Consider the following 116,807-nt stretch of genomic DNA (forward strand, 5'->3'; position numbering starts at 1 on the left):
CAGCTCTGCTGTATTCGTTGACAGTCTCTAGTCATGGTTTTATATACGTTTTGATATCTCACAGTATCAACTTTGCTTTAGATTTCTTTTACTGCTGCTATGTTACTGCAGACATGGTAATCTGAGCCGCCCGATTGGCCAGTGATAGGCCTATAGTGCATTTGATTTGCTCTCCGGACCTGCCGGGAAGGCAGAGTTTGTACCTTCACACATGAAATGGGAACACTTTGCCTACCTACAGCCAACAGCGTGAGACGAATAGTTAAAAATTGGAACGCAAGGCTTTATCTTTAGTTTTTTTTACAGAAATGTTTGGAGATCGACTAAGAATGCCTTGGAGATCAACCAGTTGATTGCAATCGACCGGTTGGTGACCACCTCATAAAACTTAGCAGTCAAACAATTTAATAGTTTTTCCACCTTAAATTTTTCCCATAGTGGATTTTAGAAACACAAAATAAGGGCTGTGTTTCGTGTCGGCTTACCCTGGTGTGACGTTTTGATAACTGTGTAAATCTCTCTAGGACAAGGTGACTTTTGTCAATATATTCACTTGTATTTACCCCTAAAGAAATGTCATGCTAATTAGCTGCAAATGCGCTATCATAAAGAACTACAAATGACATGATGATCTGGACGAGACTGACGAATTGAGGCAAAGGTAAGAATCTCTGGATTAACTATCTAATGTTAGCTAAATTTAGTGATGAATAAATTGGCAGCATTTCTTTAAATTGAATATTCTGTGAAATGTCTTGTGCAAGTTTTCAATTGACACAATAGCTGTTAGCAAAGATGTCAGCTAGAGATGACGTGCAGGAGCCTGCAGGGATTTGTAGTCTTGCATAATGTCTACTTTGATGTTAATTAGTGTTTTTTCAAATCAGAGTAAATAGAGCCGAATATATTGTTATAAGTCCCCTTGTCCGAGAGAGATTTACACGGTTATCAAAACGTCACGCTAGGGTAAGCCTACACAAAACAAGTGTTTCTAAAATTCCCTATGGGAAAACTGAATGATGGAAAACGATTGGAACCATTTCACTGTTTGATCGTTAGGTTTCATGGGTATTATAGACTTACGCCGTGGGGCTATAAAGGCTATATAGTTATTGGATCACACTCACCATATCACCTATTGCAGCTCAGAACTCCATCCAACTGGTGGTGCTATTTTCCTTTTCTGGGCTCGGCACCCACTGAAAAAAATAAAAGAAGAAGAAAACACGGAAATCGATTTGGAAGCGAGTTTGTTTTGATATCGAACAATCATTGTGTCGACCAAGGAAGACACGAAACTTAATACCGAATTCGCAGGCTTCTGAAAATGGCTAAACTACAGTCTTTGAGTGTATTTGTTAATGAACGTTTAACAGTGGCTGCTGTGGAGATTTTTGACGTTGTAGAGAAAGTGGTAGCCAAGTACCAGGAGGAAATTTCCCGATCTAAAGAGGAGAATGACCGGCTACGGAGACTTCTGCAGATCACAAAAGAGATAAAAGAGGAGGAAACCCCAGAGCAGCAGCACTGTGAGCAGGAGTGGAGCCCCAGTTTGAGGCAGGAGAAACCAGAGCCCATACAGATTAAAGAGGAACAGGAGGAAATCTGGACCAGTCAGGAGGTAGGGAAGCTTCAAGGCCTGGAGGCGGACACCATAGAGTTCATATTCACTCCTCCTTGTGTGAAAAGTGAATGTGATCTTCCCCAAACCCAGACTGTGGATGACAGAGGGAGTGACTTTAAACTGTTGGATCACAACCCTTTTGGCACTGTGACTCACATAAAGGGTCTTGACATTTCGTGCAACCCTCCAGATAATGAAGGTAATACCTCCAGCCACAACTCAGCCATAAGCAGCGACCCGTTAGGACTTGACAGTAGCCCACCATTGAGGAAACATACAAAAACCAGCACCACGTCTAAAAAAACTCATTGCTGCCTTGACTGTGGCAAATGCTTTACTCAGGTTGGGAGACTGAAGATGCACTCGAGGATTCATTCAGAGGCGAAACCATTTAGCTGTGGAGACTGTGGGAACAGATTTCAGCTGAAAGGAGAACTAACCAAACATATAGTGATTCACACTGGAGAGAAACCATTTAACTGTGGTGACTGTGGAAAAAGTTTCAATCGCAAGCTTACTCTTAACAGGCATATACTGCTTGTCCACAAAGAAGGAACACAGTACGAAAATGGAAAGAATAAAGGGGAGAAACCATTTTGTTGTGGTGACTGCGGGAAAAGTTTCACTCGTAGGCAGACCCTGAACAGGCATAAAATGATTCACACAGGAGAAAAACCGTTTCATTGTGGGTACTGTGGGAAAGGCTTCAATCGCAAGGAGACCCTCATTGATCATATCCAGAATCATACAGGAGAAAAGCCATTTAGCTGTGGTGACTGTGGGAAAAGCTTCAACAGGAAGAGGAACCTAACTTCTCATTTACTGACTCACACGGAAAATAAACCATTTAGCTGTGGTGACTGTGGGAAAAGCTTCAAGCAAAAGAGTGACTTAACCAAACATATAATGATTCACATGGAAGAGAAACCATTTAAGTGTGGAGAATGTGGAAAAAGCTTCAATTACAAGGTTAACCTCAACAGGCATATGCTGTTCATCCACAAAGAAAGAAAACAGGAAGATGGTGGAAAGAAGAAAGACGATTAAGACACAGATCTTCTGTCAGGAGATTAGAATAAGAAGCAGGATATGGACAAGACTGTTAAGAAAGAAAAGCAACTCTGGATCATTCATCTTGTAGGTTTCAAATACATTGATATGTGATTCCATTTAATTTTGTAAAATGTTCTATGTAAATCATGTTTGCTTTTATTTGAATAATGATCAAACAGTACAGTACAGGCTGTTGTTCAAAGTATGGTGTGGATGTTTTCACGTTGTTAGAAACAGGAGTTTCCCGGTCTCTTAAGGTGATGGAGAGAATGGTGAGACTGATGTTATTGATGCGTTCAACATTTTGTAAAACATTTTAAAAAACTACTAATGAACTAATAAAACATTTTATTATGAACATGTATTATAGTGCTGCACTAAAACAAAAATGTGCACTCCCTGTGTGTCCCCCACGAATGGATTTAGGACCACTGTTCTATTATGTTCTCGAGTCTAGATTTAAAGGTCCAATGTAGCCGTTTTTATCTCAATATCAAATCATTTCTGCGTAACAATTAAGTACCTTACTGTTATTGTTTTCAATTAAAATGGTCAAAGAGAAACACAAATAGCTTCTTAGCAAAGAGCAATTTCTCAAGCAAGATTTTTTGCTAGGACTGTGTGGGAGTGATCTGAGTGGGGAGGGGAAAACTGAAAACAAGCTGTTGGCAGAAAGGTTTAGAAATCTCTTTCTTATTGGTCTATTAACTAGTGATGTCACCAGGCAGGCCAAAACTCCATCCCACCAAAACAGGCTGAAATTTCAGCCGATGTTTTCAAACAGCTTTTACACTAAAAGGGCAATATCACTATTTTTATTTATTATTCCAACCTCATAGTGTGAAGATATATAAAACACAGGCAAATCACAGTTTTGACTGCACTAGGCCTTTAATAACAATGATGGAAACTCTAGACCTCGGAGTCTAGAGATGAAATCTGCAAGCAATCCACAGTATCTCTATTGACTTGAAATAACCACAAAACATATCACTGTTCATGTCGCCTCATGGTGCTGTGGAGTAGCATTATCTCTGCAGCTGAGGGTTGTATGGAGTAGGATTAAATTATCCCCAGACGCTGATCTAATATATATCTTTTAAGAGCATAAACCATTACAGACAAATGACAGCTGCTTCTCTCCAACTCCCATCAGAACACTTGTACTCCATTCTCCATTAACTTTTGCTTTAGTAGACAATCCTGAATTCAGAAACACACAACTGTTGCAGGTGAAATGGTTGTGGAAAGACAAAAAAAAACATTCACTGTGGCAGGATGTGAAAGATCTGAAAACAAGACCCTTCATCAAAATTTCCCACAACATTAACAATTTTTAAGAAGAAAAAAATTATTTGAAGAATTTGAATTTGACCATTAGATATTAGGCTCAAAAGAAATGAAGTGTACTGATGCCTGTTTTTATGACCTTGGCCTGGGGAGAAAGTACTAACATTACTTAACATTGGGAACATTGTTTCATGTAAATAAATGCTTAATTTTGTGTATTAGATGACCATGAACCTATGGTTATCCTTCTACTAAAGCTCAATTAAAAATAACCTTGACAGACTCAATCTTTATATGATCCTTTTATTGTAAACGTTTCCTTATGGAAAAATCTGATAATAAATAGAGCATCATCAACAAAGTGCAAAGGTACATAAATACAAATAATACATTGATGAATCCATCAATAAATACATAAACACAAAATAGATTAGATTAACAATTTTGTCTCGTCATTCCATTCACCATATAACTATTATCAAATTGCTTCAAACCAAAACACAGAAAGAGTGGGAGAGTTGGTAGATGTGTGACTTGACATGCTTTTTAGTGCTCAATGCTTTGTACTTTGCCATCAACATCTTTAAAAGAGCAGGGATGGCATGGAAATAGTCCTTAATGTCCTTTCTTGCCCCTACCACCTGGGCTGGATATTGTGGGTAGAGCTCTGGAAAGTACTCTGTGTGCAGGTGGGATGGCGCTGGGATAGACCCTCCCTGCTTGCAGTGTTTCTTCAGAAATGTGGAGAACTTGGGCCTCTTCTCAAGAGGTATATCTGCTTTGATTAATGTTCTTGTGAAGTCCCAAGACGAACTCCTTTCTGAGGAGGGGTCTTTGCAAGACAGGAGGCCAGGGTCTGTGTTCTTGTTTGCACTGAAAATGTTTCTGAAAGTAAAGAACAATGTTACATTTAGCAAATTAAGTATTCTCAGGTTGAGTTCAATAGCAGCCCTAGAGTGAATCTCACGCTTTGAAGCTAAGCACTCTCTCCTGAAGCGACACACACAGACCATAAACCTGATAGTATGTCTCACACACACATTTTAAAAACAATGATAGTTAACAATTTTTTTAAACAAGAAATTTTACAAAAAATAATGTCTGTGACTTGCTGCTTTTGTAATTAATTCCCAACATGTCACTTGTTTTGATAGCTCCAGACGGTCACTTTGGGTAACTTGTTAGCTACTAGCTAACATTAACTCACCTCAACTAAATTAGCTAACGAGCCTAAATGGCATGGAGTGGGAAGCTTGCCAGGCTAAAATTAGCTAGTTACCTTCACACTCCTATCTAAATACTGTAGTATGATCTAAAATAAGGAGCGGCGACAACGAGGTTCTAGCTCCAGCCTGTTTATTCCCCTAACCCACGCATGTCATACATAGGTACGGATACCCCCAAGGGACATCCTACTACATCTTCCCCTCTCCCATGAACAAGAACTCAACATGCATAACCACTGAAGCATAACTGAAATGCAATTGGGAAACCAGTATTATTCTCTAACATACTTCATGTCCTGAAACAGTATGAAAGCATTAAATCACACAGTATGAACATTAACTTAGGTACAGTCTCTTTTTGCTGGGTATGGTCCCCAACAGTATGTTTTCTCTTCACGTAACATAGTCTTTCAGCCTGGTGGCTTCACATCCCTTTTTGGGCGCGCTTGTGGCTCTGTGAGCATTCTCTCTCCTTCACCCTCTTTTTGTGCGTTTTCTGTGGCCTCAGTCTGTGTGGCTGGTAGATCTGGAAGAGCTCTGAGGTGTGTTTTGTTCCTTCGTACCTCTTCTGAGCCTGTGTCCACCACATAGGAGCGTGGGGCATCCGCTTTCCTCAGCACTATTGCTGGTGTCTTTGAGTTTGTAATCCACACACGTTGACCTTCGGTCAGCTCTGGCCTCTCCGTAGCACGGTGTCTTCGATTAAAGTCTCCAGTTCGCATTTGTTTCAGCCGTTTGTCCCTCTCAGCGAAGGCCTCCCTGTTAGGCCATCGGGGTTTAAGCTGAGCCGGCAAGAGAGGCAATGGGGAACGCAGCCTCCTGCCCATCAGGAGCTCGGCAGGCGACAGCCCATGATGCAGTGGTGTAACTCTGTCAGCTAAAAGAGCCCTGTATGGATCCTTGTTCTTTTTCAGCAGTCCCTTGACTGTTTTCGCAGCTCTCTCTGTGAAAACAGAGAAAAGGAGCTTGCAGAGAACTGGGGAGCGTTATCTGTAACCAGGACCTCAGCGACCCCTTGCCTGGAAAAAAATTGACTTTAATCCATTGATAACACCAGCTGATGTGGTTATGGGTGTCTTTGCTATTTCAATGTATCTTGAGTAGTAATCTACCACTAGCAGATAAGTGTCATTTTTCAAATAGAACATATCTGTCCCAACCTTTTGCCATGGCCGTTTTGGCAGCTCCTTTGCCATCATTGGCTCCGGATGACAAGGTTGACATTTTGTACAGACCTCACATCCCCTCACATTTGTACAGACCTCACATCCCTGCACACCAGTCTGTGGGACTCTCTATTTTAGACACCGCCCCAATTTCTTCCATCCTCCCCAACTCTTCCTTTACTCTGGCCAATAAAGGGATAGGCACACGGCGGGAGGTGGGTAAGGGCATAGGGGACAGCATCCTCTTTCAGGCGGATTTTGTAGTCACCTTCTATCCTTCCTAGACCAGAAAACACTTTGGGGAATTTCTTTTTGAAAACCTCACCTGGGTCCTCCAGTTCGCTCACTCTCTCAATGAGTTGCAATGTAAGTCGCTCTGGATATAAGAGCGTCTGCTAAATGACGTAAATGCTTCAATTGCTGGCAGCCCCAGCAACGGTCTGGCTGGAGAGTCAATGACGAAGACAGGCTGGATGCCACTTTTGTCTTTACTCTCCAGTTTAATCACCAAGTGCCCTACCACTGGTAAAATCGTATTACTGGGCCCGTACAGTTTTGTGTTTGTAGAGAGCAAAGGGCCATCTCTGCTATAGCTATACAGCCTAGTTGGGATAGCTGTCACTGCTGCCCCAGTGTCTAGTTTAAATGACACAACCTCCCCATTGAGTGTAATGTCTGAACGCCAGCCAGCATTGTTTTCCTTTACTTCTCCCAGAAAGATGCTGTCCTGCTGTACCCCCTCTGAGACCTCATGCATTTGCTTTAATCGACAGACAGCTGGAAAGTGTCCTCTCCTGTGACATTTCCTGCATTCCGCATCCTTTGCTGGGCAATCTTTCCATCTGTGGAAAGGGGATTTCCCACATTTGCGACAAACACTTGAACTAGCTACTGGTGCTGTTCTGTGTTCCCCTCCGTTTTTTTTTTAGCTCGGGAATAAAAATGCATTTATTTCCTCACTCTCTTCGCTCTGCACGGAGCTGCTATCTTTTTACTGTCTCACTCTGCCTAACCTGGTTTACAGCTTTAGACAAGGTAAGCTGGGAATCCAACTGTAACTTTTCAGAAAGTGATATATTTCTTATTGCCACTACAATACGATCTCGGATCAGCTCTTCCCCGAGCGCGCCAAACGGACAATGTTCTGCTAGTTTGTGAACAGCTGTGATAAAACTGTCAGGTGGTTTCACCCTGCTCCTGTTTGCGCATATTAAACCTAGCTCTCTCAAATATAATGTTGCGTCTCCCTACAAAATGCGTTTCAAAACAGTCTTTAACGGCACTGTAGTTAAGTGTCTCTTCCTCAGTCAACGTTGAAGCATTTAATGTATCCTCGGCTTCATCACCCATAGAGTAGATCAGTGTATTAACTTGAAATGCCTCATTTTTTTCACGTTTAAGCCTGATGCTACCCTGTACCTTTCAAAGCGCCCGATCCATTTCGGCCAGTTTTGAATGTCCATACAAACAAAATTCTCCGGGGGACTAATGCGAAATCCGTCAGCACTAGCCACTGGCCTGTCCGTGTTTGCGCCAGAGCCCGTTGAACTTGGGAGTCGCAAACCCTGAAATCCCGCCAGCTTCTTCCTCTTGCAACATGTTGCTTAGCAGTAACTTAGTCCTTGCTCGTTAGCTAGCAAAATAATGATATGCGCTGTTTTATCTCCAACACTGCCCTCCCTGCTTTGAAACAGCCTGGATGTATGATTTACTTGGTACGTCCTTAACGTTTATGTGAATTTTAAAACAACTGACACCATTTAGTATGATCTAAAAAATAAGGAGCGGCGACAACGAGGTTCTAGCTCCAGCCTGTTTATTCCCCTAACCCACACATGTCATACATAGGTACGGATACCCCCAAGGGACATCCAACTACAGATACAGACAAACATGAAATTATCAAGAAAATATGTGCTCCACCGCAGTTTCACGCCGTATGTAGTCGATTGAATTCTGACGGTCTTTGCAGAGAAGTATTTCTCCATCCCTGTTCCTGGCTGTTATTCTGGTCGCCTCAGCTCCTCTGCTGTAAATCTGGGCATTTTTTTTGCTGGATAACGTTACTTCTGTCCTCAGACAGCTGCCATTCATTCACTGATCTATCTGTCTGCAGCACTCACACAGGGGAGAGGCTACGGTTGGGATAGTGTGACACTTTTGGGTGATTTGAAATGCATGAAAATGAAAGGAAAATGCAAATTCAGCAACAAGTACATTTTTGTTAACTTTTCTATCAACTGGCAGTGTATTTTTAGCTTTAGAATCGTTCGCGTTCTATTTAAAATCCCGCAGATTTTCATCGGAATTCTGCGTGCGCAAATTCCATGCGGGCCTGCTGATGATGATCGGGTCTGCGTTACTGTAGTCATTGTGTCTTGTGTGGATTTCGTTGACATAATACTGCAGGTTCTCAGACCGTGGTTCATTCAAATTGCCCACCTCTTACTTAGTACGGTAAACCCTGGTCTGGGAACAGTTAGCAACATTAGCCATCACCGTCCTCTATGTTATTGAAGAAGCCGTGGAAGCCAAACGCCTTTTGAGGTTTCGCGGCGTCGCCATTTCACAGTTTTCAGTGAATTTGATGTATACTGAACAAAAATATAAACGCAACATGCAACAATTTCAAAGATTTTACTGAGTTACAGATCATATAAGGAAATCAGTCAATTGAAAGAAATAAATGAGACCCTAATCTATGGATTTCACATGACTGGGAATTGGTCACAGATACCTTAAATAAAGTTTCTGGTGTGACCACCATTTGCCTCATGCAGAGTGACACATCTCTTTCGCATAGAGTTGATCAGGCTGTTGATTGTGGCCTTTGAAATGTTGTCCCACTCCTCTTCAATGGCTGTGCGAAGTTGCTGTATGTTGGCGAGAATTGGAACACGCTGCCTACACGTCAATCCAGAGCATCCCAAACATGCTCAAATGGTGACATGTCTGGTGAGTATGCAGGCCCTGGAAGAACTGGGATATTTTCAGCTTCCAGGAATTATGTACAGATCTTTGTGACATGGGGCCGTGCATTATCATGCTGAAACATAAGGTGATGGCGGCGGATGAATGGCAAGACAATGGGCCCCAGGATCTCGTCAAGGTATCTCTGTGCATTCAAATTTCCATCGATAAAATGCAATTGTGTTTGTTGTCCGTAGTTTTTGCCTGCCCATACCATAACCCCACTGCCACCATGGTGCACCCTGTTCACAACGTTGACATCAGTAAACCGTGGTCTTCAGTTGTGAGGCCGGTTGGACGTACTGCCAGATTCTCTAAAACGACATTAGGTTCAGCTTATGGTAGCGAAATGAGCATTAAATTCTCTGGCAACAGCTCTGGTGGACATTCCAGCAGCCAGCATGCCAATTACACTCCCTCAAAACTTGAGACATCTGTGGCATTGTGTTGTGTGAAAAAATAGAACATTATAGAGTGGCCTTTTATTGTCCCCAGCACAAGGTGCACCTGTGTCATGATCATGCTGTTTAGTCAGCTTCTTGATATGCCACATCTGCCAGGTGGATTGATTATCTTGGCAAGTGAGAAATGCTCACTAACAGGGATATTAACAAATTTGTGCACATAATTTTTGAGCAATAAGCTTTTTGTGCGTATTGGAACATTTCTGTGTTCTTTTATTTCAGCTCATGAAACATGGGACCAACACTTTACATGTTGCGTTTATATTTTTGTTCATGGTAGTTGTGGGAGAACAAGTGAAGGAGATGAAGGCCGTGTCTGGGCCAGGGTCTACCGAAGCCAGATGACTGGCGGTATCCCATTTAGTTCAGTGTCTCCATAGATATGATTAACCCTGGGAAGGAAAGGAGGAAAAGGTGAAAAGAGGGAGAGTGAGAATGAGAGAGTGAGTTTGCTTGTCAAACAGTAGGAGTTCAAATGCGGATACAGCAAAACGTTTATTTTTTTCTGGTCTAAGAGGAAGAGGATACACACATTTCTGTCTTTGTACCTTTTATGGAGTACAGAGTGTAGAGAGTGGTCCTCTTCTCAACACAACAAAAACACACACTAACTAAAGGTAGACTTCACCCTCATCCCTTTGGGGCGATTCCATGCCAGCGGTAGCAGGAAATATTTAGGGTATCAGATATTTCTGACAATTCTCACATAGAAACTTGAAAAAAAAGTGGGAATTGTAGGCCCCTTTTAGACCTACAGTAAGACCTTATGATCCGTGAACCGTACATGATACAGACAACACCTTGGTGTCATCATTCTTCTCCTTATTGTGTGCTCTAACATATGCAATATGTACAGATTCTGAAATACAGATTTTCACATTCATTTATTGTATTGGTCTATAAATAGCCCAAAAATGTATACTTAAGTCATGATTTTAAAATTTTTAAAAAATGGTGATACAAATGTATAATGCCTGTCAAACATCCTTTCTCTCAATGAAGTTTCTATGTGAGAATTGCCAGAACAATCTAAGATACCCAAAATATTTTCTGCTTCTGCTGGCGTGGAATCACGCTTTGTTGTTCGGCCTCTCTGCCCTTCCATGGATGTCTGAACAATAAAGGGGCTATAACCAAAGGTGCAGGCAATGGCAGTGCATGTAGGCAGAGCAACAAAGGGAGCAGTCAAGGTGGGTCTGGACATAAGACTTGAGTGGCAGCTGGTAAGCAGTGTCCTGTTTTCACTGGACGTGCTACCTTGTCCCGGACCTGTTGTTTCAACCCTGCCCCCCCCCCCCCACCACCACCACCACCACCTCGCTCTCCCGGAACTGCTGTCTTGACCTTTGAATGCTCGGCCAACTGACATTTCCTCCTGAGGTGTTGAACTGGGAGGAAGGGGGAGGCTTAGCTCCTAGTGCTAGAGTTGGCATGGCTCCAGCAGAATCCAACTGATACAGTACCTTACCAGCTGGAGATGGCTCCCTGGGTAGAGCAGATTCAGGTGACCTCTGCTTTGAACAAGGCCTATAAGGGATCCAGAGCATGAAGAAAGCTGGGTGCCTGAGGTGAGGTTGTGTGGCTTAGTTACTACTAAGGCCACAAACTGCTGGAGACTTGATGCCTAACTGGGCATGAGACATACAGTAGGGCCTAGGACTAAAACAGGACACTACGGGGTCAACTGAAGCTGGCGCTGCTAACAGACTGTGAACCCATGGCACAGACGAGTGGGACAGGAGACAGGTCAAGATCCAGGGTGAGATGTTTTTCATCACCAATAAAATATCCGGATTGTGGTTATGGCAATCTGATCCTAGATCAGTGGTTAAGGGAAACTGCTACCTCAAGGAGCCAGAAAACACCAGTTGTGTATTCACCAGTTGTGTAATGAATACACCCCTGTACCCCACCCACCCACACACACAGCCACAGTGCTCCACCCAATGGCTGTATATGAAGGTTCCACCGGCGTTGAGAAATGTAAGAGTATTTTCCTTGAAAAAAGGTTTCTAACGAGGACTCTTATTTATGTGTTTACATTTTGAAGCGAAAGCACTTTGTCGTCTCTGGCGGCACACACAGGTGGTGCCAGTGAGTGGGCTAGTTCGTTTTGCATGGACCGGTGCCCGGTTGAGTGGATATTTCATAATAGACCAATGGAATGGTCTACAATGTGCACACCCCGCCCACGTAAAACGAACATGCCCATCGATACAAGGTAGGTAGACATATTTGTAAAAAAAAAAAAAAAAAAGTAAACAAACAACTGAAATCAATTGTGTTCGTGACATTTAATGCTAAGGCGAAGACAACTTTGATTGGGAAAGGTTGTAGCTTGATAGCCACGTTTGTCATGTTACTTTCATTTTTTTTATGCAAAAATAATGTCCAGTCTGATAGTCGGATGTTGAAGTTGTCAAGCCCAAGGAAATTGCGTCAGTTTTTCCTCGACATACTGATAAAGGTTGGTTGGTTGGTTGTGTGGTTCATTGATTAGCTAGCTATACGAGCATAATATACGTGTATTTTTATTGCAAAACTTGAGATGATTAGCTGCTCAAGGCATCGACTCTCGGTCGACGGTCGCTAGCGTCGGTGTGGATCCGCCTGTCATTGTCGTGAGTCCGGTGTGTGATGCTGCACTTCAGCGCCAGGCTGTGCTCTGTTGTTAGGCCGCTAGCGAGTTTGTGTTGATTTTGCACTGACGATGCTAAATGTGTAAAGTGTATAGTCATTGCAAATTGTGTAGTAATAACGTTAGCTAGTATCCCTCTAGCTTTATGCCAACGTTTGGATGGAAGCGTGATTGCTGTTATGGTCTTGCCCTCGACAAGACTGGTTATGCCGTTAACGTTAGCTAGCTACTGTAACTAGCTTAACTACCTGCTTAGCCTATCTTATCTAGCCCGACGTGTGTAGGCTAGCTAGCAAGCTAAGTCTTGTTAACATCACTAGCAGCAGTTGGTCTCCAACAACTTATCCAGCTGAGCTAAGTTGCTGATATCACTTACTATATCAATTTACACAGTATAAACTGTTAACCAAAGCCAGGTAGTTGACAGATAGGCTAGTGTCACTGATGGGGAATCGGGTGTTGACTGCTGATTGGAGCCCAAAGGCCGGTAGATGGCGATATCGAAACGACTCAATATCGCCGTCTACCGGCCTTTGGGTTATGCTGATTGTAGAAACTGTTCTGACTATACACTGACAACTTACGTGGTCTACTACTAGACCTCTACGTATCCCAAGTATGTATGGATTAGTTAGCTAGTAAATTGTCCTGTAGATTTTCCACTGCCATTTTCAGGTTGTCTTACTGCTTTTCATGTCCCTAGGCCCCAATCTAATAGCCCACTGTGAAGGCACAGGCTGTCGTAATGTCGGAGCCCAAGGCACCCACCCCGACTCCGGCTGGAGACACATACAAAGGATGGCTATTCAAATGGACAAATTACATCAAGGGCTACCAGCGACGATGGTTCGTCTTGAGCAACGGTTTACTATCCTACTACAGGTAAGAATGGGGTTGCATGGCATAGTACCTCTTTGCATCCACTGTAACAGATAAGACTAACAGTTACCAGAAATCTTTGCTGTCTGCAATTCAGGGCGTTCCTGCTTGTGGGCATTCCTGCACCTGCCGGAACACCTCTTTATACTTCTATTGGTCCATTTTTTTAAGCTAGGACTCCGGTACAGGAGGCAGGGTGCTCCTGTACAGTAGTTGGCGGTAATGCACCATACCGTTGGATACCAAACAGCCGATAAACCCCACACAAGAAGAGGCTGGGGCGATAATGTCAGTAGCTAGTTAGGACAACGGTAGACGGTGTCCTTCACCCCTGCCTGTCAGGCACTGTTTGCCTGCAGTTCTGTTAACGACAGCGAGGGCCGGCATAGGGCAAGCGAGAGTGAAGGACACTGTGTTCTAGCTAGTTAGTTAGCTAGCTAGGACTCCGGTACACAGCATCCGGGATAAGTAGCTAGCTAGCACACCAGCAGACGGTGTATTTCACCCCCGCCTATTGGGCACTGCTTTCCAGCAGTTCTGTTAACAACGGCAAGGGCAGGTGTTTGGCAGGTGGGAGTGAAGGACACTGTGCTAGCTAGTTAGTTAGCTAGGAGGACTAACTAAACGGTTATATTATAGCTGTGATTTGCTCTGTGTTGTTCCCATTTCCCCTGCCCTACAAGATGAATACAACTTGCTCTCCTTTATATGCCTATCATGAGTTTTGACTATGGCGCATAGTATCATAAAGAAATTGAAGCTTGAGGTCATTATGGATTCCCTGTGTAACTCTGCCATTTAATGGTGTCACAATATTGCATGACTCCTCTCAGTTCTGCTTGCAACAAAGAGGTGTGTCCGAATACTTAGTGTTTTCAGCCCTGTGGGGGAGTCATTGTGTCTTCGCTGGGCTGTGTAATATGAGTCGTGTTTGTTTAGTGACATAGCTGTGTACCATTCACCTCCCACTCCAAGCAGTGTGTGTTGTGTTGTGTTGTGTTAACAGTACTGTTTGCCTAACAATTTAGAGTCCGGTGATAAGCACATCCAACAATTTACACACTTTTCATGTTCCTATCTCTTAGTCTTTTTCCAAGTAAGGTTGTTTTCTCTCGAATAACTTGCCAAGAGTGCATTTAGCGAGACATTTGTACAAAGCTTTTTGCAATCATGCGAAACCAGAAATGGTGCAATATGAAATGTTTTTTCAACACTAGGCTATATTGCATCGGAGATAGCATAGCTGTATTAGACCGATTCCTTTGTTCTATATGAACAAATTAGTTAGGCAACAATAGCCAATAGTCCACACTGGTCCATCAGTCAGCTGGTTTCTATTGCCACGCTTCTTAGTATTGGGTCCACCCTCCTCTTTGCTTGTGTAATCATAATGGTTCCTGGTTAAACTGGCTGTAATTAGAGACCTTTACTTAATGTAATGTAACATAAAACCTTAATGTGGAACAGAGAACAGAGTCAATCACCACCTTCTGTAGACACCTGAAACCCCACCTCTTTAAGGAATACCTGGGATAGGATATAGTAATCCTTCTAAACCCCCCCCCCCCCCCCCAAAAAAAGATATAGATGTACTATTTTAAAGTGGTTGTTCCACTGGATATCTTAAGGTGAATGCACCAATTTGTAAGTCGCTCTGGATAAGAGCGTCTGCTATAAATGACGTAAATGTTGTCCAAAATTAGGTTACTTAATTTTGCTCCAACTAGCCTAAAGCTGCCTCAGTCTGAACATATTCTGTAGCCTCTTTCCCTCTTTCTGGAGTTTGCAGAACAAAAGAAACCAGGTAGGCGTAGTTAAAGTGACGTCTTTATCTTGGTTTCCAGTAGGCTTAGAGAAGCTTCTGCCGTATTGCTTCCTATATGGTTCCTTCAGATGAGTAAACACTGAAGAGGACCAGGTTAGGGGGCTAGGAGTTGTTTTCGGACCAGCCGTACAAGCAGGAGTTGGAGCTGGTTCAGGAGTTGACCCTAGTTTAATCCACTCCACTCTCTCGCTCTGTTTCTCCCCAGGACCCAGGCGGAGATGGGCCACACATGCCGGGGCACCATCAACCTGGCCACGGCCAACATCGCGGTGGAGGACTCGTGCAACTTTGTCATCTCCAACGGCGGGGCACAGACCTACCACCTGAAGGCCAGCTCTGAGGTGGAGCGGCAGCGCTGGATCACCGCCCTGGAGCTGGCCAAGGCCAAGGCTGTCCGCAATCAGGCCGAGTCTGGTGAGGGAGGGAGGGAGGGAGGGAGGGAGGGAGAAGCGGGAAAAATGAGGCTGGAGAGGAAGGGATTTGTCTGTGTAGAACAGTCTTTAATTGGTAGTGAGAGACGGTAAGGGAAGGAGGGTGTCTGAGTGGAGTGTATACTGTATGTGTTTCTTCATGTTCTTTTTGAGAGAGAGAGAGAACATGTTTTATTTATCAAGAATTACAGTTTTCTGTATAACCCCCAGTTAGAGTGAGGGGGTGGGGCTATCATTCTGATAGAATGTATTTTTTTTTTCTTTCTGGACACCTACTCATTCCAGGGTTTTTCTTTATTTTTGCTGTTTTCTACATTGTAGATAACACATGGAATCATGTAGTAACCAAAAAAGTGTTAAACAAATCAAAATATATTTGAGATTCTTCTCTTCTTCTCCAGATGACTCTGGTGACGAGTGTCCGACGTCACCCCCTACCTCGGGACAGGGCGGAGGGGCACGTAACTCAGAGGTACAGTCCACACTACGCACGCTGGGCAGCAAGGTGGAAGACCTGAGCACCTGCAACGACCTCATCGCCAAGCATGGCTCCGCCCTCCAAAGGTCAGGGGTCAACCCATCACTCTCACACAAACCTTACAATCAACAAGTGGTTGATTTTTTCCCCCCATGTATAGACACCGATAGTAATAGAACAAGATAACTTTGCCCACATCCATAGAACACATGAATGGATGCAAAAAGCTATTGCTCGGGTTCTATCCTTACAAGCACATAGTAACTGGTTGATCAGGAAAGGTCTAAGATTTTGTTATGGACCAGATATTTGTCTTGGTTGCAGAGTAGTCTGAGTGAATAAACAAATTACATGTACTACATACAAAAGAGATGGGTTGAAGGGACTGGCTGACTCTCCTTGGCTGTGCCCCTGTCCTAGGTCCCTGTCAGAGCTGGAGGGGGTGCGGCTGGGAGGCGACACGGATGGCAAGATCAGGCAGGTGACGGAGAGAGCCACGTTGTTCCGCATCACCTCCAACGCTATGATCAACGTATGTGTTGATGTTATTGTTTTTACAGTGTGCAAAACTGGTTCACGAAACATTGTTCATATAATACAGTGACGGTCTAATAGTGCAGTCTAGCTGAAGCCCACAGTACGAGCCATCTGTTTCTTCAGTATTACACAAACATTTACAAGGCTTTGTGGTGTTGTATGAATGTTCTTAAAGCGTTTATTTGAGGTTTCCCTGACATTCCTCTGTTTCCCTAACATTCCTCCCCCCCAGGCGTGCAGAGACTCCCAGGCCCAGACCCACCGTACTGTTTTTGGTGTTTGTATCAAATGTTTTTTGTTGTTGTTTTTTTCTATTTGCCTCCAACCTTTCCCTAACGTTTCTCCCCCCCAGGCGTGCAGAGACTTCCTAGCGCTGGCCCAGGCCCACAGTAAACGGTGGCAGAAAGCCTTGCATTCGGAGCGGGACCAGAGGATAAGGCTGGAGGAGACATTGGAGCAGCTAGCCAAGCAGCACAACCACCTGGAGAGGGCCTTCAGAGGGGCAACCGTACTGCCCCTGTCCCAGAGCAACCCTGCCCTGGACAGCAAGAGTAAGGCATCACCTCTGACCCCGAACAAACTGTTACATTAACTCTTTGACCCCTGACCTTTAACCCCCTAACTTCAAACTGATTGTTAGCCTGCTAGTTAAGTCAACCAGTGAATCTACAACACACTGTCATTCATAATATTTCATTTTCTCCCTCAGGTTCGGGTTCAGCAAAGGGAGACGCAAGCGACGAGGATGATGAAAACGAGTTCTTTGACGCTATGGAGGACCCGGCGGGGTTCATCACTGTACCGGCCGACCCCAAGTATCATAGGTCAGCACGCCTCTACCTCCTTTCTTTTTTTAACTCTCCATCTGTCTCTCCCTGTTTCTCGCTCTCTTTCCTTCTTTCTCTCTCAACCTCCTCATTTTTATCAATACAAATGGCATGGCATTTTATGAGCAATATACTGAGCTTTTAGAAGGGAAACTGTAATTGGTAAAATGCTCTTCTTTCTTTCTATCTATCTCTGTTTCTTTCTCCTCCACTCAGAAGGTCAGGAAGTAACATCAGTGGTCTCAGCGCTGAGACTGGAATCGATGACCAATCGGTGAGTCGGTCACTGTTTTGATATTTGAAATGTTTGTTTAATTACTTGCTTTACAGTACATAGGATGTCCCTTGAAATAAAACGTGTTTGTGTTCTGCACTCTCTGGCCACCCACAGCTTTGTGACGAGCAGTCATTGGGGTCCAATCCGGAGTCGCCCCAGTCCCTGGAGGTGGAGCCAGTGAGGAAGAGGCGGACCAAAATCCCAGACAAGCCCAACTATTCGCTGAACCTCTGGAGCATCATGAAGAACTGCATCGGCAAAGAGCTCTCCAAGATCCCCATGCCTGTAAGAACACACACATGTGTGTGTGACTATAGACTATTGCAGCACACCCTAACTGTTGCTTTCAGCTCTGTGCATTGTATTGATTGAACAAGGGCAGAAGGGAGGGAACAACTTTCTGGAATGAAATGGATCTATAGGTAAGTGCCAAAATAAAGTAAACACTGTACTTGAGTAAATGAGGGATAGAGTATATTGAAAGCAGGTGCTTCCACACAGGATGGTTCCTGAGTATATTAAGCAATTAACATTCCATCATGCTTAGGGTCATGTATAAAAATGGCCAGTTTCCCAAATATTTTGGCTACCACGGCTAGAAGAAGAGGTCTGTGACTACGAAAGAGGGGTCTCAAAGGAGCATAGGGGGTTTTAAAGTGTGTGTGTGTGTCTCAGACACCAGATCTCTACCCAAATTGACATTTATGAGAAATTCTGGACAGGTGCCTGAGACAGCATTTTTTTTCCACCAAATTGGGGAACAATGGTGTCGCATCCCTCCAATAGAGTCCCAGCCACTTTGTCGGTGTTTCCTTTATTTTGGCAGTTACATGTATTATTCCTTAATAACCCTTTCCATTTTTAAGTTTCCTTTCTTCCTCGCCCCCTTTTCTCCCTCTTATCTCAGGTGAACTTCAACGAACCGATCTCCATGCTGCAGCGTCTATCCGAGGACTTGGAGTACTACGAGCTCCTGGACAAGGCGGCTAAGTGCCAGAGCTCTCTGGAGCAGCTGTGCTACGTGGCTGCCTTCACCGTTTCATCCTACTCCACTACGGTCCACCGCACAGGGAAACCCTTCAACCCCCTACTGGGGGAGACCTACGAACTGGACCGGCTGAGGGAGAGCGGCTACCGCTCACTATGTGAACAGGTAAAGGTGGGGGGAATGACTGGTTGGGGAAAGAGGGGAATTGGAAAAACAGAAAGGGGGGGGGGGTGATGGCTACAGGTTCAAATGGGTGAGGGGCTAAGCGCGGGAGGGGGCAGAGAGAGAGTAGGAGAGAAGATGATTTGCATCTACAGTGGCTATGTTTTTAAAACCAATACACATTCAATTAACCACAAGTTGACATCACAACAATCTGATCATATAAATCCGGTTTTTTACAAGTTGCAACAAGGAGACCCCTCCAGAACAAAAGCAGAGAAGGCCTTTAAATATTAATCCCACAGCATGAAATGTTCTGTAAACACCAGCCCGAGAGGCTTGCAGGAAGTCCCAGCAACAGCTGCTACAGTGACGCAGATGCATTATCTCTGGCCTCGAATCGAGCCTGGCGTCAAACATTAACCATAACATTTGATACCGTCAGTTTTAACAGGTCAAAGGTAGAACATCAGTACTCGGTTACAACAGATAATTATAGACTAACAAGTGACGACTACTTCATTAGATATGTTACTTAAACGTACACGGTTAGCTCCTGTTTCCCTTCCCCGAAGGAATGTCTGCGTCTCCCAGCACATAGTCATGTTTATTACATATCAGTCCATATCAACAGTAAATCAAATACAGGAAAATAATTTCCCATTACAATTCCCACAGTACATTTTCCAGAGAGGGCATCTATGGGTAGTGGTACCTCTATAAACTGTCAGGAGTTCCAGCGCTGTCCATCACCTGTGGTGCTGTAACGTTCCCTTCTGCTGTATCACGTTCCAATAGTCCGCCACGTAATACCCATAAAACCACGGAAATGGTTCCAGTGGTTTTTGCGCCATTCATTTTTCACATTGTGAATTTTACAGAATTCTTTTATTAACTGTAGGCTTACCTTGGCGTGACGTTTTGATAGCCGTGAGTTTTTATCAATATATTTGCCTCAATTGACTCCCCAAATGCTGTGCTTGTTATTGGTAAAGTTACCGTGTCCGAGAGATTTGCGTGGATATCAAAACGTCACGCCAGGGGAAGCCTACACGAAACACAACCCTTATATTAAGTAGTTCTAAAATCCCAGATGGAAAAATGAATGGTGGAGAAAAAAAAACGATTGGAACCATTTCTGGGTTTTATGACTTGTGGTACTCAATTCTCTGGGGGATTACTGAGGGAAAACACCCCCTAGGGGCAGCTGTGTGAAACAACAGCTCTCTACTCCCACGTGTATGAAACTCATTTAGATAAATTGTTTAAATATGTTGTTTTAGCCCAGCACAACCATATATGACTCAAGAAATTGGCTAATCATCAAGCCATTGATTAGTGGATTTAGGTGTTTTAGTGCACATTTAAAAAAGAAACATGGAACTCTGTGGGTCCCCAGGACCAGGTTTGCAAAACACTGTGCTAATTGACTCAATTGTAATATAGCCCTACCCAATCCTCCTTCATCCAGGTGAGTCACCACCCACCTGCAGCTGCTCATCATGCCATCTCAGAGAGAGGCTGGACCCTCCGACAGGAGATCTCCCTCGCCAGCAAGTTCAGGGGAAAATACCTCTCCATCATGCCTCTGGGTAAGGCGGTGTGTGAGGACTGATAGCTGCCAGCCAATGTCTCCATTACGCAAATGTTTTGTTTGTATAGTTTGAATTTTCCAAGTTTGCTGTGGTGTAATCCTCTTCCACAGGCTCTATCCAATGTATGTTTGAGAAGAGCAACAATCACTACTCGTGGAAGAAAGTCACTACAACAGTACACAACATCATCGTGGGCAAATTGTGGATCGACCAGGTAAGAAATGTTTCACACATGATGGCTATTTCTGTTATAGTGACATTATCAATCCACCATTTTTGGCATCGGCGCACGCAGCACGTACTGTGGACGTTAGGAGATTTTAGACTAATTCCAAGCATAAAAAAAAAAAAAAAAACATTCAAGATTTATTTAAGTGAACGACACATTTTTAAAGAATTCCATTCTTGCTTTTTCTGGTTCTCTCAGTCGGGAGAGATAGACGTGGTGAACCACCGGACCGGCGACTGCTGCCATCTCAAGTTCGCCCCGTATAGCTACTTCTCCAGAGACGTGGCCAGGAAGGTGACTGGTGTGGTGACCGACAAGGAGGGTAAGGCCCACTATGTGCTGTCAGGGACGTGGGATGAGAAGATGGAGTTCTCCAGGGTGATGCAGAGCAATAAGGGAGAGAACGGCACCGAGGGCAAACAGAAGACCGTCTACCAGACGCTCAAAGCCAAGGAGCTCTGGAAGAAGAACCCACTACCGTGAGTAGAGTGTGTGGGGAGGGGTGGGGGGGAGTTTGCTGATGAGGTGCTGCAAATGAATAAGAAATTTGGTGTGTCAAAGAACATGGCTTTTTCAATCATCTCACCTCTGTTGTTTGGCATCTCTCTTTCTATTGCTCTGTCCCTTCCACCTCCATTCTCTCTCTCGCTCTGTCCCTTCCACTTCCTCCTCCATTCTCTCTCTCCCCTCGTTTCCCATCCTCTCTCTTCCTCCCATCTGCAGTGAGGGAGCGGAGACCATGTACTACTTCTCGTCGCTGGCGCTGACGCTCAACGAGTTCGAGGAGGGCGTGGCGCCCACCGACAGCCGGCGACGGCCCGACCAGCAGCTGATGGAGGCGGGCCGGTGGGACGAAGCCAATGCCGAGAAGCAACGGCTGGAGGAGAAGCAGAGGAGCGTCCGCCGCGAGAGAGAGAGAGAGGCCCAGCGCGCAGCCAACCTGCCCGAGGAGGGGGCAGAAGGGGTGGAGGTAGCAGAGGACGGTAAGAAAGAGGGAGGGGACGAGGGAAGCAGGTGCAAGAAGGGCTACATCCCAATTATCTCTCCTTCCTCCCAGTGTTCACTTGTTGACTTTCCTATACTTATTTGAAAGGAAATGACTGGTATAAGAAACAAGGTGGAGACACCCACTAACCCATGCCTCACCAATCCAATATTTGAAGTAGTAAACAAGTGCATACTTCAAATCAAACTGTATTTGTCACATGCGCCGAATACAAGTGTAGACCTTACCGTGAAATGCTTACTTACAAGTCCCTAACCAACAGTGCAGCTCAAGAAGAGTTAAGAAAATATTTACCAAATAGACTAAAGTAAAAAAGAATAATAAAAAGTAACACAATAACGAGGCTATATACAGGGGTTACTGGTACCGAGTCAGTGTGCAGGGGTACTGGTTGGTTGAAGTAATTTTTACATGTAGGTAGGGGTGAAGTGACTATGCAAAGATAATAAACAGCGAGTAGCAGCAGTGTACAAAAGGGAGGGGGGGGGGGGTCAATGTAAATAGTCCGTTGGCGATTTTATGAATTGTTCAGCAGTCTTATGGCTTGGAGGTAGAAGCTGTTGAGGAGCCTTTTGGTCCTAGACTTGGTGCTCTGGTACCGCTGAGGATATTATTGGGACATGCCCAAGATGGGAGCAAGATCCAATTCTTGTGCTTGTGAGTAAGGAAGTACTCCCCGTTAAGTTGAATGAGGAGTCTGGTCTCTTTGGCTTCCTATTGTGGCTAGAGAGAAGACACGGAGATGGAGGCAGGTTTGAGGAAAGACAAAGTGAGTGTCGTCCCAGAGCTGTCTGTGTTCATAGTCTACCTGTCTGTCCCTTTCTCCTCTTGTATATATCTATCTGTCTGTCTTTCACACGTGTCTGTCTCTCTGTCCCCCAAGCTGTCATTGAGGACTCTTTCATCACTGACTCGCCTTTGAAAAGCAAGTACTCCTCCTCTTCCACCTATTGACTCACTTTACTCTCTCTCTCCCACACACACTCACACACACAAGCCGTTCCACTTTTCACAAGGTAGGTGTATTTAATACCTCTGACCATCCATCATATCCTGCTTTATTCATGCGTCCATCCTTGGTTTGTGCTGTGTTCAGCCGATGCGGTGGAGATTGGTACGGAAGCGAGCCAGGCTTCGGACGAAAGCAAGTACCACTAACTTTCCTCCCTCCATCGCTCTGTCCTTATAGCACTCCCTCGCTTTCTCCACGCGTTCACTCTTATTCCCTCTCCTTCTGACACGTGATCCTTCTAGAACTTTCTGTTTAGTGTGTGTATTTTATTTATTATAATTTCATCTCTCATCTCATACATCATCATACATACATACATACATACATACTCTACATGACAGAAAGATAGTTAGACAAATGGTAGCTAGCTTTCTTGTGATGCAAATATGCTAGTCAATCAATACCAGGGTCGTGTTCATTACTGCACACTAGCAAAACGTTTTGCAACAACAACAAGTTTCTTATTTGACAAGTTCAGGTAGTCCCTCCCTGTTTTGGGACGTTTTTCTACCCAAGGTGTCTAGTGAATACGACCCAGGTTTCCAGGCTATGCCTAGAAATGGCTTATTCTTGTGCTGTGAAATGCACATTTTGAATTCTAATACTGAACAGAGGAATGTTTGAAGAAAACTATTTTTTGTGATGCGGCAATGTCCTGTGGTAGGAAACCGCTCCGTAGCGTAGTAAAAGCAGGCTAGCTTTAATTTTCCACACCAGTAAGTATATTAAATAGATTTAATTGGTTAGGTTGTAGGCTCCCCCCCCCCCCCTCTTCTTTTCATTTCTTTCCTTTCTGTCAATTATTCATGTTCCTCTCTCCCCCTTCAGCGGACCCCGACGATTCTCCACCTCACGCTCCAAGCAAGTAGCCCTCTACTCTCTTCCTCTCTATATCACTGTTTATTTCTATCCACACACTCACATACTTATCTGTCAGTCTTCCATTTTGCAGCCCCACGTGGTCCGCCCCTGTCAGAGTATCAAAGCAAGTATTCATCGTTCGGGACACACACACACATCATGATTTCATTCTCACACCTTTTTTTTTTTATCATACCTCATATCTTTCCATCTTGTCCCTCCCCCCCAGTGGATGACATGGAATGTCATTATGGAGCTGCGGTCAAAAGCAAGTAACACCAGTGTTGTTATCTCTCTCTCTCCTTTCTGTTATTTGTCTGTAGTTTGTCTCCTTCCTCTTAGACGCTCTAGTAGTTGCAGTTTAACTTAGTTGAGAAATACTACTTCCCAAAGTCTTACGGCGTTCGTATGTGTGAAATCTTGTAGCGCTAGACATGACAACTCTGGTAACTATTGTAGCTAGACACCACCATACTGCTGCAATGTTGTCCTTGTCATCCTGACCTCATCCTTTTATATGGTCTTGATGCAGAAGTCCCTTTCCCAAAGCTTCCATGGCTGGTCCTCAACATCCTATGATAATTTCAATAGGTTAAATGTCTTTCTTTTTCTCTTGTTATTTTCGTCAGGCGTCCACCAGGACAACTATGAGGCGATGTGGTTCGAGAGGACCGAGGACGTCGTCACGGGAGAGTACATGCACGTCTACAAGGGGGGATACTGGGAGGCGAAGGACCACGGCAACTGGGACATGTGCCCAGATATATATTGATTTTCACCCCCCCCCGATCAGCGAATTGTACTAACCCAGGCATTTGGAACAAGCCACAAGCTGCCCTTTTTCCCCCCAATTGAAGAAGGGACAAACTGGGTATCGACCCTGTTTAACCCCAACCCTCCCTCTTTCAGGTTAGATTTTGGGTTGTAATGCCCCTTACCTCTCCCCTATCACTCTCTGTGGGGATGGTGTGCATAGGGGCTGTGAGACCCTGTAGGACAATGCAACCGGACAGGGGGAAAGACCTGCTTTCTTCTGCCTTCATCTTCCGTGTAGGGTCAAGTTGCCTCTAGATGCTGATCTGGGGTCAGTTTTGCATTTGCCCCCACTAATGTTTAAGGTATGGATTAGGGGAGCCGAAGCTGATCCTAGATCTGTAGCTAGGGAAAACGTCACCCCTGAAGCTTCATCTTCACTACAATGATTAGATATCTCCCTTTAGAGCCACTGGCTAGACCTCTGTGTCTTCTGTTTCTTCCTTTGCTGCTCTCTTTCGCACCCACTCCATCTCTTGCTATGTTAGTCTGTGGAAAAGACTGGGGGCAGATGGGTGGTCTGATTGATTAGTGTTAAATCGCTAGAATCTATCAAACACTAACTCTACCTTGCTCCTCTTCCAAAGGATATGGACTAACTGCAAATGGACATGAACAGTTTGTGTGAGAGTATATGTCTGTGTGTGTGAAGAGGGGGGGTTATAATAGCAATGGGTTGGTGCTTGTCTGCTTTGAGGCTGCCAGATTTTCAAAGCTTCACAAATGCTGTTTAAGAGGTGTGTGTGTGTGTGTTTTTGTTTGAGAGAACGGGGGTGAGCAACAAATGCAGGAGCCCACGTGTGTGTGTGTGCTTGCGTGTGAGAACCCGGTGACATCACATTAGCTCCTCTGCTGTGGCTGTTATCCCTCTTGAAGCAGCGGAATCGGCTAAATGAAGGATGTATCGTCATAAAATACTATTTAAACAGTTTCTACTACGTCCTACATCCCAAAGATGACTTCCACCTCTTCAACAGCAAAACAACCTAGCGTAGCCTTATCGTTTTTTATTAGGGTTAGTGTATGAAGCAGACTCAACCATAACATTGGAATAGTGGCCTAGTAATTTAGTGTTCAAATGGCACCCTATTCCCTATAAAGTGCACTTCTTTTGACCAGGCCCTGGTCAAAAGTAGTGCACTATAAATGAATAGGGATGCATTAAGAGATTAACTAAAGTAGATTACAAGTGTGTGTGCACTAGTACAGAATGTGAGCTTGAGTGCGAGGTTTGAGTTCCAAAAAATAAATTGCATTTTATTTTCAAGTGTACTTACAAAATGTTTTTGAGACCGAGGGAAAGAAACTATACAAAGCGAAACAGAACATTGCTAATATTTGTATATATCAAAGTAATTAGTGCTAATAATATTGATTAGTTAGATCTAAGTATGGTGATTGTGTTTAAGGTCAGAGAGAACTCCCATTTGTTTCTGTAAAATAGAACATGAGTCTTTCTCCATTAATTGTAAGTCAACTGTAACTTGTTTGATTACTTTTTTCTCCTACTCCCTGGCCCTGTACACACTTACTTTGTACAATACATTTGATCCAGTTACACTGCTGTGAAGACACAATAGTTGTAAAAAAAATTATCAAGTGTTGTACAACTAGAGTGTACTAGACCTGTCTTAGGAGTTGAATGTTAATCACTATTGTTCACATGGTCTGTCCCTCCATTTGTTGTAGTTCCCCATCTTTTTAAGCTCATTCATTCTCTTATGGATCTTGGTCAGTGCGCTGAGTATAACAGCATCGCAGGGTGATGTAATAAAGCCTGACTGGAGAAGTGCACACTTGCTTTAGTGTCATTTCTTTAATGCAACACACTAAAGTGGGCAAAAAGCTTGCAATGGTGATCTAGTGGACCACTAAGAAAAGGTTGGGAGACACACTGGTATAACAATTTGCTTTGTTTAATGGAACATTGCATTACAGTAAACATAGTTTAAGAGTTCAAGTAAAGAATTCTTCCAGCTCATGTTTGGATTTCCACAAAATAGAGGTAGGAGGCACTTTTCGCATCTGCGATGCTCCAGACAGTTGGTTATTTGTTTTGAAAGGGTTTGCTGCTCATGCTCTCCAGTTCCAGCAGCCTCACACACAGTGAGCATAGCCATGTTGGCCTTACCCCCTAGGCACTGTGTAGATCTGAAAAGGATTGGATAGATTAACAAATATGGTGAAAATTCCACCTAGCCTATTGAGGGAAAGATTGAACTGCAATACCGGGTCGATGCGTGGAGCGAATGGAGCAAGCCCCTTTTCTGAGTGGTTCTCTCATATCTACATGAAGTGCCTAGGGGGTGGTTCTCAGAGCTGAACATCCCATCAGTCAACCAATGCACTCCCTCTACTTGTCCACTTTGCCACCTTTCCGTGCAGCTTTTGGGTTCCTGGGCTGTGATTTCTGCAGCATGGCAAGTGTGTCCCTCTTCTCAATCTTCCTCAGCTGTTTCTTCTTCATCCTCTTGATCTTTGTTGTGTTCCGGATCTGGGATGGAAATATAACCAGGGGGGAGAATGTAGCGCTTAGCCTGGGGCCATATGTATCAAGTGTCAGTAAGAGGGCTGATTTAGGATCAGTATTGCCTTTCAGATCACAAATGAACAAGATAACATGGGCAAACCTGATCATAGAACAGCACTTCTACTCCGAGACAATTGATACATACGGTCTCTGAAGTCAGCAATAGAGATCTACCTGGCTCACATAGGTTACAGTGATAGAAAAATACCCTCACCCCATCTCACTTGGGATAATGTGGGGATTTGTGTGTGTTGACTTACCACTTGCACAACCTCCCCCTTCCTCTCATTCTCAGCTCGCCTTTTCAAATTCTCCTCATGCCTCTTCCTCTTTTCCTGTAAGGGACAAAAGATACCCAAAAAACGACCACATGAGGGGATGCCTAAACAATCACAGTTGCACTGCCAACCTCTGTGTGGTCCATATACTAAATGGTGCGTTCCAAGATATCTGGGAACTCTGAAAAATAAGAGGTCAAATCACTACGCCAGTGAGCGTCAGGTTGGAAAGTCAGAGCTCTAGATAGAGGCCTAAGTTAAACGATTTCCCCCAGTCGGAGCTCGTTTCCCAGTTGTCTTGAACGCACTGAAGTCGGAGACTTCTATTTTTCCAGTTGTTTTGAACGCAGTTTGTGCACTACTTTAAGATATCAGAGTGCACTAACATGAACAGGCGACGACACAGACCTCTTTCTCCCTGGCCTTGTCCTCCTTCAGTTGCAGGGAATATTTCCTCACCAGCTCCTTCTCTCGCTTGGCCTCCATCTTCTTCTCCCAGGAGGAGCACAGTGGCTTATCTCTTAAAAGAGCCGAGAACCTGAAAAACAAAAGGAGTTCGATAAAAGGTACATTTTCCTAAACAATTTCTAGGCAGTGTTTGCATGGGCTGGGCTGACTAGTAATAGTTTGCATATGCATGCAGGTAGTTAGCATTGTAGGCTAATAGCATTGTAGGCTATTGCAACTACTGACCGTTGCTTGTTGCGGTCTTTCCATACCCGTCCGGATTTCGGTTTACCCAAAGGTATCACGTCAAGTTTCTCATTTGACTCTGAACGAGTCCTCTTTTTGGCCGTTTTATTTGGGCGGTCCGGAACAGTCTCCATTGGTACGGGACCAACCTTGTTTTCCTTCTCGTTGCAATGTGACACAGCTGGAATAACTGTACCTAATGACTTCCCTACAGGTGTGTCTGATTTGACCAGTTTTGGACATGCCTCAGCTGTTGCCAATGCATTTGATTTGGACTGACTGCTTGGAAGTTTTTTCGCACGAGTCTCGTCGGCAACCGGTTCCACGACTACAACCTCTGGTTCGGGTTCCGTCTGGTTCTCTGCATTCTCATTCGGTAACTCTTGAATGACAGATTTCCTTGTTCGGCGTGTTGGAGTCTTCGGTACTTCAGAGTCAAGATACACAGCTGGGGTCCGTACTCTGCGCCCGCTACGGGTCCGAGTCACAACGGGAGGAGGCAACTCGTCCTCTTCGGCGCTCAGTCCTTCGTTTGGTGTTATTTTCTCACTTGTCGACATATTGTCAAAATTATACGACGGTGTGACCACAAATAATCAATACATATGTTGTTATTTACAGACCGTAAGAAGAGACAACCTGAGCAGAGTTCGGAAGCCCACGTGTGGAAGCGATTACAGGAAGTACGAGCATACAGTTTGTGCCTTGAGCATTCTATGAGACTGCCGCCTACCGGTAAGGCGTTAGTACTGCCATAACAGACATCGTCACATGACAATATCCAACTTCCGCATCTCATCTGTTGAAGTTCAGTCAATCAGTCAGTGCATCACGACATTCAGACATGGCTTGCTCAAGGGTTGGAGTTGTGCTACTGTGTTCCCTCTTTGCAAGTACAGTAAGTACTCTTACATGGTTCATTTCGTAGTAGCTTAGACTGAATTAGTTGGGAAAGAAAACATACATGTTGTTTCATACAGCTCACAGAGAGCAAGCTACCTAGTCAGAATTCAAGCCTCCTTTTGGAATGCACGTAAAACATGAATGATGTATAGATTAGCCTATAACTTGGAACTAATCGCTGGTTCCTTGAACCATTTACCCGCTAGTGCACTGATTTAGCATATCTGTGTTGATTGCTTTCAAAGTAACTAGCTAGCAACATTTCAAACTCTGCTTAATTGACATGAACTATCATAGTTGATCTACTGCAAACCATAGAAATGAATAACTTAAATGAATATTAGAATGACCTCTTTCCCCTCTGTATTCATTTTAATCGAGAAGTAGGGCTTTTCAACTTTGGAAAAGCTTTAAGTCTATAAAACATTGTAACAGATTGTAGTATTGGCAATAGAAAAAGAAAGCAATCTCGGCCCAGTTTCACCCTCCCCCCCCGACAGGACTTTCTCTCACTACCATATATTTGGTGGTGAGAGAACGTTCTAAACGGATGCTTCTTCTTTATAGCCTCTGAAGTGTCTGGGTTAACCCTTCTGTCTGTGGTTATCTACTGCAAGCCATATCAATTAATAACGTAAATGTGCATTACAATGGCCTCTTTTTCTCTCTGTATTCATTTTCATCGAGATGTAGGCCTTTTCATTTTATACACCCAGCAACGGCACTTAACTAGGGGACAACGATTGGCAGTCACGTTGTTGTTGCCAACCTTGTGCCGTCACCTGATAAATCATCCCTTCACCATAAAAAGATGAACCTTTAACAGAACAGTTGCATGACTGCAATTAAATTATATCGGTTGCTCTCAAGATGCGGCCCCTCAGACAACTATCTCTCTAAAGTCCGTTTGCTGTAGCCGTAAAAAAAACAGCACACTGACTGCATAGCTCCCCAAGATTTAAAATTACGGTATGTGACTCTTACTCTGTTGAAATCTCTTTCAGCTTGGTGTGCCGCCGACCTTCAGTGTGGACTACAAGAACGACTGCTTCCGTAAGGATGGGGAAGAGTTCCGCTACATCTCCGGTAGCATCCACTACAACAGGATCCCCAGGGCCTACTGGAAAGACAGGCTACTCAAGATGTATATGGCCGGACTGAACGCCATTCAGACGTATGTAGACTTAGCCTGACGAAAAAAAAACAAAAAACAATGGCATCAGCGATTGGATCGTCGCTAACCAATCAGAGTATCAAAGCCAATGACGATTTTGCAAACCGCCTCCTTTACCCACGTGTGTTCTGGCTCTGGTCCAACCCATTGGTTTCTGAACCAATCTGGGTCGGGAGGGATGCTCAGATCCAGACTCATTGTGGAGAAGAAACTTACGTCCGCAGGCTTGGCGTAGCGTTTAATCTGGGTATCCAGGCAAATGTAGACTGGCCACTATGTCATAAATAAACTGAATGCCAACCAGTTAGAAGAGTGTCTTCAATGTTCATTCTAGTTTTCAGTTAGTCATTTCAGTGGCCCATTGGTACATAGGATTGACGTTGATCAAAGTAATTCAAAGAGCCATTTAATCACATATCCTCCAAATGTTGATAACCCGACAGAATTCCTTTGTCGGGCCTTAAACCTCAGAAAGAGCTATGATTTACCTTTCGGTGGTATGGACTTAAATAGTACATCATTGTCCATTTGACATTCCAGGTACGTCCCCTGGAATTTCCACGAGCCCTCCTCGGATCAGTACAACTTCAGTGGGGACAGGGATCTAGAACACTTCCTGCAGTTGGCCCAAGACATTGGTCTGCTGGTTGTACTGAGGCCTGGGCCCTACATCTGTGGAGAGTGGGATATGGTGAGAGAATGACTAAACAATTGTTTTATGATAAATATACCTGTTGATGATATGATGTGTAATAATGTTGGCAAATTGTGCCGGTATTCCAAGTTGTTTTCGGAAGACGATCAATCACAATGTAGTAACGGCACTTCGACATCCGCAGTGTATTTCTTGACGGACTGTGTGATAATTTGCCCCTTTCATAACCTGGGCTTTAGGGGGGTTTGCCTGCCTGGCTGCTCCACAAGAAAGACATTGTCCTGCGTTCCTCAGACCCAGGTGTGTATTGACCGTTAGATGAGACTGCAATGGATCCTATTAGTATTACAATATAAGAGTTGTGTTTTTATGACACCTAAATCTGTTTGTTTCAGATTACATTGCGGCTGTTGACAAGTGGATGGGCATGCTACTGCCAATTTTGAAGCCGTTCCTTTATCAGAACGGCGGCCCAATCATCACTGTTCAGGTGAGCCATGTATATCCAATGATTAATAAAACATTTATTGGGGAATCATAGTTTGGACAACTTCATATTGTGCCTTTAAAACTCTACAATTCAATAGAAGACTGTTTGTCAAACATTGCCTCTCATCTCCTCAACAAGACCCCATCTCTCTCTCTGCTCTCCCTCCCCTTCTCCCTCTTAGGTGGAGAATGAGTACGGAAGCTACTTTGCCTGTGACTACAACTACCTGCGTCACCTGACCAGTCTGTTCCGCTCCCACCTGGGGAACGACGTGGTGCTATTCACCACAGACGGGGCCGGGGCCGGGTACCTCAAGTGTGGCTCTCTGCAGGGCCTCTACGCCACTGTGGACTTCGGCCCAGGTAGGCTTCTGGGGCACAGATCTAGAATAAAATTATATTCCCAAAATCACTACCATACTGATAATAGGGAAATGGCAAAGCTGACATTAGATCAGTGTCAAGAGGGAACTGATGCAGGTCGAAATATACACAACAAAGGTCAATGGTGATACATTTCCTGTGAAATGCCTGGGATAGTTACTTACTAAATGGAACAGGTATTATTTGAACAAGAATAGAAGTGTTCAGTTGGTATGGTATCTATATGTCTTAGATCTGGGTGGTTGTTGATTAATGTGACGTCTAACCTAGCCTATTTCCTTTGTTTTCAAAAACAGACGTGTTGACTCATTGCACCATAGAAATCTATGACGGCTGTGTTATACCACCGTATCCAGCATTGTTCAACAACTGTGTCTGTCTTTGCGTGTGTCTGTCTGTGCGTTTGTATTTGTTTAACAGGTGGGAATGTGTCTGCTGCATTTGATGCACAGAGACAGGCAGAGCCCCATGGACCCTTGGTAAGCATGTTTGTCATTAGATGTTTCTTTTTGTATATAGATTTTTTTTAAATATAATTTTTATTTCTTCACTCCAGATACAAACTTATACATACGAACAACAACTTACAGACGCACACAAACCATAACTACATGTCATTAGATGTTAGTGGTAAAAGTCCAACACACTTCTGTCCTCTCTAGCATGGCCAGATAGTGCTGACTGTATCCTGTGTTGCAGGTGAACTCTGAGTTCTACACCGGCTGGCTGGACCACTGGGGAGAGCATCACTCTACAGTGTCCACCGCCATCGTGGCCAAGTCCCTCAACGAGATCCTCGCCATCGGCGCCAGCGTTAATCTGTGAGTTGTGGTGGATGGATATTGGGTATAGACAGAGAAATGAATTGATTGGATAATAGTCATAATTCTATCAACAATGATTGATAGGAATATGTGTTGACATCATCACACATGAAACATTTAACATCAAAAAGGCACAGAGGATTTTTCAACTAGTGACATCAAGTTATAAACCTCTCTGTGCAGATACATGTTTATTGGAGGAACCAATTTTGGATACTGGAATGGTGAGTTAAATTGTTCAATGGTCCCATATTCTCTATTGCAGAACCCAATCTAGTTCACTTTATTTGGGTTTGGCCATGATGTGAAGATTAGTTTATTTAAGTGATAATGCCCAAGAAGCCGGTGTTTGGAGGATGTATTGGCACGGGTGTCGTTAGGCCCGAGACAAAGTCAAGTCAGATGGAACAGAGTAAATAGGCATTTTTAACGTCATAGATTTAGCCGGTGGTAACTTGTCGAATAGACACCGGCTGGAATGCGGTTTTAACCAATCAGCATTCAGGATTAGACCCACTCGTTGTATAAAAATGTTTTTCTCTTAATATTCTCAGGAGCCAATACCCCCTATGCCCCCCAGCCTACTAGTTATGACTATGACGCCCCGCTCACTGAGGCAGGAGACCTCACTGACAAGTATTTTGCCATCCAGGATGTCATCAAACTGGTTGGTAACAGAGATATCACACAACATGTCGTACATACAACATGTTTGATTAGATTATGCTTTCTTGTGACTTTTATAGCAAAAGTTTCTACGGTCAGCATTTTAGTACCCTGACTTATTATAAGTTTGTAATTAAAGGTAAATCGGTCAGTTTTACAAATGATCCCCTAATGATGTCATATCCACCTGTATTTTCCCCCAACAGTATCGGAAGATACCAGAGGGACCCGTGCTTCCATCAACACCTAAATATGCCTACGGAGCTGTACCAATGAAGAAGGTCAATCATCTTCAGACATTAAACATTTGAGTTAACACTTTTATCAACGTTTATTTGTCATATGCACGGATTAAAGAGAAGTGTACACAGTACAATGAAATGCTAAAAAAGGCACTGCTGGGATTCAAACTCGGGATCTCCTGTTTACTAGACAGACGCTTTAACCAACTAAGCCACAGCGCCGGGTAGAAATTACTTTACCTTTACCTGACCTTGTTGACACATGGCACACAGTGCGGAGTAGTGTTGCAATATTTACATTTTAACATTTTAGTCATTAAGCAGACGCTTTTATCCAAAGAGACTTACAGTTAATGCATTCATCATAAGATAGCTAGGTGGGACAACCACATCACAGGCATAGAAAGTAAATTTTTCAGTAGAGTCAGAGCTAGTGGAGTGGGGGGGTGCAAGTGCTGGTTAAGTGTTTATTATATATATATATTACATTGTATCATAGGCATGTCATAATACTCTAAAAGCAAATGGATATTTTCTATTTTTTTCTCTTGTGTTGATTGAACATGGAGTGTACACAGTATAGAATAGAATCCAGTAGATTCCAACAGAATGCGTTTCTTTCTGCCTCCTCAGCTCCACACAGTAGTCGATGCTCTAGATATACTATCCTTCTCCGGTCCTGTCAAAAGCATCTACCCGCTGACCTTCATTGAGATGAACCAAGTACGTCCACAAGCTCAATGTCTGTCTGTCCTTTTCTACACTAAGTATAAGCAGCTATGGTTGTTATGATCCAAAATGGCTGAGAGGCTTTACTCCATTTATTTTGTTTTCTCTCCAAAAGCTGTTTGGGTTCGTCCTCTATCAGACCAAGCTGCCTGTGGACTGCAGTAAGCCCACCCCTCTGTCCTCACCACTGAATGGAGTCCACGACCGGGCATATGTATCAGTCGACGGGGTGAGTTCGTCATCGAAACTTCCCCCCATGCACTTCATTTGGTTTGCTGCAAGTTAACATGTTGGTGCTCAACAATGGTCACTGGTCCAAGGAGGACAGGTTCTTGTCCCAGCTCTGCACAAGAACACCCAATTTAGACTTTGTTTAGTGAGATCTGTGTTGTAGTGCTGGACTGGAACCGAGATCTGCACACCATGTAGTTTTCCAGAACCAGGGTTGGTGATCACTGTCATTCATACAAAGTCAGACTGGATTAGATTATCTTCTCAAGAGGAAGAGAGAAAAGTCTTCAGGTTCTTCTAAAAAGGAAAACGTCTGTTGCAATTCAATATGGTCTGTCATTAGGTTGCTGCTGGGATTCTAGAGAGGGACAAGGCCCTGACTATCAACGTGACTGGGAAGGCTGGGAGTCAGGTGGACATACTGGTGGAGAATATGGGCCGAGTCAACTATGGGAAAGACATCAACGACTTTAAGGCAAGAGGTTATTCAAAGCTGGCTCCGGAGTAAACATTTAACTAGCACCGTTCCATTAGCTACTTAATTCTACATAACATTATTCGGTCCCACTGAACATTATGGGCTGGTTTCCTGGAAATAGATTGAGCAAAGATCTGGACTAAGAAGCATTTTGTAGAATTTTAATTGAACCTGCTTTTTAGTCCACCATTAGTATTCATTTGTGTCTGGGGAAACCAACCCTAAGTGTCCTATGCACACATACACAACTAGGATGTTTTGACTCCCTCCTCTCGCCCACTCTCTCTACACAGGGCCTGGTGTCTAACCTGACATTGGGGGCTGACATCCTCACCGGCTGGGAAGTCTACAGCCTCAGCATCGACCAGGCTGTTAGCCAGGGTCTTCTCTGGGAGATGGGCTCCAGGGAAGCTGGCATCCCACCACCTTCTCCCCTCTCCGTCCCCTCCTTCTATGGGGGCACCTTTGTCATCCCGGACGGCATCCCAGACCTGCCCCAGGACACCTACATCCAGTTCCCTGACTGGAGAAAGGTGAGGTTTTACCTTTTTTTAAGGAGATTTTAATTGTTTGTTGAACTGTACTGTACATTGTTCCTGAGCAGGCACCCCAACTGCAAATTACCTTTATAGATAATGTAACTGATCTGTGTCTTCTGTGCGACGACAAGACTGGTGTGTTAGCCCTCTGAGCTAAAGCCTAGGCATTAGCCTTAGACACACCTCTTCAGATCTCAGGCAAGGTTACTCATCACAAGCGTGGTTTACTGAACCACGTCAGTTTCATATACCCTGGTGCAGCATATTTGTTCATGGTCCCTGACACTACTGAATCCTGAACACGTACGTTATTTCGAGACTTAAAACTTTTTTGTTTTGTTTCCTTTGTTTTGTTTTTATCACTAGGGCCAGGTGTGGATCAACGGTTTCAACCTGGGCCGCTACTGGCCCGCTCGCGGCCCACAAATCACCTTGTACGTGCCTGCTAGCATCCTGAGCACAGCCGCGCCCAACAACGTGACCGTCCTGGAGCTGGAGGGAGACCCATGCACCCCCGGGCCCTGTACCGTGGAGTTTGCCAACACCCCGGTCCTGAATGCCACGGCTAAGTCTGACCACAAACACCAGAGGGCGTTGTTCCATAAAGAGGATCTCTTATGATGAGCGCTGATGAAAAATACACTTACTGTATTTATCTGGAAGTGATCTATTTGCACTAATCTTTATAAAATCAAAGAGTAATGTAATGTTTGTAATTTATCACGGGTGGCTGTACCTCTCATATTACCTCTATTTGACAATTCAGTGTCTTAAGCCTACATGATTTTGTTTACACAAGGATCTGTATTCAAGGGGAATTAAGTATGGGTCATTTGAGCGGTATGTATATATTTAGGGAAATTAAATCAAGTTCACTAAGGAAAATGAGTCATTTAGAAGGGCTATGAACTTGAGTAGTACTCTAAATATAAGTTGAGGTCAGTGGTGCTCAAATCATGAGCCTGGAGGTCCATAGTACTGCTGGTTTTCTTTTTATGTCAGGGCTCCATGCAGCCGACAATGCCCCTTTTTAAAGGCATTTTCCCCGATGCTCACAGATCACATTCATGGTAAATGCTGGCATGTCTGCTCAAGTGTAAATTACCTTTAAAAGTATCTTATAGTGCGCTGCGCTATAGAGCGCCTTGAGTTAAATCCTGCCCTATATTGTGAATTGGGGAAGGATGATTGAGAAGGATGTGTGCCAAATGATCCGTGTCTTATTGTGTGCCACCTAACTGCAGGGATATTATGTTTTCATTGATTTCTGTAATGAACCATTTGGTGGGTCTTGTAAATGAATAGTTCTTGTGTTCAACTGGAATCCTGATATGCTTCTATTAACAATTTGATTATTTCAATTACTTTGGGATTTCCTTGTATCTTGGTTATCATTTTTGTTAATCTGTTTAATGTGCAGGCACAAGATTTATAAATGTTTTAATAAAATTTGATGAATGCAATATAATGTCATAATACCACACAGATCTCAAGTTAGGATTTGAAATACAACCCTACATTAAAACAATCCAAATCTTAAACCCAACTATGGAACAATGAAAAGATGAACTCAGGAGAGGAGTATATACAGCAGCAACACTATACACCCATTATTCATTCCAGAAGCCTCTGTTGTGGCCAACAGCCTCTATAAGCCTGCTCTGTAGTGTCTCTTTGGAGGGATAGATGGGCAGCTGCAACAGAGAGTGACAGGTCAGCGCCTCTGGAAAATGCTGTTGGGAGGAGTTGAGAAGGGTTTGGACCCTCATCCTGATCTGGTTCATACCCAGGATGGGCACACGATCACAGCCAGTCAGGAACACTGAAGGGGCAAAGGTGGTAAAAGGGAGAGGGCAGTGAATGACAGAACAGAACGTTATTCTCAGTAGCCTACGTTATTGGTTCATCTGTTACAATGAAAATGTTCCATACTTACACAGGAACGCTTTCTTTTGATCCTCTGTCAGTTCCTCAAACACCTCCCAGAATGTGACGATGTTGGGATGCCCAGCATGGTACTCTTCTTCATACACAGTGTTCTAGTTTGGGGGGGGAAATGCCGTCAATTAATATGGTGAAGCAATAGACACTTGACACCATTCAAACCATTTGTCAAATCAATGTATCAAAATAACATTTTAGCTAGGTTGCAGAACATGTTCACTATGTATCCCAAATCAACCCCAGGACACTTGTTTTTAAGGCTCCAATTTGCCCTTTGATAGGCTAGGTGACATTTCCGCCATATATTATATAGTTTTATACAATGGGTGGTTTGGAATTCCCATTGTTAGCCAGACAAAAGTTATCCAACAACAACGTTGTGGTATACCATAGAGCCAATGGGACTCAACACCATTTCATCAATGCTGTCCCGTCTGTGCAAGGTATAACATTTTGTTCAAATAACTAGGCTGCTATACAGTAATATGAATAGAATAAACATTAATAGAATCATTGTCATATTGTTATTATTAATTGCTCGCTCTCTCTCTAGGAGGCTGGCACATCCCGTAGGTATACCAACCACTGCATCAAGATGACTACCATCCAGCAGCTCTCTGATGCAGGTCTGGAGGCCAGAGAGATCAAGGCTGTGAGCGGCCACAGGGCTGAAAGCTCTCTTAGGAGCTATTGGAATCCATCCACGGAAAAGAGGAGATGGAGTAACATCCTAACGGCTAGCTGCGTGCAAAAACATGGCAGTTGTTCCTGTGAAATGGCGCCCAGCTGCGCTTGAGACCCCGGGGTTAGACAGCTACTTCATTAATTGCACACTGAATGGAAATGTGCAATTCAATGTGTATCATAAATAAATAGATGTCCATGTTGTGAACATCGGGAAAAAATTGTGTGGTGTTTGATCCTTGCGTCACAGGTGCATAGAATGTTTCCTTGTCAAAATCACAGACGGGGCCTTCTTCCACACCCCAATGTGCTTGGTCATGAGAGAGGGCTTCAATGAGGACCAATAGTCACCTACAGGACATGATAACACACAGATTACTTTCTCAAACCATTTTGTGGTGGCATAGAATTTTCTCTACTTCACAATCAATCCAGGGGCAACATGAGAGTGTACACATTTAGTTTTAGCCCAGGAATACCACACTCAATAAAAATAAATCACTGGTTTTGCCTAGTCTAAATCTGCCAGACAGCGAATGATCAAGGACAAAATAAGTTGTCTACAGCACAAACAGATGTACGACTAAGTTATTGTTGATTAGTTGAATATGGGGTGACAAACTTTAAACATTTTAAATGGATGGCAACATTACCGAGGACCTGCAGCTTGTCGGGGTGCAGTGTGAGGAGAGCAGCAAATCAAATCAAATCAAAGTTTATTTGTCACGTGCCCCAATTACAACAGGTGTAGACCTTACAGTGAAATGCTTACTTACAGGCTCTAACCAATAGTGCAGAAAAAAAGGTGTTTCGGTGTGTGTGTGTGTGTGTGTGTGTGTGTGTGTGTGTGTGTGTGTGTGTGTGTGTGTGTGTGTGTGTGTGTGTGTGTGTGTGTGTGTGTGTGTGTGTGTGTGTGTGTGTGTGTGTGTGTGTGTGTGTGTGTGTAAGTAAAGAAATAAAACAACAGTAAAAAGACATTTGAAAATAACAGTAGCAAGGCTATATACAGACACCGGTTTGTCGGGCTGATTGAGGTAGTATGTACATGTAGATATGGTTAAAGTGACTATGCATATATGATGAACAGAGAGTAGCAGTAGCGTAAAAAGAGGGGTTGGCAGGTGGTGGGACACAATGCAGATAGCCCGGTTAGCCAATGTGCGGGAACACTGGTTGGTCGGGCCAATTGAGGTAGTATGTACATGAATGTATAGTTAAAGTGACTATGCATAAATGATAAACAGAGAGTAGCAGCAGCGTAAAAGAGGGGTTCGGTGAGATCTGTCCTTCTGTGCTGTTTGTGAAGGACCCTCTGGAGCTCAGGGAGAACCAGGTAGACCCTCAAGCCCTCCACTCCAATGGGCTCGTCATACAGGGAGGGAAGCAGTGTGTGCTGGACAACAGCTTCAACCTAGTGCAATGAAAGTGGTGTGTGAATCGTCCCTTGTTCAAATGATAATGACAACAATTTAGAAGTATTTCAGCAATTCAATGTGCAATCAAAGATACATGTCAGAATACATAGGAATACGATTACATATCAATTTAGAAATATATTCACAAAATACCTCAGTCAAAACTTTGTCCTTTTTCGGCAGCTTCCGGTGAGACAAATCCAGGCCAGACTGTTTAGGTGAGGTTTGGTAATGTTTGTCACAACTAATAAAACCAATAAATAATTGTCAATATCTACGCAATATTTAAACCAGTATTCTTCGATAATGTAATATTTCAAACATAAGTCCATCATGTATTTGAACCAATATTAAATACTGTTACCTTTTATCAAGAAAGCTCCCATTTAAACATGATGCAGAAGAAAACATTTTTGTGATTTCCCTGCTATTACAAGTTTGAGTAATCTTTCAGTTCAGTATTTGACCGTACATAAACAAAATAAGGAAATAACAACACGGTAAATTATAGTTACTTATATCATACTTACTTCTGTCCTTTTTTCCATGATTTTGAATCACATTCTGAGATCCATTTGTCAATGATTTCTTCATCTATAGTTTGTTGTGTCACTTTGCCCACACTTGACCTGAGATCGTTAGACCTTTCTTCAGACTCCTGGGAAGATGACAATGTGATGCAACGTATCACAGCAATGTTAAGTACAAAGGACAAACTATGTCCTGTTTTGCTAACTAAATGTTTCAAACCGAATTGTGTCCATACCTGACCAAGAGTGCACAACGCAAAGGAATGGTTTCCTCCAGCAAAAATGTGTTCCATTTTCTGGTCATCAATCTGGTCTGAAATGTTGACAAAAATTGTTGATGATCAAATTAATGTTATTTCATGTTTTACTTCCTATTTATTTTAGTTGAGTATTGAAATAAGCATTTTGTTGAGTTGACGTTTATTCAAGTTCGATCTGTTCTGAAAATGTGTGTACTCCGGGTAATGTTATACGATAAACTAATGTTTTACCTGGCAGTTCTACTGGGAGGGGCTTAGACTGACAAATCTTTACTCCATTTCCCAGCTGCCCTTGCTCTCCACACCCAAATGAGTAAATCTTGTTGGAAGGCCCCAAACATTTCTCAAATCAACAATGAATTGTTAAAAGGTCTTACGCTAAGATGAAAATAACCAAACAGATCCTACATCACAATTTTTGTACTGTCACAACATTTTTACAATTCCAGATCATGTCTAATAAGTGTAACCTACCTTCCACAGGCTATCTGGGTCACCTTTGACCCCCAGAGTTGCCCCACCACTCGAGGTCGTAGTTCATCTCGGAGAGAGTTGTGTCCAAGCTGTCCATAGCGGCCTGAGCCAAATGTGAACACCACACCTCCCTAGAACAAAATCAACCCAGACAGTTATCATACAGTGTTTTCCTCTACGTTAATGACGACATTTCAATACGAATTTCCAGGGAACTAAAAACTACAACATTGAGACACCCATTTAAATAAATAATGTATGGTCCAAACAACATTTAGTTCAAATGATAGGGAAAAGTGTAATTATGTCAGACAGATATACAACCTTTGTCAGAACGGCAGTATGTTCTCCTCCACATGAAATCAAAACAGTCTTCTTCAGATTCAGGCAATCAACAGGAGCTGGGGCATGTCTGTCTACAGAAAATTGGGTTCATTTTATTATAAGTATTTATTTACAAAACAACACATACCTCATATCACACACATGACACAATATTGTTCTCTCTCATCCTGGTCAAAATAGTTTTTCAACTACAAAAAATGTGGTTCATAATAGATGAATCAGGGGTCTCCAGCTACAGCCTGAGAGAGCTACTGAATGGGAAGACTTTTGTTTAAACCCATCACTATTTTTATTTTACCAGGTAAGTTGACTGAGAACACATTCTCATTTACAGCATCAACCTGGGGAATAGTTACAGGGTAGAGGGGATGAATGAGCCAATTGTAAGCTGGGGATGATTAGGTGACTGTGATGGTATGAGGGACAGCTTGGGAATTTAGACAGGACACCAGGGTTAACACCCATTCTCTTACAATAAGTGCCATGGGATCTTTAACAACATCAGAGAGTCAGGACACCCGTTTAATGTCCCATCCAAAAGACAGCACCCTACACAGGGAAGTGGGATATTTTTTAGACCAGAGGAAAGAGTGCCTTCTGCTGGCCCTCCAACACCACTTCCAGCAGCATCTGGTCTCCCATCCAACAACTGACCAGAACCAACCCTGCTTAGCTTCAGAAGCAAGCCAGCAGTGGGATGCAGAGTGTATGCTGCTGGCAAACTAACACACCTGTTTCAAATAATGTACTGTTCATGGTCTTCGGTCTGGACCTTGATTATTTCAATATATTTAACAAGAGTTAACACATATGCTATTGTGTAATGTATACTGTACTTGTTGTGTCCCCTAGTCCCAGTTGACCGGCGGTGTTCTTGCCCCAGCCGAACACAGCTCCAGAAAGGGACAGAGCGAAGCTGTGGTCTCCCCCTGCAGTGATCTGAACCAGAGGGATCCCTGATAGAGACTTCAGGTGCCTGGGGGACACGGCTTTGGGCTCGTCCCACCCCAAACCCAGCTGACCGCTGGTGTTCTGATCCCATGTGAACACCTGACCATCTGAAAAGAAATCAGAAGTAAGCAACCATACAGTGAGAACATTGTACAGGATTACAGTTTTGAAAGGTTAGACTGTTTTGGTTAAGTTGCATTGTGAAACAGCGATTAGTGGTGTGTTAATGGTCATTTACCCTGTGTTAGTGAAATTGAATGCTGGTCTCCACATGCAACCTGAGTTACCTGTCGGTTACATAGCTTATCCAATGGTCTGGGGGAAAAAAGAAGAACGATGAATAAGATTAGTTGGCCCATTTGAATTGAATGACAATATATTTTTTTTTATACTTTAGCTATTTGAATGAGGGGGTGACAATTTCTTAGGGTAAACTACATATAAATGTATCATTATGGAATGGAACCCACCTGAGAATATTGGCTTTGTCCAAGCAGAAAACCTGGCCCTCTTCAGACAGCAGAACAGCATGAGAATCTCCACAACTCAGAGCCCGAATCTTCTCCTTAAATTTCACACTCTCTAAAGCACATAAAACATATGATTGGGCAACTCAGGAAAATATATTATAGAAATTGATTGTTAAGGAGATTAGACCTACTCAGTTTCCCTGTGAATCTTCTCCCATCTTGGTCCTCTTGAATCCGTGCGACAAACACTAGTCTCCCATTATTTCTGATAAACGCGACCACACTGTTACTTGCGGACAGACCCTGAATACTAGATTTAAGGTGTATCAAATTAACGCAACTAATACCCGTTTTGGTCGTATCTAAACCATTAAGCTTCACTAAACCAAAGCCATTACGACTATCCTCTCCCCATGAAATCATTGTTGTGTTATATTCTTAAACAAGTCCATACAGATTCTAACACTTGAAGGAGAGGCACCTGCCGATGTGTCCGACTCAATGATGGGTTTATATGACCGCAACCAACCATATGACATACAGAAAGACTCATCATCAACAAAGCAGGAAACGAAGATGAATCTTGAATGAATCTCACGAACAGAAATCTAGGCCTTCATATGGATGTTTATAAAGTAGTCATGTGGGCCTAATACATAAACAGCAAGGGTGTTTATTGAGGACATAAAAGAAAACACGACTACAAACATAATTTACTATTTGGATTAGGCTACTTGTTGACACAAGGCCGAAAATTAAACGTCTACTGACATTAGCAGCCCAGTTATCTTGGAAATAGCTTACAATATATTGACACATTTGACACATGATAATGCTTGAAACATTACCACCCAGGTGATACATTGTATGTTTCTAACACTTATGGTTGAGATTTAATTCATATAAATATAAACTATGCGCATTATGACTTTCATTAACAAGTGATGCAGGCGTTACACAGACGTTACTAAGATGCTGGTATCATGTCATGTCAGGTGGTACGGTTGCCTAGACGTATATATGTCCCTTATCACCCCCCATAAGACTTATATATGTCCCTTATCACCCCCCATAGCTATCTAACTTGCAGCAGCAACAATGTTATTTATTATCATCCCATACAACAGTGCCTGTCTTGACTGGAGTAGCCTATTCTATTGGATTCGACAACACTTCCTGTAGCTACTCACACCAACGCTAGAATCACATGGGCTGCTATAGAATTAGCTATAACATGCTGGCGAAAATACCAGTCATTAAAATCTAGAGGTATTTAAATCTTCTCGAGTTGTCCGTTGGGATAATTATGAGTACACTGCCGTATCCCATCACTAGATTGAGGTACGTTTTCCCGAGCCATATGTCTCGTCGACTCCGCGCTGTCCTGGTCGCTGCCTAGCCACGTTCCGACTAGAGAGAGAATGTAATGAACGTCTAGTCGGATTCAGGCTAGGCTTCATTGCCTTCAGAAAGTATTCATACTTATTCCACATTTTGTTGTGTTATTGCCTGAATATAAAACATGTATAAAATATTTGTTTATTTCACCCCTCTACACACAATACCCCATAATGACAAAGTGAAAACATGTTTTTACAATTTTATTGCAAATTTATAGTAAATTAAACACATAAATGTTTAACTTACATAAATTGTCACACCCCTGAGTCTATACTTTATAGAATCACCTTTGGCAGCGATTAAAGCTGTGACTTTCTGGGTAAGTCTCTAAGGGTTTTCCACACCTGAATTGTGTAACATTTGCCCATTATTCTTTTCAAACTCTGTCAAACTGGTTGTTGATCATTGCTAGACAACCATTTTAAGGTCTTGTCTTAGATTTTCAAGTAGATTTAAGTCAAAACTGTAACTCAGCCACTCAGGAATATTGACTGTCTTCTTGGTAAGCAACTCAAGTGTAGATTTGGCCGTGTGTTTTAGCTTATTGTTCTGCTGAAAGGTGAATTCATCTCCCAGTGTCTGGTGGAAAGCAGACTGAACCGGGTTTACCTCTAGGATTTTGCCTGTGCTAAGCTCCATTCTGTTTATTTTTTATCCTGAAAAACTCCACAGTCCTTAATGATTTCAAGCATACCCATAGCATGATGCAGCCACAACTTAAAAATATGGAGCATGGTACTTAGTAGTGTGCTGTATTGGATTTTCCCCAAACATAACACTTTGTGTTCAGGACAAAAATGTAATTGCTTTGCCACATTTTTTTGCAGTATTACTTTAGTGCATTGTTGCAAACAGGGTCCATGTTTTGGATTTTTCAAATTCTGTACAGGCTTCTTTCTTTTCACTCTGTCAATTAGGTTAGTATTGTGGAGTACCTGCAATGTTGTTGATTCATCCTCAGTTTCCTCCTATCACATCCATTAAACTATGTAACTATTTAAAGTTACCATTGGCCTCGTGGTGAAATCGTTCAGTGGTTTCCTTCCTCTACTGCAACTGAGTCAGGAAGGACACCTGTATCTTTGTAGTGACTGGGTGCATGGATACTCCATCCAAAGTGTAATTAATAACTTCACCATGCTCAAAGGGATATTCATTGCTTGCTTCTTTTTATTTTTACCCATCTACCAATAGGTGCCCTTTTTGCATTGCATTGGAAAACCTCCCTGGTCTTTGTGGTTTAATCTGTGTTTGAAATTCCCTGCTCAACTGAGGGACCTTACAGATAATTGTATGTGTGGGATACAGAGATGAGGTAGTCATTCAAAAGTCATGTTAAACACTCTTATTGCTCACAGTGTGAGTCCATGCAACTTATTATGTGACTTGTTAAGTACATTTCTACCTCTGAACTTATTTAGGTATGCCATAACAAAGGGTTTGAATATTTATTGACATTTTGTATTAATTTATATATACTGCTCAAAAAAATAAAGGGAACACTTAAACAACACATCCTAGATCTGAATGAAAGAAATAATCTTATTAAATACTTTTTTCTTTACATAGTTGAATGTGCTGACAACAAAATCACACAAAAATAATCAATGGAAATCCAATTTATCAACCCATGGAGGTCTGGATTTGGAGTCACACTCAAAATTAAAGTGGAAAACCACACTACAGGCTGATCCAACTTTGATGTAATGTCCTTAAAACAAGTCAAAATGAGGCTCAGTAGTGTGTGTGGCTCAGTAGCCTGTATGACCTCCCTACAACGCCTGGGCATGCTCCTGATGAGGTGGCGGATGGTCTCCTGAGGGATCTCCTCCCAGACCTGGACTAAAGCATCCGCCAACTCCTGGACAGTCTGTGGTGCAACGTGGCGTTGGTGGATGGAGCGAGACATGAAGTCCCAGATGTGCTCAATTGGATTCAGGTCTGGGGAAAGGGCGGGCCAGTCCATAGCATCAATGCCTTCCTCTTGCAGGAACTGCTGACACACTCCAGCCACATGAGGTCTAGCATTGTCTTGCATTAAGAGGAACCCAGGGCCAACCGCACCAGCATATGGTCTCCCAAGGGGTCTGAGGATCTCATCTCGGTACCTAATGGCAGTCAGGCTACCTCTGGCAAGCACATGGAGGGCTGTGCGGCCCCCCAAAGAAATGTCACCCCACACCATGACTGACCCACCGCCAAACCGGTCATGCTGGAGGATGTTACAGGCAGCAGAACGTTCTCAAAAGGCGTCTCCAGACTCTGTCACGTCTGTCACGTGCTCAGTGTGAACCTGATTTCATCTGTGAAGAGCACAGGGGGCCAGTGGCGAATTTGCCAATCTTGGTGTTCTCTGGCAAATGCCAAACGTCCTGCTCGGTGATGGGCTGTAAGCACAACCCCCACCTGTGGACGTCGGGCCCTCATACCACCCTCATGGAGTCTGTTTCTGACCGTTTGAGCAGACACATGCACATTTGTGGCCTGCTGGAGGTCATTTTGCAGGGCTCTGGCAGTGCTTCTCCTGCTCCTCCTTGCACAAAGGCAGAGGTAGCGGTCCTGCTGCTGGGTTGTTGCCCTCCTACGGCCTCCTCCACGTCTCCTGATGTACTGGCCTGTCTACTGGTTGCGCCTCCATGCTCTGGACACTACGCTGACAGACACAGCAAACCTTCTTGCCACTGCTCGCATTGATGTGCCATCCTGGATGAGCTGCACTACCTGAGCCACTTGTGTGGGTTGTAGACTCCGTCTCATGCTACCTCTAGAGTGAAAGCACCGCCAGCATTCAAAAGTGACCAAAACATCAGCCAGGAAGCATAGGAACTGAGAAGTGGTCTGTGGTCCCCACCTGCAGAACCACTCCTTTATTGGGGTTGTCTTGCAAATTGCCTATAATTTCCACCTGTTGTCTATTCCATTTGCACAACAGCATGTGAAATTTATTGTCAATCAGTGCTGCTTCCTAAGTGGACAGTCTGATTTCACAGAAGTGTGATTGACTTGGAGTTACATTGTGTTGTTTAAGTGTTCCCTTTATTTTTTTGAGCAGTGTATATATATATATATATATATATATATATATAAAAACACAATTCCACTTTGACGTTAGGGTTATTGTGTGTAGGCCAGTGACCAAAAATCTCAATTTAATGCATTTTAAATTCAGTCTGTAACACGACGACATTTGGAAAAAGTGAAAGGGTGTGAACAATTCTGAAGGTACCGTACTGTAATTAAGGCCACAGGATGCGCTTTCTCTCAAACCAATTCATGCTCGTTGTAGCCTATTCCTTCTCATTTCATTAACTTTTCATTAACTTTTATTTCCACCTGAAGGCTTCTGGTTGGCTACTGGTCTTTTTATGGGGGGCACGTGCACTTCATAAAAACTACATTAAAGAGTCGAACTTTTATTAAATGAATCATTTGAAATGTAATGGCATAATCGGGTATGTAACAATGTCACATGGATATTTAAATTTAATTCAGAAAAAGCCTTTTCAGGGTTAAAATTGTCCTATACATTTTTTTTTTTGAAAAATGTATATTAAAACAAGTAATCGAATACTAACGTCCATTCAGATATTGATAACCGTGCACATGCCGAGCAGAAAAATATACATATTTATGACATAGAATTTGGCATAATGATTATGGATCTAGATTGCACGAAAAAGTGTGTGTGTGTGTGTGTGTGAGAGAGAGAGAGAGAGAGGAGAGAGAGGCAGATTATGTACAGTATCTAGAGAGTAACAGGAAGTGTTTACTCTGAAACTACAGACCTCTGAGGGAGTGAGACAATTCAAAGGACTGTTAAACAAGTTCAGAAGGTGAGATTGAAAATCTAACAAATTATTTGGATATTCCATTTCTTATGGTTATTTCGAAAATCGATGCAATAGCGCAAAGTTCTCTGTGTCGCGCACAGCAAAAATTATTTCATACAAGGGAATGAATATATATGAGAGACTCGTGCCACATTCTTAACGTTATAAACAAAACTACAAACGAAGACAAATGAAGAAGGATATAGGCAGCTTACAAAACAATACTAATGTGTCATGCAATCAAGATATGCACTCAAGGAAATATACTGCTATTATCTGTATTTTTTTGAAACTGCACTGTCGGTTAGGGGCTCGTAAGTAAGAATTTCACTTGTATTCGGCGCATGTGACTAACACAATTTGACTAATACAAAATGAACAATATGTTTGGAGTGTAGATGAATATAGCATAATTAACCTTACAGCAACATGATCATTTAGCAACCTTTGACCAGAAATGAGAAGCAGGAAGTCAACCTCTAGATGGGGGGAAACTACAGTAAACAGGAACTATATTGTTTCAGGAACTTGGGTGGTTTTCATAACCTGATTTTGAGTTGATTCTAGTGACTAATTGTGACCTTAAGCAGTCATAATGTAAAGGTAACATTGCAATATAGATTAATCTGTGCTGTTTTTCTCCACAGGGGCACAGCATGGTGACTCTGTCCCTCTTGTCCCTCTGTCTGCTCCCCTTGTTGGCAGTCAGAGGGGAAGTGGCTCCAAATTTCGACAACTGCAAAGATTCTTTCTTCAAAAAGACACCAGTGTCTGGTCTGAATATAGCACTCCCCACTCCGATCGAGCCTGACACACAGGGCTTAGAGAATCCTGAGAAATGTCTCTCTGCTTACAGTGCTGCCTCTCCTGCATACATCTGTCAGAGAAACGGTAACCACTATTACTTTGCCACTCTGTATGACCGTGGCAGGAGGATCCCTCTGTACTCTGCCTATGAAATGGATATCAAAGGGGTCCCTGGCAGAGAGGGGTCCATAGTTTATTATGAACCACAGGTTTGCATTTTACATTTTCATTATCACCTTTTTTAAATGTCCTATAAATTCAGTGCAGCAGCCATTTAATATGACTGGCACAACTACAGAATGATGCAACACATTAGTGTAGTTTAAATATTTACAGTAGAACAGGACATTAGCTGTAGAGCAGGTTAGAAAACGATTGTATTCATGCAAGTAGCACTAGAAGGTACTATTTCGTACATTGTAATTTCAGACTAAATAGCAGTAGCCTAGAATACCAGTAATATATTAATGGGTTGTATTGGACTGCTACCACAAAGCTTGAAGTGGAGTGGCTAATTTGTAAATATTTGTATTTTTCAGCTTGTGCATCCTGACCTAACAATACAGCAAATGGATAAGAAAGGATCCTTGAGTGAGATCAAGAAATACAACCAAAACAATGGCTGCAGTGAACGCTCTCCACAATACCGACAGAACTACAAGCTGGGCTGGAGTCAGGCTCTCGATGACAACTTTGGCTCGTACGACCGCGGGCACCTAAACCCCGCAGGACACCATAAAGAAGATGCCTCCAAAGTCACCATGACCCATACCAACGTAGCTCCGCAAGACAGGAGGATGAACAACGGGCCGTGGAACCGGTATGAGACGAGGCTGAAGGATGTTTTGAGTGCAGGCTGTAGTAAGATGTATGTGGTGACAGGGGTGGTCCCAAGCAGCATGTGGGTAGACCAGAACCAGCGAGTCAATGTTCCGAGTCACTACTGGAATGCCTACTGCTGCACCGACAACAACGACAAACCTCTCAAGTCTGGAGGTGCCTTGGGTCCTAACACAGCTCAGGGTGTTGTTACAGAGTATACCTCTGTTACAGTCCTTGAGACTGAGCTTAGAGGGCTACTGAATGTTGACAACAATTTCAACATTTTTAATGGCTGTTAGTCCAATATAGATGTGGACATGTCTTATATATCTGGTATGATTGTTTTGGATTTTGAATGAATGCTTAGGCTATGATGTTTGTTGTTACTATTTAGTATAGGCCTACTGTATAATGACGTTTATGAACCTATAGATTATATTGATGTAGACCAGTGGCCAGATGTTTCACAATTTAGCTCACCTGATTCACCTATTCAACGGCTTGTTTATTAGTCGAGACAGGTGTGCTAACTGTGGAATAGTTAATATACAAGGAATGGCTGGGGGTCCCTGAGAAGAGGTTGAAAACCCCTGATTTAGGCGACATCAATATTTTAAACAAATCCCTGACCATAAATATTATCCTATTGATCAAATTTGTGCCTAAAATGTATTACAATTTAAAAACGTGACCTTAGTAATAATTATTCGTAAAGCGTATGTTTGATTGTTTGGTCACACAGAATTACGCTATCAACTCTTTGTAAATGCTTGTTGCTATGAATCTTTCACCCAATAAAGCTTGATTTGCAAAGCAAATTGTGGAAGGAGGAAATGTATACATAGACATAAATATGGAAATATTTTTCACATAGTGTTCGTGAACCGCTTGGTACTTTATGTCAAAAGACATCGGATGAAGGCAGCAAAACTGTGGGTGGAGATTGGGTCACTGTACACTTTAGTGGTCGATAAAGTGCATAAACTGGGAAGGAGAATAACAGGGTTTCCCAAACTCGGTCCTAACCCCCCGGGTGCACTTTTCGTTTTTTTGCCATCACACTACACAGTGGATTCATAATCATCAAAGCTTGATGATTAATTGGTTATTTGAACCAGCTGTGTAGTGCTAGGGTAAAAAACAAAACGTGCACCCAGGACCAGGTTTGGGAAACCCTGGAGTATAAAAGGGCTACATATCGGGCCACGATCAGTATGCAAATGTTGTGGAACGTTGCAGACAGAAATGCCATAGCATCACAGGAAGCTGCTGAGGGGAGGACGGCTCATAATGGCTGGAATGCGGTGAATGGAATGGTATCCATGTATTTGATGTGTTCGATAGCATTCCATTAATTCCGTTCCCGCCATTACTATGAGCCCGTCCTCCCCAGTTAAGGTATCACTGGTCGACTGTGTCATAGATAGAGATGCCTCGATTCATGACTCAGTTGAACAACTCAGTCGATTCTATTTCATTCCCATCTACTGTAATAAAAACGAAAACTGATTAGTAAAATGTGTATTGCATATTGTTGCTCTATGCAGTGCCATTGTTACACAACTCTTATCTGTCTAACTTCCAGAGTCTGACTCTGTATGTTTGTTCATTACATTTTGATTAATTGTATCAGGAAAAACATTGCCAACCCAAACTACGGTATGAGGGGGAAAAAAGGATACCTTTTTTTTGTTATTTCCTCCTCCAGTCAGGAGATTGATTGTACATTTATTTTGCACCACTTGCGCACGCGACGCGGGCGGTGTGGTCAGCATGTTAGGCAAAGGTAATGGACATGGTTCCTAATGCAGTGGATGAGCAGTACACTCAGTGTCGGGAGCAGATGCTGAAGAAGGTTGTGGAAGGGGGTCTGCTGGAAGAAGAACTGAAAGGCAGTATAGAGTATAGTGACGCCTGGGGGGCAAAGCAGTGTCCGAAGTTAATCCCGGGAGGCGTCAAGCAACACACGGCTGCATTGGTGGCTTATGGACATGGGGGACACGTGTTCAGAAAGATTTTCAACAATGCAGTGGAGACTCAGGGTGGGAATGTCAATGTCTATAACGGCGACTTCCGGTTCAAATCCCTCCACTTCCTGCTAATGGATGCCATGAGGCTTCTGAAGACAGAGAAGTGCCAAACTGTGTTTTATGGCACAAACCAAGTGTATGAGGCAGAAGTAGGGTCAGAAGTGCGATTTGGGAGGTTTACCACAACCAGGGCCAAACGTTCCGATTCGGAGGAATCTGCTACAGACAATGGGATTCTTTTCAATGTCACTTCCTGCCCTGTACTCAACATTGCTGAGTACACTTGCTTCTCAGACAGCATTGATCAGCTGCTATCCCCAGCAGAGGTGTTTAGGGTGGCTGAGGTAAAGAATGTAATAAATAAAGATCACGAGTACAGAGATATCGTTTTGACAAGTTCAAGGACTCACAGCATTGACAGCATCCGCGACTGTTACCTCTTTCCCAGGTGAGGCCAGGTTATGTAAGCGAAAAGATATGACAACATTAGACTACCAAATAGGTTTAGACAAAACAAGAGTCAAGTGGTTTTAAAATGTCTACCTTATTCTTTGGAGAATGAACGTCTGTCTTTGTCTGTTTGTCTCACCAGATCTCCTACAAGTACGAGTCCTCCATCAATCATCCCCAAAGGCTCCTCTACTCAATGGCTTGGCTGTAGCCTCTCTGTTCTTGTGGTTGTATCTTTGTATCTCTCTCTATCTCCCTGATCACCAGGACTGATCATCTCTGATAAACTAAAGTGTTGAATGCTAATAGATGTGGTAAAGAAATCAATGGAACGCAGACCGTGGGGGATAGAAGGACGCACATTCAACAAATCTGATCTAACAATATAGATATTTGATGTATTGCAACATGCCTACAATGTGGTTACTAAAGTCTGATTTGGATATATTTGTCTGTTTTCGTTGCATAACATTTAGAAATAGTCCCTTTTCAGGTTTAGTAGAAGTGACTGCTAAAGGCTAACTCCCATTCATATAGACTGGTAGCATAGCTAGCATAGAGAAATCGATGGTGGTAGTCAGTCGGTTTTAACTGTAATGCAGTTTCTTGGTGATGATAACAACTTGTATACGGGTTGACACCCATATCAGCATTATTCTCAGATTTTTACCTCAACATAGTGTGAAACACATAAACAATAGCCTAAATGTAGGCTAATTTTGCTGGTGGCCATTGAGGAGATTCTGGATCTTTTCCCCACGGCATTATTCCCCCCATGCGTTTCCATGGCATTTCCATTGTCTTGGTTGAGTTCCATGGGCCTTTTTACCATTCTTAGCACTAGCCTTTAGGTCTTAGTTACAAGGTGTTTGCACTGACTCAATCACAGCTGAAGCCACACATGTTTTGGCTAATATTTCATCCTTATCCTGGAACCTGCATGTTGTGCAGGCTTTTGTTCCAGCCCAGCACCAGCTCACTGGATACAACTAATCAACCGATCATAAAGCCCTTGATTAGTTGAATCAGATGTTTTAGTACTGGACTGGAACTAAAACCTGCACACACTGTGTGACTTGGACCAGAATTGAAGAACAATTCATTTGAGTGTTGCCTCATTGAAGCACATGGGCGTTTCTGCAAAGAAGAGTTGAGGTCAAGCCTGCCTTACAACTGTGGTGCAAATATCAATACGCAGAGGTCCTGGCATAACTGACGTAACTTACACTGTTCTAAGAAGTTTCTTTAATTGTATAACTGACGTAACTGACTGTTCTGTGAATTATGGTTTCAAGTTGTTCACCCCTTTTTTTCTAATAAATGTGCCAGCCACTTGCTGGTTTTAACTATGCTACTCTGTATTATCTGTCATCAATACTCTCCTCTATGCCACACTCTGCTGCCTGCTATATAAGATAAACAAAGAATGATCCACAAGCCATATTACTATACCCACATTCACTGAGTGTACATAAACAACCAATGGCACCGGAGGGTAGGGCTGCCGTCTTATCGGCTCTCAACCAATCATGCTATTTTGTTTGTTTTTTCGCGTTATTTGTAACTTGTTTTGTACATAATGTTGCTGCTACCGTCTCTTATGACCGAAAAGAGCTTCTGGACATCAGAACTGGGATTATTCAACTCAAATTGGACGAGGAGTTCTTCTTCAATGAGTCGGACACGAGGGATATACTGCAGACACCCGACCAGGCCCCGATCCTCTGGATTCGCCAGGGAGAAGGAAACGGAGATCTTGAGGAAAAAGATCAGGGTGCCTTGCGAGGATCAGGCGACGAGTGGCTAATCTGCCCTTGCCTTCCATTCTGCTAGCCAACGTTCAATCGCTGGAAAATAAATGGGACGAACTGAAAGCACGTATATCTGTTAGCAATTTATGTTATTTTTCAATAACAAACTCCAAAGCAAATCAGGGGGAGAAAATGTGGTTTATTCAGAGAGGACCATTCAACATGTTATGTTGGGAGTCAGATGTTCAGTCTCCCCTGTCCTCAGATTTTCCCCACGGAACAAAGGAACAGGATGCCATTTATAACCCCCCACCCTAGCCTGGGGTTGACCAATCAGAAGTCCTTGTAGGACAACTTGGCCAATGGCCAAATAACAAGTATCCCACTCCACAATCTGGTGAACACCACTGACACCCATCTCCAAAAGGACACGGTTGATGAATCTTATGATATCCCCTATCACGTAACCATTGGATTTTTAGCACACTTGATAACCTGGATGAGGATGAGAAAAATAACCATAACTCCCACTATTGGAAGTATCATGCTCACCAAAAAACGTCCCCATGTACCGAATGTGGAAGACAACCACATGACTAAGCCTAAATCATCTGGATTGGAATCATGATATTTAGCGCCATCAGTCCTGATCTTTTGGATTAGGTCAGTTATTTCCTCAGATTTATTAGGAATGTAAGTACAGTATTCAGCACCAGTAACAGCACATGTACCTCCTTATGCGGACAGAAGATAATCAAGGGCCAAACTATTTTGCATTGCCACAGTCCGAATGGCAACCATCTCAGCAGTAATTAACTCAATACTCTCAACTGTACTATTAGCTAGGATTTCCAAAGAGTTAGCCATATTAATAACTTCCTGTGCTATTTCAGAAATACCATAAGAGGGAAACGCAATTGCAAAGAATCTCTCCGTTTCTGTAATCACATGTTTATGATGGTGTAAAAAAGGAGAATTCACAGAACGTCTTACATACAACATATCCCAAATAACACGACCCTTACTAACACGACCCTTACTAACACGACCCTTGCCACAACTTTGGTAACCAGGAATAGGCATATGATCCACAGATAAACTAAGTCCCATTTGGAGCTATCATACCATTATTGATTATATTACCGAAGGTACTGGCATCAAAAGTATTCCTAGTGAAATTACTGAGTCATTTCAACAGACATTAGACATTCCGCAACCTTAGTACCGTCACAGGCAGATAGTCTGATCACACTAACTCTGTCCTATTTTGACAAACGCGTCCTGGTGCAGTTGAGACAAGTTCCAAGAGAGTGACCTATTAAAACATAACCACCCAACAGGGGCATGTGTAATAACTAGGTAAGGTGGTCGCTGATTAGTGTCATTGGTAATCTCAAATGAAGGAAGGTACTGCAGAACTAGGTACTCTCGCATGTTGATTCTCAACGTTCTCACCCAAATTAGTACCAATAATCTCCTTATACCAATTAACATCTCTCCATATACCCAACATTTCGCTCTGGTTAAAAGGAATATCCCTTAATGGAATACCTGCCCTTGATGTGAATGGAGCATATGTACAAATCCAACAACTACTTTGAGGGACTACTGTGGCATAATGTAGAAAGAGAGCTAGAAACGTATTGATGCCCGAGTGTCCCTCATCCTGCTGATGCATCTCTGTGTTAGAAATGGACACACCACCCACATCCTGTATTAGGAGGAAACTCACAGGGAACATTATTTCAAACATCTTTCACTTGTCTGCAAGACAATAATATTCAATCGTCCTATTGAAGAGGTAATCATTCGCAAAGTCCTTTAAAAGTGACCAGCTCTTCCACGCTGGTATCAGTCCCACATAGATAACTATTAGATATTATGTTCTGACAGTCTGCAGGTAGTGAGGAATTCTCCTTCCGTTCCATTGGCTGCACTTCACCGGTGATCTTGTATTGTTTCAGGTACCTTCAAGGGATATCGCTGCAGCCTCAGACGATAGATTCACATAACCTGTAACGAAGGGGGAAAAAAGTGAAAGTAACATGTCCTGGTTTCAAGAGAAATTGGTATTTCACAGATTTCCCTAAGTAAGCATGTCCCAGTTTACAGGAAAACGTTGGACATTTCACCTAGATATCCCTAATATGATGACTGTGGTATACAACTTAGAAGCTTATCAGGTTCTGATCATCTAACTATGCTTCTTCACCCAAGATTGGCCCCCAATTGCTAATCAATCAGTTCTTTACTCTCCAGGCTCCGCTTTGTCATCAAAATGGACAACCTTGCAATGAATGACATGTACCCATCGTGATTTTCCCTGGACTTTTACCGCTGACCTTGTTAATAGCAAAACTTGATAAGGACCTTCCCATTTTGGCCCTAATGTCTCTGTCACATATTTTTTTACCATCACATGTTTTTTTTACCATCACCCACTGTCCTGACACTATGTTATGTCCCCACTCGGGAGTTATTTCCCATTAGAGAGTTGTATGCAATAGTTAAGCATTGTGTCACTCATAAAGTGAACGCCTACTTTTCTCAACTCTAACGTGCCTGGTATTATCACATTGTCCATTGTAGTAACTACCCATTAACTACCCATGCCCAGCCTGCCTCACACCTCCCCTCCACAATGCTTGAACCGTCTGTGTATAAGATAAACTCAGGCTTTACCAACACATGACTCTATAAACCCATCAGAGAGCTGATCCAAAACAACTCACAACAGTCGTGTTCAAGTAACGTGGTATCTGTAGGATACATCAGAGTAGCTGGATTACATGGTGTCTTTTCAACTATACCCATGTCCCATAGATCTTTAATCACTACTGTAGTAGCGTCCATAGCTTCCTTGCTAATGGGATATTGTTTTGTGCAAGGTGGAGCAACACCTGTGGTTCCATATCCAAAGTTTCATATCTGTCTTCCCCCCACTCCTGTTGCTCTCATCTTCTTGCCCGTGTACTGAGGACATATATGTTTTGCATAAGATATTGAAATACAGTGAATTCAGCACCCGTATCTACTAAAAAAATCTACTGCAAAGTTGTTAACAACATCATATTCACATATATTCCATCTGATTTCATATGTTCACCAGCTGAGATGGGATGTAGGAGGGAGTCTATTAGTTTACCTCCACCAAACTCTGCTGCTGAGCTGGAGAGAGCTTCTTACATTTCTGCTCAAGCATTGTGTCATTGGGGCTGTTGTCTTGATTCCATCTTCCCTTAGACAGACCCTTCTTCTCCTGGCCACTTCTCATAAAATCAAATTTTCTTTCCCAACATTCTCATTGCCAGTGACCAGAAATCCCGCAATAATAACATACACCAGGTTTATTTTTTACTGAACGAATAATGTTGGTTTCACTCGGAACCTGCATAAATCTGATAACCACGTCTCGTGGATGCTTAAAAGTTGTTGACCATTCATCCAACTGTTTTGGAGATGCTGATTTGTGTGATCACTGTCTCTCGAAGTTTGTCTTTACTTCCTTTTACAGCCTGTGTTCTGGTTGGCCTAAGACATCGTTCGTCACTGCTGTCAGAATCTGTTGACTCAAAAACAAGCAGTGCCGACCAGTTGCTTGAAACCTGATCTGCCTTGCCCAATTCAGTGTGAGAGGGAACAGAGAGGCCACGGGTGGGGGTCACGTCTGACTTTGTCACCCGTGTCTCCTGCTCTACTTTGAAATGATTATAGATAGTGAGTTTCATGTTCACATCCGGAAGAGCTGTTCCACCCTTTACCAGAGTGGTTTTCTCACTTAACAATAACATTACATTAACGGCAAACGTGATATATATATATATTTATATATATAATATATATATATATATATATATATATATATATATATATATATATATATATATATATATATATATATATCTTTTTGAGGACCCAAAACCCTTCTAGAACACAAATTGTTTCTGTAGGGCCTGGCTACCCATAACTTATGTTCACTCAAAAAGCTTTCACCCCCCAAAAAATGCTTCTCAACTAACAACTCACTTCTATACAACAAGAAAGTTTCACAAAAAAAAACCAGAGGCCTCAAACCTTTTAATGGAGTAAGGACTCCTACCTTTTAATAGAGTAACAAAGGACTAAACACTGTAATATAACAAAGGACTTGAACACTTATACATCACAGATACATATCACTCATTGCATACAGTATTTTAACATGATTTGGTTCTTTTAAAATGATATTGGTCTAGACTCACCCAGCAATTCTGCCATCAATCAGGATATTAAGAGTTGAATCGCCAAAGTGTGTTGTGCACAGCCTTCTTTCCTCTGGATCAACACACAGTTGATAAGTCTTTCTTGTTGTTGTTGTTCAGACCAATTCATCCGGGTCACGGAACCAAGTGTTAGCAATTTATGTTATTCTTCAATAACACAAACTCCAAAGCAAATCAGGGGGAGAAAAATTGGTTTATTCAGAGAGGACAAATCAAGATGTTATGCTGGGAGGTAGATGTTCAGATGTTCAGTCTCCCCTGTCCTCAGATTTTCCCCACCGAACAAAGGAACAGGATGCCATTTATAACCCCCCACCCTAGCCTGGGGTTGACCAATCAGAAGTCCTTGTAGGACAACTTGGCCAGTGGCCAGATAACAAGTATCCCACTCCAGACTCAATGTACAGACCAATGGAAACGTGACCCACGTAGCACACGTTGCTCTGAGTTCAGGAGTGACATTCCACAGATTCTGAACAGATGTTGAACTGACACCCAACTCCTATTTACAATTCGCTATTGACCATTAGTACTCTAGTTTTTAGTCCTCTCAAACTCTGCGTTGTGTATTTATCTTCAAAATATTCTTAAATATCCTACCAACGGGACATTAAAAACTGTAATATCTTATGTTTCATCGAGTCGTGGTTGAACGACGACATTAAGAACATACAGCTGGCGGGTTATACACAATCGGCAAGACAGAACAGCAGCCTCTGGTAAGACATGGGGCGGGGGCCTATGCATTTATGTAAACAACAGCTGGTGCACGAAATCTGAGGAAGTCTCAAAGTTTTGCTTGCCTGAAGTAGAGTATCTCATAAGCTGTAGACTACACTATCTACCTAGAGAATTTTCATCTGTATTTTTCATAGCTGTCTACATACCATCACAATGCGAGGTTGGCAGTAAAACCTCACTCAATGAGATGTATTCCACCATAAGCAAACAGGAAAACGCTCATACAGAGGCGGCACTCCTAGTGGCCGGTGACTTTAATGCAGGGAAACTTAAATCAGTTTTACCAAATTTCTATCAGCATGTTAAATGTGCAACCAGAGGGAAAACATTTATTCTAGACCACCTTTACTCCAAACAGAGACGCGTACAAAGTTCTACCTCGCCCTCCATTTGGCAAATCTGACCATAACTCTATCCTCCCGATTCCTGCTTACAAGCAAAAATTAAAGCAGGAAGCACCAGTGACTCAATCTATAAAAAGGTGGTCAGATGAAGCAGATGCTAAACTACAGAACTGTTTTGCTAGCGGGATTCTTCCAATGGCATTGAGGAGTACACCACATCAGTCACTGGCTTTATCAATAAGTTCATCAAATACGTCGTCCCCACAGTGACTGTACGTACATACCCCAACCAGAAGCCATGGATTACAGGCAACATTCGCACTGAGCTAAAGGGTAGAGCTGCCTCTTTCAAGGAGCGGGACTCTAACCCGGAAGCTTATAAGAAATCCCGCTATGCCCGCCAACGAACCATCAAACAGGCAAACCGTCAATACAGGACAAAGATCGAATCGTACTACACCGGCTCCGACGCTCGTCAGATGTGGCAGGGCTTGCAGGCTATTACAGACTACAAAGGGAAGCACAGCCGAGAGCTGCCCAGTGACACGAGCCTACCAGACAAGCTATATAACTTCTATGCTCGCATTGAGGCAAGTAACACTGAAACATGCATGAGAGCATCAGCTGTTCTGGATGACTGTGTGATCACGCTCTCCGCAGCTGATGTGAGTAAGACCTTTAAACAGGTCAACATTCACAAGGCTGCTGGGCCAGATGGATTACCAGGATGTGTACTCTGAGCATGCGCTGACCAACTGGAAAGTGTCTTCACTGACATTTTCAACCTCTCCCTACCGGAGTCTGTAATACCAACATGTTTCAAGCAGACCACTATAGTCCCTGTGCCCAAGAAAACTAAGGTAATCTGCCTAAATGACTACCGACCTGTAGCACTCACGTCGGTAGCCATGAAATGCTTTGAAAGGCTGGTCATGGCTCACATCAACACCATTTTTCCAGAAACCCTAGACCCACTCCAATATGCATACCGCGCCAACAGATCCACAGATGATGCAATCTCTATCGCACTCGACACTGCCCTTTCCCACCTTGACAAAAGGAACACCTATGTGAGAATGCTATTCATTGACTACAGCTCAGCATTCAACACCATAGTGCCTTCAAACTCATCACTAAGCTAAGGACCCTGGGACTAAACACCTCCCTCTGCAATTGGATCCCGGACTTCCTGATGGGCCGCCCCCAGGTGGTAAGGGTAGGTAACAACACATCCACCACGCTGATCCTCAACACGGGGGCCCCTCAGGATTGCGTGCTCAGCCCCCTCCTGTACTCCCAGTTCACTCATGACTGCATGGCCAGGCACAACTCCAACACCATCATTAATTTTGCTGATGTCACAACAGTGGTAGGCCTGATCACCGACAACGATGAGACAGCCTATAGGGAGGAGGTCAGAGACCTGACCGTGTGGTGCCAGGACAACAACCTCTCCCTCAACGTGATGAAAGACAAAGGAGATGATAGTTGGACTACAGGAAAAGGAGGACCGAGCACGCCCCATTCTCATCGACGGGGCTGTAGTGGAGTAGGTTGAGAGCTTCAAGTTCCTTGGTGTCCACATCACCAACAAACTAACATGGTCCAAGCACACCAAGACAGTTGTGAATAGGGCACCCCAAGGAGAGGTTTGAAAACCCCTGACGTAGGCTACATCAGAATACATTTTAAAAATCCCTGACCTTAAATATTATCCTATTGATACAATTTGTGGATCAAATGTATTAAAATTTCAAAACATATATTTTGTTATTATTCGTTTGCTTGTTTGTTTGTTTGGTCACACAGAGTTGTGCAACCACGTCTTTGTGAATGCTTGTTGCTATGAATCTGTTACCCAATAAAGCTTGTTTTGCAAAGCAAATTGTGAAAGTAGGATATGTGTACATCGACATATTACAGAATTTTTTTTTACATGCTGTTGATGAACCTGTTGGTATTTTATGTCAAAAAAGATTGGATGAAGGCAGCAATACTGTCGGTGGAGATTTCTTTGGTCGCGTTACCCTCTAGTGGTCTATAAAGTGCATAAACTGGGACGGAGATAAAAGGGCCACGGTCAGTTGCAGACATAAATGTTATAGATAGAGATGTGGTGATTCATGACTCAGTCGAACAACTCAGTCGATTCTATTTCATTCCCATCTACAATGAGAAAAACCAAATCGGATTGGCAAAATATGTAATGCATATTGTAGCCCTATGCAGTGTCATTGTTACACAACGCTTATCTGTCCAACTTCCAGAGTCTGACTCTGTATGTTTGTTCATTACATTTTTATTTATTGTACCATGGTAAAACAACAAAACCATTGCAAGGTTTGGTAAATCTGCACTAGGCCCAAAGCCAACCCAAACTTTTATAATATTTTTATTTTTATACCTTTATTTTAACAGGGAGGACATATTGAGACCTAGGCCTCTTTTACAAATGTGCCCTGTATATACAACATAAATATATACTTTATACCCAAACAAATATATAGATAGATATACATTAACCTTTTGATACAGGATGCAGTGATGAGTCTCAAAACTGTCATCTATAACAAAACGAAGGGTTATATGGGAGATGGCATCCAAAGGTTTAAGAGTAGTAGCAGCTGATAAATAATATCACCATAATCATGAACAGATAAAAAGGTTGACTGAATAATCTGCTTCCTACTGCTTAGAGAAAGGAACGATCTGTTTCTGTAGAAAAATCTTAGCTTCTTAACCAGCTCATCTATTACTGAACAAAAATATAAACGCAACACAGGAGGTTGGTGACACCATAATTGGGGAGGACGGGCTCATGTTAATGGCTGGAGCGGAATTAGTGGAGTGGTATCAAACACAACAAACACATGGTTTCCATGTGTTTGATGCCATTCCATTCCATTATTATGAGCTGTCCTAAAATGTGCAGTTTTGTCACACAACACAATGCCACTTTTGCTTCAATTTTTGAGGGAGCGTGCAATTGGCATGCTGACTGCAGGAATGTCCACCAGAGCTGTAGCCAGATAATTGAATGTTCATATTTCTACCATAAGCCGCCTCCAACATCGTTTTAGAGAATTTGGAAATATGTCCAACCTGCCTCACAACTGCAGATCACATGTATGGCGTTGTGTGGGCAAGTTGTGAACAGAGTACCCCATGAGGCAAATGGTGGTCACACTAGATACTGACTGGTTTTCTGATCCACGCCCACACTTTTTTTTAAGGTATCTGTGACCAGTCATGTGAAATACATAGATTAGGGCATAATGAATAAAATTAACTGATTTCATGACATGAACTGTATCTCAGTAAAATGGTTGAAATTGTTGCATGTTGTGTTTATAGTTTTGGTCAGTATAACTGATCTGTGTCTTCTGTGCCCTGTCAAGACTGGTGTGTTAGCCCTCTGAGCTAAAGCCTAGGCATTAACCTTAGACTCACCTCTTCAGAGCTCAGGCAAGGTTACTCATCACATAAGCTTGGTTTACTGAATCACGTCAGTTTCATATACCCTGGTGCAGCATATTTGTTCATGGTCCCTGACACTACTGAATCCTGAACACGTACGTTATTTCTAGCCTTTTTTTTAATGCTTTCACTTTCACATTTTGTTTTTATAACTAGGGCCAGGTGCGGATCAACGGTTTCAACCTGGGCCGCTACTGGCCCGCTCGCGGCCCACAGTTCACCTTGTACGTGCATACAACAATGTGACCACCCTGGAGCTGGAGGGGGACCCATGCAACCCCAGGCGCTGTACGGTGGAGTTCACAAACACCCCCGGTCCTTAACGCCATTGTTAAGTCTGACAACAAACACCAGAGGGCGCTGTTACATAAAGAAGATCTCATGATGATCGCTGATCAAAAATGCACTTACTGTATTTGTCTGGAACACAGGAGGTCGGTGGCACCTTAATTGGTGGAGCGGAATCAGTGGAATGGTATGAAACACATCAAACACTCCGTTCCACCCATTATTATGAGCCGTCCTCCCCTCAGCAGCCTCCACTGATCTGGAAGTGATCTATTTTGCACTGATCTTTTAAAAATCAAAGAGGAATGTTTGTAATTTAATCACGGGTACCTTTAACATGACCTCTATATAGTGTCTTAAAATCCGATACGACTTTGTTTACACGTGCGTCTCTTTTCAAAGGGAATTAAGTATGCGTCATTTGAACAGTATGTATGTCTTTTTGGAAATGGAATCAAGTTCACGAAGGAAAATTACTCATTTAGAAGTGCTATGAACTTGAGTAGTACTCTAAATATAAGTCGAGGTCAGTGGTGCTCAAATCATGAGCCTGGAGGTTTTATTTTTATGTCAAGGCACTACACAACCGAAAATACGCCTTTTAAAGGCCTTGTTCCCGATGTTCACAGATCACGTTCATGGTAAATGCTGGCATGTCTGCTAAAGTGTAAATGACCTTTAAATGTATCTTATAGTGCGCTGCGCTATAGAGCGCCTTGAGTTAAATCCTGCCCTATATTGTGAATTGGGGAAGGATGATTGAGAAGGATGTGTGCCAAATGATCTGTGTCTTATTGTGTGCCACCTAACTGCAGGGATATTATGTTTTCATTGATTTCTGTAATGAACCATTTGGTGGGTCTTGTAAATGAATAGTTCTTGTGTTCAACTGAAAACCTGATATGCTTCTATTAACAATTTGATTATTTCAAATACTTTCCTTGTATCTTGGTTATCATTTTTGTTAATCTGTTTAATGTGCAGGCACAAACCATGCTGTACTTTTTGATCTATAAATCTTTTAATAAAATTTGATGAATGCAATATGATAATGTCATAATACCACATAGATCTCAAGTTAGGATTTGAAATACAACCCTACACTAAAACAATCCAAATCTTAAACCCAACTATGGAACAATGAAAAGATGAACACAGGAGAGAAGTATATACAGCAGCAACACTATACACCCATTATTCATTCCAGAAGCCTCTGTTGTGGCCAACAGCCTCTATAAGCCTGCTCTGTAGTGTCTCTTTGGAGGGGTAGATGGGCAGCTGCAACAGAGAGTGACAGGTCAGCGCCTCTGGAAAATGCTGTTGGGAGGAGTTGAGAAGGGTTTGGACCCTCATCCTGATCTGGTTCATACCCAGGATGGGCACACAATCACAGCCAGTCAGGAACACTGAAGGGGCAAAGGTGGTAAAAGGGAGAGGGCAGTGAATGACAGAACAGAACGTTATTCTCAGTAGCCTACGTTATTAGTTCATCTGTTACAATGAAAATGTTCCATACTTACACAGGAACGCTTTCTTTTGATCCTCTGTCAGTTCCTCAAACACCTCCCAGAATGTGACGATGTTGGGATGCCCAGCATGGTACTCTCCTTCATACACAGTGTTCTAGTTTGGAGGAAAATGCCGTCAATGAATATGGTGAAGCAATAGACACTTGACACCATTCAAACCATTTGTCTAACCAATGTATCAAAACAACATTTTAGCTAGGTTGCAGAACATGTTCACCATCAATCCCAAATCAACCCCAGGACTCTTGTTTTTAAGGCTCCATCTTGCCCTCTGATAGGCTAGGTGACATTTCTGCATATATTATATGTTTTTACTTGTCTAATGCTCTCAGATGTAGACAATTGGCTCGGGGTAGATTTGGGATTGAGCTTCAGTCATGTAGTAACAAAACATGGTTCTGACCTGTTTCAGCGTTTCCCAGTCGAAATTCTCCTTTCCCACCATCACTCCCCTCAGTTCCTCTGGCTGGAAGAACTCCACCACGTCCATGTCACACACCTTGAAGAAGCCTTTCCTGAACTCTTCAAACACCACCTCTACTGACTGGTTGAAGACGTAGTTCACATAGGTGTCAACAAACTCCTTCCTGTCAAAAGAATGACAGACAGAGTCAGATATCCATTGAGTTGTAGATAGTATAGGTTGCTGCCAATTCCAGTTGATGTCAATTCAAGGAATGAGAAGCATCATTTACTTTCCATTATGATTTCTCCATTCATACAATTATATTTCAATTTGAGATGATATTGGCAAAATGGAATTAACCCCAATCCTGGTAGCTGTAGCAATGGAAAAACGTGTCATTTTGTAAACCTTGTATTTTGTCAGTAGTAAATATTGCTATAATCTTACTTGTTAGCACTTGTGACGAGTTTTCCAGGTTCTTTAGGATCAAGTTCCACCACTACGTCACCCCACATCACCTATAATAGTGAGTAATGAAAATAGTGAGGTAAATGAACAATGATAACACTTCAGACTGAGGGTATGGAAAAATAGATGGGAGTGATCTGGGAGAGACATACACACTGAAATAATATAATTGATCTTATGTTCAGTAATTCATAACACTTCACTTCAATGTAGGGTCTTTTCAATGTAGGATCTTAATTTGAGCCAATTTGATACAGCTGGAAAATAATCCTGCAGCAACTGGAAATGTGAATTATGTGTATTATAATTAATGGACATTTTTTGTAGGGGTTGATAGATTTTTCATAAGGGCAAATCAAGTCTGTCATTTTAAAAAGTGTAAATTACTAACTTCAGAAGCCCTTTAAAACCTTGAATACACTACACGTTTGCATTTCTTGCTGTGTGGGAAAATTGTCAGCAACAAAAGAGTGATCAAATAAAAATCCTACATCTGTATTATGTTAGATTTTATTTGTTCATCGATCAAACTGTTTGAATGCAATACATACTGAGAAAGTCATGTCCATGTTTTCAACATCATCATCAGGGTAATCCAAGATGTACTGCAAACTCCTTCAAAAGCATTGAAAATAATATGTGACAATTATAAAATCGGCAATCAATAAATCATGATGCTTTCATAAATGAAAAACTATTCATCCACATAATGAATCATTGCTTATCCACACAGAGCAAGTGCCCTGCCCCTGAGATGCAATAAAATGCATTGAGATGCAATTTCTTAATCTGTCCTTGGTGTCCTTATAACAAATACAACTGCCTGTACTGTAATACATTACTGACTAAGGGATAACAATATATTATGGTCTGAACTTACCCGGCTTCAATGGGGCTAAACTCTCTCAGGTCCTCTAAAGAGGGCTTGATGTTCACCAGCTTCTTGAAGAAGGCCATGGGGAAGGGGAGGTGCACCATGTTGTTGTTGTACAGGGCCATCCCACACAGAACCCCAAACAGGAAATAACGCTTCTCCTCCACTCTAGGCTGTTAGTAAGGATGTGTTGGACAAGAGACAAGAAATACGCCATGAGTGAGAGTATAGGACATGCTGTTGTTAACCTGGGGAAAATGATAGCTTAATATACATTAAAGGGAAGGTACTGTGGTTTCTACAATACAGCAGTAGGCTAGTAATACAGTAGTAATACAGTAGTAGATCCTCTCTAGGAACATATCTTTAACAGTGTTTCACTACCAGCACATTTGAAGCTATTTGAAAGTACAATGATTATCGATATAGAAAAGAAAATAATGTGTTGAGGAGCAGAAAACCTCATAATCCAAGTGTAACTTCCCTAAACGTGCCTCACCATTGCAGGGAACCAGGCCAGCGTGTTGGTGTCGTTGTACATGAACATCCCAGACTCGGGAACCAACAGCTTATCAAACAAATGGAGGAAGAAGTCCCTTTTGTAGACGTCTGTCAGCTTCGCATCCTCGTCCAAATACACCTGAGAGAGGTAAGCAGTACATTTTGGCATAGCCCTTCTCTGTTCAAAACATTGTCTCATCATATTTAAAAATATGGACTTACCACAAGGGACCTCTTGAAGGTACTGTGATATGCTACACTCAGTTGATGGAAAGTGTCTTCGATGAGTGACGCTCTCCTCAGCCTCAGCTCAAAGAACGGAGCAGGAGCCGCCACGGGGAACATGTCAAAAGGCCACATGCCAGTTCTTTGGCGATTGTTAGGGGGATTCTGCAATACAGTGCAATACTAAGTCTTCAGTTAGTGCTTTTCTAGTATTAATTTCAACCAGTTTCTCACATCAACAAGGTTAAGAAATATGGTTGGTTTCTTCAGTATTGATGGTCAACACTCCAGAGCTACTTGGAATGCAGGCGTTTTGCTCCAGCCCTGTTCTAACACACCTGATTCAGCTAATCAAGATCCTGGTGAGCAGCTGATTAGTAGAACCAGGTGTGTTAGAGCAGGGCAAGAGCAAAAGCCTGCATACACAGTCAGTTGGTCTCTAGTAGGGGGTTTAGCCACCCTGATTTATAGTATCTGCTGTATATTATAATACTATATATTGAGAAGCAAGTTTCATTACCTTTGTGAGTGCAGCGTTGATGTTAAAAACGTTTATCTTGCTCTGCAGATTCATCAAGAATGGGTAACGACAAAAGATGGCAGGTGTCTGATCCACATCCTGAAAGTGATGTAAAGGAAAACGTACAATGCATCTCAATTAAGGAGCTTCTTTGTCTAATTATGTTCATCTGCACTGATAAGAAGGAACTTTAGTAGGGGAGAAAGATTCTCCAGTAGGAAAACAACATGTTTCCTTCACTCTCTCTTTCCAGACCATTTCAGGTAGAGGAAATCTATAGCCTCTATTGAGATGCAGCCTGCTGTAGGACACTTTCTAAGACCCAAACAACAAACATTAAAACACTTGAAGACTGACAGCAACTAGCATGGTTAGCAATCAGTGACTGAGGCAAAATAACTTTTCTTACCTGCTTTGACCATAAACGCCAAAGCTTTACATCCTCCTCTAGAAATATGGGATTGAAGTGAACCTCCTCCATACAAAAGGTACTGTCTGGAACTCTCTGGGTTTCTACAGATTTCTGGTTTGCCTTTGAAACAATATAGAAAAGTAAAATACATTGATAATAAATAAACAATTATTAGCAAGTATTAGCTAAATATTTTCCATGTTTGTCAGAAAAATATTATTTAATCAGATCTCAGTTACAGTCTCATTGATTCTAAATAGGTTGCATTGAAATAACTGCCACCAGATTGGTCCTCGAAGTTGACTGGTCAAAATGGGAAAACAGCATTATAAATGGATTGACAGTACGAGCAGAGAAGCATGGACACTGACTCTGTGTAGATGGCCGAGGACCTGGAGCAGGTGTTTGATCCCAGGGTCACGAGTGCGTAGAATATGTTCACTCCTCAGAATCACCGACAGGGCCTTCTTCCACACCCCAATGTGCTTGGTCATGACAGACCGCTTCAATGAGGACCAGCAGTCACCTACAGGACATGATAACACACAGATTACTTTCTCAAACCATAGAAGTAGAATTTGCTCTACTTCACAATCATTCCAGGGGCACCCCCAATGTGCACAAGTCTTGTTTTAGCCCAGCAAACCACATTCGATTCAAATTATCAATGGTTTTGTAAATTTAGCCTAGTCGAAATCTGCCCGATAGCGAATGAACAAGGACAAAATAAGTTGTCTACAGCACAAACAGATTTACAACTACGTTATTGTTGATTAGTTGAATTTGGGGTGACACACTTTAAACATTTTAAATGGACGGCAACATTACCGAGGACCTGCAGCTTGTCGGGGTGCAGTCTGAGGATAGCAGCAGCAACGGCTTCGGTGAGATCTGTCCTTCTGTGCTGTTTGTGAAGGACCCTCAGGAGCTCAGGGAGAACCAGGTAGACCCTCAAGCCCTCCACTCCAATGGGCTCCTCATACAGGGAGGGAAGCAGTGTGTGATGGACAACAGCTTCAACCTAGTGCAATGAAAGAGGTGTGTGAATCGTCCCTCGTTCAAGATACATGTCAGAATAGGATCGATTACATATCAATTTATAAATATATTCACAAAATACCTCAGTCAAAACTTTGGCCTTTTTCGACAGCTTCCGGAATGCGCCTTGAACGAGTGAAAAATCCAGGCCAGACTGTTTTGGTGAGGTTTGGTAATGTTTGTCACAACTAATAAAAGCAAGAAATAATTGTCAATATTTATGTCATATTTAAATCAGTATTCTTTGATAATGTAATATTTCAAACATAAGACAATCATGTATTTGAACCAATATTAAATACTGTTACCTTTTATCAAGAAAGCTCCCATTTAAACATGATGCAGAAGAAAACATTTTTGTGATTTCCCTGCAATTACAAGTTTGAGTAAACTTTCAGTTCAGTATGTGACCGTACATAAACAAAATAAGGAAATAACAACAACGGTAAATGATAGTTACTTATATCATACTTACTTCTGTCCTTTTTTCCAAGACTTTGAGTCACATTCCGAGATCCATTTGTCAATGATTTCTTCATCTATAGCTTGTTGTGTCACTTTGCCCACACTTGACCAGAGATTGTTAGACCTTTCTTCAGACTCCTGGGAAGATAACAATGTGATGCAACGTATCACAGCAATGTTAAGTACAAAGGACAAACTATGTCCTGTTTTGCTAACTCATTGTTTCAAACCCGAATTGTGTCCATACCTGACCAAGAGTGCACAATGCAAAGGAATGGTTTCCTCCAGCAAAAATGTGTTCAATTTTCTGGTCATCAATCTGGTCTGAAATGTTGACAAAAATAGTTGATTATCAAGTTAATGCTATTTCATGTTTTACTTCATGTTATTTTAGTTGAGTAATGTTATACCATATACCATATATAATGTTATACCATAAATTTATGTTTTACCTGGCAGTTGTACTGGAAGGGGCACAGACTGATCAATCTTTACTCCATTTCCCAGCTGCCCTTGTTCTCCGCACCCAAATGAGTAGATCTTATTGGAGGGCCCCACAAATGCTAATGTGTGGTGTCTAACGTGGCAAACGGACAGAGAAAACATTTCTCAAATCAACAATGAATTATAAAAAGGTCTTATGCTAAGATGAAAATGTCCCGTGTGGCTCAGTTGGTAGAGCATGGTGTTTGCAACGCCAGGGTTGTGGGTACGATTCCCACGGGGGACCAGTACGGGAAAAAAAAAAAAAATGTATGAAATGTATGCATTCACTACTGTAAGTCGCTCTGGATAAGAGCGTCTGCTAAATGACTAAAATATAAATGTAATGAAAATAACCAAAACTGTCCTACATCAATTTTTGTTGTGTCACAACATTTTGTCAATTCCAGATCATGTCTAATAAGTGTAACCTACCTTCCACAGGCTATCTGGGTCACCTTTGACCCCCAGAGTTGCCCCACCACTCGAGGTCGTAGTTCATCTCGGAGAGAGTTGTGTCCAAGCTGTCCATAGCGGCCTGAGCCAAATGTGAACACCACACCTCCCTAGAACAAAATCAACCCAGACAGTTATCATACAGTGTTTTCCTCTACGTTAATGAGGATGTTTCAATGCACATTTCCAGGGAACTAAAAACATTTCATTTTTTTTTGTTTATTTTTTATTTTAATATTATTTAACTAGTCAAGTCAGTTAAGAACAAATTCTTATTGACAATGACGGCCTACCAAAAGGTCCCCCCGTCGGGGACGGGGTCTGGGATTAAAAATATAATTTAATTAAATAAAAATATAGGACAAAACACATCACGACAAGAGAGACAACACAACACTACATAAACAGAGACCTAAGACAACAACATAGCATGGCAGCAACACATGACAACACAGCATGGTAGCAGCACAACATGGTACAAACATTATTGGGCACAGACAACAGCACAAAGGGCAAGGAGGTAGAGACAACAATACATCATGCAAAGCAGCCACAACTGTCAGTAAGAGTGTCCATGATCGAGTCTTTGAATGAAGAGATAAAACTGTCCAGTTTGAGTGTTTGTTGCAGCTCGTTCCAGTCGCTGGCTGCAGCGAACATTGAGACACCAATATAAATAAACACACATAAAATGTAGACATATTGTATGGTCCAAACAACATTTAGTTCAAATGATAGGGAAAAGTGTAATTATGTCAGACAGATATACAACCTTTGTCAGAACGGAAGTATGTCCTCCTCCACATGAAATCAAAACACTCTTCTTCAGATTCAGGCAATCAACAGGAGCTGGGGCATGTCTGTCTACAGAAAATTGGGTTTGTTTTATTGTTATTATTATATATAATTTTTTATAATTATTTATTCACAACACATAACCCTCAAACACGCGACACATTGTGCTCTCATCCTGGTTAAAATAGTTTTTAGACAGAAAATGCTAATTTATGTACTTCTCTATATTTTTTCACATAAAACCACCAAAAAATGTGGTTGATAATATATAAATCAGGAGTCTCCAGCTACAGCCTGAGAGAGCTACTGAGTGGGAAGACTTTTGGTTAAACCCAACACTAACACACCTGTTTCAAATCATGTACAATTTATGCTCTTCGGTCTGGACCTTGATTATTTAAATATATTTAACAAGAGTCAACACATATGCTATTGTGTAATGTATACTGTACCTGTTGTGTCCCCTAGTCCCAGTTGCCCGGCTGTGTTTTTGCCCCAGCCGAACACAGCTCCAGAAAGGGACAGAGCGAAGCTGTGGTCTCCCCCTGCAGTGATCTGAACCAGGGGGATCCCTGATAGAGACTTCAGGGGTGTTGGGGACATGGCGCTGGGATTGCCCCACCCCAAACCCAGCTGACCGCTGGTGTTCTGACCCCATGTGAACACCTGACCATCTGAACAGAAATCAGAAGTAAGCAACCATACAGTGAGAACATTGTACAGGATTACAGTTTTGAAAGGTTAGACTGTTTTGGTTAAGTTGCATTGTGAAACAGCGATTAGTGGTGTGTTAATGGTCATTTACCCTGTGTTAGTGAAATTGAATGCTGGTCTCCACATGCAACCTGAGTTACCTTTCGGTTAAATAGCTTCTTATCCAATGGTCTGGGGGAAAAAGAAGAAAGATAAATAAGATTAGTTGGCCCATTTCAATTAAATGACAAATTGTTTTTATACTTTAGCTATTTGAATGAGGGGATGACCATTTCTTTGGGTAAACTACATATAAATGTATCATTATGGAATGGAACCCACCTGAGAATATTGGCTTTGTCCAAGCAGAGAACCCAGCCCTCTTCAGACAGTAGAACAGCATGAGAATCTCCACAACTCAGAGCCTGAATCGTCTCCTTACATTTCACACTCCCTAAAGCACATAAAACATATGATTGGGCAACTCAAGAAAATATATTATAAAAATTGATTGGAAAGCAGATTAGACCTACTCAGTTTCCCTGTGAATCTTCTCCCATCTTGGTCCTCTTGAATCCGTGCGACAGACACTTGTCTCCCATTATTTCTGATAAACGCGACCACACTGTTACCTGCGGACAGACCTTGAATTTTAGATTTAAGGTGTATCAAATTAACGCAACTAATATCCGTTTTTGTCGTATCTAAACCAAAGCCATTACGACTATCCTCTCCCCATGAAATCATTGTTGTGTTATATTCTTAAACAAGTCCATACAGATTCTAACACTTGAAGGAGAGCACCTGCCGATCTGTCCGACTCAATGATGGGTTTATATGATCGCAACCAACCATATGACATACAGAAAGACTAATCATCATCATTATCATCAACAAAGCAGGAAACGAAAATGAATCTTAAATTAAACTGTATTTTTAGAGGGCATAAAAGAAAACATGCCTACAAGCAAATATAAATACAGTTTCGAATAGTTACTTATGGCGCAAGGCCGAAAACGAAAGTGAACGTCTATTGACAATAACAGCCCAGTTATCTTGGAAATAGCCTACAATAAACTGACGTATTTGACACACTTGATAATGCTTGAAACATTACCAGCCAGTCGATACCTCGCTAGATGCATTTCAGTGGAACTGGCTGCAACGGCTACTTTATGCTGTGTCATGCATGACTGCTAAATGCTCAACTGAAAATTGTTTCGGAGTTTGAAAAGACCCATGCCTCAGAGACGTCCCTCATATTTGCCCTGTTTTTTTAAGAGCTAGCGTTATTATACAGTCTGGTAGCAGTGGGTAGAGTGGCGTTTTCACAGGCGGTTCGTTTGGGCAGTTATGCAGGACAGTTGATGGCATTTTCTCAGGAGCCTGGTGGTGCAGTTACCTCTTTTTGGAGGGAGCAGGTCATTCAGTGGATGGTCAAGAGTGTGCATGTCTTTCACCAGATGCACTGCAGTCTGCTCTCGCCTGCCCTGTGGTTGGACTGCTCCAACTCTGGAGATGGTCCTCAAGGCCCTCCTCTGCACCCTGTCCAGTTGGGCCTGCTGCTTTTTACTGCATCCAACTAACATCACTCCACCGTATTCCAGACAAGGTCTAAGCAGTATAGTATAGACTGTGACCAGATCTTCAGTCGGTAGGCCAATTCTGGCATGACCATTCACAAAGTGCAGGCATTTTGAGGCCTTCCTCACTGACTGCTCCACATGTGTGTCACCACTGAAGTTAGATTCTAGATGAAAACCAAGATACTTAGTTGTTGTTACCACTGGTACTTCCTGTCCTTCTAGGATTAGTGGTGAGGGTTGTGGTCTCTAGAAATAACATGTTCGAATTTCCATGGACTTTTTCCCATTCAGGAGCATGTTGTTGGATGTGGCCCACTCTTCCAGCTGCTTTGCCTCCAAGCCCATGGAAATGTCCTCTTTGATGCTGGTTAATGGTATCGCTCGGGACAGCCCTACATTGTCCAGTGTCCAGAGTGTCACTGAAGACAACTTTTCAGGTGGACATGTGAAGGAGAAACAGATATGGTGCAACCACACCCCCTGTGGCACACCAGAGGTGACCTCTGACCAAGGGCTAAAAGTGCCATTTGCCATCACCCTCTGCATTCTTCCTGTGGTGTAGCTGTGGAGCCAGGCTAGTAACCTTGGACACAGTTCAATGTCAGACAGATGTTGCAGGAGCTTTGCGTGATCTATTCGATCAATGGCTTTGGACATATCAGCAAGTAACACCCTCACCATTGTTGTTTTTTTGGAGTCTGTAGCTGTCAGCCAGGAGTGTGTGTGGCTTTCACAAGGGCGGTAGTAGTGCTGGACTTTGGTAGGTAGGCATACTGATTTGTGCACTCAGATAAAACTTTTGGCATTCGTTTTTTTGTTGTTGATGAAGCTCTCCTGGATTTTTCCAAGGAATGACGTCCAGTCAGATTCTGGCTAGGCTACAATACCTTCAGAAAGTATTCATATCTCTTGACTTAACATTTTGTTGTTTTACAGCCTGAATTCAAAATGTATTAAATATTTGTTTTCTCTCAACCATCTACACACAATACCCCATAATGCCATAGTGAAAATATGTTTTTAGAATTTTATTGCACATTTATTGAAAATGAAATACAAATATGTTGTATTTACATAAGTATTCACACCCCTGAGTCAATACTTTGTAGAGTCAACTTTGGCAGCGATTACAGCTGTGTGTCTGGGTAAGTCTCTAAGAGCATTTGTCCATTATTCTTTTCAAAATTCTTCAAGCTCTGTCAAATTGGTGGTTGGTCGTTGCTAGAAAACCATTTTATGGTCTTGCCATAGATTTTCAAGTAGATTTAAGTCAAAACTGTAACTCGCCCACTCAGGAAAATTCACTATCTTCTTGGTAAGCAACTCAAGTGTAGATTTGGCCTTATGTTTTAGCTTAATGTCCTGCTGAAAGGTGAATTCATCTCCCAGTGTCTGGTGGAAAGCAGACTGAACCAGGTTTTCCTCTAGGATTTTGCCTTTGCTTAGCTCCATTCCGATTCTTTTTAATCCTGAAAAACTCCCCAGTCCTTAATGATTACAAGCATACCCATAACATTAAAAGATGGATAGTGGTACTTGTGTTGTATTGGATGTTTCCCAAACATAACTCTTTGTGTTCAGGACAAAAATGTAATTGCTTTGCCACATTTTTTGCAGTATTACTTTAGTGCTTTGTTGAAAACAGGATCCATGTTTTGGAATATTTTTTATTCGGTACAGGCTTCTTTCTTTTCACTCTGCCAATTAGTTTAGTATTGTGGAGTAACTACAATGTTGTTGATCCATCCTCAGTTTCCTCCTATCACATCCATTAAACTATATAACTGTTTTAAAGCCTCATGCTGAAATCCCTGAGTGGTTTCCTTCCTTCTACGGCAACTGAGTTAGGAAGGACGCCTGTATCTTTGTAGTGACTGGTTGTATGGATACACCATCCAAAGTGTAATTAATTACTTCACAATGCTCAAACGGATATTAATTGTCCGCTTCTTTTTATTTTTTACCTATCTACCAATAGATGCCCTTCTTTGCAAGACATTGGAAAATCTCACTGGTCTTTGTCAGGGATGCAAACTAGTCACTTTTCGGCGAAATTCGCCGTTTTTAAACCAAAATAGGTGCCCTACGTAATTCGTGTAGATCCGATGAGAACGGTTTGGGTGTGGGTTTGGATCACTACTGACGAAGGCTCAGCCAATCGTTACATAACAGCAGAATGCAGCGCAGCACGCTACTGAAGAAAGAGGAGACAACCAAATTACTACTTACAGCGTCAGCGCGCCTCTGGAAAGTCAGCTTGTCAGTTACAGCAGCGCGTCCCCTGAACGATAACGAAGAGGCAACTTTAGGTGAGAAGCCTGACCACGGAGACCGGGGTGAGAAGGTGATGAAGCGTACTTCATGAGCTGTAACCGAAAAACGACTGGCTTTTGGAAAGTTTGAGGTGAGGGAGAAAGTGTGGTGAACAACTATTAGCACTGTTAAGCATCTTGCTAGCTGGACCCGTTAGCTAGCTAGAGAAATGTTGGGCAACATTAGCCAATTTATGTTGATCAACATTAGCCAACTTATCTGATAAATAATTGAGTTTATGGTGTGAAAATGAGCTTGCTAATAAAGGCAGACAGCTAACATCGTGTGAGCTAACATTAGTAACCTAACCAATTCGCTGTAGTATTAACTGGTATACGACTCCTGGCCGTTGTGCCAAAAATCTCCCTGCCAGAATTCTCCCCACCCTTCTAATACTTTTTTTTACTCTGAACTTTATTTTTGCGCACATGTAGCCTTGTGCATTTGATTGATGTCTATAGGAGCCACTATAATAGAGCAAACATAGAATGCCTGTTTGTTTCATTCTATTTCTATTTTAAGATGTTTTTTCCCCCAAGTGCAACATTTATGTGTGGTCACAAGCTTTATATTATAAAGGCTGTCATAGCTAACTGCAATATTAATGCGTTTTCTTTCAAGTGTCATTTGCAGTAAAGTCTAGGCAACAAATAACATTGGATTGCTTTCTTTACATTTTTTTAACTGTGAGTTAGGTTCACATTAACCACTTTTTATTTTACACACAGAGACTGATCATGTAGATCATAATTTTTGTTGTTTATTTAGTTAAAACCTGCATTTCCCCCTAGCAGGGATTTTTTTGCGTGTTTCAATGCAACAACAAAAAAAGTGTCACCTTTTTGGGACCTCACCAGTTTGCATCCCTGCTTTGTGGTTGAATCTGTGTTTGAACTTTCCTGCTCAACTGAGGGATAATTGTATGTGTGGGATACAGCGATGAGGTAGTCATTCAAAAATCATGTTAAACATTTACATTTACATTTAAGTCATTTAGCAGACGCTCTTATCCAGAGCGACTTACAAATTGGTGCATTCACCTTATAATATCCAGTGGAACAACCACTTTACAATAGTGCATCTAAATCTTTTAAGGGGGGGGTTAGAAGGATTACTTTATCCTATCCCAGGTATTCCTTGAAGAGGTGGGGTTTCAGGTGTCTCCGGAAGGTGGTGATTGACTCCGCTGTCCTGGCGTCGTGAGGGAGCTTGTTCCACCATTGGGGTGCCAGAGCAGTGAACAGTTTTGACTGGGCTGAGCGGGAACTGTGCTTCCTCAGAGGTAGGGAGGCGAGCAGGCCAGAGGTGGATGAACGGAGTGCCCTTGTTTGGGTGTAGGGCCTGATCAGAGCCTGAAGGTAAAACACTATTATTGCACACAGAGAAAGTCCATGTAACTTATTATATGACTTGTTAAGGACATTTTTAACTCTGAACTTATTTAGGCATGCCATAACAAAAGGGTTGAATATTTATTTTAATTTCGTATAGTTATATATTTTTTTTAAATCAAAAAACACAATTCCATTTTGCCATCGTGGGTTATTGTGTGTAGGCTAGTGACCAACAATCTCAACTTAATACATTTTAAATGCAGGCTGTAACACAACAACATTTGGAAAAAGTCAACCTTTCTGAAGGCATCTGTAATTGAGGCCACATGCTGCGCTTTCTCCCCAAACCAATTCAGATAAAACAACAGCCTACTCATTGTAGCCTACTCCTTCTCATTTCGTTAACTTTTATTTCCATGTTTTTTTCCAACTTGCATTGCATCAGTGAACTCTCACTCCACTTGCTTGACATTGAGCCTCTTTGCCACTTTGATTGGCCAACATAAACAACAAGCTACACACCTGAAGGTTCTGGTTGGCTACTGGTCTTTTTATGGGGTGCACGTGCACTTCATAGAAACTACATTAAAGAATTGAACTTTTATTAAATTCATCATTTGAAATTTAATGGCATATCCAGGTATGCAACAATGTTACATGGTTGGGGGTCCGTGGACCAAGTTTGTGAAACCCTGGAGTATTAAAGGGCTACATACCAGGCCACGATCAGTATGCAAATGTGGAACGTTGCAGACAGAAATGCCATAGCATCACAGGAAGCTGCTGAGGGGAGGACGGCTCATAATAATGGCTGGAATGCGGTGAATGGAATGGTATCAAACGCATTAAAACATGTATTTGATGTGTTCGATAGCATTCCATTAATTCCGTTCCAGCCATTACTATGAGCTCCCCAATTAAGGTATCAATGGCCGACTGTGTCATAGATAGAGATGCCTCGATTCATGACTCAGTTGAACAACTCAGTCGATTCTATTTCATTCCCATCTACTCTGATAAAAACCAAAACTGATTAGTAAAATGTCTATTGCATAGTGTAGCCCTATGCAGTGCCATTGTTACACAACGCTTATCTGTCCAACTTCCAGAGTCTGACTCTCTGTTTGTTCATTACATTTAGATCACCACATGACTCTGAAGCTATGTGTCCAAATCTTATCTTTCATGTATTATTTTGATTGTCCCATGTTATGCTTGTTAGGTTTCAGGGCCTTTTATAACAGTAGGCCTATAGTTTGAGTCGTTAATAGTAGAAGTTACTCAACTAAAACAACTGTAGGCTACTTACACTTGAGTCTAGGGAACATACCACACTGAAAATATCTATGTAGTAGATGCGTCAACTTTCAGAATAATACCTGTGAGAAGGGGCAGTAGTTGTGTAGTTAAACATTGCCTGGACATTTTGTGATGAAAGACCCCTAAAAGTTGTAAAACATACAGTAAAATTGTGTCTGTGTAAGTTTAAGATTATTGTTTGCGATTTATAACCTCACAATGTAATTTACTCTCAATTGCATTTTGTTTCTCATCTCAGATCTGTCCCATCTCCTCTCAATCCCTCATTCATTGGTCACCAGAACACACAAGGCAGCCGTTGCTGAGAAAATGCAGTGCCAGAGAGAGAAGATATTCATATTGATCCTCTTTGCTGCGCTCTCGCACAGGGTAAGAGTTTTGGCCAAACACATTTTTTTTTGTCATAAGATTGAATTGATTGAACCCAGATGTTGAAAAAGTACCCAATTGTCATACTTGAGTAAAAGTATAGATACACTACCGTTCAAACGTTAGGGGTCACTTAGAAATGTCCTTGTTTTCCATGAAAACATACATGACATTAGTTGCAAAATGAATAGGTAATATAGTCAAGACGTTGACAAGGTTATAAATAATGATTTTTAATTGAAATAATAATTGTGTCCTTCAAACTTTGCTTTTGTCAAAGAATCCTCCATTTGCAGCACTTACAGCCTTGCAGACAAAGCCTTACAAAACTGTATTTGTCAATTTGTTGAGATAATCTGAAGAGATTTCACCCCATGCTTCCTCAAGGACCTCCCACAAGTTGGATTGGCTTGATGGGCACTTCTTACGTTACCATACGGTCAAGCTGCTCCCACAATAGTTCAATAGGGTTGAGATCCGGTGACTGTGCTGGCCACTCCATTATAGACACAATACCAGCTGATTGCTTCTTCCCTACATAGTTCTTGCATAGTTTGGAGCTGTGCTTTGGGTCATTGTCCTGTTGTAGGAGGAAATTGGCTCCAATTAAGTGCCGTCCACAGGGTATGGCATGGCATTGCAAAATGGAGTGATAGCCTTCCTTCTTCAAGATCCCCTTTACCCTGTACAAATCTCCCACTTTACCACTACCAAAGCACCCCCAGACCATCACATTGCCTCCACCATGCTTGACAGATAGCGTCAAGCACTTCTCCAGCATCTTTTCATTTTTTTCGGAGTCTCACGAATGTTCTTCTTTGTGATCCGAACACCTCAAAGTTAGATTTGTATGTCCATAACACTGTTTTTCCAATCTTCCTCTGTCCCGTGTCTGTGTTCTTTTGCCCATCTTTTCTTTTTATTGGCCAGTCTGAGATATGGCTTTTTCTTTGCAACTCTGCCTAGAAGGCCAGCATCCCGGTGTCGCCTCTTCACTGTTGACGTTGAGACTGGTGTTTTGCGGGTACTATTTAATGAAGCTGCCAGTTGAGAACTTGAGAGGCATCTGTTTCTCAAACTAGACAGTAATGTACTTGTCCTCTTGCTCAGTTGTGCACCGGGGCATCACATACCTCTTTCTATTCTGGTTAGGGCCAGTTTGCGCTGTTCTGTGAAGGGAGTAGTACACAGCGTTGTACAAGATCTTCAGTTTCTTGGCAATTTCTCGCATGAAATTGCCTTAATTTCAGAAGAAAGTTCTTTGTTTCTGGCCATTTTGAGCTTGTAATCGAACCCACAAATGCTGATGCTCCAGATACTCAACTAGTCTAAAGAAGGCCAGTCTTATTGCTTTTTTAATCAGCATTCAGCTGTGCTAACAAAATTGCAAAAGGGTTTTCTAATGATCAATTAGCCTTTTAAAATGATAAACTTGGATTAGCTAACACAACGTGCCATTGGAACACAGGAGTGATGGTTGCTGATAATGGGCCTCTGTATGCCTATGTACAGTCGAAGTTGGAAGTTTACATACACTTAGGTCGGAGTCATTAAAACTGGTTTTTCAACCACTCCACAAATTTCTTGTTAACAAACTATAGTTTTGGCAAGTCGGTTAGGACATCTACTTTGTGCTTGACACAAGTCATTTTTCCAACAATTGTTTACAGACAGATTATTTTCTTATAACTCAGTGTATCACAATTGCAGTGGGTCAGGAGTTTACATACACTAAGTTGACTGCCTTTAAACGGCTTGGAAAATTCCAGAAAATTATGTCATGCCTTTAGAAGCTTCTGATTGGCAAATTGACATCATTTGAGTCAATTGCAGGTGTACCTAGGGATGTACTTCAAGGCCTACCTTCAAACTCAGTGCCTCTTTGCTTGACATCATGGGAAAATCAAAAGAAGTCAGCCAAGACCTCAGAAAAACAATTGTAGACGTCCACAAGTCTGGTTCATCCTTGGGAGCAATTTTCAAACGCCTGAAGGTACCACGTTCATCTGTACAAACAATAGTACGCAAGTATAAATACCATGTGACCACGCAGCCATCATACCGTCTGGATTACTGCAACTCGCTGTTGGCTGGGCTCCCTGCCTGTGCCATTAAACCCCTACAACTCATCCAGAACGCCGCAGCCCGTCTGGTGTTCAACCTTCCCAAGTTCTCTCACGTCACCCCGCTCCTCCGCTCTCTCCACTGGCTTCCAGTTGAAGCTCGCATCCGCTACAAGACCATGGTGATTGCCTACGGAGCTGTGAAGGGAACGGCACCTCCATACCTTCAGGCTCTGATCAGGCCCTACACCCAAACAAGGGCACTGCGTTCATCCACCTCTGGCCTGCTGGCCCCCCTACCTCTGAGGAAGCACAGTTCCCGCTCAGCCCAGTCAAAACTGTTCGCTGCTCTGGCACCCCAATGGTGGAACAAGCTCCCTCACGACGCCAGGACAGCGGAGTCAATCACCACCTTCCGGAGACACCTGAAACCCCACCTCTTTAAGGAATACCTAGGATAGGATAAAGTAATCCTTCTAAACCCCCCCCCCCCCCCCCCCTTAAAAGATTTAGATGCACTATTGTAAAGTGGTTGTTCCACTGGATATCATAAGGTGAATGCACCAATTTGTAAGTCGCTCTGGATAAGAGCGTCTGCTAAATGACTTAAATGTAATGTAAATATAATACCGCTCAGGAAGGAGACGCGTTCTGTCTCCTAGAGATGAACGTACTTTGGTGCGAGAAGTGCAAATCAATCCCAGAACAACAGCAAAGGACCTTGTGAAGATGCTGGAGGAAACAGGTAAAAAAAAGTATCAATATCCACAGTAAAACGAGTCCTATATCGACATAACCTGAAATGCCGCTCAGCAAGGAAGAAGCCACTGCTCCAAAACCGCCATAAAAAAAGCCAGACTACAGTTTGCAACTGCACATAGGGACAAAGATCGTACTTTTTGGAGAAATGTCCTCTGGTCTGATGAAACAAAAATCAAACTGTTTGGCCATAATGACCATCGTTATGTTTGGAGGAAAAAGGCGAGGCTTGCAAGCCGAAGAACACCATCCCAACCGTGAAGCACGGGGGTGGCAGCATCATGTTGTGGGGGTGCTTTGCTTCAGGATGGACTGGTGCACTTCACAAAATAGATTGCATCATGAGGAAGGAACATTATATGGATATATTGAAGCAACATCTCAAGACATCAGTAAGTTAAAGCTTGGTCGCAAATGGGTCTTCCAAATGGACAATGACCCCAAGCATACTTCCAAAGTTGTGGCAAAATGGCTTAAGGACAAGAAAGTCAAGGTATCGGAGTGGCGATCACAAAGCCCTGACCTCAATCCTATACATAATTTGTGGGCAGAACTGAAAAAGCTTGTGCGAGCAAGGAGGCCTACAAACCTGACTCAGTTACACCAGCTCTGTCAGGAGGAATGGGCCAAAATTCACCCAACTTATTGTGGGAAGCTTGTGGAAGGCTACCCAAAACATTTGACCCAAGTTAAACAATTTAAAGGCAATGCTACCGAATACTAATTGAGTCTATGTGAACTTCTGACCCACTGGGAATGTGATGAAATAAATGAAAGCTGAAATAAATCATTCTCTCTACTATTATTCTGACATTTCACATTCTTAAAATAAAGTGGTGATCCTAACTGACCTAAGACAGGGAATTTTTACTAGGATTAAATGTCAAGCATTGTGAGACACTGAGTTTAAATGTATTTGGCTAAGGTGTATGTAAACTTCCGACTTCAACTGTAGATTTTCCGTAAAAAATCAGCTGTTTCGAGCTACAATAGTCATTTACAACATTAACAATGTCTACACTGCATTTCTGATCAATTTGATGTTATTTTAATGGACAGAAAAGGTGCTTTTCTTTTAAAAACAAGGACATTCCTAAGTGACCTCAAACTTTTGAACAGTAGTGTACCTTAATAGAAAGTTACTCAAGTAAAAGTGACAGTCAACCAGTAAAATACTACTTGAGTAAAAGTCTAAAAGTATTTGGCTTTAAATATACTTAAGTATCAAAAGTAAATGTAATTGCTAAAATATACTTAAGTATCAAAAGTCAAAAAAATTCCTTATATTAAGCAAAACAGACAGCGCCATTTTCTTGTTTTAAAATGTACGTATAGTCAGGGGCACACTCCAACACTCAGACATTTGCAAAAGATGCATTTGTGTTTAGTGAGTCCGCCTGACCATAGGCAGTAGGGATGACCACATGTTCTCTTGATAAGTGTGTGAATTTCACAATTTTCCTGTCCTGCTAAGCATTCAAAATGTACTTTTGTTTGTCAGGGAAAATCTATGGAGTAAAAAGTACAATATTTTCTATAGGAATATAGTGAAGTAAAAGTTGTCAAAACAATAAATAGTAAAGTCGTTTTTTGGGGTATCTGTACTTAAGTAAAAAATACTTTAAAGTACTACTTAAGTACTTTACACCACTGATTGAACCAGACATACTGTAAGGATAGACTTCTGGGCCAGTTTCCCAGATCCAGAGTGAGCCTATTCCTGGACTCTCCATTGAGCATGTTTTTTTGTCAAGGACTAGCCTTACTCTGGGAAACTGACCTTGATGTACTTAATTTGGCAAATGCTTGAATTTGAACTTGGCAAATTAGAATTGTATTGTCATAAAATGTTGAGTGCCTATACATTGTTACACTGTGACACTACCTGTATTAAAAAGGGTAACAATTCTCTTTACTATTACAGGTGACTCAGGCAAAGGTAATGGACATGGTTCCTAATGCCGTGGATGACCAGTACACTCGATGTCGGGTGCAGATGCTGAAGAAGGTTGTGGAAGGGGGTCTGCTGGAAGAAGAACTGAAAGGCAGTATAGAGTATAGTTCTGCCTGGCGGGCAAAGCAGTGTCCGAAGTTAATACCGGGAGGCATCAAGCAACACACGGCTGCATTGGTGGCTTATGGACATGGGGGAAACGTGTTCAGAAAGATTTTCAACAATGCAGTGGAGACTCAGGGTGGGAATGTCAATGTCTATAACAGAGAGTTCCGGTTCAAATCCCTCCACTTCCTTCTAATGGATGCCATGAGGCTTCTGAAGACAGAGAAGTGCCAAACTGTGTTTTATGGCACAAGCAAAGAGTATGAGGTACAAGTAGGGTCAGAAGTGCGATTTGGGAGGTTTACTACAACCAAGGCCAAACGTTCTGATTCGGAGGAATCTGCTACAGATAATGGGATCCTTTTCAACATCACTTCCTGCACTGTAGTCAACATTGATGAGTACACTTGCTTCTCAGACAGCATTGATCAGCTGATATCCCCAGCAGAGGTGTTTAGGGTGGCTGAGGTAAAGAATGTAATAAATAAAGATCACGAGTACAGAGAGATCGTTTTGACAAGTTCAAGGACTCACAGCATTGACAGCATCCGCGACTGTTACCTCTTCCCCAGGTGAGGCCAGGTTATGTAAGCGAAAAGATATGACAACATTAGACTACCATATAGGTGTAGACGACACAAGAGTCAAGTGGTTTTAAAATGTCTACCTTATTCTTTGGAGAATGAACATCTGTCTTTGTCTGTTTGTCTCACCAGATCTCCTACAAGTACGAGTCCTCCATCAATCACCCCCAAAGGCTCCTCTACTCAATGGCTTGGCAGTAGCCTCTCTGTTCTTGTGGTTGTATCTCTCTCTATCTCCCTGATCACCAGGACTGATCATCTCTGATAAACTAAAGTGTTGAATGCTAATAGATGCGGTAATGAAGTCAATGGAACGCAGACCGTGGGGGATAGAAGGATGCACATTCAAGAAATCTGATCTAACAAAATAGATATTTGTCAAATCGTCATTTTTTTTTAGGTATTGTAACATGCCCAGAATGTGGTTACTAAAGTCTTATTTGGATATATTTGTCTGTTTTGTCAGCATAACATTTAGAAATAGTCCCTTTTCAGGTTTGGAAGAAGTGACTGCTAAAGGCTAACTCCCATTCATATAGACTGGTAGCATAGCTAGCATATAGAAATCGATGGTGGTAGTCAAAGTCGGTTTTAACTGTAATGCAGTTTCTTGGTGATGATGACATCAACATGTATTCGGGTTGACATCCATTCCAGCATTATACTCTGATTTTTACCTCAACATAGTGTGAAACACACATAAACAATAGCCTAAATGTAGGCTAATTTTGCTAGTGGGCAATGAGGCATCTTTCCCCCATGCGTTTCCATTGTTTTGGTCGAGTTCCATGAACCTCTTTACCACGTCTATTGAAAAGGTCACGCACACGCACACACAAAATTGCATGTATGTAATATCAATGCACACAGACACATTCATCAAATGTGACAAAGTGCAAACCTGTCAAATCCCTCAGCATAATGATATTCTCTTAAAATGTATTTCTTTGCATTTTATTGTTTTTGTCAAACATAAGATTATGGTGAATTGATAATATTAGATAAGACGTTTTAAACAATATGGTATGCATTTAGCAAATATTTTTGTATCACAATTGAGTGTGAGTGGTGTCCAGTTTTCATAGATGTAATTAAATGTTCCTCTTGTTTTGATATCAAATAAAGCAATAAGATGAGTATTTTTGAGTGTTGGATAGTCCACCTTTGGTATATATGCATTGAGATGGGGTGGGAAGGAGTGATTGATGTATTAAATATATTAAATAGTTCAAAGTAGTAATTTTCTCTAGCTGTAGACAACTTTACATACAGTGGGGTGATAAGCATGTACGTTGAATTAATGATGTAAGGCTCATAACCTGACAGTCCAGACAAACAGTGTGACCTCGTATTATTTAGGTTGTGTAATATGTGTGAGGGGAAATGACTGTCATACCTATGAGGGATGTGGACAGAGAGTGCCCTTTCTCCAAGCTCAAGACATGCTCAAAATCACCTGTAGCACTAGCCTTTAGGTCTTAGTTACAAGGTGTTTGCACTGACTCAATCACAGCTGAAGCCACACATGTTTTCACTAATATTTCATCCTTATCCTGGAACCTGCATGTTGTGCAGGCTTTTGTTCCAGCCCAGCACCAGCTCACTGGATACAACTAACCAACCGATCATAAAGCCCTTGATTCGTTGAATCAGATGTTTTAGTACTGGACTGGAACTAAAACCTGCACACTGTGTGACTTGGACCAGAATTGAAGAACAATTCATTTGAGTGTTGTCTCATTGAAGCACATGGTGGTTTCTGCAAAGAAGAGTTGAGGTCAAGCCTGCCTTACAACTGTGGTGCAAATATCAGTATGCAGAGGTCCTGGTATAATTGACGTAACTTACACTGTTCTGGGAATTACGGTTTCAACTTGTTCACCCCCTTTTTTCCTCAGAACAGCCTCAATTCGTCAGGGCATGGACTCTGTATTTTTTTCCAACTTGCATTGCATCAGTGAACTCTCACGCCACTTGCTTGACATTGAGCCACTTTGATTGGCCAACACAAACAACAAGCTACACACCTGAAGGCTTCTGGTTGGCTACTGGTCTTTTTTGGGGGGGGCGCACGTGCACTTCATAAAAACTACATTATTAAATGTATAATTTGAAATGTCATGGCATATCCGGGTATGTAACATGGATATTTTAATTTAATTTAGAAAAAGTTTTGAAAAGTTAAAAAGACGCCTGTATATTTTTTATGTTGTCGAAAAAATGAAAACTCACAAGTATTCAAATACTAACGTTCGTTCGGATATTCGAATAACTGCACATCCCTAGCAGAAAAATAAACCTTTTTTTTTGCATAGAATTAAGCGTAAAGATTATGGCTCTAGATTGCAAGACAAAGTGTGTGTGTGCGTGTGTGAGAGAGAAAGAAAGAGATGATGTACAGTATCTAGATAGTAACAGGAAGTGTTTACTCTTATGCTACAGACCTCTAAGGGAGTGAGACAATTCAACGGACTGTTAAACAAGTTCAGAAGGTGAGAGTGAAAATCTAGCAAATTATTATTTGGATATTCAATTTCTTATGGTCATTTACAAATCGATGCAATAGCCTAAAGTTCTCTCTATCGAGCACAGAAAAAAACTACCTCAAACAAGGAAATTAAATAGGCTAGTGGCAACTTCATTAAAAAACAATACTAATGTGTCATGCAATCAAGGTATACACTTAAGGAAATATTCTGCTAAAGTATCTGCTCACAAATTAACAATATAGCACTAGAAGGTACTATTTAGTACATTGTAATTTCAGACTAAATAGCGGTAGCCTAGAATACCAGTAATATATTAATGGGTTGTATTGGACTGCTACCACAAAGAGGGCTACTGAGTAAAGAATGTAAGCAATGAAGATCACGAGTACAGAGAGATCGTATGACAAGTTCAAGGACTCACAGCATTGACAGCATCCGCGACTGTTACCTCTTCCCCAGGTGAGGCCAGGTTATGTAAGCGAAAAGATATGACAACATTAGACTACCAAATAGGTTTAGACGAAACAAGAGTCAAGTGGTTTTAAAATGTCTACCTTATTCTTTGGAGAATGAACGTCTGTCTTTGTCTGTTTGTCTCACCAGATCTCCTACAAGTACGAGTCCTCCATCAATCATCCCCAAAGGCTCCTCTACTCAATGGCTTGGCAGTAGCCTCTCTGTTCTTGTGGTTGTATCTCTATCTCCCTGATCACCAAGACTGATCATCTCTGATAAACTAAAGTGTTGAATGCTAATAGAGGCAGTAATGAAGTCAATGGAACGCAGACCGTGGGGGATAGAAGGACGCACATTCAACAAATCTGTTTTAACAAAATCGATATTTGTCAAATCGTCATTTTGAGGTATTGTAACATGCCCAGAATGTGCTTACTAAAGTTTGATTTGGATATATTTGTCTGTTTTCACGGCATAACATTTAGAAGTGGTCCCTTTTCAGGTTTCGAAGAAGTGACTGCTAAATGCTAACTCACATTCATATAACTGGTAGCATACAGTGGCTTGCGAAAGTATTCACCCCCCTGGCATTTTTCCTATTTTGTTGCCTTACAACCTGGAATTAAAATTGATTTTTGGGGGGGTTTGTATCATTTGATTTACACAACACTGTGAAAATGCAAAATATTTTTTCTTGTGAAAAAAAAAAAAAAAAAAAACTTGAGCGTGTGTAACTATTCCCCCCCCCCAAGTCTCTTGGGATATGTCTCTATAAGCTTGGCACATCTAGCCAATGGGATTTTTGCCCATTCTTCAAGGCAAACTGCTCCAGCTCCTTCAAGTTGGATGGGTTCCGCTGATGTACAGCAATTTTTAAGTCATACCACAGATCCTCAATTGGACTGAGGCCTGGGCTTTGACTAGGTCATTCCAAGACATTTAAATGTTTCCCCTTAAACCACTCGAGTGTTACTTTAGCAGTATGCTTAGGGTCATTGTCCTGCTGGAAGGTGAACCTATGTCTCAGTCTCAAATCTCTGGAAAAGTGAAACAGGCTTCCCTTAAGAATTTCCCTGTATTTAGCACCATCCATCATTCCTTCAATTCTGACCAGTTTCCCAGTCCCTGCCAATGAAAAACATCCCACAAGCATGATGCTGCCACCACCATGCTTCACTGTGGGGATGGTGTTCTCGGGGTGATGCGAGGTGTTGGGTTTGCGCCAGACATAGCGTTTTCCTTGATGGCCAAAAAGCAACATTTTAGTCTCATCTGACCAGAGTACCTTCTTCCTTATGATTGGGGAGTCTCCCACACGCCTTTTGGCGTACACCAAATGTGTTTGCTTACTTTTTTCTTTAAGCAATGGCTTTTTTATGGCCACTCTTCCATAAAGCCCAGCTCTGTGGAGTGTACGGCTTAAAGTGGTCCTATGGACAGATACTCTAATCTCCGCTATGGAGCTTTGCAACTCCTTCAGGGTTATCTTTAGTCTCTTTGTTGCCTCTCTGATTAATGCCCTCCTTGCCTGGTCCATGAGTTTTGGTAGGTGGCCCTCTCTTGGCAGGTTTGTTGTGGTGCCATATTCTTTCCATTTTTTTATAATGGATTTAATGGTGCTCCATGGGATGTTCAAAGTTTCAGATATTTTTTTATAACCCAACCCTGATCTGTACATTTCCACAACTTTGTCGCTGACCTGTTTGGCTTGCTCCTTGGTCTTCATAGTGCCGCTTGCTTGGTGGTGCCCCTTGCTTAGTGGTGTTGCAGACTCTGGGGCCTTTCAGAACAGGTGTATATATACTGAGATCATGTGACAGATCATGTGACACTGGTGGACTTTATTTAACTAATTATGTGATTTCTGAAGGTAATTGGTTGCACCAGATCTTATTTAGAGGCTTCATAGCAAAGGGGGTGAATACATATGCACGCACCACTTTAACGTTTTTATTATTTAGAATTTTTTGAAACAACTAATTTTTTTCATTTCACTTCACCAATTTGGACTATTTTGTGTATGTCCATTACATGAAATCCAAGTAAAAATCTATTTAAATTACAAGTTGTAATGAAACAAAATAGGAAAAAAGCCAAGGGGGTGAATACTTTTGCAAGGCACTGTAGCTAGCATAGAGAAATCGATGATGGTACTCAAAGTCGCTTTTTAACTGTAATGCAATTTCTTGGTGATGATGACATCAACATGTATTGAGGTTGACATCACTACTAAACTCAGCAAAAAAAGAAATGTCCTCTCACTGTCAACTGCGTTTATTTTCAGCAAACTTAACATGTGTAAATATTTGTATGAACATAACAAGATTCAACAACTGAGACATAAACTGAACAAGTTCCACAGACATGTGACTAACAGAAATGGAATAATGTGTCCCTGAACAGTCAGTATCTGGTGTGGCCACCAGCTGCAATAAGTACTGCAGTGCATCTCCTCCTCATGGACTGCACTAGATTTGCCAGTTCTTGCTGTGAGATGTTACCCCACTCTTCCACCAAGGCACCTGTAAGTTCCCGGACATTTCTGGGGGAATAGCCCTAGTCCTCACCCTCCGATCCAACAGGTCCCAGATGTGGTCAATGGGATTGAGATCTGGGCTCTTCGCTGACCATGGCAGAACACTGACATTCCTGTCTTGCAGGAAATCACGCACAGAACGAACAGTATGGCTGGTGGCATTGTCATGCTGGAGGGTCATGTCAGGATGAACCTGCAGGAAGGACACCACATGAGGGAGGAGGATGTCTTCCCTGTAACGCACAGTGTTGAGATTGCCTGCAATGACAACAAGCTCAGTCCGATGATCCTGTGACACACCGCCCCAGACCATGACAGAACCTCCACTTCCAAATCGATCCCGCTCCAGAGTACAGGCCTCGGTGTAACGCTCATTCCTTCGACGATAAACGCGAATCCGACCCTCACCCCTGGTGAGACAAAACCGTGACTCGTCAGAGAAGAGCACTTTTTGCCAGTCCTGTTTGGTCCAGCGACGGTGGGTTTGTGCCCATAGGTGAAGTTGTTGCCGGTAATGTCTGGTAAGGACCTGCCTTACAACAGGCCTACGAGCCCTCAGTCCAGCCTCTCTCAGCCTATTGCTGACAGTCTGAGCACTGATGGAGGGATTGTGCATTCCTCGGGCAGTTGTTGTTGCTATCCTGTACCTGTCCCGCAGGTGTGATGTTCGGATGTACCGATCCTGTGCAGGTGTTGTTACACGTGGTCTGCCACTGCGTGGTCTGCCCTGTAGCGCTGTGTTAGGCGTCTCACAGTACGGACATTGCAATTCATTGCCCTGGCCACATCTGCAGTCCTCATGCGTCCTTGCAGCATGCCTAAGGCACGTTCACACAGATGAGCAGGGACCCTGGGCATCTTTCTTTTGGTGTTTTTCAGAGTCAGTAGGAAGGCCTCTTTAGTGTCCTAAGTTTTCATAACTGTCACCTTAATTTCCTACCGTCTGTAAGCTGTTAGTGTCTTAACGACCGTTCCACAGGTGCATGTTCATTAATTGTTAATGGTTCATTGAACAAGCATGGGAAACAGTGTTTAAACCTTTTACAATGATCTGTGAAGTTATTTGGATTTTTACAAATTATCTTTGAAAGACAGGGTCCTGAAAAAGGGGCATTTCTGTTTTTGCTGAGTTTATGTTCGTCAAAAGAGAGATCAGGGTCCAGAGTAATACCGAGGTCCTTCAGTTTTAGTCCACATGTAGTCGTGTCCGTGGTTTTTACGGGCATTCCCATGGATGTAATGGCGCGGCGGGGGATGACTTCCTGTTACTCTGACAAACCTAATTTTCCACATCCTGGTCCATCTTTGGCCATCAGACATATGACTCGCTATGCCTTTCATTGTCAACATACCTGGATGCGACTGGTGCAACAACTTCGGTAGCATACCCTGCCCTTGTGGTGGGATAACTACTCTTGAACCCCACAGAACACACCCATCTCGAACAGTCAAGGTCAAGTGACAAACGTAGTAAGGAATGATCTGAGGCTGTGTCACTGAAGGCCATCCTTTCAGGATAAATTCATGCACTTGTGATAATGTCAAATCCTATTGAAGTCCATTGCCTGATTTGTGCTGTGTTCACCGGCGCATCATCCAACACTTCGATCATCAAGACTTGGTCATTTTCTCCTTTTTGAGCGATGATTTCTGGAATGGGCAGTCTACTCAGAGCATCAGCATTCCCATGGCATCTACCTGGCTTGTAAATTCTGTAGTCGTGGGCCCTGAGCCACACAGCCCAACGTTTAACTCTTGGAGAGACCATTTGTGGTACTGGCTTTTGTTCATGGAACAGAGAGATCAGAGGCTTATAGTTGGTCACAATAGTGATTGTTCTCCCGTATAAGTATTTGTGGAATCTCTGTATTTCGAATATGAGGAGTACTTTTTCCTCCGCTGGCGACAATGTTCTTGACATGAACCGGATAGGTTTCTCTGCACCATTCTCCATCCGGTGTGACAGAACCGTCCCCACACCATACAATGAGGCATCACAAGATAAGATGAGTAGTGCACCAGCACTTCTGCTGATTGCAGTGACACCTTTGACTTTGCAAAAGCTTCTTCCTGTCTTTCTGACAATTTCCAGGCCACATCCTTCCTTAACAGTTGATACAGTGGAGCTAAGAGGGTAGAGAGGTTAGGGAGGAAGCGATTGTAATAGATCAGTAAGCCTAGATAGGCTTTCAGCTCTGTAACGCTTGTCGGAGCTGGAGCTTCCGCGACAGCCCTCACTTTAGCTTTTACAGTGGGTAACCCCTTGGCGTCCACCTTGTGACCCAGGTAATGCACTTCATCAGTTAACAGTGTACACTTGCTCCTCTTCAGCCGGAGACCCAACTTCACCCAAGTTTCTGAGATGTTCCTCCTTTGTTACTCTCGTGACAAGAATGCCGTAGAGGTAAAGTGCTACCTTGGGTATCCACTGCAGAACTCCCATGGTTCTTTGAAAGATAGCTTGTGCAAAAGACACCCCGAAAGGTAAGCTCAGAACTTGAAAGGAATAATTCTGTCCTCTGCTAAGAGTCTGTCAATTTCCACATCCACTTTAGGCTTCATAGCATATGGAACTGATCTTGGCCTACATAATTTGGGAGCAGCATCTGCAGCAACTTGAATGGTAGCATGGACACCTTTTAATGTCCCTAGCTCTTCTTTGAAAACACACTCATGCTTTGAAAGCACTTGCTGCAGGGACAATGTCTCTGTGGTAACATGTTTGATTTCATCCCAGTTAAATTTTTTCCCCTCCAACCACCCTCTCCCTAGTAAGCTGGGGCCAGTACCTTCCACTACAAGAGGCAAACCTTGATATTCCACTTGAACATCAGCAACTCCAATCACAGTGATCTTCTCCCCTGTGTATGCTGAGTTTAATGGGTGTGTCTCTCAGTTTAGGCACTTCAACTTTTTTCCACTTCTCATTGAATTGGGACCTGTTCATCAGTGTGACGCTACATCCTGTGTCTATTTCAAACGGTACCTTAAATCCATTTAATCCAATTTCCACAATGAAAGGCGTCACCTTTTTCATATCGCCTCCTGTACACTGTACAGTGAGAACGCTTGCTCTGCTTCTACGCACTCACTTTCATTTTCTATCACTTGATTTGAGCGTGGCGAGGTATTCTGTTTTCTGTAGATGGTGGCTTTTCTTAATGCGACACGCCCTCGCATGTGTCCCATTATCCCACAGGCATAACACTTTTCATGTTTGAATTTACAGTCAAGCGCTGCGTGTTTGCCTTTGCAACTATAACAGTCTATTTATTATTGGCTGCTGCCCCGCGGCTTTCCCCTCTTTGAAATTCAGCGCGCTCAGAGCTACTCACCTTTACTGTATGGCACATAGTTGCGCACCTTGCCTGTAAATCCAGTGCATTTCTATTCGCGGACTCTGTGGCCTGGGCCAGTTTGAGTGCATTCTCAAATGTGATATTAGGCTCTGTTAACAAGCGTAGTTGTATCCTGTCATAATTAATCCCACACAACAGCCGATCGCGTGGCATTAGAGATAATGTATTCCCATAGTTACAGTCCAGTGCTAGTTCTCAGCTCAGCCACATGTTCCCAATTGATTCGGTAGGTTAACTCATGCGTGAATCGTTGCACTATTTCACTGGGTTTGGGGTTGAAGTGATATTTTAATAGAAGGACTAGATGTATGAATGTATTTTCTCCTGGCTTATCTGGGCTCAACATGTTTCTCAGTAAACTGTATGTCTGTGCACAGACAACGCTTATGAGTATGGCTTTCCATAGCTGCATCAGTTATTTTATTAGCAGCAAAGAAATGTTCCATTATTTCACAGTACTCCTCCCATTCCTGATTTTTAGGATCAAATGGTGGTAGCGAACCTATTGTTTCCAAAGCCATCTTTTCCGATTCTCTCTCGCCTCACACAGTCAATATTTTTTCCTACACGTATCCTGGGAATCAATTCTTCAGAATCTTCACCACATCCAGCGTTACACGCCAAACACTCCGTTGAATTCGTGGCAAACAAATCCAACGCAGTCATCCTAGTCACCAAATATGTAGTATTTTAAGAGGCTTCTTAGATTGATGACACTGGACACGTAAGTACGTTTTAGTATTTCATGGTTACTTAGAATAACTTTCCCTAATGCATCTGGGTACGACCTGACGTAAACTAGGCTTTCTCAAGCATGGTTAGTTATATAAGGCAGACGTAGAAAACGGCTACGGATAGCGGAAAGAAACCCCCCGTCTTGAGTCAATACTGCCATCTATTGGTAAACATAAATATACCAGGTTACTACACAAATAAAGCAATAAACTGAGTGTTAGACAGAACAGCTTTGGCATATATGCATTGAGATGGGATTGGAAGGAATGATTGACTTATTAAATGTATTAGATAATTAAAAGTAGTAAGCTTCTCCAGCTGGAGACAACTTTACATACATTGGGGAGATAAGCAAGTACATTGAATGAATGATGTAAGGCTCATAACCTGACAGTCCAGACATACAGTATGTATAACCTCTTTAATAGTTGGCTTGTATAATGTGTGTGAGGGGAAATGACTGTCATCCCTATGAGGGATGTGGACAGAGAGTGTCATTGGGTAGTGGACCATTCTTGATATACATGGGAAACTGCTGAGTGTGAAAAACCCAGCAGCGTTGCAGTTCGCTACACTCGCATTAACATCTGCTAACCATGTGTATGTGACAAATACATTTGATTTGATTTGGTTGTTGACACACTCAAACTGGTGCGCCTGGCACCTACTACCATACCCCGTAAAACACATGGAATGGCTGGGGGTTCCCAAGGAGAGGTTTGAAAACCCCTGACGTAGGCTACATCAGAATTTTTAAACAAATCCCTGACCATAAATATTATCCTATTGATCAAATTTGTGGATAAAATGTATTACAATTTCAAAACGTATTCTTTGTTATAATTAGTTTGCTTGTTTGATCACACAGAGTTGTGCAACCACGTCTTTGTGAATGCCTATTGCTATGAATCTATAACCCAATAAAGCTTGTTTTGCGAAGCAAATTGTGAAAGTAGGAAATGTGTACATCGACATATTACAGATTTTTTTTTTACATGCTGTTGATGAACCTGTTGGTATTTTATGTCAAAAAAGATTGGATGAAGGCAGCAATACTGTCGGTGGAGATTTCTTTGGTCGCGTTACCCTCTAGTGGTCTATAAAGTGCATAAACTGGGACGGAGATAAAAGGGCCACGGTCAGTTGCAGACATAAATGTTATAGATAGAGATGTGGTGATTCATGACTCAGTCGAACAACTCAGTCGATTCTATTTCATTCCCATCTACTCTGATAAAAAAACAAATCGGATTGGTAAAATATGTAATGCATATCGTAGCCCTATGCAGTGCCATTGTTACACAACGCTTATCTGTCCAACTTCCAGAGTTTGACTCTGTATCTTTGTTCATTACATTTTTATTTATTGTACCATGGTAAAACAACAAAACCATTGCAAGGGTTGGTAAATCTGCACTAGGCCCAATGCCAACCCAAACTTTTATAATATTTTTATTTTTATACCTTTATTTTAACAGGGAGGACATATTGAGACCTAGGCCTCTTTTACAAATGTGCCCTGTATATACAACATAAATATATACTTTATACCCAAACAAATATATAGATATACATTAACCTTTTGATACAGGATGCAGTGATGAGTATCAAAACTGTCATCTGTAACCAAACGAAGGGCATTAGTAGTAGCAGCTGATAAATAATATCACCATAATCAAGAATAGATAAAAAGGTTGACTGAATAATCTGCTTCCTACTGCTTAGAGAAAGGAACGATCTGTTTCTGTAGAAAAATCTTAGCTTCTTAACCAGCTCATCTATGACTGAACAATAATATAAACGCAACACAGGAGGTTGGTGACACCATAATTGGGGAGGACAGGCTCATGTTAATGGCTGGAGCGGATTAGTGGAGTGGTATCAAACATATCAAACACATGGTTTCCATGTGTTTGATGCCATTCCATTCCATTATTATGAGCTGTCCTAAAATGTGCAGTTTTGTCACACAACACAATGCCACTTTTGTCTCAAATTTTGAAGGAGCGTGCAATTGGCATGCTGACTGCAGGAATGTCCACCAGAGCTGTAGCCAGATAATTGAATGTTCATATTTCTACCATAAGCCGCCTCCAACATTGTTTTAGAGAATTTGGCAGTATGTCCAACCTGCCTCACAACTGCAGATCACATGTATGGCGTTGTGTGCGCGAGTTGTGAACAGAGTACCCCATGTGGGAAATGGTGGTTACACTAGATACTGACTGGTTTTCTGATCCACGCCCACACTTATTTTTAAGGTATCTCTGACCAGTCATGTGAAATACATAGATTAGGGCATAATGAATAAAATTAACTGATTTCATGACATGAACTGTATCTCAGTAAAATCGTTGAAATTGTTGCATGTTGTGTTTATAGTTTTGGTCAGTATAACTGATCTGTGTCTTCTGTGCCCTGACAAGACTGGTGTGTTAGCCCTCTGAGCTAAAGCCTAGGCATTAACCTTAGACACACCTCTTCAGATCTCAGGCAAGATTCCTCATCACATAAGCGTGGTTTACTAAACCACGTCAGTTTCATATACCCTGGTGCAGCATATTTGTTCATGGTCCCTGACACTACTGAATCCTGAACACGTACGTTATTTTTAGCCTTTTTTAAAAATGCTTTCGCTTTGTTTTGTTTTTATAACTAGGGCCAGGTGCAGATCAATGGTTTCAACCTAGGCCGCTACTGGCCCGCTCGCGGCCCACAGTTCACCTTGTACGTGCATCCAACAATGTGACCACCCTAGAGCTGGAGGGGGACCCATGCAACCCCAGGCGCTGTACGGTGGAGTTCACAAACACCCCCGGTCCTTAACTCCATTGTTGTCTGACCACAAACACCAGAGGGCGGTGTTACATAAAGAAGATCTCTTATGATGATCGCTGATCAAAAATGCACTTACTGTATTTATCTGGAACACAGGAGGTCGGTAACACCTTAATTGGTGGAGCGGAATCAGTGGAATGGTATGAAATACATCAAACACTCAATTCCACCCATTATTATGAGCCGTCCTCCCCTCAGCAGCCTCCACTGATCTGGAAGTGATCTATTTTGCACTGATCTTTTAAAAATCAAAGAGGAATGTTTGTAATTTAATCACGGGTGACTGTACCTTTAACATGACCTCTATATAGTGTCTTAAAATCCGATATGACTTTGTTCACATGAGCATCTCTATTCAAAGGGAATTAAGTATGCGTCATTTGAACAGTATGTATGTGTTTTTGGAAATGGAATCAAGTTCACGAAGGAAAATTACTCATTTAGAAGTGCTATGAACTTGAGTAGTACTCTAAATATAAGTCGAGGTCAGTGGTGCTCAAATCATGAGCCTGGAGGTTTTATTTTTATGTCAAGGCACTACACAACCGAAAATACGCCTTTTAAAGGCCTTGTTCCCGATGTTCACTGAGATCACGTTCATGGTAAATGCTGGCATGTCTGCTAAAGTGTAAATGACCTTTAAATGTATCTTATAGTGCGCTGCGCTATAGAGCGCCTTGAGTTAAATCCTGCCCTATATTGTGAATTGGGGAAGGATGATTGAGAAGGATGTGTGCCAAATGATCTGTGTCTTATTGTGTGCCACCTAACTGCAGGGATATTATGTTTTCATTGATTTCTGTAATGAACCATTTGGTGGGTCTTGTAAAAGAATAGTTCTTGTGTTCAGCTGAAAACCTGATATGCTTCTTTTAACAATTTGATTATTTCAATTACTTTGGGATTTCCTTGTATCTTGGTTGTTATCATTTTTTAAAATCTGTTTAATGTGCAGGCACAAACCATGCTGTACTTGTTGATTTATAAATATTTTAATAACATTTGATGAATGCAATATGATAATGTCATAGTACCACACAGATCTCAAGTTAGGATTTGAAATACAACCCTACATTAAAACAATCCAAATCTTAAACCCAACTATAGAACAATGAAAAGATGAACTCAGGAGAGGAGTATATACAGCAGCAACACTATACACCCATTATTCATTCCAGAAGCCTCTGTTGTGGCCAACAGCCTCTATAAGCCTGCTCTGTAGTGTCTCTTTGGAGGGGTAGATGGGCAGCTGCAACAGAGAGTGACAGGTCAGCGCCTCTGGAAAATGCTGTTGGGAGGAGTTGAGAAGGGTTTGGACCCTCATCCTGATCTGGTTCATACCCAGGATGGGCACACGATCACAGCCAGTCAGGAACACTGAAGGGGCAAAGGTGGTAAAAGGGAGAGGGCAGTGAATGACAGAACAGAACGTTATTCTCAGTAGCCTACGTTATTGGTTCATCTGTTACAATGAAAATGTTCCATACTTACACAGGAACGCTTTCTTTTGATCCTCTGTCAGTTCCTCAAACACCTCCCAGAATGTGACGATGTTGGGATGCCCAGCATGGTACTCTCCTACACAGTGTTCTAGTTTGGGGGGGAAATGCCATCAATTAATATGGTGAAGCAATAGACACTTAACAACATTCAAACCATTTGTCAAATCAATGTATCAAAACAACATTTTAGCTAGGTTGCAGAACATGTTCACCATGAATCCCAAATCAACCCCAGGACACTTGTTTTTAAGGCTCCATCTTGCCCTCTGAAAGGCTAGGTGACATTTCTGCATATATTATATGTTTTTACTTGTCTAATGCTCTCAGATGTAGACAATTGGCTTGGGGTAGATTTGTGATTGAGCTTCAGTCATGTAGTAACAAAACATGCTTCTGACCTGTTTCAGCGTTTCCCAGTCGAAGTTCTCCTTCCCCACCATCACTCCCCTCAGTTCCTCTGGCTGGAAGAACTCCACCACATCCATGTCACACACCTTGAAGAAGCCTTTCCTGAACTCTTCAAACACCACCTCTACTGACTGGTTGAAGATGTAGTTCACATAGGTGTCAACAAACTCCTTCCTGTCAAAAGAATGACAGAGTCAGATATCCATTGAGTTGTAGATAGTATAGGTTGCTGTCAATTCCAGTTGATGTCAATTCAAGGAATGAGAAGCATCATTTACTTTCCATTATGATTTCTCCATTCATACAATTATATTTCAATTTGAGATGATATTGCCGAAATGGAATTGACCCCAATCCTGGTAGCTGTAGCAATGGAAAAACTTGTCATTTTGTAAACCTTGTATTTTGTCAGTAGTAAATATTGCTATAATCTTACTTGTTAGCACTTGTGACGAGTTTTCCAGTTTCTTTAGGATCAAGTTCCACCACTACGTCACCCCACATCACCTAAAATAGTAAGTAATGAAAATAGTGAGGTAAATGAACAATGATAACACTTCAGACTGAGGGTATGGAAAAATAGATGGGAGTGATCTGGGAAAGAAATACACACTGAAATAATATAATTGATCTTATGTTCAGTAATTCATACCACTTCACTTCAATTAACTACAGATGTAAGATCTTAATTTGAGCCAAAATGATACAGCTGGAAAATAATCCTGCAGCAACAGGAAATGTGAATTATTATGTGTATTATAATGAATGGACATTTTTTGTAGGGGTTGACACATTTCTCGTATGGGCAAATCAAGTCTGTCATTTTAAAGTGTAAATTACTAACTTTAGAAGCCTTATAAAACCTTGAATACACTACAAGTTTGTATTTCCTGCTGTGCAGGAAAATTGTCAGCAACAAAAGAGTGATCAAATTAATATCCTACATCTGTATTATGTTAGATTTTATTTGTTCATCGATCAAACTGTTTGAATGCAATACATACTGAGAAAGTCATGTCCATGTTTTCAACATCATCATCAGGGTAATCCAAGATGTACTGCAAACTCCTTCAAAAGCATTGAAAATAATATGTGACAATTATAAAATCTGCAATCAATAAATCATGATGCTTTCATAAATTAAAAACTATTTATCCAAATAATGAATAATTGCTTATCCACACAGAGCAAGTGCCCTGCCCCTGAGATGCAATAAAATGCATTGAGATGCAATTTCTTAATCTGTCCTTGGTGTCCTTATAACAAATACAACTGCCTGTACTGTAATACATTACTGACTAAGGGATAACAATATATTATGGTCTGAACTTACCCGGCTTCAATGGGGCTAAACTCTCTCAGGTCCTCTAAAGAGGGCTTGATGTTCACCAGCTTCTTGAAGAAGGCCATGGGGAAGGGGAGGTGCACCATGTTGTTGTTGTACAGGGCCATCCCACACAGAACCCCAAACAGGAAATAACGCTTCTCCTCCACTCTAGGCTGTTAGTAAGGATGTGTTGGACAAGAGACAAGAAATACGCCATGAGTGAAAATATAGGACATGCTGTTGATAACCTGGGGAAAATGATAGCTTAATATACAGTAAAGGGAAGGTACTGTGGTTTCTACAATACAGCAGTAGGCTACTAATACAGTAGTAATACAGTAGTAGATCCTCTCCAGGAACATATAATTATAGTGTTTCACTACCAGCACATTTGAAGCTTTTTGAAAGTACAATGATTATCGATATAGAAATAAAATAATGTGTTGAGGAGCAGAAAACCTCATAATTCAAGTGTAACTTCCCTAAACGTGCCTCACCATTGCAGGGAACCAGGCCAGCGTGTTGGTGTCGTTGTACATGAACATCCCAGATTCGGGAACCAACAGCTTATCAAACAAATGGAGGAAGTAGTCCCTTTTGTAGACAGCTGTCAGCGTCGCATCCTCGTCGAAATACACCTGAGAGAGGTAAGCAGTACATTTTGGCATAGCCCTTCTCTGTTCAAAACATTGTCTCATCATATTTAAAAATATGGACTTACCACAATGGACCTCTTGAAGGTACTGTGATATGCTACACTCAGTTGATGGAAAGTGTCTTCGATGAGTGATGCTCTCCTCAGCCTCAGCTCAAAGAACGGAGCAGGAGCCGCCACGGGGAACATGTCAAAAGGCCACATGCCACTTCTTTGGCGATTGTTAGGGGGATTCTGCAATACAGTGCAATACTAAGTCTTCAGTTAGTGCTTTTCTAGTATTAATTTCAACCAGTTTCTCACATCAACAAGGTTAAGAAATATGGTTGGTTTCTTCAGTATTGATGGTCAACACTCCAGAGCTACTTGGAATGCAGGCTTTTGCTCCAGCCCTGTTCTAACACACCTGATTCAGCTAATCAAGATCCTGGTGAGCAGCTGATTAGTAGAACCAGGTGTGTTAGAGCAGGGCAAGAGCAAAAGCCTGCATACACAGTCAGTTGGTCTCTAGTAGGGGGTTTAGCCACCCTGATTTATAGTATCTGCTGTATATTATAATACTATATATTGAGAAGCAAGATTCATTACCTTTGTGAGTGCAGCGTTGATGTTAAAAACTTTTATCTTGCTCTGCAGATTCATCAAGAATGGGTAACGACAAAAGATGGCAGTTGTCTGATCCTGAAAGTGACGTAAAAGAAAACATACAATGCATCTCAAAAGCCTAAAGTAGCTTCCTCTCCATCTTATTTCATTCGTCTGCACTGATAAAACAAAAAATTCAAGAGACAGACAGATTCTCTAGTAGGAAACCACCATTGTCTGTTTTTTCAGATCATTGTTGATGAAGCATAGGAAGCTTCTATTGAGATGCAGCCTTTGACACTAAATCTTAACAAAACAACAAACAAACACCTCAAGACTGAGACTAGATAACTTTACTTTTCTTACCTGCTTTGACAATGAACGCCAAAGCTTCACATCTTCCTCTAGGAACATGGGATGGAACTCAGTATCCTCCAAACAAAAAGAACTGTCGGGAACAATCTGGGTCCCACCAGCCTTTTGGTTTGCCTTTTAAATAATATACAAAAGTCAAGGAGCTTTAATATGACAAGAAAATACTTTATAAATAAATTAAGTGTATTAGCAAAATATAATTGTGTATCAGCAAAATGTTATTTCATCAACTCTCAGTTACGGTTTCATTGATTTGTGCAATAAAGTAAATACATAGGCTCCATTAAAATGACCCTGGCACCATGTTGGGACCGGATGTTGCCTGTTCAAAATGGTCAACAACTTTATCAAATTGATTGTAAGGGCAGAGATGCATGGACACTGACTCTGTGGAGATGGTCGAGGACCTGGAACAGGTGTTTGAGGCCAGGGGTGCGGAGATGGGTAGTTGTCAGAATCACCGATAGGGCCTTCTTCCACATCCTAATGTGCTTGGTCGCGACAGAGAGCTTCAGTGAGGACCACCAGTCAACTACAGGACATGTTAAAGAAGAGATGAATTATGCAATTTCTTCTCAAAACATTCACTGAGGGCATAGAATTAATCCTTCAGGGTGTGCACGTGTGTTTTAGCTCAGCACAAACAAACCTATTTCAAATCATCAAGAACTTTGTGATTTACCCAGATCCAGATTTGTTTGCACTTTAGCCAACTCCTCTGACTATCATTGCCATGCTATGTCAACATATTTGGCATGGTAACGAATGACCAAGGTAAAGAGTTGCTTTAATTGGTTAAAGCATAAACAGATCTGCGACAAAGTTATTGTTGATTAGTTGAATTTGGGGTGACACACTTAACATTTTAAATGGACAGCAACATTACCGAGGACCTGCAGCTTGTCGGGGTGCAGTTTGAGGATAGCAGCAGCAACGGCTTTGGTGAGATCTGTCCTTCTGTGCTGTTTGTGAAGGACCCTCAGGAGCTCAGGGAGAACCAGGTAGACCCTCAAGCCCTCCACTCCAATGGGCTCCTCATACAGGGAGGGAAGCAGTGTGTGCTGGACAACAGCTTCAACCTAGTGCAATGAAAGTGTTGTATGTCATTCAAATGATAATGACAAGTATTTCAGCAATTCAATGTGCTATTGAACAGATATGGCAAGATAAAGACAAATAGGAATTAGATTACATTTTTTATTTTTTTATTTCACCTTTATTTAACCAGGTTGGCAAGTTGAGAACAAGTTCTCATTTACAATTGCGACCTGGCCAAGATAAAGCAAAGCAGTTCGACACATACAACAACACAGAGTTACACATGGAGTAAAACAAACTTACAGTCAATAATAAAGTAGAAAAATAAGTCTATATACAATGTGAGCAAATGAGGTGAGATAAGGGAGGTAAAGGCAAAAAAGGCCATGGTGGCAAAGTAAATACAATATAGCAAGTAAAACGTAAATGTAAAACACTGGATGACGTAAATGTAAAACACTGGAATGGTAGATTTGTAGTGGAAGAAAGTGCAAAGTAGAACTAGAAATAATGGGGTGCAAAGGAGCAAAATATATAAATAAATACAGTAGGGGAAGAGGTAGTTGTTTAGGCTAAATTATAGATGGGCTATGTACAGGTGCAGTGATCTGTGAGCTGCGCTGACAGCTGGTGCTTAAAGCTAGTGAGGGAGATCAGTGTTTCGAGTATACCGGTATATTATATAAATATGTTGACAGAATACCTCAGTCAAAACTTTGTCCTTTTTCGCCAGCTTCCGGAATGCGCCTTGGACGAGTGAAGAATCCAGGCCAGACTGTTTTGGTGAGGTTTGGTAATGTTTGTCACAACTAATAAAAGCAAGAAAAAAATGTATAATATTTAAATATTTAAATCAGTATACTTTGATAATGTAATATTTCAAACACAAGTCAATCATTTGAACCAATATTATATACTGTTACCTTTTATCAAGAAAACTCCCATTTAAGCATGATGCAGAAGAAAACATTTTGGTGATTTCCCTGCAAATACAAGTTTGAGTAATCTTTCAGTTCAGTATGTGATCGTACATAAACAAAATAAGGAAATAACAACAGTAAATGATAGTTACTTATATCATACTTACTTCTGTCCTTTTTTCCATGATTTTGAATCACATTCTGAGATCCATTTGTCAATGATTTCTTCATCTATAGTTTGTTGTGTCACTTTGCCCACACTTGACCTGAGATTGTTAGACCTTTCTTCAGACTCCTGGGAAGATGACAAAGTGATGAAACGTATCACAGCAATGTTAAGTATAAAGGACAAACTATGTCCTGTTTTGCTAACTCATTGTTTCAAAGCAAATTGTGTCCATACCTGACCAAGAGTGCACAATGCAAAGGAATGGTTTCCTCCAGCAAAAATGTGTTCAATTTTCTGGTCATCAATCTGGTCTGAAATGTTGACAAAAATAGTTGATTATCAAGTTAATGCTATTTCATGTTTTACTTCATGTTATTTTAGTTGAGTATTGTCAAATAAGCATTTGTTGAGTTGACTTTTATTCAGGTTTGATCTGTTCTGAAAATGCGTGTACTCTGGCTAATGGTATACCATAAATGAATGTTTTACCTGGCAGTTGTACTGGTAGGGGCACAGACTGATCAATCTTTACTGCATTTCCCAGCTACCCTTGCTCTCCGCACCCAAATTAGTAGATCTTATTGGAGGGCCCCACAAATGCTAATGTGTGGTGTCTAATGTGGCAAACGGACAGAGAAAACATTTCTCAAATCAACAATGACTTCTAAAAAGGTCTTATGCTGAGATGAAAATAACCAAACAGGTTCTACATCACAATTTTTGTTGTGTCAAAACATTTTGTCAATTCCAGATCATGTGTAATAAGTGTAGCCTACCTTCCACAGGCTATCTGGGTCACCATTGACCCCCAGAGTTGCCCCACCACTCGAGGTCGTAGTTCATCTCGGAGACAGTTGTGTCCAAGCTGTCCATAGCGGCCTGAGCCAAATGTGAACACCACACCTCCCTAGAACAAAATCAACCCAGACAGTTATCATACAGTGTTTTCCTCTAGTTAATGAGGATGTTTCAATGCAAAATTCCAGGGAACTAAAAACTAAAACATTTCATTTCTTTTTTTATTTCAACATTATTTAACTAGGCGAGTCAGTTAAGAACAAATTGTTATTGACAATGACAGCCTACCAAAAGGTCCCCCCGTCTGGGACGGGGTCTGGGATTAAAAATATAATTTAATTAAATAAAAATATAGGAGAAAACACATCACGACATGAGACAACACTACATAAAGAGAGACCTAAGACAACAACACAGCATGGCAGCAACACATGACAACACAGCATGGTAGCAACACAACATGACAGCAACATGGTAGCAACACAACATGGCAGCAGCGCAACATGGTAGCAGCACAAAACATGGTACAAACATTATTGGGCACAGACAACAGCACAAAGGGCAAGAAGGTAGAGACAACAATACATCATGCAAAGAAGCCACAACTGTCAGTAAGAGTGTCCATAATTGAGTCTTTGAATGAAGAGATAAAACTGTCCAGTTTGAGTGCTTGTTGCAGCTTGTTCCAGTTGCTGGCTGCAGCGAACATTGAGACACCAATATAAATAAACACACATAAAATGTAGACATATTGTATGGTCCAAACAACATTTAGTTCAAATGATAGGGAAAAGTGTAATTATGTCAGACAGATATACAACCTTTGTCAGAACGGCAGTATGTTCTCCTCCACATGAAATCAAAACAGTCTTCTTCAGATTCAGGCAATCAACAGGAGCTGGGGCATGTCTGTCTACAGAAAATTGGGTTTGTTTTATTGTTATTCTTATATATTATTTTTTATAATTATTTACAACACATAACCCTCAAACACATGTCACATTGTTCTCTCTCATCCTGGTTAAAATAGTTTTTAGACAGAAAAAGCACATTTCTGTACTTTTCTTTATTTTTTTCACATAAAACCACCAAAAAATGAGGTTGATAATAGATAAATCAGGAGTCTCCAGCTACAGCCTGAGAGAGCTACTGAGTGTGAAGACTTTTGTTTAAACCCAACACTAACACACCTGTTTCAAATAATGTACTGTTCAGGGTCTTCGGTCTGGACCTTGATTATTTCAATATATTTAACAAAAGTCAACACATATGCTATTGTGTAATGTATACTGTACTTGTTGTGTCCCCTAGCAGAGAACCCGGCCCTCTTCTGACAGTAAAACAGCATGAGAATCTCCACAACTCAGAGCCCGAATCGTCTCCTTACGTTTCACACTCTCTAAAGCACATAAAACATATGATTGGGCAACTCAAGAAAATATTTTATAAAAATTGATTGGAAAGGAGATTAGACCTACTCAGTTTCCCTGTGAATCTTCTCCCATCTTGGTCCTCTTGAATCTGTGCGACAGACACTAGTCTCCCATTATTTCTGATAAACGCGACCACACTGTTACCTGCGGACAGACCCTGAATTTTAGATTTAAGGTGTATCAAATTAACGCAACTAATATCCGTTCTTGTCGTATCTAAACCAAAGCCATTACGACTATCCTCTCCCCATGAAATCATTGTTGTGTTATATTCTTAAACAAGTCCATACAGATTCTAACACTTGAAGGAGAGACACCTGCCGATGTGTCCGACTCAATGATTGGTTTATATGACCACAACCAACCATGACATACAGAAAGACTAATCATCATCATTATCATCAACAAAACAGGAAACTAAAATGAATCTTAAATTAAACTGTATTTATAGAGGGCATAAAAGAAAACACGCCTACAAGCAAATATAAATACAGTTTCGAATAGTTACTTATGGCGCAAGGCCGAAAACGAAAGTGAACGTCTATTGACAATAACAGCCCAGTTATCTTGGAAATAGCCTACAATAAACTGACGTATTTGACACACATGATAATGCTTGAAACATTACCACCCAGTCGATACCTCGCTAGATGCATTTCAGTGGAACTGGCTGCAACGCCTACTTTATGCTGTGTCATGCATGACTGCTAAATGCTCAACTGAAAATTGTTTCGGAGTTTGAAAAGACCCATGCCTCAGAGACGTCCCTCATATTTGCCCTGTTTTTTTTCTTAAGATTTTAAATTAATTACCTAACTTCATTTTTAAGCTCACGTTTATCATTATTTTTTCAAAAAATAACTGTCAGCAGTATTTTTCGGAGGGTGCACACTGACTTAACCAGGCAGAGTAAAGAAAATACTAAAATTGGTTAAATTGTTGGGTTATTATACTATACACCAGTGTGGCAGTTGTACAAAACTACTAAGGCATAAAAGTTCTAAAATAATCAATGTCCATCATTAGTTAAAATGACAATTGAACAGGTAAATAGGTATATAATAACCTATGCAGAAAGTAGGGATGGGAGTTTGAAATACTTTTACTATTCGAATAGTAACATTCATTTTTGTCTGATATCCGGATATTTGAAATACATGTGGTTTTTAAAAACCTACGTTTTAAACCTGAACCCAGCTATGCGAGGGAGAAGATGGTACTTTATTGTTGCAGCTGTGGAAGAACAGGAAAGAGAGATGGGAGCGAGCAGACTGAGGGAGAGAGAGACGCCAAGACAACTCCGCTACAGCCAACACTAGCTAGCTAACTTGCAGCAGCGACAATGTTATTTATTATGGAGAATAAGAACACCTCCTCCCAGCAGCCCACTGCACTGAGGATAGGAAACTGTCACCACCGATAAATCCACTATAATTGAGAATTTCAATAAGCATTTTTCTACGGCTGGCCATGCTTTCCACCTGGCTACCCCTACCGCGGTCAACAGCACTGCACCCCCCACAGCTATGCGCCCAAGCCTTCCCCAGTTCTCCTTCTCCAAAATCCAGTCAGCTGATGTTCTGAAAAAGCGGCAAAATCTGGACCCCTACAAATCAGCCGGGCTAGACAATCTTGACTCTTTCTTTCTAAAATTATCTGCCGAAATTGTTGCAACCCCTATTACTAGCCTGTACAACCTCTCGTGTCGTCTGAGATTCCCAAAGATTGGAAAGCAGCTGCGGTAATCCCCCTCTTCAAAGGGGGGGACATTCTTGACCCGAACTGCTACAGACCTATATCTATCCTACCCTGCCTTTCTAAGGTCTTCGAAAGCCAAGTCAACAAACAGATTACCGACCATTTCGAATCCCACCGCACCTTCTCCGCTATGGAATCTGGTTTCAGAGCTGGTCATGGGTGCACCTCAGCCATGCTCAAAGTCCTAAACGATATCGTAACCACCATCGATAAAAAATAATACTGTGCTGCCGTATTCATTGACCTGGCCAAGGCTTTCTACTCTGTCAATCACCACATCCTCATCGGCAGACTCAATAGCCTTGGTTTCTCAAATGATTGCCTCACCTGGTTCTCCAACTACTTCTCTGATAGATTTCAATGTGTCAAATCGGATGGCCTGTTGTCCGGGCCTCTGGCAGTCTCTATGGGGGTGCCACAGGGTTCAATTCTTGGGCCAACTCTTTTCTCTGTATACATCAATGAGGTCGCTCTTGCTGCTGGTGAGTCTCTGATCCACCTCTACGCAGACGATACCATTCTATATACTTCTGGCCCTTCTTTGGACACTGTGTTAACAACCCTCCAAACGAGCTTCAATTCCATACAACTCTCCTTCCGTGGCTTCCAACTCCTCTTAAATACAAGTAAAACTAAATGCAATGCTCTTCAACCGATCGCTGCCCGCACCTGCCCGCCCGTCCAGCATCACTACTCTGGACGGTTCTGACTTAGAATATGTGGACAACTACAAATACCTAGGTGTCTAGTTAGACTGTAAACTCTCCTTCCAGACTCACATCAAACATCTCCCATCCAAACTTATATCTAGAATTGGCTTCCTATTTCGCAACAAAGCATCCTTCACTCATGCTGCCAAACATACCCTCGTAAAACGGACCATCCTACCGATCCTCGACTTCGGCGATGTCATTTACAAAATAGCCTCCAATACCCTACTCAATAAACTGGATGCAGTCTATCACAGTGCCATCCGTTTTGTCACCAAAGCCCCATATACTACCCACCACTGCGACCTGTACGCTCTCGTTGGCTGGCCCTCGCTTCATACTCGTCGCCAAACCCACTGGCTCCAGGTCATCTTCAAGACGCTGCTAGGTAAAGTCCCCCCTTATCTCAGCTCACTGGTCACCATAGCAGCACCCCCCTGTAGCACGCGCTCCAGCAGGTATATCTCTCTGGTCACCCCCAAAGCCAATTCCTCATTTGGCCGTCTCTCCTTCCAGTTCTCTGCTGCCAATGACTGGAACGAACTAAAAAAATCTCTGAAACTGGAAACACTTATCTCCCTCACTAGCTTTAAGCATTCCAGTGTTTTACTTGCTATATTGTATTTACTTTGCCACCATGGCCTTTTTTGCCTTTACCTCCCTTATCTCACCTCATTTGCTCACATTGTATATAGACTTATTTTTCTACTGTATTATTGACTGTATGTTTGTTTTACTCCATGTGTAACTCTGTGTTGTTGTATGTGTCGAACTTCTTTGCTTTATCTTGGCCAGGTCGCAATTGTAAATGAGAACTTGTTCTCAACTTGCCTACCTGGTTAAATAAAGGTGAAATAAAAAAAAAAATTATCACCCCATATAACAATGTCTATATTGACTGGAGTAGCCTATTGGATTCGACAACACTTCCTGTAGCTACTCACCCCAACGCTAGGCATCGCCTTTTCATGGAATCCAATGGGCTGCTAAAGGATTAGCTAGCCTAGCATGCTGACGAAAAACTAACATTCATTAACAACTAGCAGTATTTCAAACTTCTCAATTTGTCAGTTGGGATAATTAGGAGTACACCGCTGTATTCCATTCCTGGATTGAGGTACTTTTTCCGAGCCATATCTCTCGCCGGCCCCGAGCAGTCTTGATCGTGTCATAGCAGCATTCCGACTAGAGAGAGAACTTAATGAAGAGTTTGAGCTGATTTATTCTTGCTCACAGATGAAACTGAAGAAATGCAGAATTTACATTATTAATCATTGCAAAACACTAATTTAAAATACATAATACATAATACGTGACATGCATAGAATATTGAACAATTGAAAACATTACAGGACATTTTTCATTGAGCAATGTAAATATTAAAATGGGATTTAAAAAAATATACATTGCTCAAAAAAATAAAGGGAACACTTAAACAACACATCCTAGATCTGAATGAAAGAAATAATCTTATTAAATACTTTTTTCTTTACATAGTTGAATGTGCCGACAACAAAATCACACAAAAATAATCAATGGAAATCCAATTTATCAACCCATGGAGGTCTGGATTTGGAGTCACACTCAAAATTAAAGTGGAAAACCACACCACAGGCTGATCCAACTTTGATGTAATGTCCTTAAAACAAGTCAAAATGAGGCTCAGTAGTGTGTGTGGCCTCCACGTGCCTGTATGACCTCCCTACAACGCCTGGGCATGCTCCTGATGAGGTGGCGGATGGTCTCCTGAGGGATCTCCTCCCAGACCTGGACTAAAGCATCCGCCAACTCCTGGACAGTCTGTGGTGCAACGTGGCATTGGTGGATGGAGCGAGACATGATGTCCCAGATGTGCTCAATTGGATTCAGGTCTGGGGAACGGGCGGGCCAGTCCATAGCATCAATGCCTTCCTCTTGCAGGAACTGCTGACACACTCCAGCCACATGAGGTCTAGCATTGTCTTGCATTAGGGGGAACCCAGGGCCAACCGCACCAGCATATGGTCTCACAAGGGGTCTGAGGATCTCATATCGGTACCTAATGGCAGTCAGGCTACCTCTGGCGAGCACATGGAGGGCTGTGCGGCCCCCCAAAGAAATGCCACCCCACACCATGACTGACCCACTGCCAAACCGGTCAAGCTGGAGGATGTTGCAGGCAGCAGAATGTTCTCCACGCCGTCTCCAGACTCTGTCACGTCTGTCACGTGCTCAGTGTGAACCTGCTTTCATCTGTGAAGAGCACAGGGTGCCAGTGGCGAATTTGCCAATCTTGTTGTTCTCTGGCAAATGCCAAACGTCCTGCACGGTGTTGGGCTGTAAGCACAACCCCCACCTGTGGACGTCGGGCCCTCATACCACCCTCATGGAGTCTGTTTCTGACCGTTTGAGCAGACACATGCACATTTGTGTCCTGCTGGAGGTCATTTTGCAGGGCTCTGGCAGTGCTCTGCCTGCTCCTCCTTGCACAAAGGCGGAGGTAGCGGTCCTGCTGCTGGGTTGTTGCCCTCCTACAACCTCCTCCACGTCTCCTGGTGTACTGGCCTGTCTCCTGGTAGCGCCTCCATGCTCTGGACACTACGCTGACAGACACAGCAAACCTTCTTGCCACAGCTCGCATTGATGTGCCATCCTGGATGAGCTGCACTACCTGAGCCACTTGTGTGGGTTGTAGACTCCGTCTCATGCTACCACTAGAGTGAAAGCACCGCCAGCATTCAAAAGTGACCAAAACATCAGCCAGGAAGCATAGGAACTGAGAAGTGGTCTGTGGTCACCACCTGCTGAACCACTCCTTTATTGGGGGTGTCTTGCTTATTGCCTATAATTTCCACCTGTTGTCTATTCCATTTGCACAACAGCATGTGAAATTTCTGGTCAATCAGTGTTGCTTCCTAAGTGGACAGTTTCATTTCACAGAAGTGTGATTGACTTGGAGTTACATTGTGTTGTTTAAGTGTTCCCTTTATTTTTTTGATCAGTATATAATTTTTGGGAGAACCATTTAAGAGCTAGAGTTATTATACAGTCTGATAGCAGTGGGTAGAGTGGCGTTTTCACAGGCGGTTCGTTTGGGCAGTTATGCAGGACAGTTGATGGCTGTTTCTCAGGAGCCTGGTGGTGCAGTTACCTCTTTTTGGAGGGAGCAGGTCATTCAGTGGATGGTCAAGAGTGTGCATGTCCTTCACCAGATGCACTGCGGTCTGCTCTCGCCTGCTCTGCAGTGAGGGGAGCTGTGGTTGGACTGCTCCAACTCTGGAGATGGTCCTCAAGGCCCTCCTCTGCACCCTGTCTAGTTGGGCCTGCTGCTTTTTACTGCATCCAACTAACATCACTCCATCGTATTTCAGACAAGGTCTAACCAGTATAGTATAGACTGTGACCAGATCTTCAGTGGGTAGGCCATTTCTGGCAAGACCATTCAAAAAGTGCAGGCATTTTGAGACCTTCCTCACTGACTGCTCCACGTGTGTCACCACTGAGGTTAGAGTCTAGATGAAAACCAAGATACTTAGTTGTTGTTACCACTGGTACTTCCTGTCCTTCTAGGATTAGTGATGTGGGTTGTGGATGATCTCTAGAAATAACATGTCCAAATTTCCACAGACTTTTTCCCATTCAGAAGCATGTTGTTGGATGTGGCCCACTCTTCCAGCTGCTTTGCCTCCAAGCCCATGGAAATGTCCTCTTTGATGCTGGTCAATGGTATGGCTCGGGACAGCCCTACATCGTCCAGTGTCCAGAGTGTCACTGAAGACAACTTTTCGGGGGACATGTGAAGGAGAAACAGATATGGTGCAACCGCGCCCCCTGTGGCACACCAGAGGTGACCTCTGACCAAGGGCTAAAAGTGCCATTTGCCATCACCCTCTGCATTCTTCCTGTGGTGTAGCTGTGGAGCCAGGCTAGTAACCTTGGACACAGTTCAATGTCAGACAGATGTTGCAGGAGCTTTGATCTATTCGATCAATGGCTTTTGACATATCAGCAAGTAACACCCTCACCATTGTTGTTTTTGTGGAGTCGGTAGCTGTCAGCCAGGAGTGTGTGGCTTTAACAAGGGCGGTAGTAGTGCTGGACTTTGGTAGGTAGGCATACTGATTTGTGCACTCAGAAAAAACTGTTGGCATTAGTTGTTTTTTTTATGAAGCTCTCCTGGATTTTTCCAAGGAATGACGTCCAGTCGGATTCTGGCTAGGCTACAATACCTTCAGAAAGTATTCATACCTCTTGACTTATTCCACATTTTGTTTTGTTACAGCCTGAATTGAAAATGTATTAAATATTTGTTTTCTCTCACCCATCTACACACAATACCCCATAATGACGAAGTGAAAATATGTTTTTAGAATTTATTGCACATTTATTGAAAATGAAATACAGATATGTTTCATTTACATTAGTATTCACACCCCTGAGTCAATACTTTGTAGAATCACCTTTGGCAGCGATTACAGCTCTGAGTCTTTCTGGATAAGTCTCTAAGGAATTATTCATTTGAATGCTAGAAGCTTGATCCAAAAGCTAGATTTGATTGAAATACTGGTCTCACAATCACATGCTGACATAATGATTATATCTGAATCCTGGCTCTGTGTCTCTGTTCCAGACTCAGATGTTCTATTAGCTGGTTACAATATCTTCAGAGCAGACAGAGTGGGTAGAGGAGGAGGTATTGCCCTATATGTTAAATGCAACCTAGATGTCACTGTGCCCATTTCAACTTCTGTTCCGAAACAATATGAATGCTTAGTTCTAAATGTGGTCCTTGGTCATAACGCACTACTAATGCTAGCGGGGGTTTATCGCCCACCCTCAGCTCCGGTATCTGCACTAAGAAAATTGTTTGAGTTAATGTCTAATTATGTAAACTCTGAATTATTGATTATCGGAGATCTCAATCTGGACTGGCTGATGCCAGCATCGTTTAAATAAAAAAATATTTTTTACGAACTAAATCTTACTCAACTAATAACTATACCTACCCGTCCTAATCCAAAAGACCCCCAAAAATCTACATTAATAGACCTTATCTTAACAAATACACCTCACAAATATATAGCTAGTGGGTTATTTGCTAATGACATCAGTGACCACTGCCCTATTGCATGTATCAGAGATACTAGGCTAAAAAACCCTGACCCACGTATAATTCTAAAGAGAAATTATAAACACTTCTCAGAGCAAGCCTTTATCCATGACCTTTATTATTCAGAGCTTTTATCCGTAAACTGCATAATGGACCCAGTTTTAGCGTTCTCTTTCTTTTCATCAATTTTTACCTTCATGGCTGATAAACACGCCCCGTTAATGCGACTTAGGGTAAAAAAATCGAACTAATCCTTGGTTCTCCTCTGATTTGAAAATCCTTTTCCTGCAAAAGAATCAAGCATGGGCCTTGGCGAGGAAAACTGGTGAAACAGCTGATTGGCTGCTTTTTAGGCAATTGAGAAATAAATGGACCGGAGGAATAAAAAAGGCAAAATCTAGGTATTTTCTTGATGCTATGACAGAGTCTGCTGGTGATCACGCTAAATTCTGGAAAACTGTCAACTCACGTAAACAAGTAAACTCCTTGACTTCCCTGCCGAAGCAAATTACATCGGAATCTGGGATCATCAGTGACCAAACTGAAATTTGTGATGTTTTTAATAAGCATTTTATTTATGCTGGTTTTCTTTTTGAAAGAAAAAATGGCCAACATGATCCTGACCGGTCTATTGTTTCAGCCCCTCGGCCTTTAACTGACGTGGAAAACAGTAATCCGGTTTTTAATTTTCAAAAAGTCACAGTAGATGAGGTCTTATCTGCACTATCTGCTATAGATTCTAAGAAATCATTAGGCGCTGACAATCTGGATCCATATTTACTCAAGTGTGCGGCACCTATTATTGCTGGTGTAGTGACGCATATTTTTAATCAAACATTTGTCGTAGGAAAGATTCCTAAATCTTGGAAAACAGCTTTTGTTTTACCACTCCTCAAGGGAGGTGATGGTAGTGAATTGGATAATTATCGGTCCATCTCTAAGCTCTCCTGTTTGACAAAAATTCTAGTCACTGGTGAATAGGCAACTACAATCTTTTTTAACTGTTAACAATACTCTTTCTAGTAATCAATCTGGCTTTAGACCTAAACACAGTACTATTACGGCCACTGTACGTGTTGTAAATGCTATTACTAATGCCCTAGATAATAGAAAGTACTGTGCCGCCTTGTTCATAGATTTATCTAAAGCTTTTGACACTGTAGACCATGCGATACTTTTGGGTAAGCTGTCATCAATAGGACTGGGACCGGATGCCTGTCGTTGGTTTCATGACTATCTAAAGGATAGAAGTCAGGCTGTAAGAGTCGACGGTATCCAGTCAGAGCCATTGGAGTTGGTTAGAGGGGTCCCACAAGGTTCTATACTTGGTCCATTACTGTTCACTCTCTACATAAACAATATCGGTGATGAAATAAGAAAGTGTCAAATTCTTTTATATGCTGATGACACTGTCATGTACTCTATCGTTTCAACGGCTGACCAAGCATTATCACTATTGGAGACAGATTTTAAGATATTACAAGGGTCTTTTATACAGCTGAAACTTGTTTTAAATGCAAAGAAAACACATTTTATGATTTTTAATAGGTTCAAAAAGTTGGTTGAAAATACACTTGCACTTACGAGCTTAAATGGTTCTCGAATTAATCAGGTCTCTGCATATAAATACTTAGGGATATGGTTGGATGATAAACTGTCTTTTAAAATGCATATTGACGAACTTTGTAAACGGCTAAAAATCAAGCTAGGCTTCCTCTATAGAAACAGGACATACTTGTCCTCTACAAATAGAAGACAAATTGTGCAAGCTACTTTTATGTCTGTTATAGATTATGGGGATATTATTTACATGCATGCTATGGCATGAACACTTAAATCGCTGGATGCTACTTAACGTCCCATCCGAAAGACGGCACCCTACACAGGGCAATGTCCCCAATCACTGCCCTGGGGCATTGGGATATTTGATTTTAGACCAGAGGAAAGAGTGCCTCCTAATGGCCCTCCAACACCACTTCCAGCAGCATCTCGTCTCCCATCCCATAATGACAATTACAACAATACTGAATGAACACTTATTTGAACTTAATATAATACATCAATAAAATAAATTTAGCCTCAAATAAATAATGAAACATGTTCAATTTGTTTTAAAACCTGTTGGGGCTAGGGGGCAGTATTGAGAAATTTTGAAAAAAATATGTGCCCATTTTTAACTGCCTCCTACACCAACTCAGAAGCCAGGATATGCATATTATTAACACATTCGGGTAGAAAACACTCTGAAGTTTCTAAAACAGTTTGAATGGTGTCTGTAAGTATAACAAAACTCATATTGCAGGCAAAAAAAATTGAATTTTGTGACTGTACTATTTAGTGTCATTGTTTTATAGATACCATAGTGAGAAAGGATTCATTTCGCAACTCCTATGGCTTCCACTAGATGTCAACGATCTTTATAAAGTTGTTTGAAGCGTCTATGATAAACAGAGAGCAAATTAGAATGCAGGGAAGTTGACATGTCGTCACTTCATTTTTTTGCGCCTGCGCATAAATCTGAGAAGAGGGAGTTTGTCATAATCGTTTATCTAGACACTTGATAGGTTGTGTGAAAATATTACTGATGTTTACTGATGTTTCACGTTAAAAATGGACCAAAAGATTAATGCTAAACAACGTTTGACATGTTTGAACGAACGTAAATAGATTATTTACTAGGTTTTTTTTTGCTTTTCGGCGTGATTTTACACCCCCCCCCCACCACGTTTTGTGGGAGCCTACTGAACGCTAACTATTTGGTGTTATTTGGACATAAATTATGAACTTTGTCAAAAGAAACCACATTTGTTCTGGACCTGGGATGCCTGGCAGTGCCTTCTGATGGAGATAATCAAAGGTAAGGGGATATTTACAATGTTATTATCGATATTAGATGATGCTAACTGTATAGCATAGCCTATTGTTCTTAGCATAGTACCCCGTTTATTGCAAAATGTGATTTTCCCAGTAATGTTATTTTGAGATCTGGCCATTCGGTAGCAATTACGAGATGATAATATATTATTCTTTGAATGACAATATTATAATTTACCAAAGTTTTCGAATAGTAATTCCGTGATTTGTAACGCTGGATTCACTGGGAGCATTCGAGCCGGAAAAAATTCTTAATTTCACCGCGACTGTAAATGCTGTTTTTGGATATAAATATGAACTTGATGGAACAAAAAATGCATGTATTGTATAACATAATGTCCTAGGAGTGTCATCTGATGGAGATTGCCAAAGGTTAGTGCATAATCTTAGCTGGTTTCTGCTTTTGGTGACGCCTGACCTTGAATTGAAAATGGATGTTTGTACTTTTGTGGCTATGTACTGTCCTAACATAATCTAACTTTATGCTTTTGCCGTAAAGCCTCTTTGAAAATCGAACAATGTGGTTGGAATAAGGAGATGTTTATCTTTTAAATGGTGTAAAATAGTTGCTTGTTTGAGAAATTGAAATTATTAGATTTTTGATGTTTTGAATTTGCAGCCTTGTTAGCAATCCCGTCTCGGGGTTCATTGCTAACCTGTAGCCCCAACAGGTTAAATAATGCAAAAACAAAGTGTTGGAGAAGAAAGTAAAAGTGCATTATGTGCCATGTAAGAAAGCTAACGTTTAAGTTCCTTGCTCAGAACATGAGAACATATGAAAGCTGGTGGTTCCTTTTAACATGAGTCTTCAATATTCCCAGCTAAGAAGTTTTAGGTTGCAGTTATTATAGGAATTATAGGACTATTTCTCTCTATACGATTTGTATTTCATATACCTTTGACTATTGGATGTTCTATTAGCGCGCACCCACTAACTAGCCAGCCATTTCACATCAGTTACACCAGCCTAATCTTGGGTGTTGACAGGCTTGAAGTCATAAACAGCGCAATGCATTGCGAAGAGCTGCTGGCAAAACGCAGTAAAGTGCTGTTTTGAAT

At 42.0% G+C, this 116,807-nt stretch overlaps 7 protein-coding genes, 1 long non-coding RNA gene, 1 other non-coding gene and 1 pseudogene across 18 annotated transcripts; 5 read left to right on the plus strand and 5 right to left on the minus strand.

The window, feature by feature from the left end:
- The first annotated feature begins 7,229 nt into the window (after positions 1 to 7,229).
- osbp (oxysterol binding protein) lies at positions 7,230 to 26,145 on the plus strand. 7 transcript variants are annotated; one of them, XM_082974259.1, is made up of 16 exons: positions 7,230 to 7,394; positions 13,135 to 13,313; positions 15,341 to 15,549; positions 15,968 to 16,130; positions 16,465 to 16,576; positions 16,934 to 17,132; positions 17,291 to 17,405; positions 17,625 to 17,682; positions 17,800 to 17,970; positions 18,593 to 18,838; positions 20,307 to 20,427; positions 20,541 to 20,644; positions 20,858 to 21,138; positions 21,383 to 21,642; positions 22,549 to 22,590; positions 24,168 to 26,145. In XM_082974259.1, exons 2-16 carry the CDS (start codon positions 13,177 to 13,179, stop codon positions 24,308 to 24,310), a joined length of 2,361 nt encoding a protein of 786 aa, XP_082830385.1. In that variant the 5' UTR covers positions 7,230 to 7,394; positions 13,135 to 13,176; the 3' UTR covers positions 24,311 to 26,145. The 7 variants fall into 7 exon arrangements, with proteins under 7 accessions (XP_082830385.1, XP_082830384.1, XP_082830382.1 ...); XM_082974258.1 differs by lacking the exon at positions 7,230 to 7,394 and adding an exon at positions 11,881 to 12,014; XM_082974256.1 differs by lacking the exon at positions 7,230 to 7,394 and adding an exon at positions 12,024 to 12,260.
- A 101-nt stretch (positions 26,146 to 26,246) lies between these two features.
- On the minus strand, positions 26,247 to 28,554 carry LOC106602548 (uncharacterized). Its single transcript, XM_014195230.3, has 4 exons — positions 27,853 to 28,554; positions 27,568 to 27,697; positions 27,142 to 27,216; positions 26,247 to 26,845 (listed from the first exon to the last, which is right to left on the minus strand). Exons 1-4 carry the CDS (start codon positions 28,410 to 28,412, stop codon positions 26,705 to 26,707), a joined length of 906 nt encoding a protein of 301 aa, XP_014050705.3. The 5' UTR covers positions 28,413 to 28,554; the 3' UTR covers positions 26,247 to 26,704.
- A 39-nt stretch (positions 28,555 to 28,593) lies between these two features.
- Positions 28,594 to 36,707, plus strand: glb1 (galactosidase, beta 1). The gene is made up of 16 exons (XM_014195229.3): positions 28,594 to 28,750; positions 29,760 to 29,929; positions 30,470 to 30,620; positions 30,824 to 30,884; positions 30,980 to 31,074; positions 31,256 to 31,436; positions 31,878 to 31,936; positions 32,157 to 32,278; positions 32,465 to 32,505; positions 32,836 to 32,948; positions 33,154 to 33,228; positions 33,823 to 33,912; positions 34,034 to 34,147; positions 34,493 to 34,624; positions 34,921 to 35,160; positions 35,533 to 36,707. Exons 1-16 carry the CDS (start codon positions 28,697 to 28,699, stop codon positions 35,785 to 35,787), a joined length of 1,953 nt encoding a protein of 650 aa, XP_014050704.1. The 5' UTR covers positions 28,594 to 28,696; the 3' UTR covers positions 35,788 to 36,707.
- trnat-agu (transfer RNA threonine (anticodon AGU)) lies at positions 33,338 to 33,411 on the minus strand. Its single transcript has one exon. It is a non-coding gene; the product is annotated as a tRNA-Thr (tRNA).
- A 10,563-nt stretch (positions 36,708 to 47,270) lies between the features above and the next one.
- Positions 47,271 to 49,917, plus strand: LOC106602544 (endonuclease domain-containing 1 protein). The gene is made up of 3 exons (XM_014195215.3): positions 47,271 to 47,473; positions 48,118 to 48,486; positions 48,817 to 49,917. Exons 2-3 carry the CDS (start codon positions 48,127 to 48,129, stop codon positions 49,396 to 49,398), a joined length of 942 nt encoding a protein of 313 aa, XP_014050690.1. The 5' UTR covers positions 47,271 to 47,473; positions 48,118 to 48,126; the 3' UTR covers positions 49,399 to 49,917.
- A 977-nt stretch (positions 49,918 to 50,894) lies between these two features.
- Positions 50,895 to 51,790, plus strand: LOC145878513 (erythroblast NAD(P)(+)--arginine ADP-ribosyltransferase-like). The gene is made up of 2 exons (XM_082973789.1): positions 50,895 to 51,473; positions 51,722 to 51,790. Exons 1-2 carry the CDS (start codon positions 50,895 to 50,897, stop codon positions 51,788 to 51,790), a joined length of 648 nt encoding a protein of 215 aa, XP_082829915.1.
- A 1,719-nt stretch (positions 51,791 to 53,509) lies between these two features.
- On the minus strand, positions 53,510 to 58,652 carry LOC106596719 (uncharacterized). The gene is made up of 2 exons (XR_014392119.1): positions 57,572 to 58,652; positions 53,510 to 55,343 (listed from the first exon to the last, which is right to left on the minus strand). It is a non-coding gene; the product is annotated as an uncharacterized LOC106596719 (long non-coding RNA).
- Positions 58,653 to 63,444: 4,792 nt separating this feature from the next.
- On the minus strand, positions 63,445 to 72,143 carry LOC106597100 (putative E3 ubiquitin-protein ligase HERC3). 2 transcript variants are annotated; one of them, XM_082974253.1, is made up of 23 exons: positions 71,841 to 72,143; positions 71,650 to 71,761; positions 71,420 to 71,499; positions 71,067 to 71,288; positions 70,592 to 70,683; positions 69,799 to 69,929; positions 69,333 to 69,457; positions 69,128 to 69,204; positions 68,891 to 69,018; positions 68,724 to 68,783; positions 68,498 to 68,603; positions 68,206 to 68,398; positions 67,749 to 67,903; positions 67,375 to 67,497; positions 66,966 to 67,064; positions 66,443 to 66,610; positions 66,219 to 66,359; positions 65,726 to 65,892; positions 65,397 to 65,460; positions 64,825 to 64,895; positions 64,375 to 64,558; positions 63,963 to 64,065; positions 63,445 to 63,848 (listed from the first exon to the last, which is right to left on the minus strand). In XM_082974253.1, the coding sequence occupies exons 1-23, from the start codon at positions 72,052 to 72,054 to the stop codon at positions 63,637 to 63,639; spliced, it is 3,027 nt and encodes a 1,008-aa protein (XP_082830379.1). In that variant the 5' UTR covers positions 72,055 to 72,143; the 3' UTR covers positions 63,445 to 63,636. The 2 variants fall into 2 exon arrangements, with proteins under 2 accessions (XP_082830379.1, XP_082830380.1); XM_082974254.1 differs by lacking the exon at positions 71,841 to 72,143 and having other exon boundaries at positions 71,469 to 71,499; positions 71,650 to 71,756.
- Positions 72,144 to 75,064: 2,921 nt separating this feature from the next.
- Positions 75,065 to 84,833, plus strand: LOC106592796 (T-cell ecto-ADP-ribosyltransferase 2). Of its 2 annotated transcripts, none has more exons than XM_045716669.2 (4): positions 75,065 to 75,297; positions 78,099 to 78,229; positions 82,976 to 83,682; positions 83,827 to 84,833. In XM_045716669.2, exons 2-4 carry the CDS (start codon positions 78,170 to 78,172, stop codon positions 83,957 to 83,959), a joined length of 900 nt encoding a protein of 299 aa, XP_045572625.1. In that variant the 5' UTR covers positions 75,065 to 75,297; positions 78,099 to 78,169; the 3' UTR covers positions 83,960 to 84,833. The 2 variants fall into 2 exon arrangements, with proteins under 2 accessions (XP_045572625.1, XP_082830378.1); XM_082974252.1 differs by lacking the exon at positions 75,065 to 75,297 and adding an exon at positions 76,347 to 76,488.
- A 12,247-nt stretch (positions 84,834 to 97,080) lies between these two features.
- Positions 97,081 to 105,969, minus strand: LOC106598458 (putative E3 ubiquitin-protein ligase HERC3; annotated as a pseudogene). Its single transcript, XR_014392120.1, has 20 exons — positions 105,363 to 105,969; positions 104,706 to 104,797; positions 103,863 to 103,993; positions 103,576 to 103,700; positions 103,321 to 103,397; positions 103,085 to 103,212; positions 102,921 to 102,980; positions 102,701 to 102,806; positions 101,846 to 102,038; positions 101,346 to 101,491; positions 100,951 to 101,073; positions 100,588 to 100,680; positions 100,066 to 100,233; positions 99,842 to 99,982; positions 99,351 to 99,517; positions 99,022 to 99,085; positions 98,454 to 98,524; positions 98,008 to 98,191; positions 97,599 to 97,697; positions 97,081 to 97,484 (listed from the first exon to the last, which is right to left on the minus strand). The product of XR_014392120.1 is annotated as a putative E3 ubiquitin-protein ligase HERC3 (transcript).
- Positions 105,970 to 116,807: the final 10,838 nt, after the last annotated feature.

The sequence above is a fragment of the Salmo salar genome, chromosome 04 (assembly GCF_965601325.2).
Source record: "Salmo salar chromosome 04, fSalSal1, whole genome shotgun sequence".
NCBI classification, from domain to species: domain Eukaryota; kingdom Metazoa; phylum Chordata; class Actinopteri; order Salmoniformes; family Salmonidae; genus Salmo; species Salmo salar.

Coding starts and splice junctions, on each gene's coding strand:
- osbp (XM_082974259.1), top strand. CDS start 13,177: ATGTCGGAGCCCAAGGCACCCACCCCGACTCCGGCTGGAGACACATAC. Junction 16,577..16,933: donor CCTCCAACGCTATGATCAAC/GTATGTGTTGAT, acceptor TCTCCCCCCCAG/GCGTGCAGAGACTTCCTAGC. Junction 20,645..20,857: donor GCAAATTGTGGATCGACCAG/GTAAGAAATGTT, acceptor TGGTTCTCTCAG/TCGGGAGAGATAGACGTGGT.
- LOC106602548 (XM_014195230.3), bottom strand. CDS start 28,412: ATGTCGACAAGTGAGAAAATAACACCAAACGAAGGACTGAGCGCCGAA. Junction 27,698..27,852: donor AAAGACCGCAACAAGCAACG/GTCAGTAGTTGC, acceptor TTTGTTTTTCAG/GTTCTCGGCTCTTTTAAGAG. Junction 27,217..27,567: donor ACAAGGCCAGGGAGAAAGAG/GTCTGTGTCGTC, acceptor TGTCCCTTACAG/GAAAAGAGGAAGAGGCATGA.
- glb1 (XM_014195229.3), top strand. CDS start 28,697: ATGGCTTGCTCAAGGGTTGGAGTTGTGCTACTGTGTTCCCTCTTTGCA. Junction 28,751..29,759: donor GTTCCCTCTTTGCAAGTACA/GTAAGTACTCTT, acceptor AATCTCTTTCAG/CTTGGTGTGCCGCCGACCTT. Junction 33,229..33,822: donor GAGCTGTACCAATGAAGAAG/GTCAATCATCTT, acceptor CTGCCTCCTCAG/CTCCACACAGTAGTCGATGC.
- LOC106602544 (XM_014195215.3), top strand. CDS start 48,127: ATGGTGACTCTGTCCCTCTTGTCCCTCTGTCTGCTCCCCTTGTTGGCA. Junction 48,487..48,816: donor TAGTTTATTATGAACCACAG/GTTTGCATTTTA, acceptor TGTATTTTTCAG/CTTGTGCATCCTGACCTAAC.
- LOC145878513 (XM_082973789.1), top strand. CDS start 50,895: ATGGTTCCTAATGCAGTGGATGAGCAGTACACTCAGTGTCGGGAGCAG. Junction 51,474..51,721: donor AGGTGTTTAGGGTGGCTGAG/GTAAAGAATGTA, acceptor TTGTCTCACCAG/ATCTCCTACAAGTACGAGTC.
- LOC106597100 (XM_082974253.1), bottom strand. CDS start 72,054: ATGATTTCATGGGGAGAGGATAGTCGTAATGGCTTTGGTTTAGATACG. Junction 70,684..71,066: donor GGGACTAGGGGACACAACAG/GTACAGTATACA, acceptor AATTTTCTGTAG/ACAGACATGCCCCAGCTCCT. Junction 68,784..68,890: donor TCTTGGAAAAAAGGACAGAA/GTAAGTATGATA, acceptor TTGTAATTGCAG/GGAAATCACAAAAATGTTTT.
- LOC106592796 (XM_045716669.2), top strand. CDS start 78,170: ATGCAGTGCCAGAGAGAGAAGATATTCATATTGATCCTCTTTGCTGCG. Junction 78,230..82,975: donor TTGCTGCGCTCTCGCACAGG/GTAAGAGTTTTG, acceptor TTACTATTACAG/GTGACTCAGGCAAAGGTAAT. Junction 83,683..83,826: donor GACTGTTACCTCTTCCCCAG/GTGAGGCCAGGT, acceptor TTGTCTCACCAG/ATCTCCTACAAGTACGAGTC.